Source organism: Pongo pygmaeus, chromosome 1, assembly GCF_028885625.2.
Source record: "Pongo pygmaeus isolate AG05252 chromosome 1, NHGRI_mPonPyg2-v2.0_pri, whole genome shotgun sequence".
Classification (NCBI taxonomy): Eukaryota; Metazoa; Chordata; class Mammalia; order Primates; family Hominidae; genus Pongo; species Pongo pygmaeus.
Genome location: NC_072373.2, coordinates 213532261 through 213674415, shown reverse-complemented (window position 1 = coordinate 213674415; position 142155 = coordinate 213532261). Strand labels below are relative to the sequence as shown.

The following is a 142155-nucleotide window of genomic DNA, read 5'->3' as shown; positions in this document are numbered from 1 at the left end:
ACCCTTAGTCATAGCTGTTGATTCTATTGTGAGGGGGTCTCTGGGTGACAAGGTTGTGCACAGCTCCAGGAGGATCTTCTCAACAGCCTGAGATGTGGATGGGGGAAGGGAGAGCCTGGGGTACAAGCTCAGAGGATGGGAGAATTAGGGAGGGCTTCCTGGAAGAGGTGTTAGGAGCTAGGATACAAATCTAGAGAAGGGATAGGTGGCACCAGTGGACAGCATAGAGTTAGAGAAGAATGAGCTCTGGGTTCCCAGGAGCTCAACCTGTCCACCTCTTGCCACCTGATGCCCCTTCTCTAGTCCCAACTCTCATCAGCCCCATCTAGCCCGCCGCATCTCCCTCTTTCCTGCCCTGCCTCCTTAGCATCCTCTCCCTGCAGAACATCCTGGGCTCAGAACCTTGCAGTGACTCCCACCTCACTTGGAGGCAAAGCCAAAGGGCACAACTGGCAAATAAGGCTCTGCATCCCAGCCCCTGCCTGCTGCTTCTGTCTTTGATCCCACTCTCTTCTCTCCCTCCCTTCCTGGCCACAGAGGTCTTCTCGCAGCTCCCTAAACCCTAGAGGCAATTTTCCAGCCCAGGGTCTTTGCATAAACTGTCTCCCCCACCCCCCACCTGGACCGCTCTACTCCTGGCAGTGTCTGGGGCTTTCAGCTTAAATGTTGCCTTGCCCAGGAGGCTTTCTCAGACCTCTTTATTTGCTTTCTTTACAGACCTAACCACGATTTATAATTAAGTGCATTGTTTTAAAACTTATTATCTCTTCTCTTCACCAATATGTCAGCTTCATGAGGACAAAGCTCTGTCTGGCTCCTTATTGCTACATCCCCAGAGCTCCAGGCAGTGCCTGGCATCTAAATAGGCCTTTAAGTAAAATGGAATTCTGTGTTTTGACATAAGGAAGGGAAATCAAGGAAGGCTCCCTGGAGGAGGTGTTTAGAGATGGGAAGAAAATGCAGAGAAGAAGATGGGTGGTCAACAGTGAGGACAGGGTTGAGGTGCTCAGAGCTAGGTGGAATGGGCCCAGGGGAGTCCCTTTGCCCTCCCTGGAATATTTTTAGTCCTACCTGAGCCCCGAGAACTTCTGTCTAGGTGTGACCTTGCTCCAGGCAAGCTGTCTTATAAAATTCCAGAGCCAGCTGCATGACTGTAAAAGTCCCTTAACAGCACCTGGCCTCAGTGACATCATCTGTTAAATGGGTTGGTGATGATAATGGTCAGCATTTATGGAGGGGCCCACACAGTGCTAAGTGCTTTACACATATCAGCTAACTGAATCCTCACTGCTGCCAATGAGACAGGTACTATTGAATCAGAGGCCCGGAGAGAGCTCCATGAGGTTGGTCATACTGGTGAAGAGCTTGGTTCAATGCCTGGTGAACTCTCGGCACAAGGGTTACCAGTGAAACTCATGCTGTGGGCATTTGTTTCCCTCCAAGAGGGACAGCCCCAGTGTCCGTGGACGCTGACTAGGACTGAGTCAGACCCATCCTCATTAGAGTCCCAACCTTGAGGCTGCCTGCCTGGAGTGACGTCTGCAGATATGTGGGTCTCTCTCTGAGCCCGGTCAGGCTTCACGCCCCTCAGAGCCTGCCCTGATGTTACCCCCAGCAGGGGTGAGTCACCTGGTTCCACCTCCTTGGTTGTGAGCCCGGCTAGCTGCTTTTGTGCCTCACATTTTTATGCCAGTTAATTACAGTCATTACTGCCATTATGAAAAAGTTATGTGATCTCAGGCAGGTCCGGGAGGCCCCGAGGCGCCTGGGGGATCTGCCATCCATGGATGTTTGAGAGGAGGCTCTCCCGTGCCTGCTTGTTCTGTCTTCCACTGGACTAGGACCCTTTGAGGTTAAAGACGGTGTCCCACATTAGGCTGGTGTCCTGGACAAAAATTCTAAAAGAATCTTTTAAAAGGCATGACTGAGCTGGCAAGAATGTAGAGGAAGCGCTCAAAAGCCAAAAAAAAAAAAAAAAGAATGTGTACACAAATCAAGAGGGGGTGAACCCTCGACTGGAGGCTGGCCTAAAAGAGTCCTGTAAACTAGAGCTTTGTTGTTTTTTAAGTTGTGGTCAACTTTACGTAGAGTAGAATTCACCCCTTTTAGTATAAAGTTCTTTGAGTGTTGACAAACGCATAGAGTTGTGTACCCGCCATCACAATCAAGGTATAGAAGTTGAATCTCTCGTCAATGTCCCTGAGTCCTTTGGAAGTCAATCCCTGTTCTCACCTCTGCCTCCTGGCAAACACTGATCTGTCTTCTCTTCCTATATTTTTGCTTTTTCCAGGATGTCACAAAAATGGAATCATCCAGCAACATGTAGTCTTTTGAGTGTGACTTTCACTTAGCATAAGGCAATTGAGATTCATCTGTGTTGCGTTTCTAAGTGTGTTAGTATGTGCAGATGTGCCACAGTCTGTTGATCCACTCACTTGCTGAAGAATATCTGAGCTGTCTTCAGCTTTTGGCTATTGTGTATTTTATTTATTTATTTATTTAGACTGTCTCTCTCTGTCTCCCAGGCTGGAGTGCAACAGAGTGATCTTGGCTCACTGCAACCTCCACCTCCCAGGTTCCAGGGATTCTGGTGCCTCAGCCTCCAGAGTAGCTGGGATTACAGATGTGTGCCACCACCCCCAGCTAATTTTTGTATTTTTAGTAGAGACAGGATTTCACCATTGTTGGCCAAACTGGTCTCAAACTCCTATCCTCAAATGATCTGCCTGCCTCAGCCTCCCAAAGTGCTGGGATTACAGTGCGAGTCACCGGGCCAGGCCTCATTTATTGATTTTTAAGACAGAGTCTTGCTCTGCTGCCCAGGCTGGAGTGCAGTGATACAATCATGGCACTGCAGCCTCAAACTCCTGAGCTCAAGCAATCCTCCCACCTCGGCCTCCCAAAGTGCTGGGATTACAGGCGTGAGCCACCGCGCCCGGCTTCTTTTTTTTTTTTAAGTACACTTGGAAGAGGGCCTAGTGGGTGACTTGTGAGATGAAGTGCCAGATACTTTCAACAACATGGATTAATCTAAAAAACAGTTTGCAGAGAGAAAGAAGCAAGATGCAAAAGAATACCAGACCTATGATTTCATGTGTAATTATTTGCGGGACAGGCAAAAATCTAGTCTATAGCCACACAATGCCTGTGAGTGGTTGCTTGGGGACAAGAGTTTAGAAAGGGATTGACGGCAAAGGGAAAAGGGACCTTTTGGGGCTAGTGAAAATGTTGTAGCTCTTGACTGGGGGCGGTGGTTACGTGAGTTTGCACATTTGTCAAAACTCATCAAACCGGCCGGGCGCGGTGGCTCACGCCTGTAATCCCAGCACTTTGGGAGGCCAAGCCGGGTGGATCACGAGGTCAGGAGTTCGAGACCATCCTGGCTAACATGATGAAACCCCGTCTCTACTAAAAATACAAAAAATTAGCCGGGCATGGTGGCGGGCGCCTGTAGTCCCAGCTACTCAGGAGGCTGAGGCAGGAGAATGGTGTGAACCCAGGAGGTGGAGCTTGCAGTGAGCCGAGATGGCGCCACTGCACTCCAGCCTGGGCGACAGAGTGAGACTCTGTCTCAAAAAAAAAAAAAAAAAGAAAAAAACCTCATCAAACCACACACTTAAAATGGATGCTTTCACTGTATGTAAATTATACTTCAATAAAGTTAATTTTATTTATTTATTTATTTGAGACAGAGTCTCAAGTCTCACTCTGTCACCCAGGCTGGAGTGCAGTGGCACGATCTCAGCTCACTGCAGCCTCTGCCTCCTGGGTTTAAGTAATTCTCCTGCCTCAGCCTCCCAAGTAGCTGTGATTACAGGCACCCTCCACCACGCCTGGAAAATTTTCTTAGTAGAGACAGAGTTTCACCATGTTGGCCAGGACGGTCTTGAACTCCTGACCTCAAGTGATCCTCCCACGTCAGCCTCCCAAAGTGCTGGGATTACAGGTGTGAGCCAATGCGCCTGGCCCTAAAGTTAATTTTAAAACTAAAAAGGCATTTATCAGGATGGGAGGCCTAGCTGGGGTCACTTTTCAGACCTTTTTCTTTCACATGCTGATCATGCACCTTATCTATTTATTTATTATTTGTATTTCTTTTAGAAAGAGGGTCTTGCTCTGTCACCCAGGCTGGAGTGCAGGGGCACGATCTTGGCTCACTGTAGCCTAGAACTCTGGTCTCAAGTGATCTTCCCCCCTCAACCTCTCAAGTAACTGGGACCACAAGTGTGTTCCACCACACCCAGCTTATAAAGAAAACAATTTTTTTAGCGAAGGTTTGTGGCATGGGGTCCCACTATGTTGCTCAGGCTGGTCTTGAACTCCTGACTTCAAACAATCCTCCTGCCACCACACCTGGTGATCATGCTCCTTCTTGAGACCCTCTCTCTTCTGGGACTTCCCACTTTCTCTTGGGTTTTCTCCTACCTCCCTGACTCCTTTGTTCTCCCCAAACTCTAAACATTGGGGGGCCTCAGGGCTCTGTCCTTGGGCCCCATCTCTCTCCTACCTACACTCACTCCCTAGGAGATCTCTGGCTTTGAAATTGTCTGCCCACTCCCACAATCCTATGTCCAGCCCAGACCTCTGGCTTTGGACTCCAGTGAGATTAAACAGTCCCCTCCCCTGTGTCGCCCCTTGGAGGTCTAATAGGCACCTCAACCTCACACCTGCAAAGCCATCCTCCTGATGTCTAGCCCTGCAAACTTGCCCCTTCCTGAGACTTCCCCATGCTTCTGGGTGCTTGTGCCAAAACCGTGGAGTCATCCACTCCTCTCTTCCTCTCACACCCCACAGCTTATCCATCAATGAACCCTGTCGGATCTGCCTCCAAAAAATCATCTCTGACTGTTTATTACCTGCTCCACTACTTCCTCCCTAGTCCAAGCCACCATTGCTTCTCGCCAGGATTATGATTGCTTCTCTGACTGGTCTCTCTGCTTTCTACCCTTGCCTCCCTCTAATCTGCGGTCAGCAAAGCAGCCAGAGGGATTCTGCCAAGTTATGCCTCTCCTCTGCTCAAACCCTTCCGGCAACTCCTCATCTCACTCAGAGGAAGCAGACCCTTCCTTTGGCCTATAAGGTCAACATGATTCTGCCTTTCATTTCTCTGACTTCATCCCCTAGTACTCTGGTATGGTTTGACTGTGTCCTCACCCAAATCTCATCTTGAATTGTAGCTCCCATAATTCTCACATGTTGTGGGAGGATCCCAGTGGGAGATAATTGAATTGTGGGGGTGGTTTCCCCCATACTGTTCTTGTGGTAGTGAATAAGTCTCACGAGATCTGACGATTTTATGAAGGGTTTTGCCTTTGGCTTGGTTCTCGTTCTGTCTCTTGCCTGCCACCATGTAAGATGTGCCGTTTGCCTTCTGCCATGATTGTGAGGCCTCCCCAGCCATGTAGCACAGTGAGTCCATTAAATCTCTTTTTCTTTATAAATCACCCAGTCTTGGATATGTCTTTATCAGCAGTGTGAAAACAGACTAATACATAACCTGTCCCTTCCCCTCCCCTACCCCTGGGCCACACTAGCCTCCCAGTGGTTCTTTGAATGAGTCAACCATGGTCCTGCACTTGCTGCTCCCTCTTCTGGATCTCAGACTCTCCAGGTGTCCCCATGGCTGTGTCCTTGCATCCTTCAGGTCACTCTTAGTTTGCTTTGCTAGAGAGGCTTTCCGACCGCTGTAGAAATCAGTGCCCTTGCCCCACTCTGTGTGCTAATCATCACCGAGGCGAACATCGATCACCTGGCTGAGGTAGTGTTCATCAGTTTTCACTTGTTATGAGTTGAATTGTGTCCCTGCTACTCACCTAAAATTCACATGCTGAAATCCTAACCCCTAATACCTCAGAATGTGACCTTATCTGGAGACAGGGTCTTTACAGAGGTAATCACGTTAAAATTAAGTTGTTAAGGTGGGCACTATTCCAATGTGACCGGTGTCCTAATAAAAAAGGGTAAATTTGGAAAGACGTGCACACAGGGAGACACTGTGTGAACACGAAGACGGTCATCTATAAGCCAAGGAGAGAAGCCTGGAATAGCTTTGGTATGATTAAGCTTTGTGTCCCCACTCAAATCTCATCTTGAATTGTAATCCCCATAATCCCCATAATCTCTGCATGTCAAGGGAGAGACCAGGTGGAGGTAATTGAATCACGGGGGCAGTTTCTCCCATGCTGTTCTCATGATAGTCAGTGAGTTCTCATGAGATCTGATGATTTTATAAGAGGCTCTTCCCCCTTCACTTCTCCTTCCTGTCGCCTTGTGAAGAAGGGGCCTTTCTTCCGCTTAGCCTTCCGCCATGATTGTAAGTTTCCTGATGCCTCCCCAGCCACGCTGAACTGTGAGTCAATTAAGCCTCTTTCCTTTTCAAATTACCCAGTCTTGGGCAGTTCTTTATTGCCGTATGAAAATGGACTAATACAAGCTCCTTCTCTCACAGCCCTCAGAAGGAACCAACCCTACCAACACCTTGATTTTGAACTTTCAGCCTTCAAAATGGTGAGAAATTTGGGAACAAATTTCTGTTGTTTAAGCAACTCAGTTGTGATACCCGGTTATGACAGCCCTAGGACATTGACACAGCACTGTAAAAAGTTACTCCCCCATCCCACCTGTCCATATTCTCCTCAGTAGATCTACATAAATTATTCTTCTCCATGGACAATATATGTTTTAGTCATATGTTTGTTTGCTTAGCCGTTTGTTTATTGTCTGTCTCACCCAACCAGACTCTAATGCCGAGCATATGTATTTTTGACTCTTTGATTCACTGCCATATTTTAGCACCTAAAACAGAGCCTGGCACACAGTAGCCACTTAAATATTTGGATGAACAAAATTAATGAGCCAGCAATGACAATAATTGGAAATGGACTGGAATAAATTATCTAGTTGAAAAACATGTATTGTGAGAATGGATGAAAAAGCAAAACTTTGTACTAGAGTAAAATATAAAATCAGGCCGAGTGTGGTGGCTCATGCCTCTAATCCCAGCACTTTGGGAGGCTGAGGCAGGTGGATCACTTGAGGTCAGGAGTCTGAGGCCAGCCTGGCCAACATGGTGAAACCCCATCTCTACTTAAAAAATACAAAAATTAGCTGGGCATGGTGGCACATGCCTGTAATCCCAGCTACTCAGGAGGCTGAGACAGGAGAATCGCTTGAACCTGGGAGGTAGAGGTTGCAGTGAGCCAAGATTGCACCACTGCACTCCAGCCTGGGTGACAGAGTGAAACTGTCTCAAAAAAACTATATATATATACATGCAAATATACAATCATAGGAAGTAGATAAGCAAAAGAATAGGAAAAGACATACCAAAAAAAAAAAAAAAAAGCCAACCCAAAGGAACTAGGTTCAGCTTTAATAAACGTGGATAAGATGGGCTTTAAAGTAAAAACGTTGTGAGGAGACAAGGGAGTTATCATATAATGTTAAAAGGTTTAATACATTGGAATACTGAAACAATTATGAACTTGTATGATCTAATAACATAAGTTCAGAATATATAAAGCTGGGTTTCCTGGGTTTTCTTTTTGCCTCACATATCCCAAATTGGAGAGGCAGCAACCCCAAAACATGAAGGGATGCAGACAAATAAGCCCCAAGAAAAGCTGGCTCTTTCTAGCCAAAGGACCAGGAAGAAGCAGCTGAGAAAGACAATCTTTCAGATGATAACTGCTCTACTCCAGCCAAACACTACAGAAAAAACTGTGACCTTAGCCTTACCTTTCCAGGGAAGGCTGAGTGGGGAACTTTGACTTCCACCTTTTCCAGACTACAAAGAGATGCCTCAACTTTTCAGCTGTGGTGACATCAGAGAAGGCCGAGGAGCTGGACTTTGATTCTCACTGGGTGATAATGGGTACCTTCATACTCTGTAATATCAGTAGACCATGCGGTGGGGCCTGATCGTCCACCTCTATCCTGCAGCAATGAGGGGCTTACTGAGGTGGTAGCAGAGGAGCCCTAGAATTGCATCAGGGCTTTCACTACTGTCCAATAGTAATGAAGATAACCTCCACTTCCATGTCAACAGTAGAGGCCATATGGGGAGCAGCAACAGGGCACCCCTGTCCCTCTAAGCCTAGTGGGGAGACTGAGCTCTCACTTTCACTCAACAGTAATCAGAAAGCCCTCCCCACCAGATGTCAACAGAAGCTGAATGGGGAACCTGAACTTCCACTTCCTCCTGGCAGGAATGAGATGGTCCCTCTCTTTTCCCACTACAGCAGTGTCAGAGAAGGCCTGCTATAATACAGGGTTTCAATAAGATCCAGAGTTTTATAACATAACACCCAAATGTTCAGATTTCAATAGAAAATCATTTGTCATACCAAGAACTAGGAAAATCTCAAGTTGGATGAGAAAAGACAATCAATAGACATCAACACTGAGATGACACAGATGTTAGGATGTTAGAATTATCTGACAAAGGTTTTAAAGCAGCTATCATAAAAATGCTTCAAAGAGCAATTGTAAACAATCTTGAAATAAATGAAAAGGTAGAAAAGCTCGGCAAAGAATAGAAGACACAAAGAAGAACCAAATGGAAATTTTAGAACTTAAAATACAATAACTAAAATTAAAACTTAATGGATGGGCTCAACAACAGAATGAAGACAACACAGGAATTAATCAGCAAACTTGAAAATAGAACAATATAATTACCCAATCTGAAAAATAGACAAAAAATAGGCTGGAAAAGAAGTGAACAGAACTTCAGGGACCTGTGGTTAATAATAAAATGACCTCAGGTTTGTTATATAGATAAACTCATGTCGAGGAAAAAAGTAATAATAAAACAACCTAACATTCAGCCACTGGAGTCAGAGAGGAGAGGAGAAAGAGGATGGGGCTGAAAAAGCACTCAAAGAAATAATGGGAAAATTTCTCAAATTTGGCGAAAGACATGAACATACAGATTTAAGAGCTGAGTCACTCCAAACAAGATAAGCCCAAATAAATCTATTCCAAGACAAATTATAGTCAAACTTCTGAAAAATAAAGCCAAATAAAATCTTGAAAGTACTAAGGGAGAAATAACATCTTACTTATGGAGAAAACAATTTGATAGACTGAAGATTTGTCATCAGAAACCATGGAAGACAGAAGAATGTGGCATAACATTTTTCAAATAATGAAAGAAAAGAATCATTAACCTAGAATTCTACCCTCAGCAAAAATATATTTCAGGAATGCAGATACACTCAGATGAGAGAAAATTAGATTTTATCACCATAAACCTACCCTATCATTTCCTTTAAGCAGAGAGGAAATGATAAAAGAAGAAAATTTGAAACATTAGGAATGGAAGAAAGACAATAGAAAGAGCAAAATTATGATAAACACAATAAACTTTCTTCTCCTAAGCTGTCTAAATTATGTTTGATGGTTGAAGCAAAAATCGTAACACCGTCTGATGTGATTTTGAATGTATGTAGATAAAATATTTAAGACAATTATAAATGGGGAAAAAACAATGTAAAGAGAGACAAGTTTTCCATACTTCACTCAAACTGTTAAGATGATAATACCAGCAGATTATGTTCAGTTATGTATATATAATGTAATACCTAGAGCAACCACTAAAAAAAGTATACAAAGAGATACACTAAAAAACACTATAGATGATTAAAAAATTATAAAAAATAGTTCCAGTAACCCACAAGAAGGCAGGAAAAAGAAAACAGAGAAACAAAGTAAAATGGCAGGTCTAAGCTCTAACATACAAATGATTACATTAAATGTAAATGGTCTATATAAACTAATTAGAAGATGGAAATTGGTAAAGCAGATAAATATTACCACACTAACTATATGCTGTCTACAAGAAACTCACTTCAAATATAATGATATAAGTAAGTTTAACACAAAAGGATGGAAAAAGATATACCACGTCAACATTAATTGAAAAACAGCAGGAGTGGCTGTATTAATATCAGATAACATAGACTTTAGAGCAAAGAAATTACCAGGGATAGAGAGAGCCATTACATATGATAAGAGTCAATTCACCAAGAAAATATAGAAATCTTAAATGTGTATACACCAAACAATGGGGCTACAAAATATATGAAGTAAAAACCGATAAAACTGAGAAGAGAAATAAACACATTTACAATTATAGTTGAAGGATTTAATACTCTTTCAACAATTGATAGAACAATTAGACAGAAACCAGCAAAGTTACAGAACTCAACAAACACTATCAACCAACAGTATCTACTCCACATTTTGTATCAGCTCATCCAACCAAAGTAGAACACACATTCTTTTTCAAGAACCTGTGGGACATAAACCAAAATAGACCATATCCTTGGTCATATAACAAATCTCAAAAAATTTAAAAGAATTGACATTGTAGAGTGTGATCTCTGACCACAATGGAATTAAAATAAAAATCAGTAACAGGAAAATTTCCAAATGCTTAAAAACTAAACAGCACACTTCTGAATAATACATAGGTCAAAAAAGAAGTCTCAAGGAAAATGAAAATACAACATATCCAAATTTATGGAACACAGCAAGTGCTGAGAAGGAAATCTAAATCACTAAACACTTACATTAGAAAAAAGAAAAAGCTTCAAATTGATACTGTAAGCTCCCACCTTAAGTAATTAGAAAAAGAAGAGTAAAAGAAACCAAAAGCAGCCAGAAGGAAGAAAATAATAAAGATAGGAGCAGAAACCCAAGAAAATAAAAATAGGAAAGCAATAGGGAAAAATCAATGAAACAAAATCTGGTTCTTTGAAAAGATAAATACAGTTGACAAATGCCTAGCAAGATCAACAAAGAAAAAAAGAGAGAAGACTCAAATTACCAATCTCAGGAATAAAATGGGAATATCATGACAGACCATGCAGACATCAAAACAATAATAATGGAATACTTAAAACAACTTAACAAGCATAAATTTGACAACTTAGATAAAATGGACTACTTTCTCAAAAAGTACAAACAGCCAAAACTCACCCAATATGAAATAAGTAATTTGAATAGCCATATAGCTATTAAAGAAATTGAACTAGTAATTTTATTTTTTTCATGTTTTCCTCTATTTTATTTTTATTTTTTATTTCCATAGGTTTTTGGGGGAACAGGTGGAGTTTGGTTACATAAATAAGTTCTTTAGTGGTGGTTAGTGAGATTTCGGTGCACCCATCAACTTAGCAGTATGCACTGTACCCAGTTTGTAGTCTTTTATCCCTCACCCCACTCCCACCCTTTCCCTTAAGTCCCCAAAGTCCATTGTATCATTCTTATGCCTTTGCATCTTCATAGCTTAGCTCTCACTTATGAGTGAGAACATATATGTTTGGTTTTCCATTCCTGAGTTACTTCACTTGGAATAATGGTCTCCAATTCCATCCAGGTTGCTGTGAATGCCACTATTTCATTCCTCTTTATGGCTGAATAGCATTCCATGGTGTATATATATTTATATATATCACAATTTCTTTATCCACTCATCGATTGATGGGCATTCAGGCTGGGTCCATATTTTTTGCAATTGTGAATTGTGCTGCTATAAACATGAGTGTACAAGTATCTTTTTCTCAGGGAATTAAATCTAAGACCTGAAACCATAAAAATTCCAGAAGATAACACCAGAAAAACCTTTCTAGACACTGACTTAGGCAAAGACTTCATGATCAACAACCCAAAAGCAAATTCAACAAAAACAATGATATACAGGTGAGATTTAATTAAACTAAAAAGTTTCTGCATAGCAAAAGAAACAATCAGCAGAGTAAACAGACAATCCACAGAATGGGAGAAAATCTTCACAATCTATACATCTAACAAAGGACTAATATCCAGAATCTACAATGAACTCAAACAAATTAGCAAGAAAAAAACAAACAATCCCATCAAAAAATGGGCTGAGGACATGAATAGATAATTCTCAAAAGAAGATATACAAATGGCCAACAAACATGTGAAAAAAATCCCAACATCACTAATGATCAGGGAAATGCAAATAAAAACCACAATGTGATATCACCTTACTCCTGAAAGAATGGCCATAATCAAAAAAAAAAAAAAAAAAAGATGTTAATAGAGATGTGGTGAAAAGGGAACTCTTGTACACTGCCGGTGGGAATGTAAACTAGTACAACCACTATGGAAAACAGTGTGGAGATTCCTTAAAGGACTGAAAGTAGAATTACCCTTTGATCCAGCAATTCTGATACTGGGTATCTACTCAGATGAATTAGTAATTTAAAAACTCCTGAAAAGAAATCTCCTGGCCCAGATTGTTTCACTAGAGAATCCTACCAAATGTTTAAAGAATGTACACCAATTCTACACAATCTTTCCAGAAAACAGAAGAGGAGAGGTCATTTCTCAGCTTATTTTATCAAACTAGTATTACCCTGACATCAAAAGATATGAAGCTAAAATTGATTGAACTCCAAGAACTGGACAAATTTACTAATAGAGTGGGAGATTTTAACATGTCTCAATAATTGATAAATAAAGCAGACAAAAAATTAGTAGTCAATAGGAGATCTCATGAACACAAATAAAGCTCCATCCAATCAATGTATAGGTGACCCTGCATGGGCCATTACACATTTTTCTCAAGCACATAAAACATACATGAAAACTGACTTATGTGGATATCGGCAAAAGCAAGTCTCAACAAAATTGAAATAAAGTATCATCCAGACCACATCTTCTAACTCTAATGCAATTAACTTAGAACTCAGCAAGGATAATAAGAAAACCCTATTCATTTGGAAATTTTAAAAACCAGTCATTTAAATAACTCATTGATCAAAGGAGACATTGCAATGGCAATTCCGAACTGAGCAGTAGAAAGGTCACATATGAAAACTCACGGACTCCACTAAAATGGTTCTTAGAAAGAAATGTACAGTCTGGAATGTTTACAGTAGAATGGCAGAAGAATGGCAGAAAGTGAATGAACTAAGTGCCAAACTGGAGAATTTAGAAAAATAATGAAATTAACCCCCCAAAAGGAAAGATAAATGTAAAAATGGGAATTGGTGAAAAAAATAGGACTAAAAAAAAAAAATCCAAAAGTTGGTTCTTGGAAAAGACTAATTAAATGGATGAATTTTTGGCAACGTTCAATGGGAAAAAGAGAAGTCTTAAATAAAGGAACTTAACAAGACAGGCACAAAAGAGTGTAAAGATATACCACAGGAAACGGAGAGAAGCCACCTCTGTTTCTGGAAGAGACTGGTACCATCTCAGACCTACTAGCCCTTGGGGGACCCCAAGAGAGGGGACACCCATCTCCTGCAATCTTTTGGGGAGCCAAGCTTGTACCTGCAAACACACAGAGCCCAGGCCTCCAGAAAAGTGTCTGCATCCTCCCTGAAGGAGCCCCAGGCCAGCAGCCCCTTCCCGTCATATTCCCTTCCTCCCCAGAGATAGAAGGGCTGTCAATCTATCACAGCGCTGCAACTGTACCGGCGTTTCCCAAAGTGGCTGCACCATTTACATTCCAACCAGCAGTGCATGAGGCTTCCAGCTTCTTCAACTCCTTGTCAACACTTCTCGTGGTCTGCCTTTTTGATTCTAGTCATTCTAGTGAGTGTGAGGTAGTATCTCATTGCAGTTTTTATTTTCATTTCCCTACTGACTAATGGTGTGGAGTATCTTTCACGGGCTCATTGGCCATTTGTATATCTTCTTTGGAGAACTATCTATCCAAATTCTTTGTCCACTTTGTAATCTTTTCATTGTTGAGTGATAAGAGTTCTTTACATATTCTGGACACTAGAGCCTTATTGCATTCACAATTTGCAAATATCTTCTCCCCACTGGGGATTGTCTTTTCACTTTCTTGATACTGTCCTTTGAAGCATCAAAATTTTAAATTGTATTTATTTATTTATTTATTTTTGAGATGGGGTCTCGCTCTGTTGCCCAGGCTGGAGTGCAGTGGCACGATCTCGGCTCACTGCAAGCTCCGCCTCCCGGGATCGCCCCATTCTCCTGCCTCAGCCTCCTGAGTAGCTGGGACTACAGGCACCCGCCACCATGCCCGGCTAATTATTTGTATTTTTAGTAGAGACAGGGTTTCACCGTGTTAGCCGGGATGGTCTCGATCTCCTGACCTCATGATCCTCCCGCCTCAGCCTCCCAAAGTGCTGGGATTACAGGCATGAGCCACCGTGCCTGCCCCAAAGCTTTAAATTTTGATGAAGTCCAATTTATGCATTTTCCCTTTAGTTGCTAAAATTAAATTTATGAGACTGACATGCTGCCTACTGCACTGAGGAAGCAACTTAAATTTAAATTAAAAGAATGTATATGCCGAGAAATGTGGAAATTTAGATAAAAATGACAAGTTTCTTGGAAAATCTAACTTATCCACACAACCCATGTGGTGTTCTGATAAATATTTAACAATTGGCTTTCCAAACCAACCAACCTAATGCCACACACATAAAAGCCCCTTTCTTGTAGCGCTAACCAGTTTCCATGGTGTAAATACCCCCACCGTGGCCAGTGTGACATCCCCGAGTGTGGTGTTGGGAAGAGATGTGCATTATCCAGTGTGCCACTGAGCCGTAACACAAGAAATGGAGAACCCAAATCATTCTATAACCATAAAACAAGCGGAATTAGTGGCCCAGCCCTCAGTCCTGCACCCATAATCTTCAGGGCTTGCCATGACTTTCTGCAAGAGGGACCACCAAGCCACCCTCCACTCTGGTAGAGTTGCTGATGTGGCAACCAGTGAAGAATGCCATCAGCAAAGTCCCACTGGAGAGGCCCAGCCCAGTAGGTCATACCCAGTCCCGGTCCAGCTCTCTTCCCGTCCTCTGCCCCTCCTGCTGAGCAAAGGTTCTGCCTGAACCTTTGGATCTAACCAGGCACGTGTAGACTCACATATCACAGGATGTCAGTGACCAGCTCCTAGCAATGAAGGCTCAGAAAGGGCCATTAACACGCCCAAGGTCACACAGCAGGCCATGGCAGAGTTCAGCTTGAGCCCAAGCCTCAGGACTCCCATCCCAGGCTTAAACTGTGAAACTAGAGTCTGGCCCATGAATCCTCTTCAGCTGAGCCCTTGGGCCCCCCGTGCAGGCCTGAGTGGGCCTGGGGATCTCAATGGGCTTGAATGTGTCCCAAGGCCAGGTATGCCTATGCCTGTCCCATCGCTTCTCCCCAGGGAGTTCAGGGAGCCCCACAGCCGGGGCTACAGCTGGGGGCACGGCCAGCTCTGAACCATGGGCAGAGCCTAGTCCCTGCAAGTCAGGGGTTGAGGTGACAGGATGCTCTGGGTGCTCCCTGGAGGAGGCGGGCATCGCCTGAGGCTCTTCTGGAGGCTGCTAATACAGTGGGGAAATCAAGAGTGCACTTTGGAAGCAGACAGAGCCAGGCTGGCATCTCAGCTTCCCACGTGGGTGCTGCGTGACCTCAGGCAAAGTGTCTCAACATCTGGAATCTCCTTTTTTTCCTCATAAAGATACCTGGTCTCACAACCATTGAGACTTGAATGAGGTAATGTTATGTTCAAGTGCTCTGCTCTGGGCTGGCACACGGTTGGTGGCCCATAAACAGTAAGTTCCACTCCTTCCGTAGTGGGAGCAGCTCAGCTGTCTCAGCAGAGCCCTTTCCCCTGCTTGGGGATCCTGGTGGCTGGTGGGGGTGGGGACAGGGAGGAGGGGTGGTACAAACCTCTACAGAGTGCATACATTCTAAGTGTAGATCTCTGGGCCAGATGCCATGGCCAGGTCCTGGGTTAGCCTCCTCAAGGGATGCCATATGGGGGGACACAGAGCCAGGAGGACAACCCCACAAAGGGCAGCCCCCTAGGCCAGGCACCCTGGCTAACATCTGTAATCCCAGCACTTTGGGAGGCTGAGGCGGGCGAATCACCTGAGGTCAGGAGTTCGAGACCAGCCTAGCCAACATGGTGAAACCCCATCTCTACTAACAATACAAAAATTAGCCAGGCGTGGCGGTGGGTGCCTGTAATTCCAGCTACTTGGGAGGCTGAGGCACAAGAATCGCTTGAACCCGGGAGGTGGAGTTTGTAGTGAGCTGAGATCATGCCACTGCACTCCAGCCTGGGAGGCCTTGGGACTTGGTTGCTGTCTGGAGCCAGAGACTCCATCTCAAAAAACAAAACAAAATAAGACAAAAACAAAGGGCAGCCCCCCAGAAACCCGAATACAGAAGACCTATCCGACATCCTGACCTGTCCCCACAAGGACAGCTGGAGGGGAAGTGCTGCTCCACGTGGCTCCAGTGCTGCAGAGAGCCCTGGCCAGGGATTGGGAGCCAGTGTTGGTGACCTTGGGCAGGTCACCACCCTCCTCTGTTCCTCACCATTCCCATCTGTAAAAGGCAGAGATTGGACTAATTCATCCCCTGGGTCCCTTCTGGCTCTGACCTTTGGGGATTCCCAGCCCCCTCCCAGCCTTGACTTTCAGAGAAGCTATGGGCTGGCCAGGGCTGCCCCTTGGCAAGTGTTTCCTTTGGCTCATGCAGAAGCTGTGCCCCAGGCTCCCTAGTCCAGACCAATAAGCCAGGCTCATAAACGCCTGGTGGGGCAGCCGGTCTCCTTCACATAAAAGTCATTTTCCAAACAGGATCGAGAAAGGCCAGCTCCAGACAGGCCATCTCGGGGGCACTGGAGCAGAGAGTGCCCAATTGCGTGAGCCTTCCCGGCCAGCTCCCTCTGTCATCTGCCTCTTCTTGGTGCCTCCCTCCTTCCCCCTTACCCTCTGGAGATAAACCAGGGCACCAGTCCTGCCTCCTATGTGGCCTTGGTCCTGTCACATCTCCTTCTGGGCCTCAGTTTCCCTATCTGTTAAACAGGGAGGCCCATCCCTGGCTGGCCTCACTCCTGGACTGTGAAGAGGCCTAAGGGAGGCAGTGTGTGACAGTGCCTTGCCAGGAGTGAGCAGCATGCTGGTAGGGAAGCAGCGTGTGACAGTGCTTTGCCAGGAGTGAGCAGCGTGCTGGTGAAGAGCGGCTCTCAGCCCCTGGGTGACCCTCTCCATATCCCCCAGCCCAGACCTCTCATCTCAGCTCTGGCCTTCCAGCCTGGCCCAGAACCACATGCCCGGAGGGAGCTCTGCGCACATGGGCAGAAAAGGCCTTGTGACTTGGCTACCGGCTGCATCTGCTGGGTGTGCTGCCTTCCCCATCAGACAAGGAATCAGACCAGAGGCTTCCTGAGGACCAGAGCTGCATCTCATCCATCAGACCAGGACCCCTGAGGACAGCAGCAGCTTCGTCTCCACCCTCAGAAACAGGTGGGTCTTGAAGGTAGCAGTGAGTCCCTTCCACCTGCAGGAAGAGTGTCCTGAGGGCTCCTCCATCAAAAGACTCCAGGGCAGGGCTGTGTCTCCCCCATTAGATTAGAAGGTTCTCAAAAGAGAGAGGGGGCATTGCCTACTCCTTAATTCTTATACCGTGGGAGCTGTGTTTCCCCCATCAGACTAGATGATCTGTGTGTTCAAGGGCTATGCCTCCCCATCAGATTGGAAGCTTCCAAACACAGGGGCTGTTTCTCCCCTATCAGCGAGGAGGCCCCTGAAGGACAGGCATTTTGTCTCCATGCTCAGTCTGGGGTCTCACTGAGCATGACCTGAGCCTCCTCTTCAGACTATGGGCCCCACTGTCTTCCTTCAGAGCCAGCACCTGGGACGCCTGTGCTGGGTGTCAGGGGGAAAGGAGGATGCACGTGGACTGAGGGGAAGTGAGGCAGGAAGTGTGTATTAAGGCAAAGAGGTGGCCGAGAACCAGGTGCCCACCCTGCCAGGCTGTGCTGGCACCCCGTGCTCCCAGGGCAGAGGGCCGGGGCAGGCTGGGTGATTCACGCCTAGGTTGGAGCTGGTTGCTTCTCAGACTCAGCTCAACCCTGGCTGGCCTCACTATGGGTTACTTGGGGCGATCTTTAGGGGGACATGGAGGCTGGGGGCACTGGGGTGCTGTTTGGGAGAAGGCAGGGGAGGGGCCTCAGGAGATGTAAGCCTCACCTGGTCTCACTGAGTCAGAGCTGGACAGGCCCCTGAGCATCAGCTACCCAAGCCCCTCCTTGGAGAGAGGGCAGAAGGTTGCACAGCCGGTCTCCAGGGTCTTAGGACGGGGACCTAGGGATCCTGACCCCTGGCCCAGTACTCCTTCCAAGCTGGTAACCCAGCTTGTGTTATTAGAGAGGCCCCTCCCATATGAGTGGGGAAGAGAGAACCCCCACTTCCACCTAATTGTTAGCACTGAGTCCAGATAACCCAGGGGGCAGGGCAGGGCCCTGTCTGGGAGCCTTCCTAACCACCCCCATCCTTTCTTCCGGCATCATTCCTCCTCCTTGCCTTGTATTATTCTCCTCTGGCTTTGCAAGCCCATTCCTCTGAAAGCCTCATGTAAAGGGTCGCTTTACATGAGATTTTTCAAAACTGACCCCTCAGTAAAGGCACAAGTAGATTCATGCAACCAGAGGTTGCAGCTGCACAGGCTGGCTGCGAGCAGAGAATCTCCTTGAAGCTTCCTGCTTAATATCTGTGCACGTGTGAATTGAGCTCCACTCCACAACACAGGGCTGCTGCGAATGCTTGGGCAGGTTGTTCACTGCGTACAGAGGAAGAGGTGGGGCTGACTTCCCAACCGAGCGCCTCTTGCCAAGCTTTGTGCCTGAGTGGGGCTGCATCTATCCCAAAGAAGGGGCATGCTTTTTCTTACTTTGCACAAAGGTGCCTTATGGACCAGCAGGCGCCCTGCCATGACCCGGCCAGATTTGTCTTAACATTTTCAAATACTTTTTTTTCTCTCAAATTGTTGGGTAAATTGATACTGCTTCAGGGAGCTGGGCCATGTTTCTCAGGGGCTTTGTGGATCTAGCTCACAGCCTGAGAAGCTCAAATTGACCCCAGATCACAACCTCCTGCCTGGTAAATTAAGACGATGGGTTGGCTTTATCTGTAAATTAAAATGTGGGCTTTTAAATATCTTGCAGCAGGCCTGGCATGGTGGCTCACGCCTGTAATCACAGCACTTTGGGTGGCTGAGGTAGGTGGATAACTTGAGCTCACGAGTTCAAGACCAGCCAGGGCAACATAGAGAAATCCTGTCTCTACTAAAAATACAAAAATTAGCCAGGTGTGGTGGTGCACATATGTAGTCCCAGCTATTCGGGAGGCTGAGGCTGGAAGGATGGCTTGAGCCTAGGAGGTGGAGGTAGAGGTAGCAGTGAGCCGAGATCGTACCACTGCACTCCAGCCTGGGCAATAGAGCCAGACCATATCTCATAAATAAAATAAAATATAAAATAAAATAAAAATCTTGTAGTGAATGCTGTTTCTGGAAGGTTTTTGACACTAAACCCCACCAGTTGTACATGTGGTTACCTGACAATGGCTTTTCTGGGTTCTATCCTGGTTTGGGCGTGTTTTCACTGTATGGAAAAAAATGTCTAATTGCTTATTGAAGTTCCTATACATAAAGTACATAAATTTTAAGTGTATAGCCCAATGTATGTTTACATATAATTACAGCAGTGTAATCACCACTCAGATCAAGATACAGAACATTTCTAACACCCCAGAAGGCTTCTTCATGCCTGCTGCTAGTCAATGCTGCCTCCTCTAAATGTAATTACTTTTCTGACCTCTATCACCATAGGTTAGTTTTGCCTGTTCTTGAACTTCATATAAATGGAATCATGCAGTATTTAGTCTTTTGTGTCTGGATTCTCTTGCACATCAATATGTCTGTGAAGTTTATTCTTGTTACGTGGAAATGTGGTATGTTCTTTTTCGTTGTTGTATAGTATTTCATTTAATGAAGATACTACAATGTTTGTATCCCTCTCTCTATTGATGGACATTTGGGTTATTTCCAATTTGTGGTTATTGAAAGTAAAGTTGCTATGAATGTCCTTGTACATATCTTTTGGTGGGAAATGGTCTCATTCTTCTATGGTGTCTGGGAGTGGAATTGCTGGGTCATAGGTGTATTAGTCTGTTTTTGCATTGCTATAAAGAATTACTTGAGACTGGGTAATTTATAAAGGAAAGAGGTTTAATTGGCTCAGTTCTGCATGGCTGTGGAGGTCTCAAGAAACTTGCAATCGTGGTGGAAGAAGAAGGAAGCATCTTCTTCACAAGTCAGCAGGAGAGAGAGAGAGCACAGGGGAAACTGCCACTTTTAAACCATCAGATCTCGTGAGAACTCCCTCACTATCATGAGAACAGCACGGGGGAAGCCACCCCCATGATCCAATCACCTCCCACCAGGTTCTTCCCTTGACACGTGGAGATTACGATTTGATATGAGATTTGGGTGGGGACACATATCACAGGGAAAGTATGTGTTGTGCTCCAAGTCTAATAGATACTGCCAACAGTTTTCCAATGTGATCCTACCAATTTCCATTCTCACAGGGAGTGTCTGAGAGTTCTATTTGTTCCACATCCACATCACCAACACTTGGTATTGTGAGGCTTTTTAACTTTGGCCATCCTGGTGGTGGAGTCTTCTTTTTGTTTTCATTTGCATTTCCCTGGTGACTAAAGAAGTTGAGCATCTTTTCCTCTGTTTATTGGCCTCTTGGTATCTTTTACTGTTTTTAAGTGAAGTGCCTGTTCAATTTTTTCTTTTTTGGAGGAATAGAGTCACTTTCTCACCTAGGCTGGAGTGCAGTGGCGTGATCTTGACTCACTGCAACCTCTGCCTCCCAGGTTCAAGCCATTCTCCTGCCTCAGCCTGCGGAGTAGCTGGGCCTATAGGCGTGCACCACCACACCCAGCTAATTGTTTTATTTTTAGTAGAGACGGGGTTTTGCCATGTTGGCCAGGCTAGTCTTGAGCTCCTGACTTCAGGTTATCTGCTCACCTCGGCCTCCCAAAGTCCTGAGATTACAGACATGAGCCACCATGCCTGGCGAATTTTTTTTGCTCGTTAAAAAAATCAGGAGGTCTGCCTTTTTCATATTTATTTGTAGGTGTTCTTATAAATTCTGGATGCGAGCTCTTTGTCAGATGTAAGGATTGTGAGTTACCTCCTCTATTAGCAAATTTAACTTGCTTATTCATCAACTCATTCCAAGAGCACCAATAATGAATGGGCCAGGCCCTGTGCTGGGTGCTGGGTTATCAGAATGAGTATGATGTGGCCCTTGTTCTTGAAGACAGCTCGACCATGGTGGAGGAGACAGGCATTTAGAATGAGCAAGAAATAAAGGTGGCCGTTAAGGGGTCAGCTCCCCTCAACAAAGTCACTTTTGATTTACTTACAAAAGTTTTCTTAAGATTTCTTCAGAACCCAGGTAAGGTGAAAAGCAAGGGTTTCCCTATGCTTATTTTCTGGGCTGGGTTTTTAAATCCCTTGCAGTGAGTACTGCTTTTAGAAGATTCCTTGACTCCATCAGCTGAATGCGTGCTCATCTGCTGATCCCTCCCTTGGTTTCTGCCCTGTTTTGGGGAATGTTAGGCTGGACCCACCAGGATGTGGTCAAATTCTTGGCCCTGGAATCCAGTTCCTGGTGCTCAGTGTGGGTAAGTCAGACCCAGCTAGGAGGGCGGAGGCTTTGGTCGGGAGTTGGGGGTGGGGCCAGGCTGGCGAATGCTCTGGAAAGCTGGGTCCGGTTTAGAAATCTTCACCTCTCCTGGGAAAACTTGTCATGTCAGGCACAGCCAGACTTCCCCTCCCACCCCTCAGGCTGCCAGCCCTGATGGGGACTCAGGGGGCTGTGAGTGGCATGGGGACAGAGGCCAACACATTGGAGTGAAGTGGCCATGCTGAGGCCACAGGCGGTGGGCAGGCATGAAAGCTGGGCCCAGGACATGGAAGAAGCCCACTGCCAATCAGTGCATGAATGATGGGGGGCACCTTGGCAGGCTCGGGGACATCGTGTACTGGAGTCTGAGAACAGGCACAAAAAGGCAGTGCACAGGGCGCCGGGCAGGGCATGAGCCCTGCATTCTAGCCTGGGCCCTGTTCCTAGCTCACCCAGTGCCACCCAGCTTCTTTCTCAGTTCTCTGCTCTTGTGGCCCATGTGTCATTGAGGGCCCAACAGCTCTGACATTCTCTGTAGCTTATCTAGGAAGGCGGCACTGTGAACACCTGGGAGCAGATAGGCGGTGGGGCCTGGCCTTGGGGAGCCCAGAGTGACCACAGGGAAGCAAGGGTTGTGCTGGACAGAGGGGCCTGACACCCAGTCCCTTCCTCACACTGTCACCTCCCAGGAAGGCTCCCGACCCCAGATGGACCCAGAGCCCATGGTCCTGTGGGGGCCTCTCTATGTTCATCATCTGAGACACCAAAATAGATGCCCCTTTATCAACTAAGATGGACCCCGAGGTTAAGGAAACAAAAGTTACCTAGAGGCAGAAGGTTCAATGCCTGGTTGGCATGGCAACTCTCTAAATTCCTACCACTGCAAGAATAACCACACCTGGCCAGGTGCGGTGGCTCATGCCTGTAATCCCAGCACTTTGGGAGATCAAGGTGGGTAGATCACTTGAGGTCAGGAGTTCGAGACCAGCCCGTCTTTACTAAAAATACAAAAATTAGCTGGGTGATAGTGGTGCACGCCTGTCGTCCCAGCTACTCCGGAGGCTGAGGAAGGAGAATTGCTTGAATCTGGGAGGTGGAGTTTGCAGTGAGCCAAGATTGCGCCACTGCACTCCAGCCTGGGCAACAGAGTGAGTGAGACTCCATCTCAAAAATAACCACACCTGGCCGGGCGCGGTGGCTCACGCCTGTAATCCCAGCACTTTGGGAGGCTGAGGCAGGCGGATCACGAGGTCAGGAGATCCAGACCATCCTGGCTAACACGGTGAAACCCTGTCTCTACTAAAAATACAAAAATTAGCCGGGCATGGTGGCGGGTGCCTGTAGTCCCAGCTACTCGGGAGGCTGAGGCAGGTGAATGGCGTGAACCCAGGAGGTGGAGCTTGCAGTGAGCAGAGATCGGGCCACCGCACTCGAGCCTGGGCAACAATGTGAGACTCCATCTCGGAAAAAAAATAATAATAATAATAAAAAATAACCACACCCTTGCTAAACTCTCAATAATAGGAACTGTCAGGCAAATCGTCACATCCTTCATGACTTGGATTTACAACCAAGACCATTACAGCTCTGACTGGATGGAGGAACTGCCTGACAAACATTTTTTTCTTCTTCTTCTTCCTCTTCTTCTTCTTCTTTATACTCTTCTTCTTTTCTCCTTCTCCTTCTCCTTCTCCTTCTTCTTCTTCTTCTTCTCCTCTTCTCCTTCTTCTTCTTCTTCTCCCTCTTCCTTCTCCTTCTCCCTCTTCCTTCTCCTTCTCCTCCTTCTGCTTCTCCTTGTTCTTCTTCTTCTTCTTTTTGAGACAGAGTCTCACTCTGCTGCCCAGGGCTGCTGTGCAGTGGTGTGAACATGGCTCACTGCATCCTCGACCTTCCAGGCTCATGTGATACTTCCACCTCGGCCTCCCGAGTAGCTGGGATTATAGGCATGCACCACCATGCCTGGCTAATTTTTTTTATCTCTTGTAGAGACAGGGTTTTGCCATGTTGTTCAGTCTGGTCTCGAACTCCTGGGCTCAAGCAATCCACCTGTCTTGGCCTCCCAAAGTGCTGGGATCATAGGCATGAGCCACTGCGCCTGGCCTCAAACATTCTCTTCTGATACGCAACTGCAGACCTTAAGCCATTTCAGCAGCTTATAGAGTCTGCAAACAAGCTGTCTTTGTGTCCTACACCTTTTGCTATAAAGAACCAAATTCCACCCCATTTTAGTACTAGAACCCTAGCCCAAAGTGAAAGTGGGGTGTTCGTTACCCTATGTGTGAAAGTGGGGTGTGCAATATACTATGTGTGCCTGTGTGCATACGCTCCCCTCCCTTCATAAATATGGATAGCCTTTCCTGCAAACCTGCTGAATATGTATGACTGTATTGTGTCATACGGGCTCCATGAGGCACAAAACCCAACCTGCTCTTTTCCTCTCCCAAGAGAGAGCACATCCAGAACATGCCAGAGACTGTCTTTTCCTGGTTTGCAAACTCATACCCCTAGTAAAGCTCCTTTCTGCTATTTAGCTATCCTGGTGGTCTTTTGGGCAACATGCTTGTCTGGGAAGATCTGTCTTGTAATCTCTGCATCTGCATCAGACTCTGCCAGCCCTAGACTGGGAGCTCTCAGATGACATAGGCTGAGTCCCGCCCCAGCAGCAGCATGCCAGGTTGGGGACACATGTGAGGGTGTGTGGTGCAGCCCTGAAGAGCCTCAGGCAGACTCCCTGTATTCTTGTTTCCAACCTCCTCCCTCCCTAGGTCAGAAGGCTGGGGCAGGAGGCCAGGCAGATCACAGCGTCCATGCCTAGATGCTCCCTGACCCCCAGGAGCCAGAAGTGCTGTCTCCTGAAGGCTCTGGAAACCCGGGATCAGCCTACGAGGCACCAGGGCCGCCATGGAGGGTGGAAATGAGGACCTCAGGCCCCAGAGGGCATGCAGGCGAGGTGAAGTTCAGGAGAGGTAAGCCTAAGGACCCTCAGAGCCATCACACTACGCCCTCCACCCAAATGATGCAGACGGGAAAACTGTGGCCTAGACCGGACTACCACGGCCAAAGAGGATCTTTGTCTTGTCTTGTCCCACAGCCAGGAAGTGTCCCCCTCTTCCTGGCCTGCTGTATCCCAGGACACAGGGCGTATGTGTGGAGGAGGAAGGGCTGCAGGGCGAGGCGGCCCACACTTTGGCTCAGGACAGGGATGGGACCGGGACACACGGGAAAATAGTCTGTGGGTCCTGGGTAATGGCAGGAGCATGAGCTCAGGGTCGGGCGGCTGTCCTGGATGACCTGTGGGACTCTCTTCCTCTCCGAGCCATGCTTTGCTCAACTGTCCCTTCCTTGTGGGATGCAAGAGGACACGGCGAGCAAAGGCGTGTGCCAAGAGCTGCCACTCAATGTGGGCCAGCGAAGGCGTGTGCCAAGAGCTGCCACTCAATGTGAATCAGCGTGCTGGCCCTCCCTCCCTTTCTCCAGGGGGCCTAGGACTTTTGGGGGGAGCCTGAGGACATGCTTCACTGATGTCACTGTGGGGAATGTACAAATGGCCACCCTGCTGCTTATCGGTTCTATGTGGGCATCCAGGCTGGAGAGCAGGGAGTGGGGAGATGGAGATGCTACTGGCAGGGGCCTGGTTCCTAGAAGAGAAGGCGAGTTTGGGTGGTCCCAGAGGCGCCCATCCCAGAAAAGACAGCAGGAGGCAGGAGGTGGGCATGGAGAATGTGGAGGGGGGCGTTGACAGTTTCTAGAGTGTTCGCCACCGCCCATCTGATAAGACCTGGAGCCTCATTACCAAAGACTTAATGAGATTCGCCTTGTTTTCTTATGAGCCAGGCAAGGTGTCAGCGGAAGTGGCTTCCAGCCCCAGGCTCTGCAGCTGGCTGCTATGTGACCCAGAGCCAGGCACTGCACCTCTCTGGGCCTTAGACTCCTTTTCCATGACCTTCCTGCCTGCACCCTAACATTCAGTGTCATTGGCCGAGTTACCCATTGGCTCCCAGCCTCAGTTTCTTCATCTGCACATTAGGGATAAGTACAGCCATCCACCTGGGAGGTGTCAAGGGGGCGTGGCCCCAGCACCCAGCCCACGCACAAGTTCAGTGATCACTACCTGTCTCCCCCAGCCCTGCCTGAGTGCGGGGATCAGCAGGCTTGGGAAGGGGGAGCCCCCAGGGATGTGGAAAGTGGAGAGGGAGCACATGGGCTCTGGGGCCTCGGGGCTCCTGGGCTCTATTCTGTCTGTCTGGGAGCTGTCTCCTGCTCTCCCTTGCAGTGTCTCTGTCTCTCTTTGTTCTGTTCCTCCCTCTGTCCTTCAGTTGGTCCCTCTCCATCTCAGTCTCTGGTTGTCTCAGTCTCTCTTTGCACCTCACTGTCTCTGCCTTTCTCTGCATCTCTCTTCCTTTCCTGGGCTCTCTCTCTCTCTTTCGTCCCTGTTTTGGGCTTTCTCTGTCTCTGTCTCTCTGTTTTTCAGTCTGCTTCTTTCGGTCTCCGTTCATTTCTCTGTATGTCTTTGTCCCCTGCACTCCCTTTCTCCTCCCATGCTGTCCTCTCTGGGGGCCCCTCTGGCTTCACTGAGCCACAGGCCCAGGCTGGGGTGTGAAGAAGCAGGAGCTCCCCTGTCAGATGACGCTGGGTGCCCCAGTCAGGGCGATGGGGACCAGACAAAGAGCTCTGCGAGGGGTGGCAAAATCCTCTTCCCAGGGAAGGGAATGTGGGGGCTACTGGCCAGCTGTGGGATTGGTGGCTGAGAACTCTCATACCACTGCAAATCTAGATGTTTTTCACTTATATCAGCTTCCTGATCCGCCTGAGCCAAAGGCCTAGAAGGTCCCTGTCCTTTTGGAATGTGCAGTCTTACTTACCAGAGTGACAAGGGGATCAGAGTTGAAACAGGTGGTTTCCCAGCACAGGAGCCTGTGGGGGCTGCCTAGAGAACAGCACATTCCCTGGGAGCCAGAGCCATCTGGGAGGGCTTCCTGAAGGAGGCAGATCATGAGGGATCAGGATGGGGACTAATATGTACTGAGTGCCTGGTGGTGCTTTATAAATATCAGCAGATTGGGAGATAAGCATAGCCACCTTGTGGAGACACCTGGGAGGTGTCAAGGGGTGTGCATTGTAAAGGCCCAGAGTGCTGAAGCATCCACCAGCTGGTGAGTGGTAGCCTCGGGTGGGGCCTGTCATTGTCCCCATGCTCTGCCCACTACTGGTGTGGCTTGCCCCACTTGTGACCATTGTTTCTTCCCCTCCACCCCCAGTGCCACTTCCTCTCTCCCTTGTTGTAGGGGAAAGAACATGGGCTGTGTGGCCTTGGGTCAATTGCTTGCCCTCTCTGGGCCTTCTTATTGGTGACAGACTGGTGACTTTCTGAGAGGATCTATGCAACCTTAGGCTCCTGCACCTGGGTTACAGGGTCTTCTGGAGGGGAAGAGATGAGCAGGTAGGCTTTGACACCTGCCTGCTTTGTCCTGAGTGTCTACTATGTCATCTGCTTTAAATGCAAAGCCTCTGAGACTTGCGAATTATCTCTAAGCCTTCTCTTTTCCCGACTTTCTGGGAGTGTGTGTACCCCCATTCCCTCACCCCAGCCATCAGGGTCCTTTCTGAGATGGGCCTCCTTCCTAGCTCTGGGCTACGCCAGAACTGTAGGCCAGCAGGAACTGGAAAGTCCGCACTCACTCCCTGGGAGGCTCCAGGCTCTAAGGGGTGCTGGAGTGATGGAGTTGGGCGGCCAGTGCTCAGAGGACCTTAATGGTGTGGGGACAGCTGGAAACTGGTTGTCTCTTGAACCCTCTTGCCACCAGGCCTCTGCCCAGGAGGGCTGTTGGGGGCCAAGAGGCCAGACACCAGACAGTCACACCTTTGGTAGGGCTGAAGTCGGGGGTTTGTAACACAATGGGAAGGACTGGGGCTGGCAGTCCCTGCAGCCTATAAGCACCAGCAACCCATGAGGGGACACAGGCACCCTCTGGCCTCATCCTCTTTGGAGCCAGTGGGATGTAGCAACTAAAATACAAGCTCTGAAGTTTCATGGACTGGAGTTGCATCTCTGCTTCCATCCTAATTAGCAAGAGACCTTGGCCATGTTGCTTAAACTCTGACACTAGATTTTCCCCCTCTGCAAAGCAGGGACAATAGCAGTGCTCCTCTCCCGGGTCAGTTGCAAGGATTAAGGGTGATGTCTGCAAAGTGCTTAGTCAGAGCCAGCATACCATAAGTGCTCAATAAATGCTGGCTCCCATTATTAGTATCCCTTCCCTCCACGCCCTCAGCACATCCCTTTATCATGGTGGAATAACCAACTGCCTGGTAACAACATGTTCACACTTCCACGCTCCCTATCAACCACGCTCACCTATAAGGCAGGCTGTGACCACCTCCTCTTCATCTATTCATTGCCTGGCCCATGCTAGGGGACCAAGAAATGTTTGCTGAATCAACGAGTGATTTTGGGAAAGGTGCTGAGCCCTTCTGTCCCGTGAAGGTCTTGCGAGATAGGGTCTCACCAGCAACCTGGATCATGAGAACCACAGCGGATGGGCCAGATCTAGATGGAGAGTCCATTGGACAGAGCTGCTCCTGTGAAAGAAAAATTTTTCAAGAAACCATGGCAGGGGGCCAAGAATCCAAGTTCCTAACTCTGGGACCAGTTTTCTGTCTTTTACCTCGGTTTGCCTCTCCCTAGCTGTGTGGTTTATGGCAAGTCACTCTATGCCTCTGTATCCACGTGTTCAAGGAGGCAGCCGGTCCAAGGGGCCTTCATAGAAGGGGCTGCCAAGATGTGAGCCCTGCATTGGGGGATGCCCCACAGAGGTGGTGCCCCCGCACCTCCTTTCCAGGTGTGAGTGTCCCCCAGCTCTGAGTGAATCAGTAGGAGGTGTTGGACCTGGGCTGATTCTCACAGTGGGACCTCAACTCTAGCCCCAGGTTGGCTGACACTGGAGGACTTTGGGTCGCTGTTCTGGCAGCTGCAAGGAAGAGCCAATATCAGGGAGGGAAACCCCACATTTCCTGGCACTATTCAAACAAAGGTTTGGTTAAAACAAAGAATTCTCATGGAGAAGAGTCTGAAGGACTCAAAACACATATTTCTGTAGACATCCTATCCCAAAATAAACCTATGGATCAAACCAGACCCAAATATAAGGATGCTATGAATCACACATGGTTCAATGTTCCACACTTTCCCCATCCATTAAACCCCACCCAGGGTGGGGAGGGGATGGATTTCCCTCAGTTCTCAGGGCCTAGAAGAGCAGGGCTTTTTTCCCTCAACTGGTTGAGTTTTACTTTGTGAGCACCATGATTCCTAAAACCGGTTATATTTTCTTTTTCTCCTGGGCTGCCAGGGAACTCACCAACCAAAGACGATGTCCAGACCTGTCTTTTTCTTTCTTCCCTCATTCTTTGACTTAATTTCCTCACTTTAAAAAAACCAAAAAAACCAAAAACCACCTTATTCAGGGTATACTTTATGGGCAGTCTTAATTTTTTTTATTAGGACGTGGGATGTAAATCCATAAAAGAAGTAGAAATACTGAGCCTTCCTGTGGAGTGGGTGCTGGAGGGGAAAAGGTGGAGTTAGGGGAGGGAAGGGGAGGGCAGGAAGATTGGTGATGGGCAGAGATTCACAGAGACTCCCAGGTCAGGGAGCAATCCCCCAGTTGGGGTAGCAGGAATGCCCAGAGGAATTTTGATCGGGACAGAGGTCAGGCACGGAGTGAAGAGAGGTCCCTCAGGGTCCTGGTCTCAGGGGCCTTGAATGCCACGCAAAGCATCTGTGTCTTGAGCATCAACTATATGCCGGGCAACTTTTACATATATTATTTCTTACTTCTAAATTATTCCAGATTTTAAGCCGGGTGCAGTGGCTCACATCTGTAATCTCAGCATTTTGGGAGGCCGAGGCAGGAGGATAACCTGAGGTCAGGAGTTCAAGACCAGCCTGGCTAACACGGCGAAACCCTGTCTCTACTAAAAATACAAAAATCGACTGGGTGTAGTGGTACACTCCTGTAATCCTAGCTACACGGAAGGCTGAGGCAGGAGGATTGCTTGAACCTGAGTGGCAGAGGTTGCAGTGAGCTGAGATTGTGCCACCGAGCTCCAGCCTGGACTACAAAGTGAGACTCCAACTCAAAATAATAAATAAATAAATAAGGCCGGGCGCGGTGGCTCACGCCTGTAATCCCAGCACTTTGGGAGACTAAGGCGGGTGGATCAAAAGGTCAGGAGATCAAGACCACCCTGGCTAACACAGTGAAACCCTGTCTCTACTAAAAATACAAAAAATTAGCCGGGTGTGGTGGCGGGCGCCTGTAGTCCCAGCTACTCGGGAGGCTGAGGCAGGAGAATGGAGTGGACCTGGGAGGCAGAGCTTGCAGTGAGCTGAGATCACGCCCCTGCACTCCAGCTTGGGTGACAGAGCCAGACTCCATCTCAAAAAAATAAAAAAATAAAAATAAATAAATAAATAAATAAATAAATAAATAAATAAATAAATCTATCAACCCAGATTTTACCAATTAGGAGACTGAGCCTCAGAGAAGTTAAATCACTTGTCAAGAGCCCTGAAATTGGAGAAGCAGCTGCGCCCAGATTGGAATCCTAGATGGTAGGGCCCCTTAATCCTCCTTTATCTTGGGGGGATCCAGGGAAGGCTTTTCAGCAGGGGAATGATCCAACTGGACACACATGTCAGGGGGAACACGACTGCTTGTGGCAAGGAACGCAGTAAGCCTGGGGCCAGGGAGACCAGGAGCTGCTGAGGTCTCAGCTCAGAGATGGTGGCTGGAACCAGGATGGTGACGGTGGAGGTGAGGGTGGGGGCAAAGAGGAAGGGAAGGGTCAAGAGATGTTTGGGAGGTAGAGCTGATGTTCAGAAGGGGTGCGGGAGTGGGAGGCAGAGGTTGCCTGGGCTGGCTTGGGCGGCTAGGGTGGAGGTGGCACCATTTGCTGAGATGGGAAAAGCCAGCTGGGGGCAGGGAAGGGGCTGATGTGCTTGGAGGCTGCTGAGTTGGCCACCTGTGGGGATGACTCGCCTGGTCACAGCCCCCCAAGGGCAGACGACACATGCCTTCTCAGCTGGGGCTGTGCCATGTCCCGCCCTGCCCCATGAATGGTATCATTAACACTGATGATGCTGCCACATGGAGCCTTGGATGTCCCCAGACCCGAGGAGGGAGTTGATAATTCCTGCACGTCCGCACAGCCCAGCAGAGCCTGGTCTGGAGTTTGGATGCTGAGGGGATAGTGCGGATTGAGTTGGGTGACTCATGGCCCTTACCACTTCCTGCCATTAAAGCCTCCGGCCCGCCCTCTGGCCCTGTGGGAATCAGTGGGTACCCTATTTTCTCACAATGGCCAAGTCAGAACCCCCAAGGCTTCTCCCCCATTCACCAGGAGGTCCAGGATCCTGCCCTGGGTGCCAGGAGCACAGGAAGGGGTTGGGTCAACATAGGGAGCTGAGCAGATTCAGCAGATGTCAAGGACTCTGACTTCCGGAACAGCATCTGTATGTAAAAAGTGCCTAATAGATGTTTGTTGACTGAATGAAGACTTTGGATCCAAATCTGGCTTCTTGTGACTTTACTGTGTCACCTTGGGTGAGTCACTGCGTCTCTCCGTGCTGTGGTTTACCCAGCTGGAAAGTGAAGGGGCTGGATTGATAGTTTCGGGGGCCCTTCCAGCTTGAAGTTGGAGGATCCTGGAGAGCAACTGGAACTGTCCCTGTGGTACCCGGGGGTGCTGGGAGGGGAGAACGGCCTCAGACGGGGTTACAAGAACTGGGCTCTGCTGATCCTCCCTACCTTCCTCCATGAGGTCCTAGGTGAGCTCAGGCACAGCAGGCAGCATGTGTGTGTGTATGTGTGTTAGGGAGAGGTCCCCCGGACCAGAAGAGCCCACAGCTGGTGTTGGCAATGCAGGTAGACCCAGAACCTACCCTGATTGGTCCCAAGGCCTGAGGCAGGCAATTTCCATGGCTTGATGGTGCCAAGGCTCACTGGGGCCCACATTGCTTACCCTCAAGGGCATCAAATGACTTCCCCAGCCGGTGTTATTCCCTCCACCCCTCTCCTTACCCATCAACACAAAATAACCAATGCTGGGGGCTCAAACTCATGGCCCAAGAGCTAGGTCTGGCCTACTGATGGGTTTTGTTTGACCTCAGTATTCTGTTTCTGAGAAACACTGACTTAATGCATGAGCCCAGCAGGCTCTGTTCCCTCTGCAGCAGTTACCACCCCTCCCTATCGTCTCCCAGCTGGTAGCGTCACACATTTCTATTATCTGCCTGCCCCCCTGGAGGTGTCTGAGTTTGGAAACTCTGATCTAGCTTAACAATCCATTTTGTAAATAGGGAGACTGGGGGGTTGTGGGGGGTGATCCTACTGTTTCCAGATGAACGAGGACAGGCTGCTTGCTCTCGTGGTCCAATAAGGAGATGCAGACAGACTGAGAAAAAAGGGAGTTTATTTCTGCAACCGGTTACAGGGAGAAGGTCAGAGTAACTCACCAGACCAGCTCGAAAGTACAAGTTTTTCCCCAGTGTTGTCTACATTCTAAGCTGTATGCCTACGTGTGGGAGTATACGTTACCAGAGAGTAGGTCTGTTTCATTCCATCTTTATCTAATCTTTAGGGTCCAGGGTCTGGGAAGCTTTTTCTAGAGCCTTGGAAAGTTTCTTAATCTTTTTTTTGAGACAGAGCCTCACTCTGTTGCCCAGGCTAGAGTACAGTGACACAATCTCAGCTGACTGCTACCTCTGCCCCTGGGTTCCAGCAATTCTCATGCCTCAGCCTCCTGAGTAGCTGGGACTACAGGTGCACACCACCACATCTGGCTAGTTAATTTTTTTTTAGTAGAGTTGGGGTTTCGCCACGTTGCCCAGGCTGGTCTGGAACTCCTAGCTTCAAGTGATCCACGCACCTCAGCCTCCCAAAGTGCTGGGATTACAGGCATGAGCCCCTGTGCCCAACAGAAAGTTTCTTAATCCTAAGTGGGCCCTGGTATGAGGTGTATGTGTAAGAATACTTTCATTATTTCATCAGACTTTCGGGTCTGAGAAAACCTAGGCGCGGTCTTAACGGGTTTGTTTTCACATTCCAGCCCTCATACTCGGGCACCATTTTCTTCAGTTCTCTAATGTTTAACTTATGCATTCATCAGAATGAGAGGAAAGGGCTCTCCCTCTGTGTGTGAGAGAGAGTGTGGCTGCTCTGGCTGCTAATGGAAACCCAGCTTGCCACACTAGGTTCATGGAATCTTAGTCCCTAGACACCGGTTTTCCTGGGCTCTGTATCCACGGAGTAAACTTAGAACTTGCCTTGGTGCCTTTAGGTGTGATGTACTTTGCAGATCAATAACATTTGCAATAGGAAAGATTATTTCAAAAAGATCTTCGAAATCAAAAGTAACCAAATAAATGTTTATGTCAATATCACTAAGGTCTCATTTCCAGCTCTCTGCTCCAATATCATTTCTTCAGATTGGCCTTCTCTGATCACTTGACTCAAAACAGCACCCCATCCCCTCCTTTCTTCTATTTTATTTGTCTGAATCACTTCCTGATATCACAGTTTCTATCCCACCAGCTTTCTACCTGCCTGCCCTCCACGATGTCCCACGAGGGCAGGGGCTTGGTCTATCTTATTCACTGTGGTATCCCCAGGGCCAGAATAACGTCTGGCATATTTTAGGCGCTCAAAAAAAATTGTTGAAGAAGAGGGAAAATGAGGCCCTGGCCATTGTAGCCCCAGCACCAGCCACCTTCCTTATAGTGGTTTCTTGAGTTGTTCCAGGGGCTTCCTGGGGTCATCTTACAGTCCCCTAGTCACCGGGCAGCTGGCAGCCCTCTACCCTGCATGGGGCCCCGTTTCAGGCTAAGTGGGGCCGGCCTCCCAGCTTTATGTCCTCCTCCAGAGGGGAAGGAGGCAGTGATGTCACAGAGGTCTCCCACCCTCGCTCCTCCCCAGTCTGACCGATCAAGGCTGAAATCCCAAGTTCAAAGAGACCACAGCATGGGTGTGCAGGATGTGCTGTTTGTGGGTTGTAGGTAGGGCAGGGGCCCAGGCAGGTCATGGTGTCTTAAAAGAATGTTCTTTGAGCTGGAAGACTGAAAAAGGGAGGTGGGGAAGGAATAGCAGAGGGTGGGGAGAGAGGCCAAAAGGAGGAAACGCATCTTATTTTTCCTCGAAGAGAGAATAACGAGGGTGGCTTCATTTTTTTTTTCCAACAGTAAAAATGTTGTTTGCTCATGAAAGTGATTCAAACAATACACAAAAGTATGGGGAAGAAATGACCTGATATTCCGCCTCCCAGGGATCTAGTCAGCAATCAGCCCACCAGGGTCAGATGGCCTGGGCTTGAATCCTGATGGGACCAAGTTCCAACCGTGGACTTGGGAGGGTCCCCAACTTCTGTGTGCCTCAGTTTCTTTTGCTGTAAAATAGAGATGTGCCTATCCTCCTCTCCTCCTCTCTGCCTACCCTCTGCTCTTCCCTCCTTGCCCCCCCTTTCTCTTTCCTCTATCTCAAAGAACAATCTTTTTTTTTTTTTTTCAAGATGGAGTCTTGCTCTGTTGCCCAGGCTGGAATGCAGTGGTACAGTCTTGGCTCACTGTAACCTCCACCTCCCAGGTTCAAGCAATTCTCCTGCCTCAGCCTCCCGAGTAGGTGGGATTACAGGTGCCCGCTACCACGTCCAGCTAATTTTTGTGTTCTTAGTAAAGATGGGGTTTCACCATGTTGGCCAGGCTGGTCTTGAACTCTTGACTCGAGATCCGCCCGCCTCGGCCTCCCAAAGTGCTGGGATTACAGGCATGAGCCACTGCGCCCGGCCCAAAGAACATTCTTTTAAGACATCATGACCTGCCTGGGCCCTTGCCCTGCCCACGACTGGCCAAGGGCACATCCTGCACATCCATGTGGTCTGTTTGAACTTGGCATCCCAGGCTTGATTGATACCTGCCACCCAGTATTATTGTGAGGATTAGGTAAATGAATACATGGAGAGGTCTTAAAACAGTGGCACATGGTGAGGGCCATATATGTGTTTGCATCATCATTATTGTTGTCATCATCACCACCATCATCATCATCATCATCTTTTTAGACAGCTCTTTATGCACCAGCCTGCCTTTCTTCCTGCATCCCTTTTTTCTATCGTTCACCTATCCATCTGTCCATCCATCCATCCACCCACACATCCATCCATCCATCTATCCATCCATCCATCCATCCATCCATCCATCCATCCATCCATCCATCCATCCATTTAATCTTCTCTAATGGGAACACACCCATGTGCTCTGCAGGAAACTGCTTTTTCCACTCTGCATTCCATACGAAATGGACACGTTTATGTCAATAAATGCTGTTAAACAAAATGACTGAGGTCCTGGTAAATTGGGGTTTGGGGTTTGGATGATGGAAAGCCATCCCTGAACACCTGTTTCCCTGGGTTCTGTATCCATGGGGTAAAATTAGACTTTGTCTTGGTGACTTTAGGTGTAATGAACTTTGCAGATCAATAACATTTGCAATAAGAAAGATTGTTTCAAAAAGATCTTCAAAATCAAAAGTAACCAAATAAATGTTTACGCCATTTCAACATTTCCTGTCTCCCTAATCAGGCTGGGGTTCCTGCAGGGAGGGACTCTGTGTCCCCCACATCTTCCATCAGACTGACAACTCCTCAGGCAAGGCTGTTTCTCCTCTCTCTCTCTGTCTTTCTTGCTCTTTGCTGCCCTCCCACCCCAGCCCTGTGGATACCAGAGTTCTGGTTTGTGTGCCCCTTTTTCCACTCTGTATAAGAGCCCCCTGGAAGAAGAGGACCACATTACTGAGGAGGGGTGACCTGCGATTCCAGAGCGAACAGCTTTTCTCAACACCCCTGATGCCCGATATGAAGGGAACATGTCACCTGCAATTCACCACCCCTACCCCAAGCTCTAACAGACATCTCATGTCAAATGAGTCCAACAGAGAATGGCCAAGCTCCCTGCCCAGCTTGCCCTCCTGCAGCCTTCCCCATCTCTCTGATGACAACTCCATCCTTCTAGCTGCTCAGGTCCCAAATACTCCAGTGATCCTTGACCACTCTCTCTCACACCCACATCCAACTCATGAGCAAACCTCATCGGCTCTACCTTCAAGATACATTCAGGATCCAACCACTTCCCACCACCTTCCCTGTTACCCTGGGACCAAGCCACGCCTTCCCTCGCTTGGATAATGGGAAGAACCTCAGTGCACCATCTGATGTCATACACACTTTACTCATTTAACTTCACCTATGGTCTGTCTCCCCCAGAATATAAATGTCATCAGAGCAGGAATCATGGTCTCTTTTGTTCATAGTTGTATCCCCATCACCTAAATGAGTGCCTGACACATAAAAGATGATTAACAAACACTTGTCAAATTAACAAATGAAGTTCTACAAACAGCCTCAGAACAGGCTGAAGCTTGCTGTGCTGAGCTGAAAGAAGAGGGATTTTCAGAAATGAGTCCACGCTCCCAGGTCATTGCTCTGAGCTCTTTTTCAAGTTCCCTCCTCTCTGGCTCCCCAAGAATGCTTGCCTGGGGTGGCTTCTGCTGTCTGTGGAGTCTGGGCACAAGGGCCTACCCTCACCTGTTGGGGGGTGGTATTGTGTGGCGAGATGGGTGAACCTGCGTGGAAGTTATAACTCTACCACTTACTAGCAGTGAGAGCGGCAGCCATGATTCTCTTACTTGCAAAATGAGTACACAAGTCATAGTTGTTAGCGTTTTAGTGAACGCTAGGTGCCAGGAGCTGTGCTAATCTTCTTATACATAACTCATGTCTTTCCCACATCAACACAATGGGACAGGTACTACTGTTATAGCTGCCAACTTACACATGAGGCAGCTGAGTCACAGAGAGGTTAAAAGGTTTGATAAGGATCACAAGTGGTTAGAGGCAGAGCCCGCACATAGTCAGCCCTCAGAAACACTGACATCATTGTAATAGCGGTTTAAGCACTAGGAGTGTTTGAGGGGAGGGCAGAGGCTGCTGGGGAGCTCTGGAGGGTCTCCTGTCAGCAGCTGAGCCCTGCCTCGCCCAGGGCCTCCAGTTGAAGCTCCCCTTCCCCATCTCCCAGAGAGGCCTCAGGCACCTCCTCCCCTGACCTCCTGGATTGACAGCCCTGAGTGAGGAGGGTGTGGAGCCAGGAGGTGGAGACCAGGCTCAGCCAGGCTAATCAGGTCGCAGGGTGAAATTAAAAGGGAGGAGGAGGCACCAATCCGTCAGAACTCACACTTCTTCCTAGCAAAGAAGTGCCCAGGATGGGAGCTGGGGAGCCAGAGCTGATCTAGGAGGCTGGGAGCCAGGGGACAGGATGGCCCCAAAGAGAACTGTGCGGCTGTCCCTGAAGATGCCTACCCATGCCGTGTGTGTGGTGGGAGTCACGGCACATGTGGACATTCACAGGTAAGAGCTGGGGGGTGCTCTCCTGGCTGCAGAGAGCTGGGTTAGAATGTAGGTCAATGGGGTGGGTGCCTGGTAGACAAGTCAGGCACATTGGAGAGGATGCTGGCAGGAGATAGCAGAGAAGGTGGAGCTGGCTGTGGAGTCTGGGAGGAAGGAACTAGGGTCTAGTCAGGTCCTCCTTGGGGCCCCAGCTCCTGGGCACTGGGCTCAGGACATTGACCTCAATCCCCTGGGTAAGAGTCCAGCCTTAGATTTCTAACTCTGAGCCCTGGGGTCAGGCTTTGGGGTCTGGGCCCTGCATTCTGACACCTAGGTAGAACTTGTGTGGAACATCAAATGGCTCAAGACGGGGAAGAGAACTGGTCTCCCCCTCCCTCAATTTCTTGCCAAGCCCCCATCTCTCTGAGGTGAAGGGACGTGTGTGGTAGCTTGACCCTTGGAGGTCAACCAGAGATAACTAGATTGATTCCAATCAGGAGGGAGTGGTTAGGAAATACTCGATGAATTAATATGAAGAGAGAACCTGGAGCAAGATGGCTGGGACTTATGTTTGCTGTGAGATGATGGTGATGACGGTGATTATGGTGATGAACAGTGATGATGGTGATGATGGCGGTGAAGGTGGCAATGATGACATCTGAGGAGGCAGCAGTAGCATTTGCTTCTCCTGTTGACCCAAATCTTTCCTGTGCTCGCTGTGCCCAGATGGGGATTCAGGGACTCAGCCTTAGTTTCCCCACCTGGCCACTAAGGGAGCTGGATTTGGTGATCTCTGGCGGCATTTCCAACTCTGACAGGCTGTCTATGGATTCCATCCCTGCTGGAGCAGGTGGGGCTGAACCCCTTGCAGATAGGGGGCTCGTGCTGGGAGTCTCCCTCAAAGAGGAGCTGGGTGCTGGGGGTCTGTTACTGAGTGGGATCTGAGCTCCTATCTCCCTCTTGGGACTCAGCCCCTGTACCTGCTGGTCTGGTTAATGTATGCAGGGCCCAGGGCCCAGCTGCCCACCTGGCCTCTGGTGATCCTCTGCCCGAGAAGCCCTTCCTGCTTCTCTGTTGGGCAGTGGTCTGTGACCCCAGTGGCAGGGCTGGGGAGGAGAACCAGGAGCCATGGAAACCAAACCTTGACTCTAAGTTGCAGGGGCTGGTTCTCTCGGGTCTAGGTGGCCAGCAGAGACTCCATTGTCTCCTGCCCTGTTAACATAGATAGGCTTGCCAGATTTAGCAAATAAAAATACAGGATGCCTAGTTAAGTTTGAATTTCAGATAAACAACAAAAAGCTTTTTTAGTATATTGCATGGGAGATATTTCTACTAAAATAATATGCTGTTTAGCTGAAGCTGAAGTCTTTTTTTTTCTTTTTTTTTTTTTTTTTTTGAGATGGGGTCTCGCTCTGTTGCCCAGGCTGGAGTGCAGTGGCGAGATCTTTGCTCACTGCAACCTCCGCCTCCCGGGTTCAATTCTCTGCCGCAGCCTCCCGAGTAGCTGGGATAACAGGCACCCGCCATCACACCCGGCTCATTTTGTATTTTTAGTAGAGACAAGGTTTTGCCATGTTGGCCAGGCTGGTCTCAAACTCCTGACCTCAAGTGATCAACCCACCTCAGCCTCCCAAAATGCTGGGATTACAAGCGTGAGCCACCGTGCCTGGCCGCTAAAGCTGAAATCAAACTAGGCATCCCACATTGTATCTGGGAATCTACTTTCACACCAAGAGTGGGAAAAGGGTCCCTTGCAGGCCCCTTTCTTTTTATTTCAGGCTTCTGCTCTCATCTGAGGGCATGGCTGTTTCTAGAAGGTGATTTCAGAACCTCTGGCTCTACGTGGTGCTGCTAAGGCCAGAAACATTTCATGGGGAGCCAGACCAGAAACATTTCCTGGTCTTAGCTCTGCCACTGACTTCCTGCTGGATGTGGGCCAAGTCTCTTGTCCTCTCTGGCTTTCATTTCCTCATCTGAGCCCCTGTGAGATGAGCCGAGTCCACTCTGCAGTTCACTGTGGAGGTGAAGTACCCAGACCCTGGAGTTGAACACACTCCATTCTCAGGCTGGCTCCAGGCATGGCTGGAGCTGCACTTCCAAGCCTCAGTTTCCACATCTGAAAATGAAGAAACAATATAACACAGTCATAATGGGTTCAGGGGAAGATAAATGAGGCCATGCATGTATAAGGCCCGTTGCACTGTGGGTGCCCTGGCAGTGCGCACAGCTCTGGTAGCTCTGTGAGTCCCCTTTTCTCCAGCATCTGTCCTTTCCCTCACACCTGAGAGGATGGGAGGAGACGAGGACAGCTCAGACATGTGCTGGGAGCATATGGTGTCTGTAAAGCTCCTTAGCATCCTCAAATGCAGGCCCTGGCCCAGCAGAGGGGCAATGGGAAGTTGCCTGGGCTATTCATAGCTGTTGTGCTCTGCTTGGCTCTGGGAGGCAGAGGTTGCTCTGGGATCCTGAGTGAGCACATGGGGCACCTCCACCCAAGAGCCCTTCAGGAACCTTCACCTGGGTGTTGGTGGTGACTATGGTCATAGCTACTGAGAGCCTTCAAACTGGGACACAGAAGTTTATTCTGCAGCATAAGGAAGAGCTTCCTGCTGGCCAGGTCTGCGATGGGCAGGGAAAGAGGGAAATGGAATTGTCAACCTGGGAAGGTTTTTAAGAGGAGCCTGAAGCCAGCCACTTCAGCAGCTGGGCTGGCAGCAGGAGGAAGGGGTTACACTTGATGACAAGTGATGAACTTGGGGCCTCCCCAACCCCTTCACCCAGTGCCTGGCTCTAGCTAAGGCCAAGTAAGGGGTTTCTAGTTGGCCTTACTGGTGGGAGAGGAGAAGCCCCCAGAAGAGGAAGTGTTGCCAGTCACCTGAGCTGCTGGGAGTCTGAGCCCTCCAGGAGATGGGTGTGTAGGGATGGCATCACAGGAAGTGATTCATTCCCCCAGGGGCTGTGTGAACTGGTTATTTGGAGAAACATTTGTGTTTGGGGTAATTGTGTGCCCCAGGGTGTCCCAGCCTAGGAAACCCTTAGGAATCCTCGACTCAGCATGTGCTACAGGTCCCAACCCCACACCCCAGTGGGCTAGCCCACCACCCTGTCCACCCCCGACCCCAGTGGGCTAGCTCACCACCCTGTCCACCCCCCCACCCCAGAGGGCTAGCTCACCATCCTGATGCCCCACACTCCAGTGGGCTAGCTCACCATCCTGACCCCCGCACCCCAGTGGGCTAGCTCACCACCCTGACTCCCTGGATCTGGCCAGACTGCCCTGGCTGTCCTTGTCCTTGCCTAAGGAGTTCAGGTGGCTCATGCCAATAAAGACACGGGTGGGAAGTGTGAGGAATCCATCTGCAGTCCTGTGTGGCCCTCCTTGACTGCCCAGAGGCCAGAACCAGAGCCCCAGGCTGGAGACCGTAAAGAACCTTTATTATTTGGGATGCAGAAGGCTGGCCTTGTAGGAGACAGGGACATTCTTCTGCACTTTCCCCCAAGCCTTCCCCACCACTGCAAAAGCAGCAATGCAAGACTGAGTCGGGAATCACACAGCGGTAGAATTGGAGGGGGGCATAGGGAGAAGGGACTCTGCAGGCCTCTCAGATGCATTTTCTGGAATTCCCTGTATTTCAGAAAATGAAAATGCCAAAACAGAGTTCGAAAACTTGTGGTACGTGTAATGTGTACATCGAGTAAATTAATGCTTTTAACTTGCACAGAAGAACAATGAGGCATAATCGTGCTCCACAGGGGAAAATTATAGGATTGACGCAGACACTAATTTCCAGCGACCGACAGGCTGCCGGCCCCTGACTGGACACATTCTCTGCTCCATCCTGTCACTGTGTCACTGCAGCAGGAAGGACACTCTTCACCAGAAGAGACATTAAAAGTTCAAGTTTCAGGGTCCCTGGAGAATATGAAGCTGGGGTCCTCTGCAAGTTCTGCGGGGCCCTGATGGGCCCAGGGGTTGTAGAAACTGGACTCAGAATGGTGGAGGGTGGCATTCTTGAAACATAAAATATTGACATCAAGAAGGGCCTCAGAGTTCAGCCACCTCTTAATTCTGTGGAACTCCCTGCTCCCCTGGGTCCTAGCTGCCACTTGCCATTTTGGGACTGGCTAGGAATCTCTCCCCCTCCCTCTGGCCCCCCAGGCCCTCCGCTTTCCTCATCCTTACCCCTTCCTGGCATTTCCTGGATCCTAGTCTTGGAATGTCTCCTCACTCCAAGCCTTCTCCTCTTCCTTTCTCAACTCCCATCCCTTTTACCTCCAGCTGGTCTTTGCAGGCTGTGTGACCTTGGGCCAGTCACTTAGCATCTCTGAGCCTGTTTTCTTCGGAGTGACATCCCTTATTGTTTGTACCTGCAAAGCTGGCACCTTTATTTTTTCCATTTTATTTTATTTTATTTTTATTTTTGAAATGGAGTCTCGCTCTGTTGCCAAGGCTGGAGTGCAGTGACATGATCTCGGCTCACTACAACCTCCACCTCCCAGGTTCAAGTGATTCTCCTGCACTCCCCAGCCCCCCGAGTAGCTGGGATTATAGTTATGCACCACTCCATATTTTTAATGGAGACAAGGTTTTGCCATGTTGTCCAGGCTGGTCTTGAACTCCTGACCTCAGGTGATCTGCCCACCTCGGCCTCCAAAAGTGTTGGGATTACAGGCGTGAGCCATCTCACCCGGCCTAGGTTTTTATTTTATTTTATTTTTTTTTTGAGACAAGGTCTCGTTCTGTCACCCAGGCTAGGGTGCAGTGGTGTGACCGTGGCTCACTGCAATCTCAAACTCCTGGACTCAAGTGATCCTCTGCCTTAGCCTCCCAAGTAGCTAGGATTACAGGCCTGAGCCACCACGCCCGGCCTATTTTTTTCCATTTTACATTGAGGAATTCCACAGTCCACAGAATGAGGACATGCTTTGGGGAGAGGAGCGGTGATTCACAACTTGGACTCTAAATTCAGGGCCATATCTCTCAGGGATATTCTGGTCCCCAGCCCCTGTTTATCTCTTCTGTGAAGACCAGTGAGTGAAAGCTGTCCCTCTCCTCCAGCTTCCATTCCTGGCTGGGCAGAGCTCCACTTGGGAGAAGGCTGGTTCAGCCTGCGCCCTCAGCCTGGACTCTCTGGGCGTGCCCCTCCCCAAGCAGTGACAGGGCATAAGGCACCCACTAGTGTGATTTCTGTGAATGAGGGAGAAGACAGGACACAGCCACATCATGTGTGATTCTAGACTCCTGAGAAAATGCCTAAGCCTGCTGAGGGGTTTGGGACATCAGCCATTGCCCTCCCTCAACCTCCAGCAGCCCAGCCAGCCCCGGGGAGAGGACGCAGGGGAAAGCTAAAGCCAGGGTTGCAAGCCAGGGGACTGGGGGTTGGAGCTGCCCCCTCCTATTGTCTCACGCCCACACCTCCCATCTCAAGGAACCTCCTGTGGTCTTTTCCCCAGGGCAGTCTGCTCCTGGGCAGTCTGCTCCTGGGCACCTGCTCTGTGCTGGGCTCTGGCACTCGGTGATGATACGGCCCATGGCCACAAGTGAGGAGCTTCCATCCTAGTCAGGGAGTTAAACAAATTTCAGGGTGTGGGTTTCAACAATTGCACACCTGACCCATTTTCTTGGTCAGGGAGGAGAGTGAAGGGAGGTGCCAGGGTCCTCTTAACCACAGGGCCCTGTGTCTTCTTTTGCCCAGTTCTGCCCACTCCTCCGTGCCTTTCAGATGCCATCTGTGACAGTAATGATCATGACGGCAGCCCTGGTTTTTTGTTTTTGTTTTTTTTGAGATGGAGTCTTGCTCTGTCGCCCAGGCTGGAGTGCAGTGGCACGATCTCGGCTCACTGCAACCTCCACCTCCCAGGTTGAAGCAATTCCTCTGCCTCCACCACGCCCAGCTAATTTTTTGTATTTTTAGTAGAGATGGGGTTTCACTATGTAGGCCAGGCTGGTCTTGAACTCCTGACCTCAGCCTCCCAAAGTGCCGGGATTACAGGCATGAGCCACCGTGCCTGGCCGGCAGCCCTGTTTTAAGTGCTCATGGCACTATCTCAGTTAAACCTCACAACAAGCCTATGAGATGGGGACTACCATAATCCCCATTTGCAGACACACGGAGACACAGAGAGGTTGCGAGACTTTTCTGAAGTCACACAGGCCACAAATGCCAGAGCTGGGATTTGGACCCACGTCCACCTGGTTCTGAATTCTGTGAACCCAACCCTGTGACTGCCCAGGCTCTGGGACTCTTCTATGTTGCTGGGTAAGTGAGGGGTGAAGTGAAGGCAGGGCAGCAGATGAGCTTTGGAGTCAGACCCAGGCAGGGGCCAAGCACAGCTGTGCCCCATCACCCTCTGTGTGACCTCTCTGCATTTCAGCTCATTTTCTGTAAAATGGGGAGAAGAATAATCACTCCCCTATTAGCAGGCAGGGGCCATGGGGATGGAATCAAAGAATGGAGTAAAAACCCTCTGTAGACTCTGATGGACCTGCCCCGTGTGGACCCCACAAGGGCAAAGCCAAGGATGATTTGTCTCTGCTTTCCTGGTGCCCAGCGTGGGACCTGATGTACAGTAGCTACCCAGGAAGGTATGTTGAGGCAGAGCCACTGGCAGCGCTAATGGGAGCCCTGTGTGCCCCAGGGAAGCTGCTGGCCTTTAGCGCTGGAGCTCATGGGGTGGCGGCCAGTACCCCGGGACTATCAGCCTCCAGGCAGATCCCTGGCTCCAGGCAGAATCGCCCACGGAGCTGGTCACCCCAGGGGATTTGCTGTGCCCTGCTGGCTGACCCTATGGCATTTCTTGTGGCTTCATTCCAGAACACCTAGCGGCTGGCACCTGTAGGGCTCCTGGCAGGCAGGATCCTGGCCAGGCGTGCAGGGGAGCCACAGGCTCAGCCAGCAGTGTCTGCTCTTCAGCCTTTTCATCCAATTCTGCCTAATTCTCCCCCTCCTGCCCCCACCACTCACCCAGCACAGTGCCCCAGCGACCCCCAAGAGCACATTGGCCCCCGCCCCCACCCACTCAGTTTCTGTCCCCAGGATCTGGCCATGTCCAAACGGCAGGATAGGACAGTTGACAGGGAAGCACTTCTCTGTGACTGCTGTATTTCTCTTCTCCCTAGAGACCAGGTGGTACATTTCTGAGCTGTTGACACAAGATTTGGCCTGTGGAGCCCCAGTGGGCCGGGGCTTCTGGGAAGCAAGTTGCAGCCACGCAAAAGGAAAAGCTTTCTAATTACCTGAACTGTCAAAGCAGAGAGGGGTGTGAGGTAGTGAGCTGTCTGTCTTGGGGAGTGGGCAGGCGGCTGGCCGGGATGACCTCCAAGGCCCACCTCTGACCCAAGGCCTATCCTATGCAAGATGCTCCCTGGTCTCTTCTGTCATTTTAGGGCAGACAAGGACAAGAAGATCACAGGCACCAGCCCCCTGGCCTTGCCGCTGTGAGATGTGGGTGCATGGTGGGGCCAGGGGGCTGTGGCTTTCCTGCTTTGGTACCGCCCCCCTCCCTAGGCCTCTCTGGCCTGCTGCCAAAGAGCCATGCAGAGGAGCTCGAATTGCACACTCTCAACACATTCCTGTTTCCTTCTGACATCCCCGATCTTCTCCTCCTTCCAGTCCCCGACAAGGGCATGCTCAGGGCACACACGCACTCATTTTAATACCAGCCAGGATAGCTCCTCACTTTGCCATCTGTGCAGCCTGAGCAAAGTTACTTAACTTCTCTGAGATTTCTTCATCTGTGAAGTGGGGACGTAATGCAGAGTCCTCATTAATGAAAAGGAGCCAGGCTGGCAGGAGCAGGGAAAAGTAAAAAAAGAAAGCTGATCAGCTCCTAGCCTGCCTTTCTCCATGGTCCAGGACACATCGCCCTCCTATGCAGATAACTCACAATCTTCCTGCGCCCAGCTTTCACCAGACCCCTGCAACTGAGCTCCCCGCGGCCTGGGCGTAATCAGTACTGCACAAAGCCCTCTTCAACAGACAGCATAAACATCGTCCTATAAAATCCCCAGCAAGTCTTTGTTTCTTTGCAGTTGGCTTCACCCCAGAGAGAGACTTCTTTCTTGAAAGCTGACCGTTGTGTCTCTGGCGATGTATTTTCCTACTTTCTGTAATCAATCTGCTCTTCTTTACATACAGCTGTCCTGGTAAATTCTTTTACTCCTGCATTACCGGCCGTCATTACCCTGTGACAAGTAACACCTACCTTGGTCGGGGAGCAGGAGTTGGAGTGAAGTCGAGATGAGATCATGGATAGCAAAAGCTAAGCATGTGCCTGGCACATGGCAGGTGCTTGAAAATGCAGGCTCTTTTCCTGCTCCACTAGAACCCATGGAACATGCTGCCTTATGCCATAACCAGTGGGTGAACCTGCACCTTACCACAGGAGGTGGGCAGGGGTGGAGAGTAGTTGGTTTTACACTCCTCATCCCACCCTCTGCATCTCCTTTTGTGAGATTCTCTAAGAATTCACCCCATTCTGCTCATAACCTCTCTATTGAACCTGATGCAACGGGCCCTGCTGTGGGCATGAGGTTGGTGGGCTTTGCAGGGTGAGTAGGAGGACGCTGCTCTGGGCGGCGCAGACAAGATGTGAAGTGGCCCCCAGGAAGGTCTGAACCAGGGCCATGGGGGCACAGAGGAAGCACATAGGTTTCTGGCTGGAGTGAGTTGGGCTGTCTGGGGATTCTGAGAAGAGTAATCACAACCATGGTGACAGCATCTAACACTGAGAAGTCATCATCTCAGGGAATCCATCCAACAGCCTAGGAAGTAGTTCTTGGGATTATGTCCATTTTACAGCGGAGGAAAATCGAGGCAGTTGAGTGACCCAGTTTGAGGCCATGCTCCACACAGAACCCACACTTCACTCCATGGAAGAGGTGGCATTTGAAGTGGGTCTTGAAGAATGCAAAAGACCCCCCTGCCCCCCGGCCCCGTGACTTGGCCCAGCAGAGGTGGGGGAGCAGCCTGGTGAGGGGCAGGCTCATCAGCATAACAGTGGAAACCATGATGATATAACAGTGATTACCAGGACACCTGACAGGGTGACTCTGTAGTGGTAATGATTTTGGTCTTTTTTATTTGGAGGGGTGCTTTCAAATCCGTGACCTCACCTGACTGTGCATTTGGGGACATGCCAGTACTGCATATCTGGGGGTTTGTTAGGTCTGGGGGCTACATCATGAGACATCACCAAAGAGAAGCATCTTGCAGAGGATTATTAGATTCGGAGGAAGCTGGGAGCAGCTCCGGAAAGCTGGCGCGGCACAGCCCACTGCAGGGTGGCCTGGGGCTCCCCACAAGCTCCCACTCCTGCCTGTCACACCTCCCAAGGGCAGCCCTTCATCCATGGCCAGACTCACAGATCTGGGCACCTGAGAGATAAAGAAAGGCAGTGTAAGCCCCATCTCCCAGACCCAGGGCAGGGGAGTGGGTAGGATGCCAAGGGAATGAGAATCAAAGGCAGCGCAGGGCTCACCTGGCATAACCTGCCTTGCTTGGGTGCCAGAGAGAATAAGCAGACCCCTCCTCCTGCCTCTTCCTGGTGGTCTTCAAAGCTCCTGCTGGGGTACCTGCCGGCTCTTCTGTAGCTGAAGCTGACCTGGATGGGGGTGATGGGAGCCAAGTCTTGAAGGCAGTGGGGCTGGGAACTAGAACAGGCCCCTCCCCATGCCTGTGGGAGTGGCCCTGGGCCTCAGACCTGCATAGCAGGTGTCTCCTGCAGGAAGCCACATTTCCCCCAAGGCCCGACCCCTCTAGGCACTGCCCACTCATCTGTTACTCACAGGGAAGTGAGACACTGAGACCAGGAGCCCAGCACCCCAGAGAGAGGTGAACAGAGGTGTGAGCTATTGAGCAAGTTTGGAGTGCGGAGGGAGCAGATCTAGACTACAGGAAGCTAGGCTGGGCTTGGAGGGTCTTGATAGCCCCAGAGGAATTGTACCTGTCATTTCTTCCCCCTTCCTTCATCATCATCATCATCATCATCATTTTCTACCAAGACTCCAAATACGGGGCTGTGACTTGGAGATGTCAACTTTTGCCCAAAGCTGGGGATTGGCTCCACAGAGTCCTGCTTCCCTTGAAAGGGCTGTGTCTGCCACTGGTGGTCCCTGAGTGGGGTGGAGCAGGGGTCCCCCATGAGCTAGAAACCCTTCTGCTGCCAGCTGGGTGCCTTGGGCTTGTGGCTACTTGCTCTTGGAACTCATGGGCCAGGCCGACTGGATTCAATCATGACTCAGCCACCTCCCCGCTGGGCAGTCCCGAGAAAGCCACTCCACCATCCTGAGTCGCTGTGTCCTTGTCCAGAACGCGTTGATTGTGCCCCTGTTTCATGCCAGGCACTAAGCTGGATGCAGAGATGACAGCAGCGATGCAGACAGCATAAAACAGAAAAAAAATCTCTGCATTTTAGAGGGAGAGACTGCAATGAGCAGATATGTGCTCTGTCAGGTGGCTGGGAGGTGGCCGGTTCCATGGGCTGGAGTGAAGCTGGGGTTGGGGCACCAGACTCATGGTGTCATTTGTGTCACGCCATTTGCAACAGGCAAGAAGGGTACATCAGAAGGGCCTCGTATGCTACCCTGAGAGAAGGAAGTGAGGGGCTGGGCAGACCGCAGGGATCGGTGACAGGAACATTCAGGACAGAGAGAGCTGCAGCTCTGGCATGCTTGAGGAAGGACAGGGAAGAAGCAAGAGGGTGTGGGGAGGGAAAGCAATGGGTCAGGAAAGCCTGGGAGTCCACACAGGCTCTGGCGACAGCCTCTGAGCAGGAGGGATGCGATGGGACTTCTATTTTAAAAGGTCCCTCTGGCTGCTATGTTGAAGCTGGACTGTGGGGAGAGAGGGGAAGCAGGGCACTGGCCTATGATAAAAATCCACATGGAAGCAACTGGCGGCTTGGACAGGGTGTGAGCTGTGGCAGAGGTGGGCGCAGTCAGGGTCTGCAGTTGCTATGAAGGTGGAGCTGATGGGATTTGCTGAGGGGCTGGCTGTGCGAGTGAGGGAACAAGATGAGGTGAGGCTGAATTGGAAGGTGGAGCTGCTATGGACAGACTTGTGGTGGGTTGGGCAGGAGCAGGTCTGAAAGGAGTGGGGAAGGAGTGGGCATGGGGAAGCAGGAGTTTGGCTTCGGACGTGTGAAATTTAAAATGCCTGGTAGGGCTGAGCACAGTGGCTCAAGCCTGTAATCCCAGCACTTTGGGAGGCCGAGGCTGGCAGATCATTTGAGGTCGGGAATTCGAGACCAGCCTGGCCAACATGGCGAAACCCCGTCTCTACTAAAAATACAAAAATTAGCTGGCGTGGTGGTGAGCTCCTGTAATCCCAGCTACTTGGGAGGCTGAGACAGGGGAATTGCTTGAACCCAGGAGGCAGAGCTTGCAGTGAGCTGAGATCGTGCCTTTGCACTCCAGCCTGGGTGACAGAGCAAGACTTTGTCTCAAAAAATACAAAATAAATAAAATAAAATGCCTGGTAGACACCCAGGGAGAAACTCAAAAAACAAGAAGTCTGGGAGTTCTAACCATATTGATGTGGCAGGTGGAGAAAACCAAGGCAGTGGGTGTAGACAGAAGAAAGGAGGAGAGGAGAGAGGAGGGAGGGGAGGAGAGGAGGAGAGGGGAGGCTGAGCCCTAAGCCAGGTGCGCTGGGGCCAGCCACACTCTGAAGCGTACCAGCGTAGGGATTCTGCCCATTGCCGATGGTGCCTATTCCAATTACACATTTTAGAACTTGTTGGGGTGGGGCGGAACCACAGATGGGCTCAGGGTCTCCCTGGACCCACTGTAAGATGAATCTGAGCTGAAACTCCATGGATCACCTGGCCTCCATGAGCCCCTGCTCTGCCAGGTGGGCGGCAGTGATGTTTAGGGTCAGTTCAGGGTCAGTGTGCAGGAGAACTGGAAACGTATGATTACTTCCTTTTCCACAGCGACAGTCACCCTGGTAAAAAGTTGTATGTCCTCTTGGGGAAGGCTGGGAGAAAGTTGAACAGTGTAAGTTTGTGGCAATGTACCAGGGTCCTTCCTCAAGGAGATCTGATTGTTTATTTTTTAGGAAGGTTATGAGCCCCTTGTTAAACACAGCCACTATTTAAAATTAAATTATACACACAATTAAACAAATTATATTAAAAACAAAGGCAGTAATACTGAAAACTCATCACTGCTTAATTATTTTACTGCATTCTACCATTGTCCAGATATAGTGGAAATAGTGATGTCACGAGGTGCTATTATGCATCTCTTTGAAACTCTGAGTCCAATGATGTCGGGCTGGTAACTTGAAACTGGCCAGAGTGAGAGTATTTACACCACAGACATTGGTCAAGGCTACAGATCAGGGCTTCATTCATGGTTTTATTCAATGCCTAGAGTTCAGAAAGTGATGGAGACAGGTTAACAATGTCATTTAAATTTAAAAGTGTATTGTGTCTATAGCCATGACATTGTGGTTAGTACCAAAAATTGATGAAATATTCCTCCAGGATTATCTGATTCAGCAAAGAAGTTGCTCACATCCTAGATGAATGAATGAAGAGTGACATGCATCTTCATTGTTTCCCTTTCATCTTATTCGTGAACACAAACAAAAATATCAACCAGCGTTTACGTCACATATCAGATTTAGTGACAATAAACTTATGGAGGAAAGAATGAACAGATTGGGATGCAATTGCATTGGTCAAATCATGGTCAAATTGCAACCACAGGTTGGCTACAGTTGCAAGAGAGGGCATCTGGAGGAAGCAATGGACTATATAGAATTTACAACACATTTTACAATAAAGAATAATATGTATTATATTATTATTTTTACATTATGTGCTACACACTATTTACATCAGTAAAATTTATAATAAATTTATATATACATATATATGCATAAGAACCCCCCCACTCCAGACAGCTGGTTGTTAAACATTTGCCAGCACACCACTGCCTGGAGTTAGGGGGTAAGGGGGGTGACACAGCAAAGGCATTAGAGGAAAGGCCAGGGAGTCAGAGGAGAGCAAGCAGAGCCCATGTCCCAGCTGCCAAGTGGGAAAGTGTTTCAAAGACAGGTGATCATCTGGGCCAAGTGCCTCTGACAGGTCAACGAGGGGAAGAAGAGAAAAGACCCATTAGGTTTGGCAACAGTGGAGTTTCCTTGGTGTGGTGGAGAGGAAAGGCTGATTAGAGGCAGGTTGCAGAGGCAAAGAGGAGAAATAATTGGAGGTGTCAAGGGAGCAGAAGAAATGAGGAGGTCAAAGAGAATGAGTTTGGGGATGGGTGATATTCACCATGTCTGTGTGCTGGGTGCAAGCGAAGGGAGAAGGGGCAAGGCCGATGATGCCCTTGAGTAGGGGATGTGCCCCCAGGAGGGCTGGTCTTGAGCAAGAGCCCAAGCAGCTCACGCCTCATCCCAGGAGGGCAGGCATGGTCGTGGACTCAAAGGCAGGAGGGCTGGGAGATGAGGTGGTGGGAGAAAGGAGGTTGAAGGCTCTGAGTGACGAGGGGGAGGAGTAGGGAGGCTTCCGGGGATAGCAGAAGATAGGACATAGTCCTCTAGGACACTGAAAGAGAAAAGAGCCTGGAGCAATGCTGTAGGAGCACCGGGCATGTCACACATCCATTGAGGTCAGCAGTCATGAATCCAAGTAAACCATGGTCAGCTGCGTAGTGCAGGTACAGAGAGGGTGGAGAGTTGGATCTGATTGTATAGCTGGAGCTCTGCCAGGCAGCTCAAGGTAGGGAAGGATGAGCAAAAGATTAGGGAGTGGAGCAAATGGGTGGCCGCAGCGGGGGACTATGGGATCTATGGGACTATGCTGGGGAAGGGAAGAGGGAACATGAGGGGTGAGGGACTGCAGTGGTGGGCGAGTAGAGAGGACTCAGCCTTCAAAGGTCAAGTGTCCCAGTGGGCTGAAGGCTTGGTTGCATTGGTGTGTTAGGAGTGAGCTGGAATATTGGGAAGTGGTGTCCGAGTGGGTTGCTAACAGGGGAGCTTGTAGTGGGTGCAGTTTTTTGGTAATGACATTCTATAGCACCTGCCCCAGGAAGGAGGGGACGAGGCCAAGTGGATGACAGGAGCATTGGATGAGAGGTCAAGGGGCTGAGGGACCAGGGTGCAGCACACCATCTACATCACCATTGAAGTAGAAACTGGTGACGGCAGCCGGCTGAGGAACATGGCAGGAGCTGGCACCCTCGAGATGAGGACAGAGCAACGGTGTGCAGGGGTGTCCCTGTAGATGGGCCGTGTAGCCTGGAAATGTCAATGCAAAGCTGGGGATTTACGGAGTGAAGAAAGATGATGATTTGGAAAGGACATTAAGGAGCATGAAGGACCCTTGCCCACCTCCAGGCACAGGGGCTGGAGGGAGTAAGGGGGAAGCAGTCACCATGGAGATGGCTGAAGGGGAGGCCATGCCTGCTGTTGGGGGCAGGCTTCCTTTACAGTACAAGATCAAGGAAACTGTCCGGGGTGGGACTGAGGATATCATGCAGATGATGGTGGCTGGGATTGAAAGGGAGTTGGGGAGGATGAGGAAGGGGGTCAGATGAGAGGATGAGAGTCCAGGAGACTTGGGGTTTCCATGGCAACTGATGTAAACGATGAAGAAAAGCAGGTAAGATGGGCGGACCCCCAAAAGTGCTGTGGAATGTGGTGATTGTAAGGCCAGGAGTGGGGGATGGGGGAGGTGGGTCTTGCCAGCAGCCTGCGGGGGCTCTGGGGCCTCTGCACGCTCCTGCCTTATCTGTAAAATGGGGATTATAATCTTTGCTTTGGGGGGTTGTGATGCGCATTAGGGAGCACCGAGTAGGACTCGTGATTGTTGGAATAAGGACTGTTGTCACCGCAGTCAATGGAGATAGTTTTTGGATGGGGCCAAGTGATCATGGCAGAGGTTGCGGAGGGGGTCTGGTTTCTCCAGAGGGCTGAATATTTGGGTGGTTTTTTAGGGGTCCAGGAAAGGATGAAGGCAGGAGAATATGCAGAGGGACCCCTTTTGCAGAGTGGCAGAAAGTGAGATTCAATCCATTCATTAACAAGTGTTTATTGAGCACCTACTATGGGCCAGACACTGTAATAGGTGCTAGGGATGCAGCTGTGAGCAAAACAGACAAAATTCCTCCAGCAGCATCTTTGTAGTCAGGTGGATGGCTGTAAGTGGACTTGACCTTGGGTGGCGTCCTGGTGGCTGATGGCTCTGCCATGGGGGATGACGTTGGAGAGCCCTGACATACAAAGGAAGAACAAGCACTAATGTGTAGTTCTCTCATTCAACCTCCCCTCCAGAGTGTGAGCGCCACGGGCCCAAGAGCCTCCTGGAACTCTGGGGATTAGTGCAGTGCCTGGCACAGAGAGGCCATAGTTCACCCACAGAGGCCCTGTTGGTTTTGCTCTGGGTGCCCTGTAGCCTGAGTTTGCAGTGCATCCCCCTCTGATGCTGTGGGCCAGGAAGGCTGGCCCCAACCAGCTGTGGCTGGGAGCAGCTGGTGGTGTGAGGAGTAGGGTGGGGGCCCGGCAGATGAGTGCCCCAGGCTGGGGCCAAGGCAGATGGGAGGCTTCTCGACACCCATTTCTTGATCCCAGAGCTCTGGTGTATCAGGTGAATGTGGTGTATTGGGTGAGGGAAAGAAGTTGCACAGGTTGCTGGCATTAGTCAAGTTCTAGATCTCCACTCAAGAGCAGATGGGCTTGAATCCCCCTGCAGAGTGGCAGAAAGTGAGAATGCATCCCTTCATTCACACGTGTTTATTGAGCACCTACACCTACCATGTGCCAGGCACTGTTATAGGTGCTGGGGATGCAGCTGTGAACAAACCAGATAAAATTCCTGCCCTTGTGGAGCTGGCCTTCTAGCAAGAGAGATGGACAGTTGACTGGCATTGAGGTGGGAGAGTCGCTTGAACCCGGGAGGCGGAGGTTGCAGTGAGCAGAGATCGCACCACTGTACTCCAACCTGGGCGACAGAGCGAGACTCTGTCTCAAAAAAAAAAAAAAAAAAAAGAATCAAGAATCAGAGCAGGGGAAGGGAGATGGGGGATCAGTCGGGGGGAAAGATGGACAAAGTGCAGCATTAAATGGAGTGATTGGGTGGGGTAAGGGGCTTGCCGAGAAGGTGACATTTAGGCAGAGCCCTGAAGAGGGTGAGGGAGGGAGCCTTGTGGACATCTTGGGGAGGAGCAGTCGATGCAGCAGAAGCAGGCAGTGCCAGGACAGCCTTGGCATCTTCATGGCACAACAGGAAGGCCAGCGTGGCTGGAGCTAAGTGAGCGAGGGGAAACGTAGTAGGGAGGAGGCAGTCAGCAAGGTGGCAGGGGCGCATCAGAAGGGCCTCTTATGCTACTCAGGAGGATTCTGCCTTTTACTGAGTTTGATGGAAACCACTGCTTTCGAGCAAAGGAACAACACACTCTGCTGTGTGCAAAACAGACTGGAGGGGCCCAGGTGGGACCATGGACCCATGAGAAAGCTGCTCAGTGATCCAGGCGAGGGGTGTTGGTGGCTTGGGCCACAGTGATGTCAGTGGAGGTGGTGAGAGGTGGTGGGTTAGTGGATTTCCTGTTGAGCTGGAGAGTTTGGAAGTGTCAGATCTGGAAGGGACTCGGGTGTGGGCTGGGGGTGTCCAAGCATTTGCCATTTATGCCCTGGCTTCCTGATGCCCAGCCCAGGTTGGTCTCCTGGCCAGTGGCACTGCCCTGTGCCTCCCCGGCCTGGCTGTTGAGGGGTGCCATTTGAACGGCCTGGCAGCCCCAGGCCCCCACCCCACTGTGGCCACTCCCCTGAGCACTGGGTCTCTTCCCATCTCCCTTCTCTGCCAGTGATGTGCCCAAGGGTGCCAACAGCTTCAGGGTCTCTGGAAGCTCCGGGGTGGAGGCCTTCATGGTCTACAACCGCACACATGTGACAGAGCCCATGGGCAAGGCCCGTTGGCCGCTGGACACTGATGCAGACATGGTCATATCCGTGGGCACAGCCAGTAAGGAATTAAAGGACTTCAAGGTAAGAGTCCACTTTCTCATAGAAAAGGGTTGGATCTCTCCACCCCCACCCAAGGTAAGAGCCCCACCATGGCAATTCCCATTCCAAAGCTCCCCACTTAACCAAACCTCACAAAGCTTATCACAGTACATACACAAAACGTATCCTGATACAATGCCACAGACGCCCCAAACAAGCAAACCTCCACCACCACCCCAGTATCACACATGTACACATGAGTACTCCCACAAAACACAAGCTCTCCTAGTCACCCCCTCAGATTCACAGACAACTTCACATTAATCCCTGTATTCAGGCCACACATGGACCCAGCAAGATGCCCCAGTGCTCTCGTGTGGGCAGGACCGCACAACAACAACTGGTGCAGGTGCACACACACACGTCCACTCCTTTGTGTGCACGGATCTCCCACGCCTAAGCCAACCTTCTCTCTCATCACTTGCCAGAAGCTCAGATGAGTCCCTCCTCACTCGCCCCAGCCCCCGGCACCCATGGCATACAGTGATCCACCAAATCCTAGACATCCAAATCTCCCCGACAGGGAAAAGGCAGGGATGAAGCAGCTGTTGAGAGAGGGGCTCAGGAGCCCACCGTGGGCTCAGATCCCACCTCCTCTGCTTGCTAGCTGAGGGACTGCTGGGACTGCAGGCAGGGCCCGGACAGTCTCCTGTCGACTGGGGCCATCCCAGGGGCTCACTGGGATGACCCAGCTGGAGGGCTTGGCATGGATTCTGGACCACTCTAAAAGCTCCAGGACCACTGACTGTGGTGATGGAGTGGGGGTTCTCATTCCCATTTTATTGAGGAAGTACCCGAGGCTTAGAGGAGCTGAGAGACTTGCCTAACTTGATGGAGTTGGCTGCTCCTCCCTCATCTGCCAGCTGCTCCTGCTGGGAGCTGCCCCACCTTTCTCATCCCTCCACCCTGCCCCCACCCTCCTTGTTCCTCACACCTGCTCTGGGAACTAGGGTGGGCTCCACAGCCACTTGGTGAAGAAGGTAGCTCTGAATCCCAGCTGGGAGCCCTTGAGTCTTGGGACTTCAGAGACTGGGGGGGTCTCCATGCCTCCTGTGCCTCTAAGTAAGGCTGTCAGGATGTGTCCCCCATCACCTCTGCCCGCACCATCTCTGAAGGTGATGGTCGTGCAGGCTTAGGGCTATGTTCTGCAGGTGAGGGTCTCCTACTTTGGGGAGCAGGAAGACCAAGCCCTGGGCCACAGCGTGCTTTACCTCACTGGCGTCGGTAAGTAGCAGCTCCCTGGCTGCCCGTCTATCCCTTCACCCCTCCAGGTTGACTGTTTGAGGGTCTTAGTGGATTCCTTGGAGTGGAAGACCCATGGCCAGCTTCCTCCATCACTGAGGGGCTTGGATTTCTCAGGGACCTTCTGTCCACTCTGGAACCACAGGGATTGAGACCCAGCAGTCCTTAGGACCACAAGGATCTAGAAACTTCACTGCCCAGTGAACAACAGCTAGACCCACAATAAGCCTCCTTCATCCAGAGTCCCACATATACCCTCATTAGATCTCCAAGACGCAGCACAGAACGTGCCCCCTTCAGCCAGGGCCCAGGGCGATGGAATGACAGAACCCAGCCCCTACAACCTCAGGCCTGTCCCCAGTTCCCAGAGTTTGGGGTCACCAGCATGTGATCTAGAACCCCAAAGCCACCAAGAGCTAGCAGGTGGACATGCACAGGCAAGCAAGTGATTCAAGAGCCAAAGGCTTGGGTCCCTCCAACTCCCAGAACCACAGGGCAAGCCACGAGGGTCTCCCAAGTGTGGGGTCTGACCCCCAGGCAGGGCATCCCAGTCCTCATGGGCTTGGGGAGGGGGTCAGAGTTTGCCCAACCTGGACTTTAGGAGTGTGAAGATGGGGCTGGATGACCCCCTGGTAGCCCCTCTCCATCTCTTTGCAGATATTTCCCTTGAGGTTGACACAAGCCGCACAGGCAAGGTGAAGAGAAGCCAAGGGGACAAGGTGAGACCCTCCCGGGCACCCCAAGACTGCGGGGTTGAAAGGCAAACTTGGGGTGGTCCCGGGTGGATTGTGCTCTCCCTCCAGAAGAATGATGGATCCTCAGGGTCTGTAGTATCCAACCATGTAGGGAACCCATCTGGGACAGCCAAATTGGCATGAGTGGACATTAACCTACACCCTGTAACCAACATGCTGTGTGGACGTTAACCTACACCCTGTAACCGACATGCTGTGTGACTGCTGGAAAACAGCTTACCCTCTCTGGGTCTCTCTTGTGCCACTTTGAAATTGGGATTGGTTCTTTTGTTGCTGCCTTTTTTATTTTGAGGGCTCTATTTGGACCCCTACACATGTGGGAGTGCTTCCTAAAAGGTTGAGTGATGGAAGGCAAGGAGAAGACAAGCCTTCAGGTAGAGGAGGCTATGGTGGTCAGCCCCAGGTAACGCCTGACGAGTAAAAAGGACAGAGTGGGCTCAGGGCATCACCCCACAGGAAGTATCTGGAAGCTGTCCTGGGAGGGGTAGAAGGTACAATTTGAAGGGAAAGACTCCAGAGAGGCAGCCTGGATCACAAGGCTTTGAGGACAAGGTGGGCAGGGCTGCCATGGATGGCTGTGCTGGTTGTTCACTGCACAAGAGTGCTTGGGTGTGGTGGCAACTATGATCCAAATCATGTCTGGGGCCCTGCTGCAGAGTGGCATCTACCCAGACGGTGGGCAAGAGTGCCATAAAGGCTAACAGTTGCCCTGTGCAACCCCAAGAACCTGGGTTTGAAGGCCAGCTATGTGGCTTGGGACTCACCTCTCAGAACCTCCCTGCACCCTTCTGTGAAATGGGGAAAGTGAGGCCTGCCTTTTGGGTCTCGTGGGGAGGTGTGTTGGGGACAGCAGCAACCACAGAGGCAGGGAGAGCTCCAGCCATCTTTCCCGCCTCGGCTCAGACCTCAGCTTGCAGAGCCTGCAGGACTGCAGGCAGATGCCAGAGATATCTATGGGACAGGTCCCAGGAGAGTGCTGGGATGGGGAGGGTCTCCCAAAGATTCTCCAGATCCCAACCCTCATCAAGGTCATGGCAGGCAGCCTCTGCCCATCCCCACCCCACAGGCAGAGCTAAAGCTTAGCCAGCTTTTGAGGGCCATTTCTGGTTGTGGTAACAACACCTTTGCTTCTCCAGTGTGATGGCTGGGTAGAGCCATTGTGTATGGTTGTGCAGGTTGTTCACTGCACAAGGAAGAGGTGGGTCTAGAGCCTTATCTGGAACTCCATTCCCCAAATAATCCTTTTTAAAATCTTTAAGCAAACCAAAAATATGAAAATCTACAATCTAACAAAGTAGCCTGCCCTGGCCATGTCTAGAACCCCTTCTTGGAGCCTCCTGGGTCCCACTGATCCCAAGACATCTTATTTTGCCACAGAAAACCTGGCGCTGGGGCCCTGAGGGCTATGGGGCTATCTTGCTGGTGAACTGTGACCGGGACAATCACAGGTCCACGGAGCCTGACTTCACCCACAGCTGGCTGATGTCGCTGGCTGGTGAGTGACACAAGATGTTGTCTGGGGATTGGGGAAGGGGGATGGGAGGGGATCCTGTTGGTGGGGTGGAGAAAGGGTGATCTCAAGGGGGCCACTCTCTCCAGATCTGCAGGACATGTCCCCAATGCTGCTGAGCTGCAATGGCCCCGACAATCTCTTCGACAGCCACAAGCTTGTCTTGAACGTGCCCTTTTCTGATTCCAAAAGAGTGAGGGTCTTCTGTGCCCGGGGTGAGTGACCTGACGGGGCCTTGTCCTCCCGGCTCCATCCATGTCTATCCTCTCCTCCCCCATCTCTCTCTCTCTTTTTTTCCATCACCTTTTTGTAATTCTCATTACAACTTACAAACAACCACTCCATCAGTACCAAATATAGTCCTCAAGGAGGAGGTTCAATGACAACGAGTTCCATTTTATGGAGAGGAAAACTGAGGCTCAGATGCAGGAATTCACTGTGGCACAACCATCTGGGGTGGAGCAGGCATTCCAACCCAGGTGTCTTGGGTGCACCAAAGCTCCTCCTTTTACCATTGCCCCACCCCCGTTCCCTCCTCTGGTCAATCAGCGTGGACTGAACTGCATGCCAAGCACTGTCCAGGCAGGGAGGGTGTGAGAACCAGTGAGGCTGAGGCCCAGGCCCTGCCTCTGGCCCCAGAACCCGACTTTCTCACCAGAGTTTTTATTAATCAGCCTGTGGCTTTAAAAAATATGGCCAAGGCTGGGCGCAATGACTCACGTCTGTAATCCCAGTACTTTGGGAGGCGGATTACCTGAGGTCAGGAGTTCGAGAGCAGCCTGGCTAACACAGTGAAACCCTGTCTCTATTAAAAATACAAAAATTAGGCCAGGCACGGTGGCTCACACCTGTAATCCCAGCACTTTGAGAGGCCGAGGAGGGTGGATCACAAGGTCAGGAGATCGAGAACATCCTGGCTAACATGGAGAAAACCCGTTTCCACTAAAAAATACAAAAAAATTAGCCAGGTGTGGTGGCAGGTGCCTGTAGTCCCAGCTACTCGGGAGGTTAAGGCAGGAGGTGGAGCTTGCAGTGAGCTGAGATCACACCACTGCACTCCAGCCTGGGCGAGAGTGAGACTCTGTCTTAAAAAAAAAAAAAAAAATTAGCTGGGTGTGGTGACTCATGCCTGTAGTCCCAGCTACTCGGGAGGCTGAGGCAGGAGAATCACTCAAACCCAGGAGGCAGAGGTTGCAGTGAACCAAGATCATGCCACTGCACTCCAGCCTGGGTGAGTGAACCAAGATCATGCCACTGCACTCCAGCCTGGGTGACAGTGCAAGACTTCGTCTCAAAAAAAAAAAAAAAATTGGTCGGGCCGAGTGGCTCATGCCTGTAATTCCAGCACTTTGGGAGGCCAAGGCGGGAGGATCACTTGAGCCCAGGAATTTGAGACCAGCCTGGGCAACGTGGCAAAACCTTGTCTCTACAAAACATACAAAAAAAATTAGCCTGTAGTCCCAGCTACTCTGGAGGCAGAAGTGGGAGGATCACTTGAGCCCAGGAAGTCAAGGCTGCAGGAAGCCGTGTTCATGCCACTGTACTCCAGCCTGGGAGACAGAGTGAGACCCAGTCTCAAATAAATAAATAAATAAATAAATAAATAAATAAATAAATAAAGTACCACTCCTTAACCCCAGACTGCTCTTACTTGTTTTTACAAACAGCAACAGGCTTCTACCCCTTCCTGATTCCCCTTCACCCTTCGCTGTTCAAACTGACCCAGAACTTGTTGTTCCAGCTAAATGAGCCTGGCAGGAGCCAGAATGTTCCCTCCCATGCACCAGTGGTGGATGTTTAGGCAGAGGACTCAGCTTAAACGCACTTAGTGTGACACCAGGGCTTTTAAGTAAGCAAAGTCTCGACAAGTGAATGGACAGCCTCTCTTGCTGTGTGCAGCCACTGATGTGCTTTCTGTATCTCTGAAATTCCCTCTCTGAATATTTCATATAAATGGAACCATACAATAGGCTTCTTTTAGTTAGCATAATGTCTTCAAGGTTCATCCATGGTGTAGCATGAATCAGTGCTTCATTACTTTTCTTATGTTTTAGAGACAGGATCTCACTCTGTTGTCCAGGCTGGCGTGCAGTGATGCTATCACGGCTCACTGCGGCCTTGAACTCCCGGGCTCAAGAGATACTCCCATCTCAGCCTCCCGAGTAGCTGGGACTACAGACATGTGCCACCATGCCTGGCTATTTTAAAAAATTTTTCGTAGAGATGGGGTCTCGCTATGTTGCCCAGGCGGGTCTCAAGTTATCCTCTCACCTTGGCCTCCCAAAGTGCTGGGATTATAGACATGAGCCACCATACCTGTCTGGTCATTACTTTTTATGAATTAATAATATTCCATCTTATGAATATATTACATTTTGCCTATCTATTTATCCATGGGTAGTTTTCACCTTTTGTGCCAGGTGCTTCTATCTCTTTATTTAGTTTAAAGTTTATATTGGCCTCTTGAGAAAATGTTAGCCATTTTACAGATAAGAAACTGAGGCTCAGAGAGGTTGAGTCATTGAGCTAAGGCCACGCAGCTTGCACATGGCAGAGCCAGAGAGGAACCCAAGCTGCTCTAACCACAAAGGGGGCTCTGTCCTGGATTCCTGGGTTTGCAGCCCCTTACCCCTGTCTCCTCGCTAGCCCCTGGCTCTTGTTCTTCCTAGGTGGGAATTCTCTCTCGGACTACAAGCAGGTGCTGGGGCCCCAGTGTTTGTCCTATGAAGTTGAGCGGCAGCTGGGCGAGCAGGAGATCAAGTTCTATGTGGAGGGGCTGACCTTCCCCGATGCCGATTTCCTGGGGCTGGTTTCCCTCAGTGTCAGCCTGGTGGACCCGGGGGTGTGTACAGCCCTGGGGGATGGGCATGGAGGCCGAGGGGTTTGGGGGCCCAGTTTGGAGCCTCCAGGGCTGGGCAGGCTGGGGGCTGGGGGAGCTTGAGGCAGGCTAGGGGTCCCTGCAGGGCCCACCAAGTCCTCATTTTCCCCTCAGACCCTGCCCGAGGTGACCCTCTTCACAGACACTGTGAGCTTCCGCATGGCGCCCTGGATCATGACGCCCAACACTCAGCCTCCTGAGGAGCTGTATGTGTGCAGGTGATGCTCCCTCCCTCCAGCCCTCCCCCAAGTCTGGAGTGCAGAGGTAGGGACAGAAGCTGCCTCAGGGTTGCGCCCCTCACTCACACCAACGGATTCATTGCAGGCACCCATTCAGGCAGAGCCGGTGGCAGGACAGCAGCAGGTGGGCTGGGGCCCCACCCTGCCCTGTGCAGCTAAGGCCCCTCCCAGGTCACTGGCTCAAGCTCTGGCTTTCCTGCCCATCCTGTCCTGTGGCTGCAGCCCCAGAACATCTCAGATTTAGTCTAGGCAGTGGAGCCAGGCCCTGCACAGGCTGCTGGTGGCCATCGGAGACCTACCCTCACTGTAACATGGGTACGATCCCGTGCCTGCTATGGACATGGGAACCCAGTCTGCAAGCCCGATCTCACCCAGCTCGCTGGTCCTTCTGCCGTCTCTCAGAATCCTCATCATGCCCTTGAGGGAAGGATCAGCCTCGATTGGCAAAGCGCTGCCAGGCCTCTGTGCCAGAGGTCAGACCACTGGAAAAAAGCACAGCTGATCTGGACATAAGTTAAAAGGCTGGGAAGGGTGTGGCCAAACAGGTTTGCTCTGCTTCCCTGGGTCTAGGTGTGTGTAGGTATTAAAAAGAGACTCTTCTCCTGCTTGCTAACCCCACCCTGACCCCCTTGCTTAGGCCAATTGTGTGGAACAGGAGTAGATGGGGCTACCTGCCCCTCACTGCTATTTTAACCCAAAAGATTCAGCCCTAGGTCACCTCTGTGGCGACTTCCCTGACTCCCTGTGCTGGGTTAGGTGCCCTGCCTCTGGGCTCCACTGCCTGCCCTTACGCCTCACCTTGCACCTGTCACCTGATATGATCTGGATACTTTATCCATCTACCCCATGGGCCTATGAGCCTCTCAAGGCCATGAACTGGAACCCCTGTACCCCAGAGGCTGCACAGGGCCCAGCACAAACGGAATCAAGGCCACTCACACCTCAGCCACAGTCAGGGGCCATTAGCATGCTCCCCTCTCCCTACCTTTTACAGTGTGATGGACACTCATGGCTCCAATGAGAAATTCCTGGAGGACATGTCTTATCTGACATTGAAAGCCAACTGCAAACTGACCATCTGCCCTCAAGTTGAAAATCGAAATGACCGCTGGATCCAGGTGGGAGCCGAAGCCGTCTCCAGAAGAGAGCTGGGGGCAGCCCGGGAAGCCTGCATCTTGGCTTGGGGAAAGGGAAGCCACACAGGTGCCTGATGGACCTCAGTGTCGCTAGAGAAGCCACAGCAGCCTGGGCCAGGCCTCTGGGGCGAGGGCTTTTCCGCTGCCTGCATCAGCCCCAGCCTCCACTGCTTCCCTCCAAAAGCTTTGGTCCCAGATGACAGTCCTCTCCTGGCTGGGGTCCTAAGAGGCCTCACTTCTACCTCTGCCCCTCACCGGGTCTTAGAGAAGACCCGCTGCCCTGCCCTGCCCCAGGCCTGGTGGGGACCACCCTGTTCTGTAAACCACCAGAAAAAGGTCACCATGGCTTTTTCATCTCTCCCCTCCCAGGACGAGATGGAGTTTGGCTACATCGAGGCCCCTCACAAATCCTTCCCTGTGGTCTTTGACTCCCCCCGGAACAGGGGCCTGAAAGATTTCCCCTATAAGAGGATCCTGGTATGTAGTGACAGGCAGAGTGCAGAAACCCTGGTTGGGTCCTCCTGGAGGGGCACCAGTGAAGTCTCATCTGGGCCTGGTCCTATAGGGCTCAGAGAACAGGAAGAGGGGGCAGAAGGATACAGGAGGTGGGATATCAGCAAACTGGGGAGCCAGTGGGGAGTTTGGGCAAGAGAGGAAATGATATGCAAATCACATGCAAATAGGCAGCAGCCTGATTGTTCCTGTGTTGGGAAGGGCAGGACAGCAGAGCTCTTCTGGATAAGGAGACTTGTTGCCAAGGGGGAATTAGCAGTGTGGTCAGCTCTGGGGAGACCAAACTGCCTTTTGGAGGGAATGCACCCTTAGTGAGCCTGCATGGCTCTTGTTCTTAAGAGCTAGGGCCTCTCTTTAGGTGTCAAATGTTTTCTGAACACCTACTATGTGCCAGGCACTGTGCCACCTCCTGTGCACGAGATGGCAACAGTAGCACCCATCATTACGTATTGAGTTCCAGGCACTGTCTCCTAGCTTTCCATGGCTTACCTTATGTATTCCATGGGGTACTCCTATGGATAAGTGCTATCATTATTTCCTCTTTATGGATGAGGAAATCAAGGCTCAGGGAGGTTAAGTAACTTGCCCAAGGCCATGCAGCAAGTTAATAGTGGTCAAGATGCAAAGCTAGAGGGGCTGTGCCCACAGCCCTGCACTCAGCCTCAAGGCTGCACTACCCCTCGAGGTGAGCCCACAGTCTCTGCCTGTTTCCCGGCTCCCACTCTGCCACTGCTGGGACAGTGATGGTCTAGGTGGGAGCTGTGATGGGCTGCAGTCTGCAGGCACACAGAGCAGGGACATTCATCCCAGCCTGGAGGGATCAGGTGACAATGAACCCTGCAGGTGAGTGAACCCGCCAGGGCCGACGTGCTGGAGGGGGCCCCACCTGACCTGCCCTGGGCTTGACCTGTAGGAGCCAGGGGATTTTTTCACTGATTTCTGCCCTCATCTTTATCATTTTCATTTTCTACTTTATTTGTGTTTAGTTTGCTGTTCTTTTTCTAGCTTGAAATGGAAACTAAGATGCTTCAGCCTTTTCTTTTTATTTTATTTTATTTATATATATATTTTATTATACTTTAAGTTCTAGGGTACATGTGCCATGTTCGTGTGCTGCACCCATTAACTCGGCATTTACATTAGGTATATCTCCTAATGCTATCCCTCCCCCATCCCCTCACCCCACATCAGCCTTTTCTCTTCCTAAAAAAAACACGTGTCTGTTTGTTTGTTTGTTTGTTTGTTTTTGAGAAGGAGTCTCGCACTGTTGCCTGGGCTGGAGTGCAATGGCGCAATCTCGGCTCACTGCAACCTCTGCCTTCCGGGTTCAAGCGATTCTCCTGCCTCAGCCTCCCGAGTAGCTGGGATTACAGGTGCCCCGTGCCCTACCACCATGCCCGGCTAATTTTTTGTATTTTTAGTAGAGATTGGGTTTCACCATGTTGTCCAGGCTGATCTCAAACTCCTGACCTCGTGATCCACCCACCTCGGTCTCCCAAAGTGCTGGGATTACAGGTGTGAGCCACCACGCTTGGCCTACTTTATTTTATGAAACAGGGTCTTGCTCTGTCACCCAGACTAGAGTGCAGTGGTGCAATCCTAGCTCACTGCAGCCTGCACCTCCTGGGCTCAAGCCATCCTCCCACTTCACCCCCTGAAGAGCTGGGAGCACAGGCGTGCCCCACCACACTCGGTTTAAATACACATGTCTAGAGCTCTGACAGCTCCCTAGCAGTGCTGCCTCATCAACATCCCATGAGTTTTAATGTGCTATCAAAAGACAGCAGATTTTTATGAACTTTCACTTCAAAATCTTGTCTAATTTCCACTTTGATTTCTTCTTTGATCCATGGATTCTTTAGATGTATACTGCTTAATTTCCAAACATTTGGGGTAATTTTTAGTTATCTTTGCTTATTGATTTGACTTTAACCACATGGTTCTCAGAGCCCAGGGGGGTTTGTAAAAAGTGGACAGAGATCGTTTTTCAGGCACTAAGAGCTATGGAGTGGGAGACCCCCAGCATCTTCCCTCTACTCCAAGAACTGCCTCGTCCTGTCCTCACTGACCTCTCCTTCTTGGGGCGCGGGTCTCGCTGGTCCTTCCATAGGGTCCTGACTTTGGATATGTGACCCGGGAGATCCCATTCCCTGGTCCCTCCAGCCTTGACTCCTTCGGCAACCTGGACGTCAGCCCGCCCGTCACGGTGGGCGGCATGGAATATCCCCTGGGCCGGATCCTCATCGGGAGCAGCTTCCCCAAGTGAGGGGCTGGGGCGGGAGGTGGGGGGGGCACAAGGGAATGACTGCAGCATCCACCCTCCCTGTGCTGCCATCACAAACACAGTTCCCTAGTCTGAGAAGTGATCTTAACTTCCTGCATGGAATCCTGGAATCAAAGACTCAGCAACCTAGGATCTCAGATTGAAAAGATCACAGAGTCTTACGAGAAAACTCACACGCTTATGGCCTGCGATCTTTTGGCCTACCTCACTTTATGAGCTTAATGAGTCACCAACATTAAATAGATATCGGCGGGGCCTCCCATAAAAAGCCAGGTTTCTGGCTTCTCATGAAAAATTGGAGAAGCTGGGGAGGTGAGATACGGTCTGGCACAGAGACAGAGGAATAGACTCATTGACGTCTCCCATTAGGAAGTCAGAATAGCTTCTGTCCTAACCATGGCTTAAAAGGGCCCTGAAGTCATGAAGTTCTCAGGGCAGGTGGCTGCAGGTAAGCAAGTGATTGGCCAGGATACCCTGATGACTGAGGTGAGTCAGTGGATCTCACCCTGAACAGATGTGATGGAGCAGGAAACAAGGTATTTAGGTTTTAACGCTCAAACAGGTGGCGATGTCTGTTAGGTCCTGCTGAATGGGTACACACCCTCCCTGCAGGTAACCAAAGAATGGGGTGTGCAGTTCAGGGTCCTGGTGGGTCCCCCTGTTTCCTCCCTGGAGATGATACCCACTGCAAACCCTGGAGATCACCTTCCTATTTGTGGGGTTTTTGCATAGCAGAGGTGCCCCCACTTGCCCCCCAAGCCCTGGCTGACCATCTAGTCTCCAGCCCAGAGGAGTCAAGCAGTGCTGAGAAGGTCACAGCCTCACCTGGTGAATCTGGCAGCCTCAGAGCTCTGGATCGGATGAGGTGAGGCTTCCTGGAACCTACCCAGGCACGTAACTGGGTGCCCAGACAGGATGCCTGGGGCTGAGACTGGCCAGGCGAGAGGCATGTGCTCACCCTGTTGGTGACTCATGCCCAGACACTACTGTGTGGGCTGTTCTACCCACACCCTTACTCAGGGAGGAACCCGTGAGGAAGGAACACAAGCTTTGGAATCAGACGGACTTGGGTTTGAGTCCTGGCCCTGCCACTTGCCAGCCACATGATTTGGGATGAGTCCCCCAAACCAGTGTATACCACAGTGCCTGGCACAAAATAGGTACTCAATTAATTCGTTTAAAAATATTTACTGTATGCCAGGCACAGTTAAAAGTACTGGGGATACATCAGTGAACAAAACAGATGCATTTTAAATAAGCAAATTATTTTATACTCCATGCCTCAGTTTCCTTATCTTTAAAATGGGCCTGATGAAAATCCCAGTCCCAGCTATAGAATCAGCATTACTGGGGATAAAGAATTCGTGTCAATCACCTCTTGAATGCTTAGGTATTTTTCAGTTGGCCCCAGTAGTGGGGCTGCTTCAAAGCAGGTTGGAACTAATTGGACAAAATGTATTGACCACCTACTACCTACTACGTGTCACACCCATAGTGCTTTCCCCAGGCTACCTCATTTCATTTCTACAACAACCCAGTGAGACTGAGACCATCATTATCCCCACTTTACAGATAAGGAAGCTGAGGCTTGGAAAAGTTAAGTTACGTGCATTCTTTCATACATTCATTTACCAATTCAGTAAATATTTATGGAGACTTCCTATAGGCCAAGCCCAAGGTCTAATGCTGGGGATACAGAAATGGCTGAGGAGCTTGCCCTTGAGATTTAGAGTCTAATGAGGGAGACAGGCAAGCAATGGATCAGAGAGGGGATCACATATCATCCCACGTGCAGTGTCCTAGAAGGCTTCCTAGGGGCAGCCAACGATATTGACGCTTCTTTGAGAGGCCAAGGTGGGTGGATCACCTGAGGCCAGGAGTTCGAGACCAGCCTGGCCAACATGGTGAAACCTCGTCTCTACTAAAAATACTAAAATTAGCTGGGCGTGATGGTGCATGCCCATGGTCCCAGCTACTTGGGAGGCTGAGGCAGGAGAATTGCTTGAATCCAGGAGGTGGAGGTTGCGCTGAGCCAAGATCATGCCACTGCACTCCAGCCTGGGTGACAGAGCAAGACTCATCTAAACAAACAAATAAATGAAGGAAGGAAGGAAGGAAGGGTGGGAAGGGGGAAGGAAGGAAGGGAGGGAGGGAGGAAAGGAAGGAAGGAAGGAAGGAAGGAAGGAAGGAGGCAAAGTAGCGTGGAGTGGACCATGTTGCAGGCAGAGGGAAGCGCTCAGGCAGAAGCCTGGAAGCCAGAGAAGGTACAGCTCAAAGGAAAAGTCGAAAAAACTCAGTATGGGTGGCATGTAGATGGGCAGGGATGGACTGGTAGGACCTCAGGCAGGAGGGGGCTCTGCGGGTCCAGCTAGGGACAGAGTTCAGGGAGAAACCATTCTGTTCAGATGCCTCATGGGGCAGTTCTCTCCTCCAGGATCCTTGGGACCTGGGCTCAGGAGCAGAGAGCTAGGAGGATGTAGGCTCAGGGGCAGAGAGCTCGGAGGATGCAGGCTCAGGGGCAGAGAGCTTGGAGGATGCAGACTCAGGAAGGGGAGGGGCTCCTTGGTGTTCTCCAAGGACTTTGCTCCCTTCTGTGTCCCAGGCTCCTGCCCCAGTCTCTATATCACACTGCAACACATGGACATCCTTACCTGTCTGCTCCCACAAGCCTCACGAGCCAGTGAGCCAAGCCAGGAGACTTCTCTCAAGGGTGCAGGGGTCTGCTCTGGGAACTCCCAGGCACAGAGCAAGGACCCCACATGGGAAAGTGAGGGGTCTCCAGTGTGGACATGTCCCCATTCCATTGGCTGTTGGATTGAAAACCAGGAATGAGGCCTTTGGTGGACAGATGGGACCTGAGGTTTGAAAAGGGTTGGCTACATACTTAGGACCACATAGCAAGTTAGCAGTACTGTCAGAACCCAGGTCTCCTTCTACCTGGGCCCCAAACTCAAATTTAGCACCTCAGGCTGCTGTCCAGTGACCCTGCCTTGGTTTCTGACCTTAGCAATAGACAAAACAGACAACCAAACATTCCAGCAGAGAGAAACAGACAATAAGTGAACAAAACAAATAAGTACCTCCAATCATATGTATGAATATAATACGAATGCATGAACAAATGCATATAACTTTAATTTTCTGGGCCTCAACTTCCTCATCCGTAAAATGGAGACAGTAATAGTCCCAACCCCACAGGGCTGTCATAAGGATTAAATGAAGTAGCCTGGGTAAAGCATGTGTGTGGCACATGTCAATAAATGTTTGTCTTAGCTTTGCTGAGAGTCTGATGTTTAAACAAAGCCTTGAAGGAAAAGAGGCAGTTAGGCCAAGCACAGTGGCCCTCACTTGTAGTCCCAGTGCTGTGGGAGGCCAAGGTGGGGGGGTCGCTTGAATCCAGGAGTTTTAAGACTAGCCTGGGTGGCATGGTGAAACCCACCTCTACAAAAAATGCAAAAATTAGCCGTGCATGGTGTCACATACCTGTTGTCCAAGCTACTCAGGAGGCTGAGGTGGGAGGATCACTTGAGCACGGGAGGTTGAGGCTGCAGTGAGCCATGCACTCCAGCCTCTAGGCTGGGCAACAGAGTGAGTGAGACCTTGTCTCAAAAAAAAAATAAGAAAAGAGAGAGAGAAAGAAAGAAAAAAAAAGGAAGGAAGGAAGAGGAAGAAAGAGAAAAGAAGGAAAGAAAGAAGAGGCAGTTAAAGATGTGGCTACTTAGGAGAATATTCCAGGGTGTAGAAACAGCCGTGCAAAGGCCCTGAGGCAGGAGCAGGCTGGAGACAGCAGATCAGCAGGGAGGCCGGTGGGGCACAGTGGGGAGTGAGGCCAGAGAGCTTGGATGAGCACGCTTCAGATGTAACTTGGAGCTGGTATTTGTATGTATATCATAGGGTCATCAGGAGGATTAAACAAGACACTTACTGCGAGGACCCTAAGGACAGCACACACTAGGTGCTCAAATGCACACACAAATGCACAGTCCATTCTCTGCTGTCTTAGTTTCTCCACTCTCTATGCCCCACGTTTAAAGCATTCTTTGAGCAATTCCGCCCCCTGGTGGCAGATCTGATGATGACTCAGGCAAGGCCTGATGCCTCTCAGGCACAAGGTGACTGTGCGCCCTCTCCCTCCTGGCCAGGTCTGGTGGGCGGCAGATGGCCAGGGCAGTTCGGAACTTCCTGAAGGCACAGCAGGTGCAGGCACCCGTGGAGCTCTATTCGGACTGGCTCTCTGTGGGCCATGTGGACGAGTTTCTGACCTTTGTGCCTACCTCTGACCAAAAGGTGCGTCCCCTCCCTCCCTGCCTGAGCCATCTCTGCCCCTGTTTGATTTGATGGGATGAGTCAGGGCAAAGCCATCTGGAACAGCTCAACCCTGTGCCCCGAGTAAGCTCTGGATTGGGACATTCTCTGGGTCAGGGCGCCCTGACACGCTCATCCTCACACTTCCAGGGTATTTGTGCTTGGACCCAAATCCCTTAGCCAATAGTCAGGAACGATATTGATAATAATTGGTAATATTTACTGAGCACCTACTATGTGCCAAATACTCACATATTTTAATTCATTTAATCCTCCAACAAGCCCGTCAAGTGGGCGCGATTATTATTGTCCCATTTTACAAGTGAGGAAATTGAGGCTCAGAAGGGCCATTAACCCATCCAAGCTCACCCAGCCTGCAGGTGTCAGGATAGGATTCAAATCCGGGTTTTGGGCCTCTACAGTAAGCCTTGCAGAGGTGGCTGGGGAAGGCATGGCCAGGGAGCCAGCAGCCTGGGAGGGAAGGCTTCCCAGTGACCAGTGGTTACAGCTCTGCTAGGGACAGCTCTGACAGTGAAGGAGGAGACATCTGAATTGGGTATTTTGTTTGTTTCTTGTTTGTTTGTTATTTGAGACAGAATCTTGCTCTGTTGCCCAGGCTGGAGTGCAATAGCGCGATCTCGGCTCACTACAACCTTCACCTGCTGGGTTCAAGCGATTCTCCTGCCTCAGCCTCCCAAGTAGCTGGGATTACGCCACCATGCCCGGCTAATTTTTTGTATTTTTAGTAGAGACAGGGTTTCACCATGTTGGCCAGGCTGGTCTCAAACTCCTGATTGCAGGTGATCCGCCCACCTTGGCCTCCCAAAGTGCTGGGATTATAGGCATGAGCCACCACACCCGGCCCTGAATTGGGCCTTGAAAGAAGAAATCAGAATGCCCTGGTGGGCAAAATGCGAAGGGCCTCCAGGGAGGGAGAACAGCACAGACAAAGTTCTGGAGGTGGGAACCTGCTTGGAGGACCTGGAGAGTTGCAGACAGTGCTTTGTGGCTGATGTGCAGACTGAGTGGGAGAGGGGAGTCCCAAGAACTGTCAGGCCCCTCCTGAGTCCCGAGTCTGGGGTCTCCTGTGTCTAGGGGGACCCTGTCCACTAAGCCATTCTCCCTCCCTCCGTGCCAGGGCTTCCGGCTGCTCCTGGCTAGCCCCAGCGCTTGCCTCAAACTCTTCCAAGAGAAGAAAGAAGAGGGCTATGGGGAGGCGGCCCAGTTTGATGGTGAGTGCCAATGACCCGGTCACCCCTGGGGGACCCTGCCCTTTCATCACCATCCTTGGGTACAGCCCTTGCACCTGCAGATCTCTCAGCTGGACTCAGAACCCAACACCGACTCTCCGTTTCTTGGGTCCCCAGGTCCTCTGATGGGTGGGGAAGTTCCTGGGCCACACCCCAGGAGAGGAAAGGCACAGGAAGACATGAGTGCCCCAGGTGCCAGTCAATGCCAGGCACGTTCTTGTTCTCGCTCCCTTTTGATCTCTCTTCCCTCTTCCTTATCCCTGTTCACAGAAGTGGAAACTGAGGCTCAGAGAGGAGAATTGGCTTGGCCAGGGCTATGCAGCCAGGGAGCAGCAGGGCTGGGGCCTTGAGAGGGGAAGGAGGAGAAGCCAGGCTTGGTCAGGGCCCCTCTGCAGAGCTTCCTGCAGGAGCTAACAGACCCTCCAAGGGCTTGGTTGGCCCATCTCCCCTCCTTATCACACCCTCAGTGTTCTCATCTGGGGAATATCTGGGGAATAGAGCATTGGAATGGATGTGGTGCAGATGTCCACAAGGATAGCCCTGAGTTCAAATCCTGGTCTTGGCGTTTGCTGGCAGTGGTATCAAGGGTGTGTTCTGAACCTCTCAGTGCCTCAGTTTCCTCTTCTCTGAGTTGTAGATGATAATTAATCCCTCCTATAGTTGCTTTAAATATTAATAATACATTAAGTAGGATGCCCAGAGCATGGCACACATTCAATAATGGTAGCTGTGCCATAATTATTAGGCTCCGAGTCCAGAGTCACTTCCTGAGGGGTTCCTCATCCATCACCAGGTTTTCCTTGCAGCCAGGGCCTGGTCCCATCAGGGTTCTCAGTCTCTGGCTTTCTCTATCCTGGCTTCTGACCCTGGCACTGAGGTAGGAGGTAAATCCTGGCCTGGATTATATAGCCCCTGGCCGAAGACAGCCTCCAGGCAGTGCTCCCTGAGCTATGTACTGTCTTTCTCTTCTTGCAGGGTTAAAACACCAAGAAAAAAGAAGCATTAATGAGATGCTGGCAGACAGACATCTCCAGAGAGACAATCTTCATGCACAGGTGAGGGGCAGGACCACCAGCTGCTCTAAGGGGTCCTTTCTCTTCCAGGGAGAAGCAGCCCCAGGAACTGCTGGGGTGGGTCAGGGATTCAGTGTTGGAGCTCTCATGGTCCTGGGAGCTGCTGGGGCCTGTGGGTAGGATAGAGCCTCTGCCTTCAGGAACCCACAGTCTGATGAAAGAGACAGAGCCATGTCCTCAGGGAGCTCCCAGCCTAATGAGGGAGACCTGGCCCCAGTCTGGGGCAATGACCTATTTTCACAGAAGCAAATCTGAGCCTCTCATCTGAGAAGTCTGGTGAAATGCGAGAGACATGGTGGGGAAATAGGACCTTGCGGGGCCCAGAGGTGGGGTGGGGTGGGGTGGGTAAGAGTCAGGGGGATTCTGTGAGAACAGGTAAGCAAGGTGTCAGGAAGGGGCAGGGCTCACCCCAAGGATAAAAGGTGCCTGTCCTGTGCAAGGTGAAGGGGCTAGCACAGACTCGGTGCTCAGTTAATGGGAGAAGGCCCCTTACCCCTTCCCGGTGGTGCCCAGCACGCTGGGACAGTGTGTTGTACTGACAAGAACATTTGCATCCAGAAACTGCCTGGGTTCGAACCCCAGCTTTGGCACATCCTAGCGGTGTGCACTTGAGCAGGTTGCCTGAGCCTCAGTTTCCCCCGGACAGCAATGGCTTCTATTGCACAAAGCTGTTGTGAGGCTTCAAGGAGCTAGCGGGCCCAGAGGGCTCCACACGGGCCTGGCGCACAGTAGGTGCTTGGCCAGTGTTATGCTCTTCCTAGTCCTGGGCTGCCCAGCTGCCTCCTTCCCCAGAAATGCATTGACTGGAACCGTAATGTGCTGAAGCGGGAGCTGGGCCTGGCAGAGAGTGACATCGTGGACATTCCCCAGCTCTTCCTCCTGAAAAACTTCTACGCAGAAGCCTTCTTCCCAGACATGGTGAGAGCCCTTGGGCAGGGTCCTCCTGGGGAGGGGGTCTGCGGGGCTCTGAGAAGAAGCACTCCCTGGCCCAGGGCAGGCTGATGCAGAGGCTGGAAGGCTCTGCGGACCTCTCCGGTGTCTGTTTTTGTGAATATAGAGAACATTCCCATCAGTGGCTCTCAACCAGGGCAATTTTGCCCCCAGGGGATTTTTGTTGCCACAGTGAGGTGCATGCCCCTGGCATCTGGTGGGTAGAAGCCAGGGATTTCACTAAACATCCTACAGAGCATAGGATGCCCTGCCACAAAGCACTTTTTTTTTCCTCACCCAGATGGAAAAAGAAAGCGTGGTTTGGTTCCAAGTGTTTCAGGCTTCTGTCTCTGGGTCTCAGCTGCCTGCTGTGTTCCCCACCACAGCCCCTCACTTGCTGCTCTCCAGTGGGGGTCCTGTGTCAGGCAGGCAGGGCAGGTGGGGTGGGCGGTGGCCTCGCTGACTCTCATTAACGGGGCAGCTGACAAGGAGATGAGCAAATGTGATCTCACCTGGGAGGGGCCTGAGCGATGCTATCGGGGTGGGCCTAGCCCAAGTGCCCATTAACCTCTTGGGAAAGGATGTTGGGGTGTTGGCAGCTGGCAGGGATGGTCCCCCAGGATGGGGATAGACCCTCTTTCTTCAGACTGCGGTCTTTAGCTTGAATCCCTGTCTTGGGACAAGCCGAGGGTTGGAAGTGAATGTCAGAATCAGGATGGAATCAGGGTTGGAAGTGAATGTCGGAATCAGGATGGAATCAGGGTTGGAAGTGAATGTCAGAATCAGGATGCAGGTTGCAGGAGGTGGGGAGGACCTGTGTGCTTTCCTGGCTCCTCATGGGGAGATTCCAGCCTCTAGGTCCTGGCAGAGACCCCCAAGCAGGATTTCTCGACTCCGTAGCTCTATTGCTGTTTTAGGCTGGATAAGCCTTTGTTGTAGATGCTGTACTGTGCCTCGCAGGATGTTTAGTGGCCTCCCTGCTCTACCCACTAGATGCCAATAGCACTCTCCCAGATGTGACAACCAAAAATGCCCTAGTGGACAAAATCGACCCTGATTGAGAACCACTGCTTGAAGGCAGTGCTGTCTGTTAGAACATTCTGTGCTGATGAAAATGCTCCATATCTGCACAATACAGTCCAGTAGCCACTCAGCTACCACTTGAAATGTGGCTAGTGTCAATGAAGAACAGAAATTGTAACTTTATGTAAGTTTAATTTTAATTTAAACAACTGCATGTGGCCAGTGGCTACTGTGCTGGACAGCAAAGCTCTAAGGGACTGCTAAGCTCTGGTTCTGGCTGAAGGTGGGGGGAGGGCCTAGGCTGGGGCGTGTGTGACTGGCCTGGCCTCCGTCTGCTGGAAGCCCCTGCCTGTGGGTCATCCTGTGGGGATTCCCTAGTTTCGTTCCAGGCTCTGCTGAAGGATCCCAGCTTGTTTTCACTGGAAGGTCCCATAGGGAACACCCAGTTAACCCCTTGGTTTGTCAGATGGGGAAACTGAGGCTTAGAAGGAGAGTGGGTCATGTGTCTGAGGTCACACAGTGAGCGAGTGGCGGAGTTGGGACCAGCCCCCAATCCCATGACTCCTCATTTAGGAGGAAGCAGAAGCCTGGCTGGCTCTGGCCCTGGTCCTGGTCCCGGTCCTGGTCCTGGTCCTGGCTCTTTTCTCCTCTTTCTGCCCTTTGCCCCCTGCATGCCCCATCACCACTCCCACCCCAGCATGTTCTGGCCCATTAGTGGGCAAAGGGGTAGTTCAGAGCCAAAGCCAAGGGACTGACCTCACGGGACCCTCCAGCTTTATGTTGGTCCCTGCCATGGATGAGGGTGGGGCAGACTTGAGGGTCGGGGGCAGAGCACGGAGAGTGTGAGGGCAGAGTCCAGGACAGGCTCACCCCGAACCCAAGACAGCCCAGAGCAGCCCTCTAGAGAGAAGGTCTGGAGTCCCCTTTGAACACCAAGGGTCACCCCTTATGACCTCTTGCCATCAACCTGGGCTGAGATTTCCTCTAAGAAACCCCCATACCACTGCATGGGGGAGAATTCCCATCCCCAGATTAGGGCCCCAAGCCAGGTCCACAACCAAGGGAAGGAGAGGTGCCCCCAGAGTTAAACTCAAGTGTCCCCAAAGGCTTTCAGCCCCTTCCCCCAACTCCTCAGTCGCACAGGTGGCCAGATAAAAAGAGCATGGATTTTGGCACCAGTCAGATCCAAGTCTAAATGTCAGTCTCATCATTTTCTGGCTGTATGATTATGTGACTTAACCTGTCTGAGCCACAGCTTCAGAGGGAGGCTGTGGGATTTAGTGATGATATATCTGGCACATAGAAGATGCTCAATAAATGCTAACAATGATCAGGGCTGCCAAAGACAGTTAAGCAAGCTGTGCACTGCAAAAGCACACCACACTTTGGAAGACATCCACACCACAGACCTTGTAGGTGTGTATATTTGTTGTACAAGTTTCTGGCAGATGACACGAAAATCTCTTGTTCTAACAAAGTTGCTATAATATGACAATTTTCTCATAGATGGAAGAAAGTGTTGGAGAAGTGGGTTTTTGTTTTGTTTTGTTTTGTTTTGTTTTGTTTTGTTTTAATGTACAAAATTCCTGGTAGCCCTGGCTGTTATTCAACCTCATTTCTAACCTTGAATCTTTTTGTCCTCTGCTTTCATAGACCCTAACTCTTGAGCAAACCCCAGTCCTAGAGCCCTTTCTGGGCTCTGGCTATGGCCAACCCATTCCCCAGGGCCTGTCTCATTCTGGCAAGGAAGGGGTGCCAGAAGTACAGCACTCACAGCCTGACAGCCTCCCTCTTGCCTTTTCTCTTTTGCAGGTTAACATGGTGGTCTTAGGCAAGTACCTGGGCATCCCCAAGCCCTATGGGCCCATCATCAATGGCCGCTGCTGCCTGGAGGAGAAGGTGCAGTCCCTGCTGGAGCCTCTGGGCCTGCACTGCATCTTCATTGATGACTACTTGTCCTACCATGAGCTGCAGGGGGAGATCCACTGTGGCACCAACGTGCGCAGGAAGCCCTTTCCCTTCAAATGGTGGAACATGGTGCCCTGAGCCTGCCCCCACCCGCCATCCTCTCTGCCCTCTTGCTGGGGAACCCCGCCAGCGTGAGGGCAAGGAACAACCACATGGCCTCCATTCTCTTGGGGGAGTCTTGGCACTTTGCAAACATCCTGGCCACCGTGGGCACCAGGACACAGGGATGGATACCACCTACCCTCGCCTCTGGAATGGCCCACCCAACCCAAGAAGAATGCACCTCATTCTTCCCTCGCCTCTTTCCCACCCACAGCCCCCAGAGGCTCTAGATCAACAATGTTAGCATGTTCAAGAATGGCTGTGGGTGGCCTAGGGAGATGGGCCCCACTTAGAATTGCTCCCCTTTCATTCTGATACCTCCCTGGGGAACAAGGATAATGACTTTGCATCTGCACCAGGAACGGGGCCCGGGGGACCTGGGGTCTGGTGTGCCAGGCACCAGGCTGCCTCTGCTCTTGGAAAACCAGGAAAGGAGATCAGAAACATCCTCTCCCGCTTCCAGGTTTCTTCTCCCAAAGGGGACCCAAGGCTGTGACACTTACTCCACCCCCATCCAGCACCCTTCAGCTGTGTGTGGACAAACAAGGACAGAAAAACCCCGTGTCCAAGGGCCAATTTAAATAGAAAAAAAGACAACAAAATTTTAATAACTGACTCCGACCTCAGAAGAGTGATTGCTACCTTTCTGGAAAGACTTTAATTACCAGAGCTGGTTTCTCCCAGCTCAGAAATGCTGACAGGCCAACGTGAGGCCTGAGGACACACAAAGGATGACGGGGCAGGAGGGGATGAGGTCAGGATGAAAGAGTGTGTGACGACGGATTTGGGGGCCTAGAGGTGTCCGTGGTTCCTGGGCTGGGATTTTGGACTCTGGATTTGAAGGGAGCTGGAGCTTCCAGATATAGCAGGGGTAGGGGGCCAGATGTTAGAAGAGGGTGTGTGTGTTGGGAGGAAATTAGGTTATCTTTGAAGGTGGAGTTTAATTTCCTTTAATAGTCTTTAATTATTCCCCTTCATTCTGCAGGCAGTGGGAGGGGAAGGCTTGCCCGGTCTCTCTCAGCAACCCAGGGACCCTGCACATATAGCTTGGGTTTCATCCCTGAATAAACCGCTGTGGCAGGCCCATGTCCCCTCCCATAATAGGGAAGACAGCTGCCACAGGAGGTTAATAGCCCTGAGTGAGGTCACTGAGACATGCACAGGCAGGCTGGTTCAGCTGGGCTGCAGGGCACAGGCAGGAGGAAGCCAGCCTACCCTCTTCCCCCACTGCCAGTGAGGCCATTATAGGGCAGTTGGCCCTAGGGCCTCGGTCCATCTAGGTTTTCCCTGGCCCCTGCTGAGACCTCACACTAAGCCAACTACTGTCACTCTTTTAACCAACAAAAGCTAGCCTGGAACTGCTATGGTTAAAGTGGGTGAGCAGGAACATGAAAATTCCCTTCTGGAAGGTTCTACAGAACCCCATTTGCAAGCTCCTGCTTTAACCTGAGTGTCCTCTGCTCAGGATCATACCCCAGGCTGCAGTGAGTCAAGAAGGAGAAGAAGGCTCTGAAGGGCCGGGGGTGTGAGCTGGGGTTGGGATTCCCCTGAGAAAGAGCTGTGGGTAGGAAGGGAGTGCGCATTGCAGAGCTAGGGCTGGGGGTCGGGGCCACACTGAGTGTGGGAAGCTCTGGAGTTGCTGCTGGGCCATCGAGGGGCCCTGATGTTGACTCTGAGAATGTTCTGGGTGACCAGTCACCTCCTTTCTGATCAATAAAAGTGTCGACATGCATTTCTTACAGGGCTGTCTCCCCAGCCTGTTTGTTGGGTTGGGGAGGAGGGGAGGAAAGCAGAGAAGGCTGCTTCCAGTTCCACCCACTATGCAGCTGCTTGGCTCAATTTCTGCTGCCACAGGCAGCCCCTGCTCAGCTGGGAGAGCCTCACAGTGCCAAGGCCAGTGCCAGGCAGGCTGATTCAGCAGGATCACATGCCTCTTGCTCTGGGGCTGATGGCCCTGCTAAGATGGAGATCAGATCAGGGGAGGGATGGGTCCTGCCTCTTCCTCTCTCCTCTCTTCCTTCAGCATCTCCTCCATCTCTCAGGGACAACAAGGTTGGGGAGGCAGCCTGGGCCCTATTAACAGAGGTGAGAGTTCCCCAGCAGGGCTGGTTCCCAGGGCCACAGGCCACTACAGTTCCCTTTCTGGTTTTTGTTTTGTTTTGTTTTGTTTTCTTTTGTTTGAGACCAAGTCTTGCTCCGCCACCCAAGCTGGAGTGCAGTGGTGCTATCACAGCTCATTACAGCCTTGAATTCTTGTGCTCAAGCGATCCTCCCACCTCAGCCTCCTGAGTAGCTAGGAATACAGGCACAGGCCACCATGCCCAGCTAATTGCTAATTTATTTTTTACGGAGCTGGGGTTTTGCTATGTTACCCAGGCTGGTCTCAAACTCCTGGGCTCAAGCGATCCTCCCATCTTGGCCTCCCAAAGTGCTGGGATTACAGGTGTGAGCTACTGTGCCTGGCCCAATTCCCTTCCATTTTTGTGTCTGAAGCTTCTAAGTTACCCGGCTTCAGTGGTCTGATTTTGGATGCCTGAAAATATCACCCTCTCATCCTATACATTTGCTGCTGCCTCAAATTACACCCTTTGATACTCACTCACTTTATTTTAGCTTTTGTTGTGGACTAAGAGGGCAAAAAGTTGCTGCCTATTAGTCATTGACACTTTAGTCTGAATTAACCACAAACCTGTTTCTAAAAGTTGATATTAACAGAAGAGAAGTGAAGGCATGAGTTTCCTTCCAAAGGCACATACAGTTCTCCAAGAAAGAGGCAGGTAGTGGGCCAGCATCCCAGCGAAAGCCCCTACTTTCTGCATCTATTCCCTATCTGTGCTCACAAGCAGCCTAGGGAGACTAAGGCTTCCTCCTGAGCTTGAACTCTAACCCAGGGCTCCCAAGGCTGACTCAGCCATCAAGCCATTCCACAGCTGAAAAAAGTGAAGCTGTCCCTTGACCCAGCAGTCTAGCAGCTCTCCTTGAAAAGAACATCTTTCCCAAAAACTGAGACATGGGAATGACAATCTCAGGGTCCTGTTGAGGCCCTTGAACTGGTGCAGATGTCCCAGCTGGAGATGCTGGGGAGCGGGTCCTAGTCCCCATCCTGCCTCAGGCTGTCAGCACTGCCAGGGAGAAAGGAGGAAACCTCTATTCAGCACCTCCTGAGCCTCCTCCAGGCAGGGTGCGTCTTCACCATTATCTCCACCAGGGCCAGTGATTAGCTGCATTTTCTACAGATGAGGAAACCGAGTCTCCAAGAGGGGGAACACTGACACCCAAGGCTCTATTGTGGGTGCACGGTGGAGTCTGCATCTGAACCCAAGACTTCTCTTCCCAGAGCCCTTGCTCCTGCTCTTCCAGGAGCCTGAATGCCCCTCTGACTTCAGTTTCCCACCTGAGGACTGAGCTTTCCTACTCTGACATGCCCAGCTCCCCCTGGCTGGAGAGAGTTCTCAACCTTATCATTTACCGCTTTCAGAGGTTTTTGGGACCTAATAACAGCAACAATAGTAATACAATAATGCCAAGCTCCATGCCAGAGCTCTACCAACGCTGGCCACTGAGGCCTCACAGCAACCATTTTTCAGATGAGAAAAATGAAGCACGAACAATTAGGAAACTTGCCTGGCCGGGCGCGGTGGCTCACGCCTGTAATCCCAGTACTTTGAGAGGCCAAGGCAGGTGGATCAAGAGGTCAGGAGATCGAGACCATCCTGACTAACACGGTGAAACCCCGCCTCTACTAAAAATACAAAAAAATAGCTGGGCGCCGTGGCAGGCGCCTGTAGTCCCAGCTACTCGGGAGGCTGAGGCAGGAGAATGGCGTGAACCTGGGAAGCGGAGCTTGCAGTGAGCCGAGATCGCGCCACTGCACTCTAGCCTGGGCGACAGAGCGAAACTCTGTCTCAAAAAAAAAAAAAAGAAACCTGCCCAAGGTCGCCCATCCAGGAAGCAGCTGAGGCAGGGCTGAAACCCAGGTCTCTAAAATCCACTAAAAAAAAAAAAAAAAAAAAAAGGTGGTGTTTCTCAAAGGGCACCAAAATGCTTTGGGGGTGCTTATTAAAAAATCCAGAGGGCCGGGTGCCATGGCTCATGCCTGTAATCCCAGCACTTTGGGAGGCCGAGGCAGGTGGATCACCTGAGGTCTGGAGTTCAAGACCAGCCTGACCAACATGGAAAAACTCCGTCTCTACTAAAAATACAAAATTAGCCAGGAGTGGTGGCACACGCCTATAATCCCAGCTACTCGGGAGGCTGAGGCAGGAGAATTGCTTGAACCTGGGAGGCGAAGGTTGTGGTGAGCCGAGATCGCACCATTGCATTCCAGCCTGGGCAACAAGAGTGAAACTCCGTCTCAAAAAAAAAAAAAAAAAAAAAAAAAAAAATCCAGAGGCCAGGCTGCACCCCTAACCTGCTGGATCAGAGTGGACAACAGACCTGGGAATCCGCATTTTCACCAGCTTCCCCAGCAGAGTAAGAAAGCTCCCCATTGTAGTCTCTGAAAATGCAGAAAATGGAGGTGAGGAAGCAAGAAGCGTCCGAGATCAATATCATATATCTCTGCACCCCCTCAACAGCACCTGCCCCCAACAGTTCCTGGTGCCTAGCCAGGTACCTGTGGGGACTTGCTTCCCAAGAAATTAACTTCCTGGGTGCCGGGGTCGGGACAACAGGTTCGTATACAAATACTGGGTCCCTTCCAGCCAATCCTGAGCTCTCAGCTCTGGGAAGGGGCTGGGCTTTCATGACTGGAGCCAATGAATTGGCACCCTGGGCTGGAGGGGTGGGGCCAGGGGCTTTTAAACCTCATCCTAAGGGGCCTCGGGGGCAGTGTTGGGGTTGGCGGCCACAGCTAAGTCCAAGACCAGCATGTCGCTGCAGAGAATCGTGCGTGTGTCCCTGGAGCATCCCACCAGCGCCGTGTGTGTGGCTGGCGTGGAGACCCTCGTGGACATTTATGGGTAAGAGTCAGAGGACATTTATGAGTAAGAGTCAGAGGCCTAGTGGTTTGCAGGCCCTTGGTGCTGATGCCCTTGGACCTTCTTCCCTGCAGGCTGGGCAGGGCTTCTTCAGGGCCCACTCCCCAGCCTTGGCCTCGGAACAGCAGCCAATCAGGGAAGCTTGGGTCCTCTCTTGGTCAGCTGAGTTTCCTGAAGACCTCAGCCAGGGAATTTGAAGTTTGGGAGGCTGAGCGGGGTAGAAGACGCTTCAGTGGCTGAGCTCCAGACCAGGGGCTTGGAGGGGGCTGGTGCCACGAAGAGATGGCATTTTTCTATGTCCAAGGGATCCTGCAGATTGGGCTGAGGATCTGTCTGGGGCACACAAGAATAGGAACAGGCAGATATACCCAGCCCCATCCTGAGCCTATGAGCCTAGAAACAGAGCGTGAATCATTTTTAAAAGATAAGTTAATACATAGCACTTACCATGTGCCAGGCATTATTCTAAGAGCTTCACAAGCCTCTTGAGTTAACTTTCGAACTTTAATCTTGAATTTAACCCTTACAACAACCCTGTGAGCTAGGCTTATTATTAGCACCATCTCATCAGACAAATGAGAAAACTGAGGCAGAGAGGGCAAGCCATTCGCTCAAGTCACACAGTTACTAAGTGGCAAAGCCGGGGTTTAAACCCGCTTGTGGTCTTACTCAAGAGTCTTATGGTTTTAGCTGCTCTGATACTTGGAAAATAGAGATTTCCAACCTGGTTTCCTCCAGACACTCAATGCCCATGCATTATGCCCCTACTGTGTACCACGTCATGACTTTAAGGCCCATGGTGGAGGGAGGTAAGGCCCTATCTTCTCTCTCTTAGGAAGAAAAGAGGGTTAGGGTAGGGTTTTAGGAGCTGGGCTCCGGGGACCACCAGAGAGCTGGCTTCTTAGGCTTTTGGGGGGTCTCCAGGGTCCTGGCTTCGAGGTAATCAGGATACTGGGAGGGGAGGGTGCAGAACTGTGGGACAGCCCTCTCCTCAGGCCAGGTTTCTTAACCTCAGCACTACTGTCACGGTACCTCTTTGCCATGGGGGCCGCCCTGTGTACTGTAGGATGGAGAGCAGCATTCTGGGCCCCTCTTTGCTAGATACCAGCAGCACACTCCTGAGTTGTGACAACCAAAAATGTCCCCAGACATTGCCAAATGTGCCCTGGGGTGGGGAGCAAAATAAGCCCACCCATTGAGAACGAGTCTCCAAGACTAAGACTTGAAAAATCAGGGCGAACTTAATCGGGAGCAGCGATGGGGTTGATCCAGGGCATTGGATGAGAGGGGGTGAGGAGCTGGTCATGGGAGGGAACCAAGTCCGGAGCAGAGCCAGCCCAGGAGATAAATCCTGGTGTTGGTGGGTGGACAGTGAGGAGGAGGAAGGGGATTCAGTGGTTCTTGAAGGAAGGGGCAGCCACGGAGGCTGTGCCACGGAGGTAATGAGGAAGGAGGGCTATCTGCCACTTGGCACCACTGCCTGCCTGCCATGGGGTGACTGGGCTGCATGCCATGGGGTGACTCACCTGCCCCTGCTGCCTCATGCCCGTTGGGCAGATGTGTCTCTGGTTTGACCTGCCCCAGGAAGCCTGGGCCTGGCTCCCCCTCCGCAGATTTTCCTTAGAGGATAGAGGATGGATTGGGGCAATAAGAGATAAAGGCCATAGCTTCCTGGAGTCACCTGAGCCACACTGGAGATTTGCAGAGAAGGCCATGGGTGGGACAGCCACAGGGTGGGGGATGGAAGCTCTGATACCTTCAAATGAGGGATTCTTGGGCCCTGGTGGCCAAACCCCCCAGGGGTGGGAGTGGAGAGCTCCTAGTTCGTTCATTCGCACATTCTTCAAGTATTTCTTTTGGGTCTAGTGTATGTACCAGTCAGAGCCTTGAAGGATGAGCACAGGCTCTGGGGACACATACAGGGGAGCACAAGCAGCCTCTCCCCTCTGAGAAGCCAGCAGAGGCCGAACAACCTTCTTACAAGGGTGCCACAGAAAGGACTCCTTTCTGGGAAGGGGAGCAGAACTGAGTTAGTTCTGAGGTCCCTCCCGGCTTGGAGGTGCCATGATGTAACAATCCTGGGTGCTCAGCCTGCGGGCCAACAAGAGAAAGGGCAGTAGGTGTTGTGGCTCAGTCCTGGCTCTGCAACTTCCCAGCTCTTTGCCGTGGGAAACTCCTTTAACTTCTCTGAGTCTCTGTTTCCTCACCTGTTGCCTGGGGATGATAATAATATCAGCAATGACACTTAATGCCACTCCCCAGCAGTGCCTGTAAGCGCTTTCCATATGTTAACTAATTCTCACAAAATTCTCAAGTGGGCACTGTCATCGTCGTCATTTTATAGATGAGAAAACAAAGGCACAGAGAGGTTAAACAACTTGTCCAAGGTCACATGGCCAGTGAGTGGCAGAGCCAGGATGTAACCCAGTTTGGCCTCACTTCAAAGGGCAGTTGGGGGCATTGAATGAGATTGTGTGTGCAACGCATGTAACTAATACTGATTTGTGGTGAACATTCAGTTATGTTAACTGTCACCATTATCATCATCATCAGTTTAAGGCTTTGTCCTGGGCCTGTGGACAGCCTCAAGCATCCCCAAACCTGCCATATGCAGGATGTCTGGGGAACAGTCTCTGGACCGTATTGGAAGAAGGAGTTGAGAAAAGAGAAATCAGCATGGCTGAGTCAGGGCAGGCTTCCTGGAGGAGGGGCACCAATCAGACCCTTGAAGGATGAGGACAAGCAAGTCTGTTGGGCCTCTCTATCTGTGGCAGTGGATTCAACTTTATCTTCTTGCCTTTCCATGAATTGGAGACGACCTAGGCATGGTATGGGGGCTTTTCTTTCTTGAGCAGTGAGTCTTAGGACGGTGAAAGGGAAGGAAGGGTACCCTGGTGCATGAGCCATGCACTGGGCGTCTGGTGGCTGATTAACTCTTCCCTGCAACTGGAGGCAGGCTCAGCGGGATGGCGGTCTCACAAGTGCTATCCCACAGGGCTGTAGGGCTTGAACCCAGATCCCATCAAGTTCCACAGCCCAGGTGGTTTGCTGGTTCCACACAGCTCTTTCTCAAGGCTCAGGCATCAGCACAAACCTTAGCACAAAGCCTTGGTGCAGGAAGAAAGCTGCTTTCTTTTTTTCTTTTTTTTTTTTTTTTTGTTGGAGGCAGGGTCTCACTCTGTTGCCCAGGCTGGAACACAGTGGTGCAATCTTGGCTCACTGCAGCCTGGACCTCCCCAGGCTCAAGCAATCCTCCTGCCTCAGCCTCCCGAGTAGCTGGGACTACAGGCATGCACCACCATCCCCGACTAATTTTTGTATGTTTTGTAGAGATGGGGTTTTGCCATGTTGCCCAGGCTGGTCTTGAACTCCTGGGCTCAAGTGATCCGCCTGCCTGAGCCTCCCAAAGTGTTGGGATTACAGGTGAGAGCCATCGTGTCTGGCCTGGTTTCATTCTTAATGGGCAAAATCAAAATCCCAGGATGACCTCTGGTGGGGAGGGCCATCCTCAGGGCCTCTGTCATTGGCCCAGTGGTAAGAACAGACTGGACCCATTCCCACTGGGCTTTCCCATAACATGTGGAGATGCTTCCTGGAGTCTGCTGGGTTGTGGCTGCTCATGTGGCTGAGGGGCCCGCGAAGCTGGTCACCTTTGGGATTCATCACAGGTGGGCTTGGAGAGCAGTCTCCAGGCTGGTTCAGTGAGACATCTCTGGGGTCTTACCCACCACTTCATTTTTTAGTTGGGGAAACTGAGGCCTGGACTGTGAAATGACTTGCTCAGGGTTACATAGTGAGTTAGGGACAGAGCTAAAACTAGAAACCAGGTCTTCCAATTCAAACGAAGGATCTCTGACTATTGGTGAAGAAGAAACTGAGTCACAGAGGTGCTGAGACTCGCCTGGATTGGAGGTCCTGGTGGGGCTTGTAGCGCCTCTGTGCTGGTAGACTTGGCTCTAAGGGCCCCAGAGATCCAGGTGTTCTCAGATGCACAGCTGTGTAGGCCCCGCAGTCAGAAGGTCCCAGAAGGGTCAGGTCCCATCTGCATGGCTACAGAGGGGCCCAGCACACACAGCAGCCTAGACGGCAGCTGAGTCTGTTCTCTAAGACACCTCGAAGAGGGGGCAACCTTGACCTGAGCAGGTGCACAGCTCCCACACCTCAGAATGACCTCAAGTAACAGCACATGGAAAAGACAGAAAGCAGGGAGCCCATCACTAAGGTACCCCAGGCAGGTGTCTCCTAAGGGACCACACCTGGCAATGAGCCATCAAGCTCCTCTTTTCTCCAGCTCAGAGGTTCTCAACCCTGGCAGCATGTTTCAATCACCTGGGGACCCATAAAAAATTGATGCCCAGGCCCCACCTTGGGAAACCTGATTCAACTCATCTCTGAAGGGCCCCAGCACCCTAGGTTTTCCAGGATCCACTGGGGATGAATGTACACCTGGGGCTGAGAACCGTTGCCCTCGTTGGGAGAACAAACAACTCATGTCACCCCTTTCTCTGCAGAGGCTGCCTAATGGAGCCAGGATGCTGAGTTTTGGTCCTAGTTCTGTTGCCACTCACTATGTCGTCTTGAGCAACTTTCTATTCAACCCTGGGCCTCAGTTTCCCCATATGGACCCTGAAGGGGTTGGCATACAACAGTGAGTTTCAAGTTCCACTCATGGAGGCCTCTGAGTCCCCTCCCTGATTTGACAAAGCAGCTTCCATTCTGTCAACATCGGATTTTGTTTGATGTGAGAGCTCTGACCTGCCTGTGCAGAGAGCTGGGCCCTTTGGGGGGTTGGTGCATTTCTACTCTTTTAAATACGGGGGATTTGGAAAAAGGGTGTACGGGGCTGCCACTTTCCAGTGGTGGGGTGGGGCAGGGCCACCCAGGATTACGGTGGGACCGTGATTTCCTGAACCTGATTCTATTGATGAGGCTGGCAGGGTCAGCGGATCTGGGATCCTCGCTGACTGGGGAGGGGTGGCTGGAACTGCCACCCAGGAACCCAGCTGCCTGGGTCTTGGTCTCCTCTGCCCCCACAGCCCAGCTTGGTGGAGACCTCGTTGGTCATCTTGTCAACCTTTCTGTGTTCAGCCACGGGGACCTTTCCCATCAGTTTCTCAGCTCCTAAAATGTCTGGTTTTGTTCTCCCAGAAGTCCAGGCCCTGAGTCCATAAAGGAAGAGGATAGGTTTGGGTTTGCAGGGGGAGTGGGGACAGAGCTGGCCATGAGTCCTGGCTCTGTCACTTACTAGCTGTGTGACTTTGGGCAAATCATCTGATGTCTCCAAGGCTCAGTATTCTCATCTGTAAAGTGGGGATAATAGCACATATGTTATATGGCTATGGGGCATTCCTCACCAATGCCCCGTCCTCCTCCTCACCATTGAAGGGGATGATACACAAGGGGGATGGGCTCACACTGAGTCAACTCTACATGCGCTGGAGGGACCAGGCTCCAGCATTTTTTTTTTTTTTTTTTTTTTTGAGATGGAGTTTTGCTCTTGTTGCCCAGGCTGGAGTGCAATGGGGCTATCTCGGCTCACTGCAACCTCCGCCTCCCAGGTTCAAGCGATTCCCTGCCTCAGCCTCCCTAGTAGCCGGGATTACAGGCATGTACCACCACGCCCGGCTAATTTTGTATTTTTAGTAGAGACGGGGTTTCTCCATGTTGGTCCGGCTGGTCTCAAACTCCTGACCTCAGGTGATCCACCCTCCTCGGCCTCCCAGAGTGCTGGGATTATAGGCGTGAGCCACCGCGCCCGGCCCACCAGGCTCCAGCGTTTCTAAGACAACCTACTCTAAGCCGTGATTCTCAGATGTCAGCGAACATCAGAATGGCTTAAAATGCGGTTCCAAGGCCCCGCCTGGAGCACTTCTAAGAATCTGCATTTTCAATAAGGTGGATCTGAGGTTGGCTACTTTTAGGGAGGCCAACTGTTCCTGTTTGTCTGGGACCTTGCAGGTTTTAGCACAGCAAATTCTGTATCCAGGAACAGCCTTAGTCCCAGCAAACAGATGCTGTTGGCCACCCTACCATGTTTTACCCCCCACTCACCATCTTAGGCTGGCTGTGCCATGGGAGCAGTTGAGTTCTCGGGTTGGCTTGGGGGTGTGGGGCTGGGAGAGCCCTGGACAGGCCTGTGCATGGAAGCCTCAGCAGGCGAGGGTCCAAGGCCCTGAGCCCAGGACTGGACCAGAAGCACTGCCTAGAAAGCCCAGAAGCCAGCATGTGACAGCTCAGCCATGCTGGCAGCTCGAGGTGGCCTGGAGAGGAAGGACTTTGTCCAGGTGAGGCTCCAGGTACTTCCCCTGTTCTCTAGGAAATAGGAAGCTAGATCCTCCCATACCTGATTCAGGATATCCTCCCAGCAGCTGTCCCTCTCATTTTCCTAACACACAACTTTCATGACAGGCATGAGCACTGGACTGGGAGTCAGCAGCCCTACCTTCTAGTCACTTCTCTTCTGGGCCTCAGTTTCCCCATCAGTGAAATGAGGGCATGACTTTTGCTCCTCCTGAGTGCTTTACCCACACTGGTTCCTTTCATCTTCTCCTCATCCCCACCAGATAGATGTCAATGCTGCGGCTGAGGGAGGCAGTCACTCGCTCAAAGTCACACACCTAATGAGTGATGGGACTGGGATTTGAACCCGGTTGCCTGGCCTCAGGGACCACAGGCTCAAGTACCTTGCCACGGCTCCATCATGTTGCCCCTCCTGATCAAGAACCATCGCTGGCTCCCCGTTACATAGGGATGAAATGAAAACAAGCTCATTATAGCCTGAGTCTAAACTAGACCTCTTAAGGCTCCTTGGTGAAAACACCTTCCCCTCACTTGTGTCTCCTCTTGGTGCCTTCCCTGGGGAACCTACCCCAGCCGCCCAGCCCACTGTCTCATCCTGCCTCCAGACCCATTTCCTGCACCCTCATTTACTTTAATAGCCCCTTCCCTGTCCTGGGCCAATGGTGTTCCAAGCCTTTCCTATCTATTATCACACTTGAGTTTCATGATTGCCCATGAGGTTGGCCAAGTAGGTGTCATTATCCCACTTTATAGGTGAGGTTAATGGGCCCAGAGAGACTAAGTGATTTAGTCAAGCTCAGCTGGCTGATGTGTGACCCAGCCTGGTCTGGAACCTAATTCTTGACTCTGGTCCCAGCGCTACCTGAGCCCTTGGCTTTTGCGGCCCCTCCCTTCCTCAACCTCAGATGTAGCTTGTTTACCTGTGTGAAGCCCTTGTTCAGACCATGGCCCTGGAGACCCTCCTGGGCGGGGGTGCTTCAGTCTTCATTGGGGATCCCCCAGCATCTCACACAGAGCCTGGCACATGGAGGGGCAGGGGCGCTGGGCTGAAATACCCTACACCCAGGGGCTGGAGCCTGGGGACTGAGTGGGGTTTTCATACCAGAAGGACCATCAAGGGTGCTCAGCCCTTGCCCATGGACACTTGAGGCCCAAGGAACAGCTTTGGGGTTGAGGGAGTTCCATAAAAAGTTTACAGGCTTCAGTCAGGCGCGGTGGCTCACACCTGTGATCCCAGCTGGGAGGCTGAGGCAGGCGGATCACTTGAGGTCAGGAGTTCATGACCAGTCTGGCCAATATGGTGAAACCCTGTCTCTACTGAAAATAAAAAAATTAGCTGGGCACGGTGGTGGGCTGTGTTGTCCCAGCTGCTTGGGAGGCTGAGGCATGAGAATTGCTTGAACCTGGGAGGTGGAGGTTGCAATGAGCCAAGATTGCACCACTGCACTCCAGCCTGGGTGACAGAGCAAGACTCTGTCTCAGAAAAAAAAGGAAAAAAAGGAAAAAAAGAAAAAAAAAAAAAAGGCTTCCTTGGAAGGTAGAAGTCAGGTGCCTCAGGAGCGGGGCTGAGGGTGTTCCCGAGGGCATGAAAGGCTGCCCCTCCTACCTGGGTTTGTCTTCCTGTGTCTCTTTCTGACTCCCTGTCTCTGACTCTCCATCTCGCTGGGTCTCTCCAAGTCTCCCTGTCCTATCTCTCTGTCTCTGTGTCTTCATGCCTCCCTACCTGCTTCTGCCATTTCCCCTGTGGGGGGCTGCCCAGGGCTGAACAGGCCAGAGGGCTCCACCAGCCCTGGAAATTACAGACTTTGGGAGTAGGGTTGCTAGATAAAATAAAAGATGCCTAGTTAAAATTGAATTTCAGGTAAATAATTAATAATTTTTTTAGTATAAGTATATCCCAAATACTTCACGGGAGTACCAAACAATGATTGACTGTTCACTTGAAATTCAAGTCCAACTGAGTGTTCTGTATTTTTATTTGCTAAGTCTGGTAGCCCTGCTTAGGAGGAGAAACAGGTGTGTCTGTCCCTCCCACCTGGTGAGGACACCTGACAGGGCCCCAGACACCAGAGTGGGACCTGCCTGATGGAGAGAAGCTTGGGCTTGGTTTAGTTCCCTTTTCATAAAAAAGCTGCTTTGAGATGTAAGAGAATCATGTTGATGGAAGAGCGAAGAGGTTGTTTTGGGGGAGGTCTGCCTAACTCCGAGGGAAGATGGGAAGTGGGGGGAGTGGCCAGCTGTGGAAATCTGGGGGAGTCCCCTACGTATCCTGTGCCTCAGTTTCCCCATGTGTAAACAGGAGTAATCATCTCATCCTGGGGCTGCAGTGAGGATCAGATGAGCTAATGTACAAAAAGGCTTAGGCAGGCCTGCCGTGATAAGGGTGCAGAGGCTGGGGGCTTTTTGTGTTATGGTATTGTTGTTATTATTACTCCTGGGGAGGTGGTGGGCAAGAGTGTGGACTGAGGAGCCACATGGCTGGGTTTGGATCCCAGCCCGGCCACAGACCTTGGGCAAGTTACTTAACCTTGGCTTTCCCACCTGTATAACGGGAGACAATAATAGATAGTGCCTCCCTTCTAGCGTTATTGAGAGGATTGCATGATGGGCTGGCACACAACATGAGCTCAATAAGTGTCAGTCACTGTTATCCCCCAGGGGCGTGCGTGCCGCTTCCTCCAGGAAGCCCTCCAACTCGCAGTGGCCTCTCCCTGTGTGGGTTCCCACTGAGCTGTGATCCTGTGGCCCTGAGCCCCATCTGGCTGCCCTGGACAATGTTGGTCCTCAGCTCCCCAGCGGGATCAACAGTGGGGAGAGCAGTGGGTAGATCTGCCCAGCCAGGCAGTACCTGAGTGCACAGTGGGCACTCCACAGTCAAAGGATGCACAGGCTGGTTTCCAAGGAGGAACCCCAGACTAGGAGGAATGAAGGAAATGCAATCTCAGGGCCAGATAACATCACAGATACTTTAAACCTGCAATTAATGCCTGGTTGTTTGACCAAATCCGGCCAAGTTTCCCGGGTGACACTGCAGAGCTGTGGAACAGCATGGGCTTAGAGTCAGACCTGGTGCACACCTGGCTCTGCCATGTGATGCAAACTCAGGCTTGTCACGAGGCCTCCTTGAGCCTCAGTTGCTAATATGTCAAATGGGGATGATATTGCTCACCTTACAGCTTGTAAGAGTGGAGGGGGCTGCGTGTACCAGGTGCCTGGCATGCAGCGGGCGCTCAACCAGATTGAATTCCTTTCCCAGGGAAGAATCCAAGGATAACTTCCCACCCACTAAGGAGACATGTGATGGGATCTGGGGTGGGAATTGCTCTTTTTAAAGCTCTCAGAACTGTAAGGGGCTCGACCCATCACTGGCTGGTGTTCACTGAGCTCTCTTCGTACCCAGACCTGCACTGGGGATTTATCGAACACACGGCTGGGTTCTGACTTCCGAAGAGTTCGCCATTCTGGTGGATAGTAAAGAAACTCACAAGGGAAATGTTAATGAACACAGGGGCTTAGAACATCAGACTGTGTGTATGTTTTTTTGTTTTGTTTTGAAACAGGGTCTTGCTCTGTTGCCCAGGCTGGAGTGCAGTGGTGCAATCTTGGCTCACTGCAACCTCTGCCTCCTGGGTTCAAGCGATTCTCCTGCCTCAGCCTCCCCAGTAGCTGGGATTACAGGCACATGCCACCACGCCCGGCTATTTTTTTGTATTTTTAGTAGAGACAGGGTTTCACCATGTTGGCCAGGCTCAACCTCAAGTGATCCGCCCGCCTCGGCTTCCCAAAGTGCTGGGATTAAAGGAGTGAGTCACCATGCCCGGCCGACTGTGTATATGTTTGTGTGGGGTCCAGACTTGACTCCCAGGAGCTTACTATGAGGATCTGAGGGGACTGGGTGGCCAAGGAAGGCTTCCTGGAGGAAGCAGGGCTTGAGCCAAAGCTCAAACATCTGAGCAAAATATACCTCCTTCAGCACCGCCCATGGCTCTCTGCCCTGCCCAGGTCAGTGCCTGAGGGCACAGAAATGTTTGAGGTCTATGGGACGCCTGGCGTGGAAATCTACGTCTCTCACAACATGGAGAGGGGCCGGGAGCGTGCAGACACCAGGCGGTGGCGCTTTGACGCGACTTTGGAGATCATCGTGGTCATGAACTCCCCCAGCAATGACCTCAACGACAGCCATGTGAGCTGGTCCCTGGTGGGGTAGGGAGAGGTTGCAAGGGAGGCAGCTGTCTAGCTCTAGAAGGGCCCAACATTCTTTCTCCAGAGCGCAGGGCAGCACAGTGGGTAAGTGCCTGGCCTTGGAGCCATACTGCTGGTTTTGAATCCCAGCTCTGCAAGTTACAGACACATACCATGTGTCCTTGGAAAGCCTTATCATCCCTTGGGGCCTCTGTCTGCCATCTGTAAAATGGGATAACCATAACCCCCGCCTCCTATCATTGCTGTGGAGTGCCACAGGAGCCAGTGTTGCTCCTTCTCTTGCTTCCCAAGACCCCCTGGAGAAGGAGTTGTCCCAGTTCTGCTGAGTTGGGTCTCAGTTTCCCCATATGTAGGCTGAGGGTTGACTAGGGGATCTCTGCCACTTTGAATGAAACAGAGAAAGCAGGGACAGGGGAGGGACACCGGCGCCCGGGGAGACCCCCTTCCTAGGTGACAACATTTCCCCAAGGTGCTTTGCTGTCCCTAATCCACTGTCTTCCTGACCCTATTTGCAGGGTAGGGGACATTTAACACACAGGAGAAATGGGTGGCCTTTAAGCTTGGCACAGGTGATGTTCGCTTTGAGGGCTGATGGGGACCAGGACTTGGAGGGTGGGAGCAGTGGGATCCACTCCGTGTCAGAAGCGACGTTTCAGAAACTGGCCCTTTAAGGAGCACTGACCACGTGCCAGGCACTGGGCAGCCATGACCTCATCCAGCCCTCACAGCAGCCCAGAGAGGCAGGGGACTGCTGCCCATTTCGCAGATGGGACAACTGAGGCTCAGAGTAACTGTCCCGGGACCGCACACTAATGGTCAGAAGAGCTAGAATTCAGTGCAGACCTGCCTGACCCCTGGGGGGCAGTCTCCCTCCATCACCCCCACCTCTGTTCCCAGCCATGCATCTGAATCGAGCATCTCCACTGAGCTCCATGAGGCACTTGGGGCAGGACCCAATGAACCCATTTAACAGGCAAGAAAACTAAGAAGGAGAAGGGGTGTGGCTTTCCTGAAGTCACATGATCTAGCGAGTGGCAGAGTTGGTGAGAGTCAGAACAGAGTCCCGGGGTAGTGCAAGAGGACCGGCCAGCCTGTGAGGGGCCCCACCTTGATGCCAGTTGAAGTGGGGACGGTGTGGGTACCCCCCGTCTTGAATTCCTTGGCCATGATGGCTGGTGGGATGGAGGAAGTTCAGAGCCTCTCCCACTCTTTCCCTCGCCCGCCATATACCCCTGCTCCCTGTCCTGCCTTTGGCCAGGATCCCAGTAATTGTATGTTTGAGGCAAGCATCACTGCTGGTGATTGACACACAGGGGTCAGTAATTGCAGGATTTAGGGGCTTCCAGGACTAAGGAGGTGAGTGGCCCCTGCAAGATCCTCCCCTCTGGCTGAGATTCGGACATCAGAAGCAGAGAGTTGAGACACCCATGTCAGGAGGGAATACCCCAAAGGGAGGGCCATGCTTTAAAGGGAACTTGGATGCCTTGGATTCATCTGCCTCCAACTAAATATCATCCTCGCCATCTTCATCCTCACCCTCTAACAGTTCTTGAGTGCTCGCTGTGGGCCGGGCGCCAAGCTGCACATGCCCCATATATGACTCCTTTCATCTTCACAGCCTCTAATTAGTCCTAAGGGGTAGGAACTATTATTATTATCCCCACTTTACAGTTGAGGAAATTGAGGCCCAGAGAAGCTCAGTAACTTTTCCTGGGATATTCAAAAGTGGGGGATCCAGAATCTGGGCCCAGGCCATCTGATCTCAGAGCCCCGCATTTAACCACCCCCCACCCCACATGATGCCACCTGTCCACTGATAACAGTAGCTAGTATTTCTTGGGCACTTCCTATGGGCTCAGTATTTTACATGTATTGTTTCCAAGCTGCACTACAAGCCTCTGAGGTAGAGACCTATAGAGATAGAGATGTTTTCCCATTTTGCAGATGAGAAAACTGAGGTGGCTCAGGTAGGTGAGAGGCCTTGGCCAAGGTCATAGACTGCCCAGAGGTGCCGGGCTCAAGCCCAGGCCTGTCTGAGTCCCACAGACAAGAATGTTGGCTTGGAGAGTGTCCCTAAACCCCGCCCAGCCCAAACCCTTTATTTTACAAATGGCAAAACTGAGACCCAAAGGGGAGCAAGAGCTTGTCAAAAACCAGAGTAGGTTATTGGAGGGACTGAGACCCAAGTCTCTAGAGAAGCTCTCACAAATAGCTCCCATTTTACAGATATGCCAACCAAGACACAGAAAAATAAATGGCACAGAGGAGGTTAAAGAAAGAGCAAGGTTCCTGGGGCCCCCTCCCCTCCTTACCAGATCCCCGAGAGCTATCTTTTGGGGCAGGCGCTCTGGGCTTCTGCTGGTATTACTCTGCGCCCAACTCTCCACAGGTTCAGATTTCCTACCACTCCAGCCACGAGCCTCTGCCCCTGGCCTACGCGGTGCTCTACCTCACCTGTGTTGGTAAGTTGGGGGCCATGTTGATGGTGTGGCCAAGGGCACATTTAAAAAATTCAAGCAGTACAAAAGAGTATACGTTGAACATTAAACCTCCTTCCCTCCAACTCAAGACTTCTAGTTCCCCAAACCCAGCACTTTTCTAGAGATACGCTGTGCTTATATATGAAAGCACATACATACCTCTATATCCCCCCTCTTCTGTAAGCAAATTGAAGCATACTATAGACATGGAACTAGACCTTGCTTTTGCCAGCTTGAAGTTTTTCTGCTAAGCCTCCACAAATGGATACATAAAATCCATGCAAGATGACTCAGATGTTGGAGCTATCAGACAGGGCATGCAAAGTAATTGTGATTAATATGTTAAGGGTTCTAGTGGAAAAGGTAGACAATATGTATGAACAGATGGGGAATTTCAACAGAGAAGAAAATCGATAAGAAAGAGTCAAATGGAAATGCTAGACATAAAAACCATAGTAATAGAGATTTTAAAAATGCTTTTGAAGGTTTCACCGGTAGACTTGACACAGCTGAGGAAAGAATCAGTGAACTTGAAGATAAGTGAATAAAAGTTACTCAAACTGAAACCCAAAGAGAAAAAAGAATAAAACAAACAAATGAAAAAACATAACAGATCTAAGAGCTCTGTGACAGTATCAAACAGTCTAAATTCAGTGAAATTCCTACAGAAATTCCAACATGGCTTTTTTTTTTTTTTTTTTTTTTTTTTTTTAAGGAGTTTCGCTCTTGTTGCCCAGGCTGGAGTGCAATGGCACAATCTCAGCTCACCGCAACCTCTGCCTCCTGGGTTCAAACGATTCTCCTACCTCAGCCTCCCGAGTAGCTGCAATTACAGGTGCATGCCTCCACGCCCAGCTACTTTTGTATTTTTAGTAGAGACAGGGTTTCTCCATGTTGGCCAGGCGGGTCTTGAACTCCTGACCTCAGATGATCTGCCTGCCTCAGCATCCCGAAGTGCTGGGATTACAGGCATGAGCCACTATGCCCAGCCCCAACATGGCTTTTTAATATAACTTTACAGAGCTGATCCTAAAATTTGTATGGAAAAGCAAAGGTCAAGAATAGCTAAGACAATTTTGATGAAGAATAAGGTTGAGGGATTCACAATTCCAAATATCAAGACTTTTTTTTCAAGCTATAGTACTTGAGGCATTGTGAAATTGGTATAGAGCAATAGAGCAAATAGAGAACCCAGAGACAGACCCATGTTTGTGTGGTTATCATGTGGCAATAAATGAACTTGGAGCCTTACCTCACACCATACTCAAAAATAAACTTCAAGTCAGTTAAAAATCTTAAGGTGAAAATCAAAATTGTAAAGCTTTTAGAAAAGAATATCTTTGTACCCTCAAGATAGTAAAGATTTTCTTTAACAAGGCAAAACAAAAGTGCAAAGACCATAAGGGGAAAGATTGCTAAATTAGACTATATTAAAATTAAAAATTTATATGCAACAGACAACAAGTAAAAAGTTGAACTGAACTAGGAGAAGAAATCTGCAATGCATACGGCTGACTTGGTACATATAGAATATGAAGAACTCCAATCAATAAGAAAAGGACAAAAATAATAGAAATGGGCAAAAACATGAATAAGCAATTCACAGAAGAGAAAGCCCCAGTGATCAAAACCCAAATTAAAAGATGCCTAACTGAGCATTGCCAAGGTTGTGGAGCTGGGAAACTCCTTACAAAGGAGTGGGTGGGAGTTTGCTTTGGCTCACACACTTGAGAAGCAATTAGCAAAGAAGTTGAAAATGCTTTATCTGTAGGAGGCATTTTTTAGAAGCAGAACTTCTAGGTTATAGAGAATCTATATTTTTTAACTTGATAGATATTGCCAAATTGCTCTCCAAAAACACTGTATCAATATACATGTCTGCCAACTGCATATATGCTTTGCCAACACTGCATTATCAACTTTTTCCCTTTTTGCCAATCAGTTGGCATCTCACTGTTGTTTTACTTTGCCTTTCTTTAGTTAGGAGTGAGGTTGGGCATTCCCCATCTGCAGCCCAAATACATACACACATGATCATTGGAAAATAACATAGACAGAAAAGTACATAAAGCTTTATTTTACATACATATGTGTATAAAGCATATGTATACACACACACACACACACACACACACACACACGAATAATTACAAAGCAAATCAAAGAATAGCTCAGGAAATAAACCTAAGAGTAGCCCAAGAAATAAAACACTACCAGCACCCCAAAGTCCCCTCAATGTCCCTCTCTGATCATAACTCCCTCCTTCTCCTACAGGTAACCACTATCTTGTGATAAGTATTTTCTTGCTTCTCCTTATGGTTTTATCTCCTGAATGCAATACCCAAATGACATGGTCTCGTTTTACTGTCTGATATTCTGTGGATGCAGTCATATCATGTATATTCTTTTGCTTTGGGCGTCTTTTGCCCTATGCTATGTTTGTGAGATTTATCCACCTGTTGCATGGTGGTTGAGTATTTTTTCACATGTTTAAAAATCATTTCAGGCCACGTGTGGTGGCTCATGCTTGTAATCCCAGCACTTTGGGAGGCTGGGGTGGGTGGATCACTTGAGCCCAGTAGTTCAAGATCAGCCTAGGCAACACGGTGAAATCCTGCCTCTGTGAAAGATACAAAAATTAGTTGGGCATGGTGGCATGCACCAGTAGTCCCAGCACTCAGGAGGCTGAAGTGGGAGGATCACTTGAGCCCAGGAGGCAGAGGTTGCAGTGAGCCATGATCATGCCACTGCACTCCAGCCTGGGCCACAGAGACCCTGTCTTGTCTCAAAAAAAAAAAAAAAATCCTGTCTAATTTATTCTTTCTTCTCTCCCTCCGTGTTCCTCACTGCTTCTTCTTTAAGAACTAAGAGGACTACTTTTTTTTCAGAGCAGGAAGATTGATTCTGACCTCTTGAATGCTCCATTTGCATTGTGAAATCTCCCCCAGTATCTAGGGATAAATGTTAAGAAGGTGGGATGGGGGTGGGATTTGGGGACTGTGAGTGGCTCAGAGAGGACACCAGCCAGTAGGTGACAGAACCTGGGTTCATGTTCACATCTGTTTGACACCGAAGTCCAGGCTTGCTACTCCATTCCAAGGAGATGAGGCGGCTTTATATAGACAAGAATGTTCCTGGAGACCTGGGCTCAGTTCAGGGCGTGCCTGGGACTGCAAGGGCTGCAGGGATGCAGATAGGAAGTGGTCAGGGAAGGCTTCCTAGAGGAGGCAGCATTTGTCCTGGGCCTTTGCTGTGACCCTGCTTCTTGCCTCAGGCCTCTTTCCCCAGCCCGGAGGGTGCAGATGCCCTCACCCCTTGGATGGTGTCTCCTTAGAAATGGCTTGCCTTTGCCCAGCCCCAGACAAGCCCTGAGATCAAGGCCTGCCCTGGGCTCCTGGGAACCTTGTAGTGACTTACCCTCTGCCTCCTCTTACAGACATCTCTCTGGATTGCGACCTGAACTATGAGGGAAGGCAAGACGGGAACTTTGTAGACAAGGTAAGCATCTCTGCCTGGGCCCAGGAAGCAGGAGTGCAGTTGGAGCTTGCTCTAGGTTGGGTTAAGAAGGATGAGGCCATTACAGGTATCCCCCTGCCTCCCAGCTGATGCCGAGACCAAGGGCCAAAAACAGAAACCAGGCATGGCTGGGGATCTTCTTTCACCAGGAGAAAAATCATCACCATGAATTATCAGGCATGGAGGTACCCAGCCCTGAGCTAGGCCTTGGCTTGTGGGATCAAGACCTTCTGGACTCATAAACTAGGTCAGGAGTGGACAAACTTCTTCCATGAGAAGTCACATAGCAAGTATTTTAGGCTTTGTGGGACATACGGTCTCAATTCTACCATTATAGTGCGAAAGCAGCCACAGTTAATACATAAACGGATGGATGTGACTGTGTGCTAATAAAACTTTATTTATACAAACAAGCAGTAGGCCAGATTAATACATAAACGGATGGATGTGACTGTGTGCTAATAAAACTTTATTTATACAAACAAGCAGTAGGCCAGATTAATACATAAACGGATGGATGTGACTGTGTGCTAATAAAACTTTATTTATACAAACAAGCAGTAGGCCAGATTAATACATAAACGGATGGATGTGACTGTGTGCTAATAAAACTTTATTTATACAAACAAGCAGTAGGCCAGATTAATACATAAACGGATGGATGTGACTGTGTGCTAATAAAACTTTATTTATACAAAGAAGCAGTAGGCCAGATTAATACATAAACGGATGGATGTGACTGTGTGCTAATAAAACTTTATTTATACAAACAAGCAGTAGGCCAGATTAATACATAAACGGATGGATGTGACTGTGTGCTAATAAAACTTTATTTATACAAAGAAGCAGTAGGCCAGATTAATACATAAATGGATGGATGTGACTGTGTGCTAATAAAACTTTATTTATACAAACAAGCAGTAGGCCAGATTTGGCCCACAGTTTATAATGTGCTGATCCTGACCTAGGCGAGAAGAGAAACCAAATATGAAACTGTTGAAGAACTTGGGACTGAATTATGTTGGAACTTGGTGCCCTGGGAGTTAAGAGGAGAAGGTCGAGGTGGGCCGGGTGGGTGACGAAGGCTTCCTGGAGGGACGTACCCTTGAGCTGAGCTCTGAAGGGATGCAGGAGGGAGGGCGTTCCAGGTGCAGGGAATGGCAGGAGCAAAACCAAGGAGGGTTTAATGGAGGAATGAGCACAGAGTGAGGCGTGTGGTCCTACAATCAGGAGGTTGCCTATTGAGAAAGAGGATGTTGGCTGAAGGCCCATCACAGACAGCCATGAAAGACAGCTCTGTGCTTTGGACTGGATGGTGTGGGCAACAGAGAGCCATTGCCATTGCCGTGTCTTGAGAAGGAGGTGTTTTGAGAACGTGGACCTAGCCTCACAGGGTGGGGTGGTTACAGGCCAGGCTGGGGTTCCTGGGCAGGGAGGCACAGGTCTCATCTGAGCCCTTATCACTGGCTGTGTTTTGCCATTGGCAGCGGCAGTGGGTCTGGGGGCCCAGTGGGTATGGCGGCATCTTGCTGGTGAACTGTGACCGTGATGATCCGAGCTGTGGTGTCCAGGACAACTGTGACCAGCACGTGCGCTGCCTGCAAGGTGAGGCTGGGGCAGCCTGAGTCCCTGGGTGTCCAGGGTCACTGCTCAGTTACCCCATGGAAGTTCCAACCCACAGGCAGGACTCTGAGGCCAGAGTCCAGGGGAGAGCGCTAGCCTCCAGACATACCTCGATGCTCCTCAAAACCCATCTCAGGCTGGCAGCTGCCCCTCCCTCGTGTCTCTAGTGCCAGCGAGCACTCACATGCCAGGGCAGAAGCTCTGGAAATGAGCCACCTCGCCATTCTCTTCCTCCAGGGGAGCAGAGGATGCTAGCATTGTATGAGCACCTACTGTGTGCCAGGCCTTTTCCCCAAATTCTCATTGAATCATCCAAGTGGGACAGTATCATCACCCCAATTTAGAGATGAGGATGCTGAGACTCAGAAGCCAGGAGACTCCCTGAAGACTGTGTCTGATCCGGGGCCTCCCCTCTCAACCCCAAATCTGGGCCTCCTCCTTCAGCACCTCTGGCCTGCATTTCTGTGACCCCCTACCTCTTGCTAAGTCCATCTGTCCTGAATTCCAGCCCCATGGAGAATGAGCTGCAATATTACGGGGTGTGCTAGGTGCTGTCCACGGGAGATGCCCATGGCTGCCTTCTGAAGTGGGCACCATTGGAGATGGGGATGCTGGGGCTCCGGAAAGGAGGGGCTTGTCCAGGGTCACAGGGAGTGATGCTGGGATGGAGACCAGAACCCTTACCTGCACGATGCCCACATAGCCTTACCCTCCTTGCTTCTCTGGAGCATCTGTTGTGTGTCAGACACCAGCTGGCTATGCCACACTTCATGTTTCTCTGGGCAATAGAGGAAACATGAGTCCAGGAGAGCATAGATGTCTTTGTGGTTTGTTCTTGATGGCTTCCAGAGTTTTCACAAAGCTAGGGCTGGGAGACCCAGGTCTTGATACCCACTGACCTGGGGAGGGAGCCGGGCAACAGAGGAAGGGGCCAGGGGCCAGGACTCCCTTGAGTCACTACCACTCTGGCTTCACAGACCTGGAAGACATGTCTGTCATGATCCTGCGGGTGCAGGGCCCTGCAGCCCTCTTTGATGACCACAAACTTGTCCTCCACACCTCCAGCTATGATGCCAAACGGGCACAGGTCTTCCACATCTGCGGTGAGTTTGTGCCACTCCCCCTTGCCATCTGTGCCCTGTTGCCAGGTTGCCTGCCAGGGAACCTCGTGTTCCTGCCTTGGGCCATAGGCAGGTCCTGCTCACACTCCAGGAGATGCCCTAGTGGGTGGCAGGTCACAGTAAGAACAGTCAGAAGTAGGGGCTTTGGGGCTTTGGAACTGATGAACTGGTGCCCCCAGCACAACACCTGGCCTGAGGTCATTTTATTGGATGAATGACCTTTTCAAATACATTTTAAGCATGTGTAGAAATTCTTATCAAAAATTTCAAACATACACAAAAAGCAGTGCTATGAATCCCCATGTGCCTGTCACTCAGATTAAACAATTATCACTGTTTTGTCTGTCTCGCTGAAGTTTTGTAAAACCAACCCCAAACACCATAGATTTCGCCCAATTAATTCAGTTTGTATTCCCCCCAAATATAGATGGCTGTTGTTTTACATAGTCTGCCAAAATCACAAGAAATACAAGTAAAAATCTAAATGCCTTTGAGAAACTAAAAATGTATACAAGAAATAAGATGCTTTTTTTTTTTTTTTTTGGACACAGAGTCTCGCTCTGTTGCTCAGGCTGGAGTGCAGTGGCGCGACCTCGGCTCACTGCAACCTCCACCTCCCGGGTTCTGGCAGTTCTCCTGCCTCAGCCTCCCAAGTAGTTGTGACTACAGGCATGTGCCACCACACCCAGCTAATTTTTTGTATTTTTAGTAGAGACAGGGTTTCATTGTCTTAGCCAGGATGGTCTCAATCTCCTGACCTTGTGATCTGCCCGCCTCGGCCTCCCAAAGTGCTGGGATTATAGAAGTGAGCCACCGTGCCTGGCCGCTTATTTTTTAAATAATCAGACAATATGGAAGTATAGAAAATGAAACCTGAGAGTTCTCTACCCCTGTCTGTAAATCTTACTTTTATTTTATTATTATTATCATTATTTTTTTGAGTCAAGGTCTTGCTCTGTTGCCCAGGCTGGAGTGCAGTGGCATGATCTCAGCTCACTGCAGCCTCCACCTTTCAGGCTCAAGCAATCCTTCCACCTTAGCCTCACGAGTAGCTGGGACTACAGGCATGTACCACCACACGCTGCTAATCTTTTTTTTTTTTTTGTAAAGACAGGGTTTCACCATGCTGCCTAGGCTGGTCATGAACTCCTGGGCTCAAGCAATCCACCCACTTTGGCCTCTCAAAGTACTAGGATTATAGGCGTGAGACGCCGCACCTGGCCTGAATCTGATTGTCACTGTTAACGAGTTGGGATGTGCGCTTCCCAACTTTATTCTACACATTCTCCAGCGTGTGTCCATATGCTGCGTTCCAATCGGCTTCTTTCATTAAGTAATAATCCCACACATCTTTCCTGGTATTTATTGAGCTCTACTTCCTTCTTTTCCACTGCTGTATAATATTCCCAAGTATAGAGGTGCTGTGACTTACACAGTTCTCTGAACATCATAGTGGTTTGCAGTGTTTTGATTTTATAACAATGCAGGTTGCTTGAGGTCAGGGGCTTTGTTCAAGTCCAGAACTGTGCCCCATGGGTGCACTGCAGTTGCACAGTAAATATTTGATGAATTAATGAATATCGAGCACTCTTATACAGAAATATTATGTGAATTTGTACCTTTTATTGTTTGTTTGTCATTGTTGTTTTGTTTTTTGTTGTTTTTGTTGTTGTTGTTGTTTTTTTTTTTGAGATGGAGTCTTGCTCTGTGCCCAGGCTGGAGTGCAGTGGTGTGATCTTGGCTCCCTGCAACCTCCACCTCCCGGGTTCAAGCGATCCTCCTGCCTAAGCCTCCTGAGTAGCTGGGATTACAGGTGTGCACCACCACCGCCCGGCTAATTTTTGTGTTTATAGTAGAGACAGGGTTTCACCATGTTAGCCAGGTGGGTCTTGAACTCCTAACTTCAGGTGATCCACCGCCCTCGGCCTCCCAAAGTGCTGTGATTACAGGCATGAGCCACCATGCCCAGCCTGTAGATGTATTTTTGTAGGAAAGATACCTAGTAGTGGAATTGCTGGGCTCGGGGTAAACATTACTTTGTTGGATGCTGCCAAATTGTGCTCCAAAAAGACATGAGTGCCAGTCTTAGAAAGGAAGACCCTTTCCCCCAGCTGTGCCCCCACTGTGTATTACCTGTCCTCTCCTTTGCCAGTGGAGGTGAAAGGAGGGAGTTGTTGGAGGACTTGGAATTTTTGGTGAGGCTGCAGGTTTCTTCCTGTCCCTCATACTCACGCTCCCTGGGCCCACAGGGAGTCACAGCCACCCCTTCCCTCCCCTTCCAGGTCCTGAGGATGCGTGTGAGGCCTATAGGCATGTGCTGGGCCAAGATAAGGTGTCCTACGAGGTACCCTGCTTCCATGGGGATGAGGAGCGCTTCTTCGTGGAAGGCCTGTCCTTCCCTGATGCCAGCTTCACAGGACTCATCTCCTTCCATGTCACTCTGCTGGACGACTCCAACGAGGTGGGGACAGAGGGGGTTCAAGAGGGGCTCCACTTGGGACCAGCCTGGGCAGCATGGCAAAACCCCATCTCTACAAAAAAAAAAAAAAAATTAGCGAAGTATAGTGGTGTACACCTATGGTCCCAGTTACTTGGGAGGCTGAGGTGGGAGGATCACCTGAACCCCAGGGAGGCTGAGGTTGCAGTGAGCCATGATCACCCCACTGTGCTCCACAGCCTGGACAACAAAGTAAGACCCTGTCTCCAAAAAAATAATAATAATAAAGGGCGGTGGGGAGGGCTCCATTCCTGGTAAGTCTACCAGGCATCACTGGTGTGAAAGACCCCAGACTTCTTGACCACCCGTCTGGTTCGTTTCCACCTTGCAGAGAAGCAAAGGGGCTTTCTTATGGACCACAGTGGTGGACTCAGAGTCCCCCCAGGCCTCTGGACTCCAAGTCCAGTGCTCTTTCTCCCCTGGTCTGCCCCTGCAGGATTTCTCGGCATCCCCTATCTTCACTGACACCGTGGTGTTCCGAGTGGCACCCTGGATCATGACGCCCAGCACCCTGCCGCCCCTAGAGGTGTATGTGTGCCGGTGAGTCTTGGGGCAGTAGGTGGTCCCTCTGGCCCCCAGGCCCCGGCTCCATCCTGAGCCCCTCTTCCCTGGGCTTGTCCGTAGTGTGAGGAACAACACGTGTTTTGTGGATGCGGTGGCAGAGCTGGCCAGGAAGGCCGGCTGCAAGCTGACCATCTGCCCACAGGCCGAGAACCGCAACGACCGCTGGATCCAGGTAACCACAGCCGCTGGGCAGGGCCCAGCAAGGACGCCATCCTGGAGGGAGAGGCCTTCATCTGGGGGCCACTGAGAAACATCCAGGAGGACCTGGGTGCTCCCCAGGGAACTTGCTGCCCTTTCTAATGTGAGACCTAGAGGCTTCTCTCCAGAACTTTCTGGAGACCCAGACACACGCTGATCCTGGATTCAACACCCATTCACCCACCGGATCTGGGCTAGGCACTAGGCTAGGCCCACGGGGGTGGCACAGGTGTGAGACACACACTCCCTGCCCTCAACAGCTGAGACCAGTGGTTCTCATCAAGAGGTGATGTGTCCCCAGGAGACGTTTTGCAGTATCTGCAGACAGTGCGCAGGACAAGCCCCCACAATAACATATCATCCAGTCCCACGCCTCAGTAGTGTGGAGGCTGAGAAACCCTGTTGTGCGGAATGCTTGCTACAAAAATACCTGCTCCTACCATCCAGGGTATAGCTGGGGCAACATGGTGAAACCTGTCTCTGCAAAAAAGTTAAAAAACTAGCAGGTCATGGTGGCGTGTGTCTATAGTCCCAGCTACTCTGGAGGCTGAGGTCAGAGGATCACCTGAGTTTAGGAAGGTCAAGGCTGCAGAGAACTGTGATTGTGCTGGTGCACTCCAGCCTCAGCAACAACAACAAAAAAAAAGAGAGAGAGAGAAAAAGAAATATCTAGGGTGTAGAGGCTGTACCAGCAAAGCACCAGTAGGGTTTAGGGGATGCAGCATCACCTCTGCCCAGGGAATCAGTGAAGACCTCCAGGACGGAGAGCATCTGAGCTGGACCAGATTTGGCAGATGGGGGCACATGACTTCTACCATTTATGCTGCATTTTCTGCAGGCCAGGCATAGCATCATTTCGTCTTCTTGATAACCCCCTGTAAGTCCCCCATAATTCAGGAGCTCTTAGGGGAGCATGACTAGCCACCGAGCTGGTAAAGGCAGTGCTGGGACTCAGGCTGCCAAGCACCAGGCTGTACAGGGTGGTGGTCCTGGCAGAGACTGAGCATGCGCAAAACCCAGGGGTGGGAGCAGGAGAGAGAACCTTGTGTGTTCTCCTCTGTCAGGGCACTGGTTCTGAGAAAGGCAAGGGTTGAGGTGGGAGACCTTGAATTCCAAGTTAAGGAGCTTTCCTCTTGGCTGGAGGTCAGTCCAGTGAGAGGGTTTGGGGCAGGACTCTGGGGCAAGATGGGCTAGGTTTAGAGCCTGGCTGTGCCACCAACTAACTAGCTGTGAGCTTTGGGACAAATATTTTTTAATTTTTATTTCTTTATTTTCTTAATTAATATATTTTGAATTTATTTTTCTTTTTGGAGACAGTGACTCTCTGTCACCCTGGCTGGAGTGCCATGGCGTGATCACAGCTCACTGGCAACCTGGAACTCCTGGGTTCAAGTGATCCTCCTGCCTCAGTCTCCTGAGTAGCTGAGACCACAGGTGCAGCCACCAGGCTCAGCTAATTTTTTGTAGAGATGGGGTCTTGCCATGTTGCCCAGGGTTGTCTCAAACTCCTGGCCTCAAGCAATCCTCCCGCCTCACCCTCCCCAAGTGCTGGGATTATAGGTGTGAGCCACCACGCCCGGACTGGATAAATAATTAGACCTCTTAGTTCCTCATTTTCCTCATCTGTCACATGGGATAATTATGGTGCCCACGCCTAGGCATGTCATGAGGATGAATGGAGTTAATGTTTATAAAGAGTTTAGGGCAGGACCTGGACGTGAAGTTCATTCACACGGGGCCATCTTTTCCTCCAGAACCAGAGGGGTCAGGACTGACCTGGGCACATTTATGGATCCAACTCAGGCCACTGTGAGGGCTTCTCTGTGTCCACCTGCCCTGGCCCAGTACTCACAGGGACACCCCCAAGGTCGTGTCCATGTTCTCGTTCACCTCCGGCCTCTGTCTTGCTGTGTGACCTTGGACAAGTGCACCCCCTCTTTGAGCCTCCAGCCCCTCCTCCAGTCAGTAGGCACCCTGACCTCGGTCCTCTCCGCCTCCAAGCACAAAACATGCTTGGGACAGGGGACTTGGTGAGCAGTCTGCCCCACAGGGCTCAGAGCAGAGCCAGCAGGGGCAGCTGTTGACTGTCACAGCTGTGCATCTCTCACCTCTCCTTACTTGCAGGATGAGATGGAGCTGGGCTACGTTCAGGCACCACACAAGACCCTCCCGGTGGTCTTTGACTCCCCAAGGAATGGGGAGCTGCAGGATTTCCCTTACAAAAGAATCCTGGTGAGTGGTCCCCAGCCGCAGACCACCCCTGAGAGCTGAGAGGCCTTACCCCAAGGGCCACACCGGGGTGCGAGGTACACAGGGCAGCAGTGAGAACCGTGCTCTTTAGGGATGAGGGTATGGTTGCCAGATAAAATGCAGGAGATGCCCAGTCAAATGTGAATTTCAGACAAGCAACAGGTTAACTTTTTGGTGTAAGTATGTCCCAAATATTGCATGGGATATACTTAATACTAAAAAAAGTTGCTGTTTATCTAAAATTCAAAGTTAATTGGGCATCCTGTAGTTTTATTTACTAAATCTGGCAGCCCTAAATAGGGGAGGCAGAATGGTGCACCTGTTCAGAACACAAGCTTTAGAGTCAGAACAACCCTGCTCCATTACTTACATGCTGTGTGATGTTGCGTGAGTTACTACCGCTCTCTGAGCCTCAGTTTCCTCATCAGTAAAAATGGCATTTTGGCCCTGGCCTCACAGGTGTTTGTGAAGCATCTCATCATCACAGTACCTGCATGGAGGGAGTGTGTGTGGCACACCACTGTTAGCTGGTATCATTATTTTAATAAAAAGGATAACAGGGAAGGTGATGGTTGCTAACCAGGACCTCTTGAGAAAACAAGAGTGACTTGCTTGGTGCCGTAAAGAACAGGAGACCCCTCCAGCCCCCTCACTGATCACACAGATGCTAGGAGCTCTCTCCTGACCCTTGATGTTGTTGAAGTTGCTTCTGAGAGATAGCCCTGGGGAGGTCTCCCCTTCTCTAGAATTCAAAGACAGAGGCCCAGAGGGCCATCAGCAGCCTCTTGGTTCCCACAACTGGCCACTTGAGCTGCTACTTGCCCTTGGGCTGAACTTGGCAGGGAGGCTGTGTAGGTAAGGGGGGGGTGGTGGGGTGGCCATAGCCTCAGGCTCCATGTCCGATGGGGCGTGCAGGAGCAACCAGCGCGCCCCCTGCTGTCTTGCCGTGATAAGGCAGCAGGCCAGAGAGTCCGAGCACTTCCCAACTTTGCCTGCTATGCGTGCATGAAATATTGGCTGGGTCAGATCCCCCACCCACCGCCAATGACTCTGTATTTCCATCTGAAGAATGGATGGCCTTTCCCACCCTGTCTTGAAGGAGCTCAGAGCCCAGGAAGTTGGTTCAGGCTCTTCCTGGTACCCTCCACCCCCGCCTGACTTGGTTTCCCTCTCCAGGGTCCAGATTTTGGTTACGTGACTCGGGAACCACACGACAGGTCTGTGAGTGGCCTGGACTCCTTTGGGAACCTGGAGGTCAGCCCCCCAGTGGTGGCCAATGGGAAAGAGTACCCCCTGGGGAGGATCCTCATTGGGGGCAACCTGCCTGGGTGAGAGAGAGACAGGGAATGGAGTTCCTGGGGTAGAGGCTGAGGGTTGGGGGTGGTGATGATGGTGGAGCAGGGGCCATTCCACTCCTTGAAGACAGCCAGAAGCAAGGAGTGATGAAATTATACTCCCGGATATGGTGGGGTTGGTGGGTGTTCACCAGACACAGTCCACACTTACCTCGGGGACTCTGAAACCAGAGACAGCAGAGACCTAAGAGATCATTCAGTCCAACACTTTCATTTTACAAGTGGGCCCAGAGAGGGTGAGTCACATGAAAGCAAAGTTATAACTAGACTCGGGTTTTCTAATTCTGAAAATAAATACATGATACTAGTAACAGTCAATTAATAGTAACAGAAGAAGACCGGGCATGGTGGTTCATGCCTGTAATCCCAGCACTTTGGGAGGCCAAGGCAGGTGGATCACGAGGTCAGGAGATCGAGACCATCCTGGCTAACACGGTGAAACTCCGTCTCTACTAAAAAAAAAAAAAAAAAAAAATTAGCCAGGCGTGGTAGCGGGCGCCTGTAGTCCCAGCTACTCGGGAGGCTGAGGCAGGAGAATGGCGTGAACACAGGAGGTGGAGCTTGCAGTGAGCTGAGATCATGCCACTGCACTCCAGCCTGGGCGACAGAGCGAGACTCCGTCTCAAAAAAAAAAAAAAAAAAGTAACAGAGAAAAAGTTTCCATTCCCAACAGTCCTGGGAGAAAATGCATTTAGGTCAAAGCTTGTTCATACTACCATGTAAATGACTAATATGAGATCTTTTCCTGAGAGCAAGAGAAGTGAGGTACAAGACATGCTAAGTGAAATGACAATAACATACAGAGAGACTAACAAATGATGTGTTGTTCAGTAGTGACACAGGGGTGCTGATGGAAAAGGAATCCTATCATATTGGTTACTTGCTGTGGACTAGACCAAGACATTGAGCTAACCAAATGCAACAAAGCTGTTAGAACAGATTTGGGATCAAATAATGAATGAATCCAGAGTCAAGCTTTGGAAGGGACTACTGCCCTCAAATACATAATCCCATTGAAAGAGGAAGCTGGACCATGCCCTTAGATACATTTTCCTAAAAATTGAACATGGGGGTGAAATCTGTCTCTTGGAGAATAAGAACCTGGTGTGAAGGTGGTTCTGAAGATTTTCCTGGATGGTGGGACCTGGTAGGTCATTGCCCTGGTGTGACTGACCTGTCTTGAATCTGCCTCATGCAGAACTCACCCTGAGTGGAATTCTAAAATATACATATCTGGCTGGGTACGGTGGCTCATCCCTGTAATCCCAGCACTTTGGGAGGCTGAGGCGGGCAGATCACTTGAGGTCAGGAGTTCGAGACCAGCCTGGCCAACATGGTGAAACCCCATCTCTAGTAAAAATACAGAAAAATTAGCCTGGCCTGGTGGTGCACACCTATAATTCCAGTTGCTTGGGAGGCTGAGGCAGGAGAATCCCTTGAACCTGGGAGGCAGAAGTTGCAATGAGACAAGATCACGCCACTGCACTCCAGCCTGAGTGACAGAGTGAGATTCCACCTCAAAAATAAATAAGTAAATAAATAAGTATACAAAATGAAATATACATATTTATTACCTTTCTTGTTTATAAAAGTAATGCATGTTTTTTGTTTTTTAAAAATCAGATATTGCAGGAATGCTAAACTCTTGTCATTTTATTTCTGCATGGGGTCTTTTTAGTTAAGCAACTTTTTTTTAACCTCGTGGGTCCCAGGTCAAGTGGCCGCAGGGTCACCCAGGTGGTGCGGGACTTCCTCCATGCCCAGAAGGTGCAGCCCCCCGTGGAGCTCTTTGTGGACTGGTTGACCGTGGGCCACGTGGATGAGTTTCTGAGCTTTGTCCCTGCCCCTGATGGGAAGGTAAGAACTTCGTGCGTGACATGTCTTTCCCTGGCATCTGGGGCAAGAACTGAGCTCCAGGGCGCCACTCCAAGGCAGGAGGCTCAGCCGAATCTGTTCTCTGCACACAGGGCTTCCGGATGCTCCTGGCCAGCCCTGGGGCCTGCTTCAAGCTCTTCCAGGAAAAGCAGAAGTGTGGCCACGGGAGGGCCCTCCTGTTCCAGGAGGTTGTTGGTGGGTAACAGTGCCGTGTCCCTCCTTGCGGCTTGCCTGCCTCTCACCCAAATTAAGACACATTATGGCTTGAGGGGGGAGGGCAAGTTTTAAAGCAGGGGTGTGTCCCCAAATTGAGGGCTTCTCACTCCTGCCCCTGCACACCTTGCTTCACCAGATACCACTGCCCATGGCTGGAGCCGAGCTGAGGCGGGGAGCAGGGTGATAGAAGGTGGACATGGACTGAGCGGGGACATAGTGGCTTCCCAGGGAGGTGACCAGTGCAGTCACGCCGTGGAGCTTTAATGTTCTGCAGTCACTATCCTGAAATCTCCCTTTTTTTGTTTTCTTTTTGAGATGGAGTTTCACTCTTGTTGCCCAGGCTGGAGTGCAATGGCGTGATCTGTGCTCACCGCAATCTCCGCCTCCTGAGTTCAAGCGATTCTCCTGCCTCAGCCTCCTGAGTAGCTGGGATTATAGGCATGCGCCACCATGCCTGGCTAATTTTGTGTTTTTAGTAGAGACGGGGGTTTCTCCATGTTGGTCAGGCTGGTCTCAAACTCCTGACCTCAGGTTATCAGCCCGCCTCGGCCTCTCAAAGTGCAAGGATTACAGGCGTGAGCCACCGCACCTGGCTGCTCTGAAATCTTAATTCTGTTTTGTGAGGTCTGATGGATCAATGGAGCATCTATGGGGCTTGGAGCCTCTGCTCAGGCACAGTCCTGTCTCCCAGCCTCCCTGCCTCCCTGGCACAGATTCTCTGCTGCCTATTCCTGTGCTCCCTGGAGCCCCAGTGCAAGGCCTCCCCATCTCTGTGACTGTCCTGAGATGCTGCAGCACTCTGCCCCCAGCAGGAGCCTGGGCATGGGGAGGGTTGGGGTTGGGCACATGTGCCACTCAGCATCTTCATGGCATCAGTCATCTCTGCCCTGCAAGGGCATTTGGTGGGCAACTTGAGAGGTGTAAGTGTCTCACTCAGCCTTGCTCAGGTACCCAGCACATACCCAGAGGCCACAATACTCTGGAGGTTGCCCATTTGCCTTGGCTTGGGGTGGCAGGCCTGTGGGAAGGAGAGATGCCAGGATGGACCTGCCAGCCCCATTCCAGGGCACAGCATGTGGGTCTCATAGCAGAGGCATGCCCAGGCACAGCACCCTGGGAGCTAGGCCTCCGCTGTGAGGCCCACAGGCTGGGCCCTGACACCAGCAAGGGTCTGTCCAGCCCCATTCAAGTCCCCGGCAAAGTGCAATGTGAAATAGCAAATAAAAACCATCCTGACAAGTCAGGAGAGAGACTCGGGGAGAAAGAAACAACTTTATACTGTAGCACCTTTAATGGTACTCTTTTCTCTGCTCTTTAAACAAGGAGCTAGCATTTTCTTTTTTTCTTTTTTTGAGACAGGGTCTATCAGCCAGGCTGGAGTGCAGTGACATGATCTCAGCTCACTGCAGCCTCAACCTCCCAGACTTAAGCGAGTCTCCCACCGCAGCCTTGCAAGTAGCTGGGACCACAGGCATGCACCACCACGCCTGGCTAATTTTTTGTATTTTTTGTAGAGATGGAGTCTCACCATGTTGCCCAGGCTGGTCTTGAACTCCTGAGCTCAAGTGATCTGTCTGTCTTGGCCTCCCAAAGTGCGGGATTACAGGTGTGAACCACTGTGTCTGGCCAGGGCCCACTTTTTTTTGTTTTGTTTTGTTTTTTGTGGGTTTTTTTTGTACTGGAGGAATTTTGAGAGAGAGAGCTGGCTGGACTGGAGTCATCTGGCAAGCTTGCTGGAAGGGTTCTCAAATTCACTCCCTTTCCAGCCCCACCGAGACTGCATGAATCCCAGAGGATCCTCCCTTTCTCGGTGACCCCAGAGGTCACAGAGCAAAGACCCTTTGGCACACAGGATCATAGATTTTCTTGGTCCCATGGCCTCAGGGAAGGCAGATAGCATCCTGGACCAAACACAGCTCAGAGAGAAAAAAAGCTCCTGTAGAATTTAGACGCCCCCAAGTTTAATAACTTCCAAAGTCCCCTTGCTCTCTGTTTGCTAGCGTTAACTTCTTCCAACACAACCCTGGAGCCCTAGCAATAAAATGGAAGAGAAATAGTCTTTCTTGACCCTGTTGCTCCCAAAGGGACCCTGACTAGACTCCGGTGAACCTAGAGTAAGTCTTAGAAATCCTTAAATCCAAATTAGGTACCAGGCAGGGAGAAATGCCACCTTCATCTTTCCTGAGAGAACCATGTTTATGGTGAGCAAGACCCAGGAATGGGTTGAGCAGAGTTATTCCAACCTGCCCAGCTGGGAGGGAGTGTGGGAGAATTCACAGATGGCAGGTCACAAGCAGCCACCCCACCCTCAAGGGCTGACACTCAGGCAGTGACTGTGGCGATTAATTACACAGACACAGAGGCCAGAGCACTTATTAGGCACCTCAGTGCGCCAGGCCTCACGCTGTGTGCATCACACGTGTTATCTCATTTGATCTCACAAGAGCCTGTGGGATGACTCTCACCCACCTTTATTCCCAAGAATGTGAGGCTCAGAGAGGGGACATCACTGGCCCAGAGGCCTCAGCAAGATTGCAGTGGAGCTGGGACTGGACCCCAGCTGCCTGCCTTAAACTGGGGTGAAGCGGGTGTTGGACCTGCAGATGGGTCAGGGGAGCCCTCTCCTTTCCCTTGGTCAAGGCTTGAGGCCCTATGTGAGTCCTGGGCTTGGGTTTGAATCACAAGCCCCCACATATCCTACCTGTGTGACCTTGGGCAAGTCTTCTGACCTCTCTAAGCCTCAGTTTTCTCATCTGTAAAGTGGGGATCATAATGCATACCTTGTGGGGGTCACCGTGAGGGTTAAATGAGATGCTGAACCTGGGCACTCCCCTTGGGGCCTGCTCATGGTAAGTGCTTACTAAGTGGCAGCCATGAGGATTGTGTGCCATTGACTCTAGCCTCCCCTTCCCTGTCCAGTCTCATCTGCGTGGGCACACCATCAGGCTGAGAAAATCTGGACCCCTGGGAGGTCCCCATTTCATGCAGTCACCTCCTGAAGGGCAGGATTGGGGCTGGATGGTGTCCGAATCCCAGGACTGGCTGGTTCGCTGCTCAGTGAACCTATAAAACCTGACTGATGGTGGGTAGGTGGGCAGCAACTGACCCAGCTCCCCGCTAAGCCAAAGCAAGAGGATTCCTCATCCAGTGCCCTCAGGCAGTTGTAAATTTCCAGTGAAAGGCATTACCACTTCCAGTGAACTCAAATAAAGGTCTAAGTTCATTCCACTATGGCAACCAGACCCTCCCACTCCTTATACCCCAAGATGTGCACAGTGGCCAAGGCAAGCTCAGACAGGTGGTACCCACCCAAGGCCCGGGAAAGTCAGAGGCTGCTGACTCGGCAAGACCAGTAGCTGTGAACTTGGCTCCTGCCTGTCTGCTTCCCTAAGCAGGTGGTCCTCATGTTGGTGCTGTCCCTGTCCTTCCCTTTCATCTCTCTCCTTCACAGATGATGAGCAGGTCCAGACCATCTCCATCAACCAGGCGCTCTCCAATAAAGACCTCATCAACTACAATAAGTTTGTGCAGGTACAAGGGCTGTGGTGTACCTGTGGGCTGTGATTTGGGAGTAGGCGGGGCTGGAGGCAAGGATGGGATACAGACATCTGAGGCTCACCGTTCATGAAAGCTCAGGTTAGAACAGGCCCAGACAGAGGGGCCCCAACACCCTGCTTTGACCCAGGAGAAGTGAGGGGAGCGAGGCATGTGCATGGGAGGAAGACAGGCCTTTCAGGCAGAGCGGACAGCACAGGAAATGGCCCTGAGATGGAATGAACAGGCCTGGAATTTTAGGACAAGCCAGGAGGCTGATGAGGAGCAAGAAGAGGCCAGGTCACATCACGTGAGTCCTCGTAGGGCATCGCTAGAACTTTGGCTATGACTCTGAGTGAGATTCGAGGCCACTAGGGGATTTGAGCAGAGGAGAGGCCAGTCCGACTTATGCTTTAAAAGATCTCTTGGCCAGGCACGGTGGCTCATGCCTGTAATCTCAGCACTTCGGGAGGCCGAGGCAGGTGAATCACAAGGTCAGGAGTTCAAGACCAGCCAGTTCGAGACCAGCCTGACCAACATGGCGAAACCCCTTCTTTACTAAAACTACAAAAATTAGTCGGGTGTGGTGGCATGCGCCTGTGATCCTAGCTACTCGGGAGGTTAAGGCAGGAGAATTGCTTGAACCTGGGAGGCAGAGGCTGCAGTGAGCCAAGATTGCACCACTGCACTCCAGCCTGGGCGACAGAGCAAGACTCCATCTCAGAAAAAAAAAATCTCTCTGTTGCTGTGTTGAAAACATATTAATATTCTGTGGAGGTAAGGGGTGACAGTAGATTCCAGCAGGAAACACACGGCACCTGGAGCTGGATAACTGCAGAAGAGGTTGATAAAGGGGATATTTACAAAGGTACAGGCAGGCTCAAGGAAACTAGCAAGGGACTGTGCAGTATCCCAGGCTAGGATGAGCGGGAAGTGTTACCACCCCTACACCTGAAGGAATGAGGGAAGGGAACTGTTCCTGGAACCTGGAGAGGCCACCAGGATAAGAGGCTGCGAGACAGGAGATATGACAGTCAACCCACAGTGACCTGGAGGGAGGGAGCTGCAGGGACAAACACCTCAGCTGTATTCTCCTCCTTCTTTGCCCCCATTGGCTGAGCCCAATCAGGAGCCAGAGGGCACTGGAGTCTTTGATTCCTAGGGATCAGCCTACCTGTGCACAGAGCAGAGATGGGTGTACAGTGTTCCCGAAGGGCAAACAGAATTTCCCACACAGGGACCGCATGAGTCAAAATCCTCCAAGAATGTCAAGATGGGGTTAAACATGTCAGGGTTTTATTAGTGAAAATGCCTGTGTGAGGAAATAGAGCGGGAGCCAGAGAAGACTGCGAGAACCTGAGTGAAAGAGAGAAGGAAGGTGGGGTGCACGCACCCTGTACTGTATACAGCCTGGGGAACTTTCAGCAAAGCCATGGGGGATCCTACTAGCCACAGTCGGTCACTAGAGGAGTCCCTCGTCTCTCAGAAATGGGTCTGCCTGAGTGCACCGTCACCCTCAGCCATTGGCTAGGAGCAGCCGGTGAGAGGTGTGACCTCAAACCCAGGAAGGGCTTCAGAGCCGGGCAGCAAGCACCCTTGGTCAGTTACACTCCCAGGTTGGAGGTGTCCAAGAGGAGTTATCATGGCTGCCACATGGGGCAAGGGCAGAGACCCCATAGGAAGCCATCGCAGTCCACCAGGCTGGAGTGGGTGGCCTTCAGACCAGGTGGGAAGGGGGCAGATTGGGAACAGATGGCAAAGGTAGTGCCCACAGGACTTGCTGATGGATTGGATATGGAGGAGGGGACAGGAGACATCAAGAATAATAGCAAGCCTTGTGGCCCTAACAGCTGGGTGAACAGCGGTGACATGTACTAAGCTGAAGAACCCTGGGGGAAGAGCAGGGTAGTGGGGTAGAAATTAAGCGTTTCTCTTTGGACGCATCGTGTTTGATGAGCCTGTTAGACACCCAGGTGAAGATGCTAAGTAGGCAGCTACGCTCACATGTCTGAGTTTAGGAAAGAGATGGGCTTTACAAAGAGGTTGGGATTAGCCGGGCGTGGTGCTGGGTGCCTGTAATCCCAGCTACTCAGGAGGCTGAGGCAGGAGAATCACTTGAGCCAAGGAGGCAAAGGTTGCAGTGAGCCAAGATTGCACCACTGCACTCCAGCCTGGGTGACAGAGTGAGACGCTGTCTTAAAAAACAAACAAAGAGATTGGGAGATGCACATTTGGGAACTGTCACTGTGTAGAGAGGTTTTAAACCATGAGACAGGCCGGGAGCTGTGGCACATGCCTGTAATCCTAGCACTTTAGGAGGCTGAGGTGGGCAGATCACCTGAGGTCAGGAGTTGGAGACCAACCTGGCCAATGTGGTGAAACCCCGTCTCTACTAAAAATACAAAAATTAGCTGGGTGTGTTATGGTGGGCACCTGTAATCCCAGCTACTTGGGAGTCTGAGGCAGGAGAATCGCTTGAACCCTGGAGGCAGAGGTTGCAGTGAGCCAAGATCACACCACTGCACTCCAGCCTGGGAGACAGAGCAAGACTCCATCTCAAAATAAACACAACAACAACAACAACAAAAACCATGAGACAGAATGAGATCCTCTAAGGCATGAGGGATTTGAAGAAGAGGGTCAAGGACGGAGCACTCTAAAACACTCATTTTTAACCTTACTTATGGGGTAGGACTGTGAGGGGGTGGACACGGGATAGGTATATTTTGACAAAGGGGCATGAAGATAAGGTCTGTGTGGACAATTGGCCTATGGGCACTTGGGTATCCTGCCTCTCCTCAACCAGACATGATGCCTTGGGTGCCCCCAAAACACACTGGCAAGGTGTCCCCAACTCTGTCCCTCCCCTGCCCCAAGAGCTGCATCGACTGGAACCGTGAGGTACTGAAGCGGGAGCTGGGCCTGGCAGAGTGTGACATCATTGACATCCCACAGCTCTTCAAGACCGAGAGGAGAAAAGCAATGGCCTTCTTCCCTGACTTGGTGAGGCCACCACCCATGACTCCTTTGTCAAATCAGGCTGCAAACCTCTAAGCTCGAGAGAGGAAAAATGTTTGGTCACAGTCATATTTAGGACTGTGGTGGCCAGTGGGGGTGGCAGGGAGAATCAGGGGTCCTATGGTGCACCTCAGAAGGGCTTCTAGCTGGCTGACCACCATGGTCTCTGTGGAATGCTTGCTGGCCAAGCTCTGGCCCAAGGGACATCAGGGAAGGGGTCCACTTGACATTTGTGGAGTGAATGAATGATTGCATGAGGTCACGTGTGCAAAGCAAATGACATCAGCTAGGAACCAGGATGTTCATTATGCTCTCTTCCTCCCAGCTTGTGGCCCTTCATCCATCCCACATGTATTTAGGGTGTCCTGTGGCAGATGCAGAGATGATTAAGAATGCCCCCTGCTCTCAAGGGACTTTCAGTCTAATCTGTTGAGAGGGAAACTCTTCCCCTCTCTGAAGACATGTCCCAGTGATCTATTTTGTAGGATAAGGCGATTTGGCAGTTTGGAGGTGAGACAAAGCACTTCCAGCCTAAGAGGTAGAACTGGAGATCCAGGAAGTCTTCATGGAAGAAGTGGCTTTTGACTGAGCCTTGAGGGCTTTGCCTCTGATGCTTCTAAATCTTTTTTTTTTTTTTTTTTTTTTTTTTTTTTGAGACGGAGTCTCACTCTGTTGCCCAGGCTGGAGTGCAGTGGCGCAATCTCGCTCACTGCAACCTCCGCCTCCAGGGTTCAAGCGATTCTCCTGCCTCAGCCTCCTGAGTAGCTGGGATTACAGGCATGCACCACCACGCCCGACTAATTTCTGTATTTTTAATAGAGACGGAGTTTCGCCATGTTGGCCAGGCTGGTGTTGAACTCCTGACATCCAGTGATCCACCCACCTCGGCCTCCCAAAGTGCTAGGATTACAGGCGGGAGCCACCGTGCCCGGCCTGCTTCTAAATCTTGAGCTTGCATTTGAAACACCTGGACAGGTGGGGCCCCCACCCCGGTGGTCCTGATTCAGCAGGTCTAAGGCAGGGCCCAAGGCACTGCTGCCCCGCTAACAAGTGCCCAGGTGGTGCTGATGCTGCCTTTTAGAGGAACACAGTTTGAGTAGCACTGCTACAGGTCACCCAGCTCCCCTCTCCACTCCTCCCCACCTCATCTCCTAAAAGAACTCAATTTGCCCATTGTCAGAGCCTTGTGGGGAACCTGTCCACACCACCATTGCTTCATGCCCCCCTTTTTCCTTCCTCTTTTCAGGCAACATTTTGCCCTCCGCTTGCAAAGCCTCTTTTCACTCCCCTTCCTTCCTGTTCGAGGCTATGTTGTAATTATATGTGTGCCCCAAGAAGTTTGTGCAATGATTCAGGTTCTTGTGTCCACAAGAGACAGAGTCCTACTCAAGCCAGCTTCAGCCAGAGGGAGTCTTAATATAAGGACATCAGAAACCTGAGGGCAGGATAGCTGCAGCAGAGACTGGAACCCTCTCTGTTTCTGGGTCTACATCATTCATTCTCTCTCTTTCTCTCACCCTCTCCACCTCCTACTTCCTCTCCCTCTTCTTCCAGCTTGGCTTCCTTTGCTTCTCTCTTCCTGGGGACAAAGATGAGTATGGCCATGCACAGAGACACTGACACGGGCAGAGACCAACTAGACGCTCCCATTGTCAGTTTCAAATTCCTGGGAGAGGGACTCTGATTGGTCCATCTTGGACCAGCTGTCCTCTCTGGCCCAATCAGTTATGGCCTAGAAGGTTGGGCTTCTGTAGCACAAACATGGCAGCTGCCACAAACCACAATTCCAAATTCACATTAGGGCAGTTTCCAGAGAACGTTGCCAGAGTGAGTTCTGTAGATGCTCCCAAAGGCACCTGGCTAACAGGTTCTTCCCAGCCCCTTTAGCCAGTTACCCTCTCATTGCACAGGAAAGGGTGAGTAGCTATTGACAAGGCTGCCTAAAACACAAACCTAGGTCCTGCAGGTAGAGTAGAGGTGTGGGGTGGGAGCCCAGTGATGAAGTGCTGCCTCCCCTTTGGACTGCAGGTGAACATGCTGGTGCTGGGGAAGCACCTGGGCATCCCCAAGCCCTTTGGGCCCATCATCAACGGCCGCTGCTGCCTGGAGGAGAAGGTGCGGTCCCTGCTGGAGCCGCTGGGCCTCCACTGCACCTTCATTGATGACTTCACTCCATACCACATGCTGCATGGGGAGGTGCACTGTGGCACCAATGTGCGCAGAAAGCCCTTCTCTTTCAAGTGGTGGAACATGGTGCCCTGAGACAGCTCCCACCCACCATCCTGTCCCCCTGGGGCGGGCATTGGCCCACGTGGTGGAGACAGAGACAGGCCCCTGAACGATAAGCACCAAGAGACCTCAAGGCTCCAGATGGAACACTGAGGGTGACCGTCCCTCTCAGAAGCCTTTTCCCTGGAAGTGTCCATGCCTCACCTGCAACCCATGTGGTTCTCAGACTTGAATCTTCTTGGCCCCCCAAAAAGAAGGACCTCATTTCTTATAGCCTCTCCTGTGTCTCAACACAACCCATGGAGATGTCCCCTTCTCACTCTGAAATCATCCATTTGGGGACAAATCCACATTGGGGTCTAGGAACATCCACGTATCTCATCAGCCATCTTGTCCTGTGCATCCTAACAGAGGAAGGACCCATGATTCTGCTTTGGTCCAATTGCTTCCTCTCTGCAGAGGAACAACCCTAAAACCAGACCACTCCACACAGGACAGGCAGGAGAGATTCTTCCTAAAGCCTCCCCCATAAAAAGGGAGCCGTGGATCCACTTAGATCAGGGCGGAACCATCTTTCACCCTGCCAAGCTCCTGCCCAGATGTTGACCCTCACCCAGCGTGAGCTGTCACATAGTAGGAGCTTCTAGATGCGTGTGGAAGCAATGAGAGTTGTCCTTTAGCCTTATAAACTCCCCATCATCTGACATGCAGAAATCCAGCTTTGTCCAGAATCCTCCTGGAATTTCTTGGAGATGAAAGTATCTGGGGGATTGTTGGGTATTGGGGAGACTGGGTACAAGGGTGAAAAGTAGCTCCCATAATACACATGGTTGACTATGGTGATCCACCTTGTGAGGGTTAATATTAGGTGTCTGGAGAAGGATGCTTCATTGGCCCTGGGACTTCTCTCTGCAGGAGGAGAGACCCCTGCCTCTCCTCTGGGTTGGTCTCAGGCTCTCTGTTGGCCTTTGGTCAGTGTTTCCACGTCCTGCTCTGCTGCAGGAGAGGGGGCTAAGGGGCTGGATCCACCAAGGCAGCTCACAGCGGGAAAACTCTGGGAATGAACCACTGAATTCAGGGGATGGGGGTGGGGGGCGGTTCTCGAGATGTGTGCCAGCTACACGTGTGTTCTGTATGGGTCCAGCTGCGTTTCCATCACTGGCTAATAAATCAACAGAAACACAAATGGCTTGGCTCTCATGTTGACCCTTCTTTGAACTTAGAATGAGACAGCAAAGAGAGAGGACTTTCTTGCAGCTGAAGCATTTGCTTTCTTGACCCCCAAGAATTTGGGGCTGACATTCCAAATCTTGACAAGACTGAGATTGCCTTGTCTTGGCCAGAGGATGGGTTAGGGCTGCCATGGACACTTGTGATGATATAGACACATAAAAGCAAGCCTGGGGGTAAAATGCCAGGCTACCAGGACAAGTGAACATGGCAGGGCTAGGGACAGGGCCGTGGCCGGAGGTTGCACTGTGGAAGGAGGGGCAATGGGGAGCATGTGGAGGCCTTTTGCGTGTCCTTAGCAGCATCCTCCTTCCGCCTGCAAGAGGCTGCAGGAAGCCTTACTTCAGAGTACTTGGGCACTGTCCCTCTGCCCTCCACCCTCCCAGCCACCTTATTCTCCCTCAAGGTGCAAAACACAGAAACACACTCAAGCTCACCCCGGGCTAGGTGGCTAGAGCTGTGTGGGTTTCTCCAGTGCTGCCTCCTTGCCATGGCTTACTTAGGTTCTCTGAACAGATTCCCGGTGTCCCCTCACATGCCCAGATTTTGACAAAATACGCTCCCTCCCTCATTTCTCCCAGCAGGGGAAGCTGAGACAGATGAAGACGCTGAGAACATCCTATTTTCTGAGAGAGTTTGGGGAGGGAAATGTGACTCTCTAGAAGGCAAGTGCCTAAAATTCGGAGAACAGGGATGAGTTTCCAACAGGCTTTTCTCATCCCCAAGACTGGCCACAGGGCTCCGGGTGGACCCAGCATAAAGCCCTGGAAACTGCTTGCCTCTCAAAGTTGCTCCCTGTGCTCTAGGCTGGTGTGGGTGGGGCATCTGAGCAGTGAAAAACCTAACCCCAAGGCAGACGAGAAGCAAAACACAGTTGAACACGGCATCCACCTGTCCACACAGCAAAGGACAGGGTCAGTGCATTACTTCTCGAAGGCTACTATAACAAATTACCACAAACGCAGTGGCTTAAAACAGCACAAATGTATTATCTTATGGTTCTGGAGGTCAGAAGTCTGACATGGTGTCATGCTGGACCTCTACTGACTTCAGTAGAAGCTGGGCATGGTGGTACATGCCTGTAGTCCTAGCTATTCCGGAGGCTGAGGCAGGAAAATTGCTTGAGATTAGGAGTCTGAGGTTACAGTGAGCGGAGATCACACCACTGCACTCCAACCTGGGTGACAGAGTGAGACCCTGTCTCAAAAAAAAAAAAAAAAAAAAAGATAGAGATGGCACCATGTTTGAGAGACCAAAGAAGAGAACCGGAGCCAGTGACCGAGACATAAGGTTTATTGAGGGGCCTCATATACAGGGTAGTGCAGTGGTGGTGGGATGGACAGGAGAACCACCTCTGCTTATAAAAAGCATGCAGTTGGCCAGGTGCAGTGGCTCACGCTTGTAATCCCAGCACTTTGGGAGGCCAAGGCAGGTGGATCACAAGGTCAGGAGTTCGAAACTAGCCTGGCCAAGATGGTGAAACCCCATCTCTACTAAAAATACAAAAATTATCCGGGTGCAGTGATGGGCACCTGTAATCCCAGCTACCCGGGAGGCTGAGGCAGGAGAATTGCTTGAACCCAGGAGGCGGATGTTGCAGTGAGCTGAGATGATGCCACTGCACTCCAGCCTGGGCGACAGAGCAAGACTCCGTCTCAAAAAAAAAAAAAAAAAAAAAGCATGCAGTTTATATAGCATTTTCACTTAGCACTATCACCCTAATAACCTCCTCCTGGCAATCTTCATTCCACCCATAACAAAGGGCCTCAATCCCCTGTACAGCCTGCATTCTACGAGATAAGCGGTGGGTCCCAGTATTCCTCATAGATAGGAAATGAATCTCCGGGTTGGGCGCTTTCCATAGCTGGGAATCCCAAATGCACATTCGTCAGAGACTGTAAGGTCATTCTCAGGGTATGCTCCAGTTAAGCTATTGCTGGCAGTGCGTCTGCCACACACATGGGTCTCACTGAGTTAAAGTCAACATCTTGGAAGGGCTGGTTCCTTCTGGGCTCTAGGAAAGAATCCTTTTTCTTGCCTTTGCCAGCTCCTAGAGGCTGCCTACACCCCTCAGCTTCTGGGCTTTTCCTCTGTCTTCAAGGCCAGCAGCATAGTAACACTTTTGCATCTTCCTCTGACGGATTCTTCTGCTTCCTTCTTCCACTTGTAAGGACCCTTGTGATGACACTGGGCTCATCTGGATAAGCAAGGCTCTAGGCCAGCTGATGAGTGAACTTCATTCAATCTGCAACCTTCATTCCCTTTTTGCTAAGAAGGTCATATACTCACGAGGTCTGCAGATTCGAACATGGAAATCTTTGGAGGACCATTTTTCTGCTGACTATAAGCAACCAGGCCCCGACTGCCCTTTCTGGCCTCCAAGAGTGAGACCATACCCGGTCCCCTCCGAAATCTACAGAGGCAGCAGCAGAAAGATGCAGTCAATGAACCCTCACTCTGGGACTGCTGTTCAGTTCTGGACCCTCAGCTGGGATGAGATCTGGGATCCCATGGATGCAGGCTGGGTGGCTCCAAAAAGCACTGGAAGCTGCCCCTATCAGGCCTGGGGTCAGGGGTCACCTCCGCTGGCCACTGCCTTCCCAGACAGCTGCCCATGCCACACTGCCTGGTCCCTTCCGGGGCCTGGCTCTCAGGCCTGGAAATCCCGGGGAGACTAGGATGAGGCTTGGGTTCTTGTGGGGAAATTTTCCCTTCACCCTTTTGTGGTTCCTCTAACACAGTGGGCAGCCTTAACCACGCCTGAGGATAAGGGAAGATACCCAACCAACTCACCTACTCCCAGCTGGCTGCCTGAAACCCCTCAGAGTTGGACCATCAGATGCTGAACTTGTACTCTCCAGCTGAGCACTTAACCTGTGTGAGCCTCAGTTTCCCCCTCCATAAAATGGGCACAATAATTGCCTGCCTCATAGAGCTTGCATGGGGATGAAGTAGGGTAACTCACAAGACATACTTAGTGTTAATAGCACAGTGCATCGTGCATAGTAAGTGCTCAGTAAATGATGACTGCTGTTACATAACATCCCCCAGCCCTTCCTCAAGCATCTGCTGTGTAGAACACTCCTAATCTCCACACTTTAATAGATGACAAAGACCCTTTGAGACCCAGAGGTGAGATGAGGGAGGTACGGACGGGACAGCTGTCCTGGCTACTCTCAGATCATACCCTGCTTGTCTTAGCTGTGTGGGAATGGCCCAGGCGGAGGCTCCTGCCCAGACAAGAAGCTGATAAGAAAGCCTGTCTTTCTTATGGGGATTTGCAGCTCTGGGCGGCCATGACTCATGCTTTATTCAGAATTTGGAATAAGTAGCTGCAGGGCTTCGGCAGGCGTTGCCCAACTCTGTGGACTCCTGCGGCTTCCAGCAGCCCAGGAAGGAGGGCCCTGGGTGAGGATGGCTGGAAAGGAATTCTGGATGGCTGGACAGAGTCCGTGGGACCTATCCCTTCCTACAAGGTCACTGTCATCCCAAGTCCCCTCCAGCATAATGACGGCGAGTGCAAGCATTGTGCCAGCAGGTACTGAATGCTTCCTGAGCACCATCTGATATACCCCTCACAGCATGCCAGCAGGCAGCTATTACTATTGTTCTCACTTTATAGACAGGGAAACTGAGGCACAGCCACATGAAAGAGCTTGCCCTGGTCACAGAGCTATTAAGTGGGGGAAACAAATTTGAGCCTAGACACGTGACCTCTGTACCCAGTCACACCAGTGTTTCTCAACCCATCTACACATTAGAATCACCTGGAAGCCTCTCATTAAAACCTAGCAGGACCAGGCCCCCACCATCAGAGATTCTGTCTGGACATTGGGATGTTACACAAAGTAACTCGGTGACTCAGGTGTGTAGCCAGGGCACAGCAACACTTTGGGAGGCCAGGCGGGTGGATCACCTGAGGTCAGGAGTTCGAGACCAGCCTGGCCAACATGCCAAAACCCCGTCTTTACTAAAAATACAAAAATTTGGCTGGGCGTGGTGGCTCACGCCTGTAATCCCAGCACTTTGGGAGGCCGAGGTGGGAGGATCACGAGGTCAGGAGATCGAGACCATCCTGGCTAACATGGTGAAACCCCATCTCTACTAAAAATACAAAAAATTAGCTGGGCGTGGTTGCACGTGCCTGTGGTCCCAGCTACTCGGGAGGCTGAGGCAGGAGAATTGCTTGAACCTGGGAGGCAGAGGTTGCAGTGAGCTGAGATCGTGCCACTGCACTCCAGCCTGGTGATGAAGTGAGATTCCATCTCAAAAAAAAAAAAAAATTAGCTGGGTGTGGTGGCACGCACCTGTAATCCCAGCTAGTTGGGAGACTGAAGCGGGAGAATCGCTTGAACCAGGGAGGCAGAGGTTGCAGTGAGCCGAGATCGCACCACTGTACTCCAGCTAGGGTGAGACAGAGCAAGATTCCGTCTCAAAATAATAAAGAAAGCTCTGCACAGGGAAAAGCTTAGCATGACATTTTGGGGTGAGGGATGGGACCAGGGAGACAAGTCAGAAGGTAGAAGCTAGTTCAGCTGAAGAGAAGCCACTGCATTCATTTCACTTTTTGTGGGGAAACCGGAAGTGATGGGCTTGCTGGACAGGACGTGGGGAACAGGGAAAGGGCAGGGACAAGAGTCCCTCCCAGAATTTGAGATTTATTTACTTATTGATTTATTATGAAGTAAATCATTAATACAAAACAAGTTTTTTATAATGTTTCTGAATGACTTAAAGAATAATTATGGAATGAAAACCTGTGTACTCTGGCTGGGCATGGTGGCTCACACCTGTAATCCCAGCACTTTGGGAGGCCAAGGCGGGTGGATCACAAGGTCAGGAGATCGAGACCATCCTGGCTAACGCGGTGAAACCCTATCTCTACTAAAAACACAAAAAATTAGCCGGGCGTGGTGGCTCATGCCTGTAGTCCCAGCTAGTCTGGAGGCTGAGGCAGGAGAATGGTATGAAACCGGGAGGCAGAGCTTGCAGTGAGCAGAGATCGCGCCACTGCACTCCAGCCTGGGCCACAGAGTGAGACTCCATCTCAAAAAAAAAAAAAAAAAGAAAGAAAAGAAAAAGAAAAAGAAAACCTGTGTACTCAGCATCTTCTCTTTAAAAAAGGTAACATTCCAAACTCCTTTGCAACCCTATGGGGGACGCTTCCCACTCCCCCCATACCCAGGATTCTCACTCATCTGAAATTTGCACTTATCATTCCTTTGCTCCTCTTTATAATTTCCCCATGTGAGTATCCCTGAACTGCATACTGTTTAGTTTTGCCTGTTAGAAATTTTTTCATAGGGCCATGTTAATCGTGGTGTTCTGTGACTCTCTTCTTTCATTCAGCACTGTATTGGTGAGTTTCATTCACGTTGTTATGTCACCATAATTCATTCCTTCTTATTGCTACAAAGCATTCCATTTTATGAATGGAATTTATTATTATTTTGAGACAAGGTCTGGGTCTGTCACCCAGGCTGGAGTGCAGTGGCATGATCTCAGCTCACTGCAACTCCGCCTCCTGGGCTTAAGTCATCCCCCTATCTCAGCTTCCCGAGTAGCTGGGATTAGAGGTGTGCACCACCATACCTGACTAATTTTTGCATTTTTTGTGGAGATGCGGTTTCACCATGTTGCCCAAGCTGGTCTCGAACTCCTGAGCTCAAGCGATCCACCTGCCTTGGCCTCCCAAAGTACAGGGATTACAGGTGTGAGCCACCGCCTGGCCAGATGAATGGAATTTATTATATACAATTTATTCATACTCTTTTGTCAACAGACACTTGGGTCGTTTCCATTTTTTTTTTTTTTTTTTTTTTTTTTGCTATAATAGTCAATGCTGCTGTCAACATTCTTAGGGATGTTCCTGGTGTGCACATTCACAAGTCTCTCTAGAATATATATCTAGATGGTTTCTGGCTTTATGAACAAGGAGAATGGTGGTGCCATGGAGAACAAAAGGGAAAGGATAAGTCTGGAGGAAACACTCAGGTAGGCTAGCTGCTCTAACAAATAGACTAAAACATATATAATGGCTCAGCCACAATATATGTTTATTTCTTGCTCGTATTGACACTTTAAGGCTGGTCAGGTCTGAATGGTAAGTATGCATGTGTATCAGGGTGGGGTGGGGGATCTCTGCTCCACACAGGCACTCAGGGACCCAGGCTAATAGAGGCTCTGCTATTTTCCAAATGTGACTTCCGAGATCACCCTGGATGTTGACCTCGAGCCAGCAGAAAGGAGAAGAGAGAAGACGGAGAAAGCAAACCTGCTTCTTAATCACCTCGGGCCAGAAGAGACACACATGACTTCCACTTACAGTCCATCAGCAAGAACAACTCAGTGGCCATATCTGGATGCAAGGGGCTCTGGGTAACGTGGTCCTCGGCTGGGCAGCTGCCTCCCAGAGTCAAATCCATGCCACAGAAGAGGAAGAAGGAGTTCTTTGCTGACTCAGAAGAGAAAAAGAATGGGCCAAGGAAAAAAAAAAAATCTCTCCCCAAGGGAGGCATCCCAGGTCTGAGCCTTCAGTTTGTAGCTCCAGTTTTATTGCTGCTCACTTCGTGGTATGTTATCCTTAAGGATTGAGAGTCAGCCTTCCTCTCCTAGCTGTGGCCATACAGAGCTGGGCTTAGCTCTGTAGGTTCCTGTCTGCCTGCCCTCTCACCCCACTCCCAGCGCATTCATCCTGCAGTCCTGTGTCTCAACCGCTGATCAATAGCCACAGTGAGTAGTTTCCTGGAGAGAGATGAATGAGTCAGTATAAGCTGAAAAAAAGGGACCATCAAGGGTGACTGATGAAGGTGTTTGGAGAAATGTCTCTTTCCATCTTTCCCGCTTCCCTGTCAGTGGTGATGAAGCAATGGAGATGCCAATGTGGAAGCAGGGGGAGGCTGATTGCCAGCCTGTACCTGTCCAATGCCCACGAATGAGAGCTTCACAGATGGGAGGTGGACCCAGGAGCCAACTCTCAAGTACACTCCCATTAATTCATTAGATGTTTATTGAGCACGTACTGTTTCCCCAGACAGTAAGTGGCAATGACTGCCACGTAGTTGAAAGCATGGATTCTGAGGCCAGACTGCCAGGGTGTGCTTCCTGGCTTTGCTACTTGTCAGCTGTGTGACGTTAGGGAGGTTACCTAACCTCTCTGAACTTTGCTTTCCTTGTCGGTAAGATGGGGCTAGTAATGGTATCTATCTTGGGGAGCCATTGTGAACAGCATTAAGAGGTGGTCCAGGGAGGAGCTCAGCCTCACGCCTGGCAGTCAATAAACAGCAGCTATCTGTCAGGAAAGGACATAACTTGAAGCAGCTTGCCAAGTAAACGAAAAAGACAGGTGTGCTTGGCTCTGAAGGCTCAGTTTTTCTGCACTGCCACCTAAGGAGTCTCTTACCCACTTTTTCCTGGTGACAAATATGTTTTTAGAAAGTTACAACTGGACACTTAGAAAGTCTGGCTATAGTCTGGGTGTGGTGGCTCACACCTGTAATCCCAGCACTTTGGGAGGCTGAGGCAGGCGGATCACGAGGTCAAGAGATCCACACCATCCTGGCCAACATGGTGAAACCCCATCTCTACTAAAAATACAAAAATTGGCTGATAGTGGTGGCGGGCACCTGTAGTCCCAGCTACTCGGAAGGCTGAGGCAGGAAAACCGCTTGAACCTGGGAGGTGGAGGCTGCAGTGAGCCGAGGTCGCGCCACTGCACTCCAGCCTGGGCGACAGAGTGAGACTCCGTCTAAAAAGACAAAACCAAACAAAAGCCTGGCTACAGCAAAGCTTTGATAACAAAGCAGGTACATGTATCCCCCATTTGCCCACCATGATGGGCCAGTGGCCACTCCCCCAGGACTCACAGATGAGTCAAGCAGTGGGCAAGTTTTTTCGAGGCTTGGGGCAAGAAAAGGGCTGGGATCCCTCTTCCCCCAAGTGCTTCCCCCCAATTCTGGGCCCCAGGCCTGGGTCTCCTGGTTCACAGCATTTTATTGATATGCTGGTGGTGAGGATTTGAGACGGTTCCTGATAGGATGTCAGGGGCAAGGGTCTTCTTCCGAGTTGCTGGAAAGGAATGCACACTCAGAAACCCAGGCTGAACATTGCCGGTGTGGGTGCTTGGTGGATGTGTCTGTCCTGAACCAGCAGATGGAAAGTAACTACCGCTCAGCTGGCTCTCTGAAGCAATGCTGTCTTTCAAGAGCTGGAAGCCAGCACTAAAGCTAGCTCCATAGTTTCTTTTTTGAACTCTTCTTGGGTCTTTAAATAAGTCTTGGCATTCTGAGAAACTGCATCTCAATGCCAATTATCTTAACTCAAAACATCTCAATCACAGAAATTATAGCAGCCTTGGGCAGTTTCCAGGGCTCCAGCAAGCAGGGACCTGAGCAGGGCTGGGCAGGGCATCATTCAGAAGTAAGTGTTTATATGACTAATGCTCCCCAAGAGTCTACTGGATGGCTCAATCAGCACATTTACTTACTGGTTTGTTTTTTTTTTTAATTCCTTTGCCAAATTCCTCTAGGGATTTGAGGCAACATATATTAAGAGTACATTCAACAAACTGATGATTTAAAAAAATTTTTTAAATTAAGACACCAAAGCCAGGCACGGTGGCTCACGCCTGTAAGCCCAGCACCTTGGGAGGCTAAGGCAGGTGGATCAGTTAAGGTTTGAGACCAGCCTGGCCAACATGGTGAAACCCCATTCTACTAAAAATACAAAAATTAGCCGGGCGTGGTGGCGGGCGCCTGTAATCCCAGCTACTCAGGAGGCTAAGGCAGGAGAATCGCTTAAACCCAGGATAGGTTATCTTGAAATAATAACAATAATAATAATAATACACCAAAACAGAAAAGAAAAATCCAGAAAATAAAACCCACGGAAAAGGACAAACAAATATATGACCATGAGAACCAAACCATCATTAGGATTGGAGCTTCCCAGCAGCCCATGCAAGAAGGGAACCAGAGTCAACCACTTAATTCTCATTATCAGAAGGAAGGCAGCATGCCAAAATGATTCCCATCATACATGGACCTTTATAGAGGGACGTGGAGTGGTCAGTGTGCTCAACCACCTTGCAAGAGCAAATTCTACATTTGCTCTTAGCCAAAAGGCCAAGAAGCAGTTGCAAGACCAAATTTGATGGGAGATTTCCTATGGCTGAGCCTCCATTTGTTCATCTGTAAAATGGGAATAATGCTTACCTTCACGGGTTGTTTGAGGACTAGAGCAGTACCTAGCAGACAGTAAGAACCTAACAACTGTTTATTTCTTCATTTTCTATCCCTGGCAAGCTTAGGGCCTTCTTCATCCTCTCCAGGGTAGCTACTTAATCCTCACACCTATTTTACATGGGCACAATTTTCCCTACTATGTGTCCAGCTCAGCAGCAGATTCTGGGGATACAGCAGTGGGTGAGCAGATATGGAATCTGCCTTTAGGAAGCTCATAGGTTAGTAGAGAAGCAGGGCAAACGGACAGTAGCAACGTGGTATGATAAGTACAATTGTAAAGCCATAATAATAACTGTAAGAGCTTCTATTTTTTAGCATGTAACCTGAGTTTGTTACTGTGCTTGACAAGAACAGAATGAGAAAGAAAACCTATAGACATAACAATAAACCCATAAATGCAAAAATTCTAAACAAAACTATTAGCAAACTCGATTCAAAAATGATACAATATCAGATTAAACAATATCAGATCAGAATAAATTGATCCCAGGAATGCAAGTTTCATCTTAGAAAATCAATTCAACAGGTTAATAGATCAAAGAAAAAATTTACATGAGCATCTCAATAAATCAGAAAAAAAGTTAATAAAATTGTCATCTATGATTTTTAAGCAAAACTTCAGAATAAAAAGAAACTTCTCTAACCCAATAAAGAATAGCTATAGGCTGGGCATGGTAGCTCACTCCTGTAATCCCAACAATTTGGGAGACTGAGGTGGGTGGATCATTTGAGGTCAGGAGTTTAAGACCAGCCTGGGCAACATGGTGAAACCCGTCTGTACTAAAAATACAAAAATCAGTGAGGCATGATGGCACATGCCTGTAATCCCAGCTACTCAGGAGGCTGAGACAGGAGGATTGCTTGAACTCAAGAGGCGGAGATTGCAGTGAGCCGAGATCACGCCACTGCACTGCAGCCTGGGTGACAGAGCAAGATTCTGTCTCAAAAAGAAAAAAAAAGCTACAATAGTGATTCTCAAAGTGTGGTCCCCAGACCAGCATTAGCATTATCAGCATTACCAGGGAGCATGTCCAAAATGGAAGTCCTCAGGCCCACCCAGACCTTCTGAATCAGAAACTCTGGAGGCGGGGGGAGCAGCAGTCTGTGTTTCAATAAGCCCTTCAGGTAATTCTAGTGCCACTGAAGTTTGAGAACTACTGATCTGTAAGAAACTCACATCAAAAATTATTCTTAATGATAAAGTATTGAAACCATTCCTTCTAGGATCAGAATAAGAATACCCATTATCATAACTGTTCATCAGCATTGAACAGAAGGTTCTTGCCATTGAGTTATAAGATTAGAAAGGAATTATTATACATGCAGAAAATCCAAAAGAATCTACAAAGTAGAAGAATTCATAAGAGGGTTGAGCGAGGCTGTCACTATAAAACCAATATACAAAAATCAATTGTATTTTTTTTTCTTGTGGGACAGGGTCTTGCTCTGTCACCTAGGCTGGAATGTAATGGCTCAGTCACTATGTACTGCAGCCTCGACCTCCTGGGCTCAAGTGATTCCCCCAACTAAGTCTCCCAAGTAGCTGGGACTACAGGTGTGTGCCACCATGCCTGGCTATTTTTTTTTTTTTTTTTGTAGAGACAGGATCTCGCATGTTGCCCCAGCTGATTGCGAACTCCTGGCCTCAAGCAATCCTACTGTCTTGGCCTCCCAGAGTGCTGGGATTACAGGTATGAGTCACCACACCTGGCCTAACTACATTTCTATATACTAAAAAGAAATAGAAAATGGCAAATTTGAAATATACCATTTATAATAGCATCAAAAAGTAAAAAACAAAGCATATCTAACAAAAGATGTGTAAAAACCTTATGGAGCATACTCTACAACTGTATTGAAAAAACATTAGAGGTGATCTAATTAATGGAGAGATATGCCATATTCATAGATTGAAAGGCTCAATATTAAAAAGATGTCAATTCTCTGCAAGACCCACAAATCAGTGTAAATCCAATCAGAATCTCCACAGGGTGTGTGTATGTATGTGTGCACATGTAGAGCATGCACTCGAGAGGGGAGGGGAGGGGAAGGAAATGTGGGAGGGGACGGGAGGGAAATGGGGGAGGGGAGGGGAGGGAAATGTGGGAGGGGAGGGGAATGGGGGAGGGGAAGGGGGAGGGGAGGGGAGGGGAGGGGAATGGGGGGAGGGGAGGTAAGGGAAGGGAAGGACATTTATAAGGTGATTCTAAAATTTATATAGAAGTGCAAAGAGCCAAGAATAGCTAAGTCACCCTTGAAGATGAAAGATAACAGAACTTGCTCTACCAGATATCAAGACTTATTATAAAGCCACAGTAATTAAGACAATATAGAACTTATGCAGAGACAAATAGACCAACTACACAAAACAGAGGGCAAGACATTTTATTATTGAATGATAGAAGTTGTTTATTAATCCTATATACTGATCATTCATCGTTTGCATGTGTTACAAATATATTTTCTCCCAGTTTGTGGTTTATATTTCTACTCTGTTAACCAGAGTTATTTCTACTCTTTTAAAAACCAGAAGCTCTTACTTTTAATATATTAATTATATTACATATATTTATTAAAATAGTTAAATTTATCATTCTTTCCTTTTTATCATTTTGTTCTTTGTGAACCAGTATCTAAGATGTACAAACAAGTCCTACCATTCAATAAACATAAGACAAAGAAGTAGATAAACAATCCAACATTCAACCTAATTAGTTATCAGGGAAATTCAAATTAAAACCTCAGTGGTATACTATTACATGCTCACTACTTAGGAAAAAAATAAATATACAAAATAGAACCGGGAGCAAGGATGTGGAAGAGCTAGACCCCTCACAATTGCTGATGGGAATGAAATTGGCATTAGCCCTGAAAAACAGTTTGTGCTATTCAGTGAAGTTGAAAATGCCTACACCCAATGCGAGAAATTCGACTCCTAGGTAATACCTAGAGAAACCCTTGCAGTTCTGCCCCAGGAGACATGAATATCCATAGCAACATCGGTCATGTTATCCAAAAACTAGAAACAGTGCCCATCACCAGCAGAACAAATAACTAAATTGTTGTCTATTCATACAATGGAATATTAGAGAGTGATGAACAATTTATGACTCACACATCTGTGGCTGACCGCCACTGCTACTACTTGACACCATCACTACAGCAGTTACTACTGTTACTGCTTGAGATCGTCATTACGAGACTGAACGAAGGGATGAATGTAGAAATGCAAACTTAAGACAAAAAGAAACTATTATAAAGGAAGAGGAACCGGGGAAGAAGAAGAGAGCTCCCTGCTTCTAATGAGCAAAGGCAATCCCCGAGCTTCCACAGCCCTTCTCATTTATTGGGTAGAAAGAGCAGGGAGGAGGAGGCAACGATTGGTCAGCTGCTTAATTGATCACAGGTTCACATTATTACTAACAGGCTTCAATTACGCCTAATCACAAGAAACACTTGTGCCTGGGTCGTGACTGCCCTTGGCAGTCCTTCTGGGTGGCAGACGCGGTTTGTCAGTTTGCCAGCATTCTGCTTTCGTGAGCACAGCTTGCTGTTTACTCATATAGCCTCCAGTGGTATGCTGAGTTGATCACGACCCTCACTCCTTGAGCCCCCAACATACATCAACATGGATGAATTTCACAAACACAATGTTGAGCGAAAGAAGCAAGTCACAAAGGAATAAAGTGTGCTTTCATTCACATAAAGACAAAAACAGGCAAAACTAAACAGTAACCACTGCACTTGACCCTTAATCTCAGCGCTTTGGGAGGCCAACGTGGGAGGATCACTTGAAGCCAGGAGTTTGAGGCCAGTGTGGGCAACACAGTGGGACCGTGTCTCTACAAAGAATAAAATAAAATAAATTAGCGGTCATGATGGTGTGTGCCTGTACTCCCAGCTACTCAGGAGGCTGAGTTGGGAGGATGAGTCCAGGAGTGCAAGGCTGCAGTGAGCTGTGATTGCACTACTACTGCCCTCCAGCCTGGGTGACAGAGCAAGACCCTGTCTCTAAAACAACAACAACAACAATAAAGTACAAACCATAAATGCAAGGGAATGATGATCACAAAAGTTAGCGTAACTGTCAGTTCTGGGGGCGGGGGGATGTAGTCAGGGAGATGTCCCCAAAGGTGGCTCACGCCTGTAATCCCAGCACTTTGGGAGGCAGAGGTGGGCGGATCACGAGGTCAGGAGATCGAGATCATCCTGGCTAACACGGTGAAACCCCGCCTCTACTAAAAATACAAAAAAATTAGCCGGGTGTGGTGGTGGGAGCCTGTAGTCCCAGCTACTTGGAAGGCTGAGGCAGGAGAATGGCATGAACCCAGGAGGCAGAGCTTGCAGTGAGCCGAGATCGTGCCACTGCACTCCAGGCTGGGCGACAGAGCAAGACTCCATCTCAAAAAAAAAAAAAAAAAAAAGAGTACTAAAGACTTTCTATTTCTTAACCTGGGTGGTGTTTACACAGTATTTAGTATTATCCCATAAATGCACATATGTTTACACACTCCTCCAGATGTATATTTTGCAATTTTAAAAGATGCACACTTTTATAAGATACAAAGGCAATCATGAATGCATATGTATGTGAATTAATCCAGTTACTCCACACTGTTCACACTGACGGGACAAAGAGGAGGTCTGGCCTCCAGTGGGCAGGTTGCAGAGGACTGAGCAACCCACAGTGGGGGCGCTGCGGGTGGGCTGGCAGGGGGCCAGCTGCTGGAAGCTTGGGGAAGAGCAGGTTGTTGCACAGTGGGGACCACACCAGGATGCCATCACTGAGCTGCCTCTCTCTGGAAAAGTCCCTGGGCACATATGGGTGGGTGGCAGCTGTGTCAATGAAGTCTTGCCTATTTCCCGGGGAGCGCAGGTGCATGGGCATGGGAGAAAGAGGAACGACCGGTCACCAGAGGAAGATTCAAGCCAAGAATCTTAAACTTGGGTCCCCAGGTGGGGTCCAGGGGTCCATAAATCCATCCAACTGTGCACAGAAAATTCCATGTGCATGTTTCAGGGGAGTGTGTTCCCAGCTGTCTTCTGCTTCTTGAAGGAGTGTTAAGCCTACCCTAGCCTGTAGAAGATGCCATGTGTGCCCACCCACTCCTCCTACAACCCTTCCTTCAGCTCAAAGAGATCCGGCCTCCAAGTGCCGGCACCTGCACTGTTTGCCTGAGGCCTTCTCTGACCACCAGAGCCTGCTGGCCAAAGGGCCAGGGAACTAATACCACCTGGAGTTGCCCTCAGCCAATGACAGAAGGAAGTGGGAGTATAAATGTCCCAGTTCCCTTGCTCCTTGGGCTAACTCTGAGGCATGGGCTTCACCCTACTTTCTAGCACTCCTCAGGGGGGTGATCTTCAGTTACTCACAGGTGGTAACCAGGTCATTAACAGACCCTTTACTTGCTTCTTTCCTTCCCTGACTCATTTTCCCACTCTCTACCAGTGTATCCTGCACCTCCCAAATAAACCTCTTGCACACAAATCCTTGTCTCAGAGTTGCCTTCTGGGGGAGCCCAAACTAAGAAACTCCCAGAAGATGAAGAACTCTAACTGAAGTCAGAAGAGGAAGCCGCTGCCTTCGTTCTGCATCCACTTGCCCACAGCTTTAGGAAAGTTACAGCTTCTACCTGAGCCTCATTTTCCCCACATGCAAGAAAAGAAAAGCTAAGGGCATCTTGATTGCTTCCTTTAAATGTTCAAAAGGCTAAATGACCCCATAGGATTAGGAACCCTGCCTTAAACTATGTGTTTGGTGCTGGTTAATTTTTTTGTGTCAACTTGGCCAGGCCATCAGTTCCCAGATATTTGGTCAAACACCCGTCTGGATGTTGTTATGAAGGTGTGTTTTAGTTGAGATTCACATTTAAATCAATAGACTTCTAGTAAGGCAGATGACTTCCATATTGTGGTGGGCCTCGTCCAATTGGCTTAAAGCCTCCAGAGAAAAAAGACTGACACCCCCGCAAGGAAGAGGGAGTTGGAGTTCTATGCCTGTTGGCTTGAGCTGCAATATCAGCTCTTCCCTGGTCTCCAGCCTGCTGGCCTACTTAACAGATTTTGGATTTGCTAGCCTCCACAATCATGTGAGCTGAGCCAATTCCTTGAATTCTCTCTCTCCCCCACTCCATATATATGAACATATAGATATAGATGTAGATATCTATCTATGTGTATTTATCTGTACATCTACATGTTCTATTGGTTCTGTTTCTGTGTGTCCCCGATGCCTAGGACAGAGGGGTGCTCAGCAGAGGGGTGCTCAGCAGGTGTCTGTTTAATGAATCTAAATCAGAAGATCAGAGAGTCTGGGATCTTTTATCTCCCCCTGTATTTGGCCAGCAAAACCTTGTGGTTAAGGCTTTGCAATCAGCTAGATCTGTGTTCAAGTCCTGATTTTACTAACAGTTGTGTGATCTTGGTTAAGTCATTCCACTTCTCTGAGCCTGTTTCCTTGCCTACAAAGTGGGGTCAATAATGCCTTCCTCATGGGGTTGAGATAAGAATTACGTGAGGCTGGGTGTGGTGGCTCATGCCTGTAATCCCAGCACTCTGAGAGGCCGAGGTGGGCGGATCACCTGAGGTCAGGAGTTCGAGACCAGCCTGGCCAACATGACGAAACCCCATCTTTACTAAAAATACAAAAGTTAGCCAGGCGTGGTGGCATGTGCCTGTAATCCTAGCTACCCGGGAGGCTGAGGCAGGAGAATCGCTGGAACCCAGGAGGCAGAGGCTGCAGTGAGCCGAGATCGCGCCACTGCACTACAGCTTGGGCGACAGAGCGAGACTCCGTCTCTTAAAAAAGAAAAAATAATTACATGAGGGGGTGCACGTCAGCAGCTCAGCCTGGAGCCTGCAGAGGGCTCAGCACACTGTAGTCAATGTCACTGGCTGGGAACAGGAACATCAGGACCTACCATTCTCTGCACAAAGGTACCTAAGGAAATATTATTTGGGGGCCACATATTTGAAATCAGAACATTCCAGAAAAATTGAGGCCTGAATTTCTTGAGACCTGGAAAGAGGGCTTGGCACATGAGCGTCAAAGAAATTGAATGGAGATGGGGTGCACAGATAGAATGTTACAGCCATTTGAGGCCCTGATTAGTGAAAAATAGGATGAGAGCACTGAAGTAAGAGGAGATATAGCATCCCCAAGCCTAACTCTTCTCCATCACGGCTTCTGGGCCCCAGACTATAAGGCCAAGAGGCATGTTCATTCTAAACCCACAGGCAGCTGAAGACTCCTGGGCAACCCTGCTTAGCAAGGAGGAAAGCTTGGTGAAGTCTGGGGCACCTGGGAAGAGAAGAACCAATCACCAACCGAACAGGCAGCTCTGCCAACACCCTTGGGACAGCATGATCCAGCCCCGCCTCATGACTTCTGCTGGGTGTGAATCACGGAACAAATAAATTTTGGAAAAGAGAATCACTCAAGCCTGACAGAGGAGAATGTGAGGTGTCAGAGTTATTTTAAACCAGCCTGAGGTACAAGTTTTATGGCAGTGTTACATGAACATAGCTCCAGGTTCAACCTTCAATTTGCCATTGGAAGGATGCAATCACAGTCCTAACCAGAAAAAGTAAAGTGATGAATCTGTGAGGTTGCAAACTGCCTGCAGCGCTCCAGTTTCCCAGCTTTGGCACTAACTGTCTCCCACTTCTAGCCCCTCACCACTGCCCCAGCCCTGCCAACATCTCTCCTGACCAATATTGATCTAACATAGTAACAAGAACAACTACAACGTCAACAACTTGATGACGAATACCGGGAACATTTGTTAATCTCATTAGGCACTAAATGAACATAAAATGCCACCATCAAAATAGCAGAAACAGAAACAAAAAAGAAAGTTTCTGGACAGGCCAGGGTGAAGTGAGCAGCCTCGTGTGTTAAATACAGAGGTGGGGTTTGATGTCATCCTTTGGAAAACAGTTTCAAATATCAGGCGTTCAATCTCTAGGAAAATAAACAAAGAAGTAACTCTAATCAGACACAAATCTTTATTAGGGATTCATAATAGCAAAAAAATCAGAATCAAGCTGGTCAAAATGTTAGAAACCTATGGGAATGAGTAGGAAAATTGTGGTTCCTCCATTTGATGCAATATATGAAACCTCTGAGGTCTTTATGGTAATGCGACAAATACCTTTCATGTTAAGTGAAAAAATATGACTACAAAAGAAAATGATCCATGAAATGACAAAGAGCTAAACAAGAAAGTAGAAGTGGTCTAAGTGACGGTGGTTGTAGTAATCATTACCTATGGAAATTAATTAAATTAGGCATGATTTGCTTTGACTGCATCTTTTAAGTTTTTAAAGTATGGAAAAAGAGGGAAGGTCAGGTGTGGTGGCTCATGCCTGTACTCCCAGCACATTGGGAGGCCCAAGCAAGCAGATCACTTGAGGTTAGGAGTTTAAGACCATCCCGGCCAACATAGTGAAACCCCATCTCTACTAAAAATACAAAAATTAGCCAGGTATGGAGGCGGAGGTTGCAGTGAGCCGAGATCTCACCATTGCACTCCAGCCAGCGCAACGGTGCGAGACTCCATCTCAAAAAAAAAAAAAAAAAAAAAAAAAAAAAGTAGCCAAGACATGGAAATAACCTAAGTGTCTATCGTCTATCAACAGATGATTGGATAAAGAAGATGTGATACACACACACACATGACACACACACACACAGGAATGTTATTCAGCCTTTGAAAACAGGAGAAAACCCTGCCATTTGAGACAACATGGATGAACCTGGAAGGACATTATCCGGGTGAAATAAGCTAGGCACATAAAAACAAATGCTGCATATTCTCACTTATAACTGGCATCTTTAAAAAGCTGAACTCACAGCAACAGAGACGAGAATGGTGGTTACCGGGGATGGGGGTAGGAGAAGACGGGAGATGTTGGTCAAAAGGTAAAACTTTCCATTGCAAGATGAATAAATTCTGGAAAGCCAATGTACAGCATGGTGACTATGGTTAATAATAATCTATCTTATACTTGAAATTTGTTAAGAGATTAGATCTCAGGTGTTCACACACACACACACACACTCACACACATAACTGTGTGAGGTGATGGATATGTCAGCTTGATTGTAATAATTGTGTGTGTATAACAAAACATACACTTTTTTTATTTATTCATTTTTTCTGAGGCGGAGTCTCACTGTGTCTCCCAGCCTGGAGTGCAGTGGTGCGATCTTGGCTCACTGCAACCTCTGCCTCCCAGGTTCAAGCAATTCTCCTGCCTCAGCCTCCCGAGTAGCTGGGATTACAAGTGCGTGCCACCACACTGGGCTAATTTTTGTATTTTTGGTAGAGATGGGGTTTCACTATGTTGGCCAGGCTGGTCTCAAACTCCTGACCTCAGTTGATCCACCCACCTCAGCCTCCCAAAGTGCTGAGACTACAGGTATGAGCCATCTTGCATGGCCTCATACTCTTTAAATGTGTATACTTTTTATTTGTCAATCATACCTCAAGAAAGCTGGAAAAAATAAATCAGTATTGCTACTATTAATAATAGTTTTGAAACAGTAATTGGAAAAAGTTAAAACAAAAACTATATAAAAGGGTGGGCATGGTGGCTTGCGCCTGTAATCCCAGCACTTTGGGAGGCCAAGGTGGGTGGATCACCTTAGGTCAGGAGTTCGAGACCAGCCTGGCCAACATGGTGAAGCCCCGTCTCTACTAAAAATACAAAAATTAGCCAGGCATGGTGACGGGCACCTGTAATCCCAGCTACTTGGGAGGCTGAAGCAGTAGAATAGCTTGAACCTGGGAGGCAGATGTTGCAGTGAGCCGAGATCGTGCCACTGCACTCCAGCCTGGGTGACAAAGCAAGACTCTGTCTCCAAAAAAAAAATCTGTAAGATACGAAATCTAAAATTCTGTTAAAAATGGGAGGAAATAAAATTATGTGCTGGAAATGACTATCTGATTGAAACCAGGCGATATTTTTATTTTGTATTTCCTTCAACTCATATCCCCCTCCACCACTATTTTTCTTATCATCCACTTATAGTAAGGAGGGGAAAATGGTTTCTAAACTTTTTAAAGGGAAACTATGGAACTCCCGAATTCTACCATGCAAAATATGAGGTCTCCTTTGTGGAGTTTCCATCAACAGGAAGCAAAGTTCCAAAACTGGTGGCATTTTGAGTCTCCTCCAGTGGGTAGGGTAAGAACCTTGAACATTGTCAGGGAGAGGTGTCTTCTTCAAACTCCCAAATAATGAGCTGGTTGTTTCCCCCCAAAATAGAAGAAATTTATCCTTTGACTTAGTCTCTCTGCCAAGCTGGGGAAGCCTCCTTTCCCCAGGGAGGAAAGCAGATTCTGAGTCTATTCTCCACTGGCTGGGCCAGATAGCAGTTGTCACCAGCACCAAGAAAGCCTCTCTCACATGGTTGCTATGGGCCCTTCACATCCATCTGTCCAGTGGTGGAGGAAAAGTCTTGGACATTGAGCCAGCTTGGGTCTAAATTCCTATTAAAATCCCTGATGGCCAACATGGTGAAACCCCATCTCTACTAAAAATACAAAAATTAGCCATGCATGGTGGCAGTTGTCTATAGTCCCAGCTACTTGAGAGGCTAAGGCAGGAGAATCGTTTGAACCCGGGAGGTGGAGGTTGCAGTGAGCCGAGATTGTGCCATTGCAATCCAGCCTGGGCATCAAGAGTGAAACTCTGTCTCAAAAAAAAAAAAAAAAAAATTAGCTGGGCGTGGTGGCAAGCGCCTGTAATCCCAGCTACTCAGGAGGCTGAGGCAGGAGAATCACTTGAACCCAGGAGGTGGAGGTTGCAGTGAGCTGAGATCACACCACTGCACTCCAGCTTGGGAGTGCCCCCCAAAAAAAGAGAAGGGGGGCATGTTGGGAGAAAAGCTGAGTGTTGGGAGAGAAGCTGAGGCAGAGCTTGCATGTCTGCTAGACTTGCTGGCTCCTTGCTTCTAGCACTCCCATTATCTCAAGCAGCCATATGTTTTTCATTCACTTGATACACTGTTTCCTTTCAACCCCCACATCCTCACCACCTGTTCATTGGCATCCTCACCACCTGTTTGTTTGTTTGAGCACCAATAAATAGCGTGGGCTCCCAGAGCTCAGGGCCTTCGCATTCTTCACACTCGCAATGGCCCCCTGGTCCCACTTGCTCTCTCAAAAGGTCTTTTTCTCATTCCTTTGACTCTGCCAGACTTTGTCACCCTCATGACCTGGTGTTGGGTCTGATCACCCCAACACATGGCTTGGTGCTGTCTTTGTGATAGCGAGTGAGTTCTCGTGAGATCTGGTCATTTAAAAGTGTGTGGCACTTCCCCAGGCTCACTCTCTCTCTTGCTCCTGCTTTCGTCATGTGAAGTGTCTGCTCTCTGCTTCACCTTCCACCATGACTGAAAGCTCCCTGAGGCTTCACTAGAAGCCAAGCAGATGCCAGCACCATGCTTCCTGTAAAGCCTGCAGAACCATGAGCCAATGAAACCTCTTTCCTTTATGAATTACCCAGTCTCAGGTATTTCTTTATAGCAAGGCAGGAAAAGCCTAATATACTACCCAATTTTAAGATTTATCATATAGCTACAGTAATCAAGATTGTGTTGTATTGTTGGAGGAACAGACACAGATCAATGGAATTGAATATAGAACCTGGAAATAGCCCCACACATGTATGCCCAACATGTACAATTTTTGACAAAGATGCAAAAGCAATTAAATTTCAATTTGTTGAAAGAGAGTCTTTTCAACAGACGATGCTAGAGGAAGGAATGTATCTTAAAATAAATAGTGTCATAAATTCAGCAAAATACAGTATTTCTTGTGCACCTACTCTGTGCTAGGCCCTGTCCTAAGCATTAGGGAGATAACAGTGAGCAAAGCAAAGTCCATGCTTTCATGTCACTCACATTCTCATGGTCTTGGTCCCCAGGAGAAATCCTGGGTGCTGGAGAAGAAATGTAAGCACCTGGTGTCAAGGGTTGGGTAGGAGCCAGTTCCAGAAAGGGAATGCAGAGATATTTGCCTTCATCTGACTGGTCCCTTTCCTTTTCTCAAAGGTGGCAGAGGGGAAGGTTGCAGGCTTTTGATGCAGATAGATTTGGGCTCCATCTCCTGTCTCTGCCCCTAATGTGCTGCTCATCTGTCAATGACTGACATTCACTGGGTTAGTGTATTGTTCACATGAATGGGCTCCAGTGCAGGGCAGGGCCTGGCACATGTTAGAGTCATGATTATGCCCTTGTGTGCCCATGAATCCTTCCAGAACCTAGAAGGATTCTGCAAGGGAGAGAAAGGAGAGGTGCTGGGGGCAGGGAAGAGCTGTGTGAACAGAGAGGAGAAAAGACTGCCCCTGCAATACACACAGCAGGCAGGGGGCTCCAGGATGAACATTTTGCAGGAGGAGGGAATTTCTTTTTGCTTTTTTCTTCTTCTTCTTCTTTTTTTTTTTTTTTTTTTTTTTTTGAGACGGAGTCTTGCTCTGTCACCCAGGCTGGAGTGCAATGGCATGATCTCGGCTCACTGCAACTTCTGCCTCCTGGGTTCAAGTGATTCTCCTGCCTCAGCCTCCCGAGTAGCTGGGATTACAGGTGCCTGCCACCACGCCCAGCTAATTTTTGTGTTTTTAATAGAGACAGGGTTTCATCATGTTGGTCAGGCTGGTCTTGAACTCTTGACCTCAGATGATCCACAGGAGGAGGGATTTTCTAGTTTCAGCCAGCCTGGATGATCTAGACATGCTCCAATATTCTGCTAGAAGTCATGAATTCAGAGAGGCCGAGAGACCAGGGTTCTTTGTGCTGGAAGGGTCTTCAGAACTCATCGGCCAAGTGACCTGGCCTGGGGGCAGCTGCATAGCCCTAGAGTGGACGAGGATGCAGGGGCTTGGGAGTTAGGCCATGCAAAATTAAACGCAAGTGTCACCACTTCCTTCTGCGTAACCTTGAGTGGTTACCTAACTCCTCTGAGACTCGGTTTCCTCATCTGGAAAATGGGGAGAGATGTTAAGGTTGCTGTGAGGATTACAGATGATGCATGTTAGGGCCTGGCATAGGTCAGAGCTACACCAGGGCATAGCATGTTGGATGAAGCCAAATTTGAAACCCCCCCTAGAGGCCATGTGACCTTGAGCCTGGTGCTTCACTCTTCTGTAGAAATGAGATTATACCTGTTGCCCCACTTAATGGTGAGAATTGGAAATAATAGAGCCCAAGGACCTAGTGACAGGTAAACACGTAGCAGGCATTAATAGACGGTGGTCTCTATTATCACCCTGGGTGCTTCTACATTCATGTTAAACAAAGCCTAGTTTAGCTTCTAAGCGAGGGCCAGGCACTTAGGAGGCATTTGATGAATATTTGTTGAATGAACAGCTCAGTGTTGGGAATGAACTGTACTTATGAATGAATAATGCTGAAGCAAGAGCTAGGCCATCTGCTGCAAGAACAACACTGCACTATACCCAGACACAGAGCCACTGGGAAAGTCCTCTGACCCTAATTCCTTTCCCCCAAATGATGTCATTGCAATCAATGACAGAGACAGGCTAGCCAGCCAGTCTCTGGGACAGGAGCTCAGGTGGCCTCAACCATCTGGGCCCCAAATGCCTAGAGGGTATTTGGCAACACTCAGAACACCCTTGCTTCCTCTATGTGAGCTGGGCTGGTGATTCTGCCTTTCAGCAGGAAGAGAAGCCTCTTCCTCCAGGGTTTCTGGCCTGGATCCTGAGTCGCTCACCATGTATAAGAGAGTTCACTCCCCAACCCCAAAGGTCCCCTTTGGGCTCTGAAAGGGTTAATGCCATCGGCAAAAGAAACAGCCAGGCCGGGTTCTCAGGGATCTTCACAGGATCCTGCCTGGGTCAAGTACTGGGCTGGGTGCTGGGAACACAAACAGCCATGGCGTTAAGGCACCAGTGTTGAGTGACAAGTCTAGGCACTGGCCTTGCTCTCAGGCTAGTTGAGGGATGGACATTTAAACACAAGGTATGGCAAATCTCAGGAAAAGAATGAAGCGCTCTGCCAAAAAACTAAAGAGGGGCAAAGATGAATCTACAACAACCCTGCAAATAACCAAGACACGGGCACAAGTGATGCATTGCTGCATGGTTTATGACACTGAAAACTTGCAGACAGCCCCCATGTCCAACCTTAGGGGAGCAGCCATGTCAGGATGCAGCCGGAGCTGCAGGCACAGGTGGGGCACGCGCCAGCCCCAAGTCTGTTGGCCTCTCATTCCACTGCCCTCGGCTCCTGCCCTCAGCTCTGCCCATCACAGAGCCTGTGACCTTTGTTCCACTGTGAGTGACCAAGTGTGTTTATACAAAGAGGCTTTGCTTCCAAAGTGCAGCCGTTTTCCCTGAGTGTGAGTGTATGTGTGTGTGTTACAAACCTAGTTTTGCATTGCTCCCTGTGTAATTGCAAACAGCGTGCATTCTCTTTTGCATCTCCTCTTGCTCATCACTCCCCTGGGTCTCTGGTGGAGGACCCCAGGGCTCATCCCTCAGCCTTCTCTCTTCCCCATCCACACTCATTCCCTAGGGGAGCTGGAGATGTTGACATCTTGCTGT

The 142155-nt window shown here is 50.1% G+C and overlaps 2 protein-coding genes and 1 long non-coding RNA gene across 3 annotated transcripts; all 3 read left to right on the top strand.

The window, feature by feature from the left end:
- The first annotated feature begins 21129 nt into the window (after positions 1 to 21129).
- Positions 21130 to 27714, top strand: LOC129009742 (uncharacterized). Its single transcript, XR_008492839.1, has 4 exons — positions 21130 to 21271; positions 24268 to 24468; positions 26788 to 26942; positions 27629 to 27714. It is a non-coding gene; the product is annotated as an uncharacterized LOC129009742 (long non-coding RNA).
- A 9059-nt stretch (positions 27715 to 36773) lies between these two features.
- Positions 36774 to 76895, top strand: PADI1 (peptidyl arginine deiminase 1). The gene is made up of 16 exons (XM_054501352.1): positions 36774 to 36955; positions 53748 to 53928; positions 55098 to 55170; positions 55846 to 55907; positions 57321 to 57438; positions 57543 to 57668; positions 60123 to 60295; positions 60446 to 60549; positions 61565 to 61688; positions 62076 to 62183; positions 64330 to 64481; positions 68646 to 68790; positions 69947 to 70040; positions 71034 to 71113; positions 71924 to 72049; positions 74897 to 76895. Exons 1-16 carry the CDS (start codon positions 36864 to 36866, stop codon positions 75128 to 75130), a joined length of 1992 nt encoding a protein of 663 aa, XP_054357327.1. The 5' UTR covers positions 36774 to 36863; the 3' UTR covers positions 75131 to 76895.
- A 3088-nt stretch (positions 76896 to 79983) lies between these two features.
- PADI3 (peptidyl arginine deiminase 3) lies at positions 79984 to 118298 on the top strand. Its single transcript, XM_054496571.1, has 16 exons — positions 79984 to 80115; positions 90436 to 90616; positions 93026 to 93098; positions 96553 to 96614; positions 98120 to 98237; positions 99233 to 99358; positions 101659 to 101837; positions 102310 to 102413; positions 102498 to 102609; positions 104760 to 104867; positions 106062 to 106213; positions 107953 to 108097; positions 108208 to 108310; positions 111783 to 111862; positions 114743 to 114868; positions 116912 to 118298. Exons 1-16 carry the CDS (start codon positions 80024 to 80026, stop codon positions 117143 to 117145), a joined length of 1995 nt encoding a protein of 664 aa, XP_054352546.1. The 5' UTR covers positions 79984 to 80023; the 3' UTR covers positions 117146 to 118298.
- The last annotated feature ends 23857 nt before the right edge of the window (positions 118299 to 142155 follow it).

What these genes read in the sequence shown, in the direction of transcription:
- PADI1 (XM_054501352.1), top strand. Translation starts at nt 36,864, where the DNA reads ATGGCCCCAAAGAGAACTGTGCGGCTGTCCCTGAAGATGCCTACCCAT. An exon ending in AGGAATTAAAGGACTTCAAG is followed by an intron (nt 53,929 to 55,097) that starts GTAAGAGTCCAC and finishes TATGTTCTGCAG; the next exon opens with GTGAGGGTCTCCTACTTTGG. An exon ending in GAGACAATCTTCATGCACAG is followed by an intron (nt 71,114 to 71,923) that starts GTGAGGGGCAGG and finishes CTCCTTCCCCAG; the next exon opens with AAATGCATTGACTGGAACCG.
- PADI3 (XM_054496571.1), top strand. Translation starts at nt 80,024, where the DNA reads ATGTCGCTGCAGAGAATCGTGCGTGTGTCCCTGGAGCATCCCACCAGC. An exon ending in GCACGTGCGCTGCCTGCAAG is followed by an intron (nt 98,238 to 99,232) that starts GTGAGGCTGGGG and finishes CTGGCTTCACAG; the next exon opens with ACCTGGAAGACATGTCTGTC. An exon ending in TGGCCTTCTTCCCTGACTTG is followed by an intron (nt 114,869 to 116,911) that starts GTGAGGCCACCA and finishes TTTGGACTGCAG; the next exon opens with GTGAACATGCTGGTGCTGGG.